At 34.7% G+C, this 108,710-nt stretch overlaps 10 protein-coding genes across 10 annotated transcripts; 5 read left to right on the top strand and 5 right to left on the bottom strand.

Moving 5' to 3' along the window:
• Positions 1-5,262: 5,262 nt before the first annotated feature.
• On the top strand, positions 5,263-9,134 carry LOC148172860 (uncharacterized). The gene is made up of 2 exons (XM_088040063.1): positions 5,263-5,344; positions 6,673-9,134. Exons 1-2 carry the CDS (start codon positions 5,327-5,329, stop codon positions 8,746-8,748), a joined length of 2,094 nt encoding a protein of 697 aa, XP_087896189.1. The 5' UTR covers positions 5,263-5,326; the 3' UTR covers positions 8,749-9,134.
• Positions 9,135-9,139: 5 nt separating this feature from the next.
• On the bottom strand, positions 9,140-11,612 carry LOC148172859 (sialin-like). The gene is made up of 10 exons (XM_088040065.1): positions 11,439-11,612; positions 11,164-11,393; positions 10,895-11,119; positions 10,761-10,845; positions 10,548-10,714; positions 10,342-10,494; positions 10,160-10,292; positions 9,958-10,113; positions 9,714-9,911; positions 9,140-9,305 (listed from the first exon to the last, which is right to left on the bottom strand). The coding sequence occupies exons 1-10, from the start codon at positions 11,506-11,508 to the stop codon at positions 9,241-9,243; spliced, it is 1,482 nt and encodes a 493-aa protein (XP_087896191.1). The 5' UTR covers positions 11,509-11,612; the 3' UTR covers positions 9,140-9,240.
• Positions 11,613-12,078: 466 nt separating this feature from the next.
• LOC148172858 (uncharacterized) lies at positions 12,079-13,520 on the bottom strand. Its single transcript, XM_088040068.1, has 2 exons — positions 13,373-13,520; positions 12,079-13,319 (listed from the first exon to the last, which is right to left on the bottom strand). The coding sequence occupies exon 2, from the start codon at positions 13,314-13,316 to the stop codon at positions 12,375-12,377; it is 942 nt and encodes a 313-aa protein (XP_087896194.1). The 5' UTR covers positions 13,317-13,319; positions 13,373-13,520; the 3' UTR covers positions 12,079-12,374.
• A 285-nt stretch (positions 13,521-13,805) lies between these two features.
• LOC148172857 (c-Myc-binding protein homolog) lies at positions 13,806-14,679 on the top strand. Its single transcript, XM_088040070.1, has 3 exons — positions 13,806-14,145; positions 14,195-14,316; positions 14,363-14,679. Exons 1-3 carry the CDS (start codon positions 14,125-14,127, stop codon positions 14,625-14,627), a joined length of 408 nt encoding a protein of 135 aa, XP_087896196.1. The 5' UTR covers positions 13,806-14,124; the 3' UTR covers positions 14,628-14,679.
• Positions 14,680-14,974: 295 nt separating this feature from the next.
• mgr (prefoldin subunit mgr) lies at positions 14,975-16,066 on the bottom strand. Its single transcript, XM_088040069.1, has 3 exons — positions 15,884-16,066; positions 15,396-15,793; positions 14,975-15,325 (listed from the first exon to the last, which is right to left on the bottom strand). The coding sequence occupies exons 1-3, from the start codon at positions 15,959-15,961 to the stop codon at positions 15,235-15,237; spliced, it is 567 nt and encodes a 188-aa protein (XP_087896195.1). The 5' UTR covers positions 15,962-16,066; the 3' UTR covers positions 14,975-15,234.
• A 74-nt stretch (positions 16,067-16,140) lies between these two features.
• S2P (membrane-bound transcription factor site-2 protease) lies at positions 16,141-17,762 on the top strand. Its single transcript, XM_088040066.1, has 2 exons — positions 16,141-16,237; positions 16,288-17,762. Exons 1-2 carry the CDS (start codon positions 16,163-16,165, stop codon positions 17,671-17,673), a joined length of 1,461 nt encoding a protein of 486 aa, XP_087896192.1. The 5' UTR covers positions 16,141-16,162; the 3' UTR covers positions 17,674-17,762.
• On the bottom strand, positions 17,753-18,180 carry LOC148172854 (LYR motif-containing protein 2). The gene is made up of 2 exons (XM_088040071.1): positions 18,038-18,180; positions 17,753-17,997 (listed from the first exon to the last, which is right to left on the bottom strand). Exons 1-2 carry the CDS (start codon positions 18,074-18,076, stop codon positions 17,779-17,781), a joined length of 258 nt encoding a protein of 85 aa, XP_087896197.1. The 5' UTR covers positions 18,077-18,180; the 3' UTR covers positions 17,753-17,778.
• Positions 18,181-18,215: 35 nt separating this feature from the next.
• Sobp (Sine oculis-binding protein) lies at positions 18,216-27,881 on the top strand. The gene is made up of 4 exons (XM_088040067.1): positions 18,216-18,435; positions 22,782-22,914; positions 26,709-26,884; positions 26,934-27,881. Exons 1-4 carry the CDS (start codon positions 18,367-18,369, stop codon positions 27,780-27,782), a joined length of 1,227 nt encoding a protein of 408 aa, XP_087896193.1. The 5' UTR covers positions 18,216-18,366; the 3' UTR covers positions 27,783-27,881.
• A 1,825-nt stretch (positions 27,882-29,706) lies between these two features.
• jeb (low-density lipoprotein receptor domain-containing jelly belly protein) lies at positions 29,707-66,154 on the bottom strand. The gene is made up of 3 exons (XM_088039314.1): positions 65,720-66,154; positions 36,161-36,321; positions 29,707-33,222 (listed from the first exon to the last, which is right to left on the bottom strand). The coding sequence occupies exons 1-3, from the start codon at positions 65,958-65,960 to the stop codon at positions 33,163-33,165; spliced, it is 462 nt and encodes a 153-aa protein (XP_087895440.1). The 5' UTR covers positions 65,961-66,154; the 3' UTR covers positions 29,707-33,162.
• Positions 66,155-94,666: 28,512 nt separating this feature from the next.
• Positions 94,667-107,371, top strand: LOC148172851 (D-beta-hydroxybutyrate dehydrogenase, mitochondrial). The gene is made up of 4 exons (XM_088039670.1): positions 94,667-95,020; positions 97,046-97,369; positions 103,059-103,457; positions 106,579-107,371. The coding sequence occupies exons 1-4, from the start codon at positions 94,715-94,717 to the stop codon at positions 106,732-106,734; spliced, it is 1,185 nt and encodes a 394-aa protein (XP_087895796.1). The 5' UTR covers positions 94,667-94,714; the 3' UTR covers positions 106,735-107,371.
• Positions 107,372-108,710: the final 1,339 nt, after the last annotated feature.

Here is a 108,710-nt window from a genome sequence, read left to right as displayed (position 1 = left end):
ATTGTTTAAAGAAAACGTTTTAAAGCTTGTTGGACAAAAATGGATAAAACTATAAAACACATATGCGAACTTTTACGGCGTTTAAGGTTAACAAGATAAAATTTTTATGTTGTGTTAAAAAAAACGCAACATTCTAATAGAACGTAAATTATTAAAAACAAAAAAATATATGAAATATGTTTAGACTAAAATGGAGGTGTTTAAAATATATTGCGATTTCTTATTGTATTTTAAAAAACGAAAACGTGTCAAGAAATTCAATTTTTACGATTTTGATTCAAAATTGTTGAAGCAAAAATTGGGCTCTTGAGTTTTTTAAAATCGCAGAATTAAGCGTTTATATTTATGTTTCTCGACTTCTATCTGCAAAAAGATGTAAAACAACTTGGTAGCTTAATATTTTATTTAAGATAATTTTAGCATTCATTGTAATTTTAATAATAAAACAAAATGTAGGTTGTACTACCTATATACAGGGTGTCCCAAAAGTGACGCACCACCTTAAAAGGGGGTAATTGGGTGGTCCTCCAGAGTACCAAAAAAATGTTAAAAAAAATTCCAGACTCTCTGTTTTCGCAGGAGGAGTAAAAGAAAATTAGGAAAATGGCAACATTGCAGAAGTGTACCCCCCTATGATTTAAATTTCCAGTAGTCAAAGCCATAGTAACGTTGCTGTTGTATTGTTGGCGTTAGTCAGGTCGGCTCATGAACGAGTATTGTAACTATGGTTTCACGTGAACGATGCCACACTGATCGAGATTGTTAATTCAAAAATTTTCTTAACAATTTTAAGGCATTTCTTACAAGATTTTTCCGATTTTTTTTGCACCATGCCTTTGCGCAAGATGTTCTTTGGGTAACAAATTTATTTGAACGTAAAATTATTGCACAGAAATCGTTATTTTTCGCATCAAACTTTGCCTATTCAACCCATCGTATCTCGAAAAATTGAAGACATGGATTTTTTTTAACATTTTTCCGGTGATCTATGGCATTGTCCGATGATACAGTTTTACGGTGGTGCGTCATTTTCGGGACACCCTGTATACATAAATTAACAGAATTTTACAAATGTTGGTTCAACACCTCATCTACTTTTTAATTCAAATAAAATTTATCTAAATATTGAAAATATTGAAAAAATCTTCGCTAATTCACAAAAACATGATTGGTCAAAACGTGAAATTTCGATGTAAAGTTCTTTAAAAATAAAAGAATTAATTTTATTGTTGCAAAAGTATGTAGACTAGAAACACACAGTTGTGCTGTACGAGTCCTCTACCTTAATTCAGTATTTTACATTTCTTGTTACTCAGGAGGTATGACAGTTTTCTTTATATACGAATTTTTACAAAACATTAAAATGTCGGATTATAATAAGAAAACGAAATTTCCGATAAGCCCATTGAGTTAAATTTTGCTAAAAAAAATAAAAAAACTTTAATTCCATATTCTTATGGTTTAAAATTAGAGCAGTCTCCCGGAACTCCAAACTATTACTACTTCAATAAATTTTTATCGCAAACTTTTGAAATTTTGAGAATTTTTTGGCAACAAAATCTTGCTAACATTATTGTAAAATTTTATTAAAAAAACATCAATTTTTAAAACTCAAAAATTAAACTTAAGCCACGACGACATTAGGGATATAAAATAAATGGTTTTATTAAGAAAGATTAGGTGTCATTTTAACAATAGAATTACTATAATTTTCAACAACTTGAAATACTGAAATTGTGCCGAGTTTTTTCTAAATGTGACTTTAGTATGGTCGTTTACTCTAAATATTACCAAATTTATTTTGTAGTTTGTATTGTTACAGATATAATTATAAATAATTTAGTAAACAGTGCCGCAACGTTTTGCTATTTAAAAATGTTTTTTCATCAAACAGAAAGTAACTTTACAATTCTTAAATAATAATTTTTAATATCGACAGGTGTCCCAGAACTCGCGCATCAGAGAGAAAGAGCTTATGGAGGCAATAATTCTAAACCAAAATTTTGAAACCATAATTGAAACTTAAAAAATAACCGAGATAAGACAAAAAAACTGTAGCCAATCCCAAAGCTGAACAGAATTTGAAAATTGGTAACTATGGACACATACTATCATCCATTGGTCGGTTAAACATTCGACTCTCGTTGCCTAGGAAATTGGAATGGCCATTTACCCACTTCTCGAATAAGCTTTCGAGATTGGTTGTTAACTTTTTATCAGTTCTCGAGAACTATTAAACTTAGTCAATTTTTGTTTTGAAATTTACCATGGTATTGCTGTCGGCACCCTCCCTTGCTCTCTGGGGCGCGAGTTTTGGAACACCTGTATAAAATTTCGCGAATCCGGAAAGATAAACAAAATTTTAAGCGTGAATTTTATCTTTTATAAAAACTTCTTCCATCTTTTGCAAAAGTTACTAACAACTTTTTTATTCTGTGATCCCTTTTCTAATTAATTCGTAAATCATTTTAAAAGCCTCTAATTTCATTTAACCCAAATTAAAAACGACTTTTTCTCCATTATTTGTGCACTTTCTCTCATTCTTCCTGCCAATTGTTATAGATATATTTGTTATTGTCATTCGTTTCTATGTTTTTGTTTTACTTTACTACCTTATCGTGGCAAGCGACATTTCAAAACAGCATTTAGTTAATAAAGTACAATAGATACATGTCGTTATACTAACAAGATACGTATGTATTATGTGCTTACAATAATTAATTTCGTAAATCTAAATAAACAAGTGGAATAATCTTGTTCTGGGACCTTCTCAAGCTACCTTATTCTAAAGTAGTTTTGAGACAATAAACAATGTTCTGCAATTCTAACCTTTCCCGCCTTATTACGTAAGTAAATTGTTCATTTATATCATTTTTATTATGGTATTGCGCTAAGACTGCAAAAACGGTGCATAATGTACAAATAGAGACTAAATAGAGACATTAGAAACAAAATATTAAATCAAATCAACTTTATAAATTACATTATTAATATTAAGATTTCTTTATTTCTTTTATTGTTAGTGTTAAAAAAAATTTACTGCAAAGACTTATTTAACGCATAATGGAATTTCCGCCTCACATCTCACATGTGAAAAATTTTCTCAATTTCACAATCATCGTATCAGATAAACATGAGGACGGCTTCATATGACTTTATTGTTCTGAAAAATAACATGTCTATGTACAGATTTCACACGTTTTCTTACGGAAGTAGCGAGAAAATTCTGTCTGCTCTATTTTACCTGCAATTTTGTCATTTAGCTGCGGTATAAATATTATGAGGATGCGAAGACGCTTACGTCATTAATTTATCATTATACAACAAGAAGAGCTGAATTACATAAAAAGTTTAATTTGTTTATTTCTCTATTTATTTTTATTCCAATTTAAAAATTTTGACATAAAAAGAGAGAAGACATTTCTATTGACAATTTTTTGACTGCAAAATAGTGTTTTTGAAATACGCTACCTAAAATTAAACAAAGTTATTGGCGGCTCTAAACAATCAAATTGATTATTTTTTATTTTTTTCTAACGTTAAAAAAACACCTTTCACCACTTAGTCGGAACACTGATGAAAATATTAACCCATAATAATAATAAACAAAACAAGATTATATTCTTTAATTCAGTGGCAAACTGGAAATTTTGACCAATTACTCGATTAATTTTATCTCGAAAACGAAAAGATTTTTTCATAAAACATTTTTTGTCAATAAATTCTACTTGTTTTCACCAATTACCGACTTTCATTTGGTCGTGTATTTCAAAAACACACAGTATTTACAAATTCCTTCCACTGATTATGGCGGAAGACGCGCATGAGCTCTACACCAACGATTTTGGAGAAATTTGTTCTTTTTCGAGAAAATAATATGATATTACATCGAATCTTGGCATGTTGAGAAGTTCGAACTGATGCTATTAACTGCCTTAATATATGCCTTTATTTCCATTTCTTGTTTCTTATTAACGTTGCCGTCTATTATCTTAAGTAACAGAGGCGGAAAACCAATCTGCAACAAATTCCTACTCATTCAAAATTTTTATATAAGTAGGTAAATCTAATTTAGTTGATGTCTTGCTTGTTTGCGGAGTAATTTTAAATGATTATTATTGGTGCTCATTGTACGAAGAATTTCCCGTTACTTTCCCGGATTACTTTACTGTTACTAGGTGAAAATCGCGGGATATTGGATAAAGCGTTGTATGGTATACATGGGTTATTAGAGATTACCTACTCGAGGTATGTAAATTTCGTAGGTTAACTATACCTAACACACTTATATTATCATAAATAACTATTATTTTGAATTTAAATATGAATAATATTAAATCAATATTTTTTATTGCGGAATATTGGATAAAGTCTTATATAGCAGTTAAGTTACATATTAGATAGTACATACACGAGGCAAGCCCCGTGGATTAACTATACCTCTAGTAGGTAATATCAAAAACAACCCACTTGTAGGTACCATAAATAACTGTTGTTTCACTGGAAATTGTATAGAAATAACGAAAAGTTACATCTATAAAATAGCTGGTAGCAGACATAATATTTTTAAATTGTTACGTATAAATCACATAACAAAGTAAACACAATCCAAATGTTGTTATTATTAGCACCTTTGGAAATTGTGCCAAGTCCTAAGAAGTACTTCCCTGTGAATATTCATAAACGTTCCTGATTTGTATATACTTATATAACATTTGGAATAGCTCCCACTTTTAATAGGAAATGCATATTTATGAACAGTATGTACAATTCGATAGCAATCATTTACCAGAACAGTAGAGTACAGCGCTGCCACCAAAATCGTATCCCACCGTGTGAAATAGGACACCTGATTGTTTTGAATGAATAAATATTTCGTAAATAAACAGACTTCCATTGAAAATTTTTAACGAGCGTGTACACCTTTAATGTTTTACTCAATAAACCGTCACTCTAAGGTCAGAAATCTCAGAAGGCTAGAATTTTTTCCAATCCAATGGTTTATGCAAAATCATAAATAATTGATCAGACGCTCCTCGAGAAAATACGCAATAATTCTAAGAAGAATCAGCGACACCACCTGTTTTTATTCATTTTATCTTTCACTAACTTCCTTTATTTAATTTCATTTAATGAAGTGTGCTCGCACACATAAATCACTTTCACTGAAGCGCACAGCTAAAGCTCCAACGCGTCCTCGGAGTGGGTACGCAAGGTCACTCCTTCCACTTCCGAAGACTTAAGATGTATCTTAAGTTATATAGGGAACCGGTGCTTTAAACTGAAGTAGTCGGTGTAAACACGTGGTGCATGCATAACTGCCGCAATGGCAGGATTTTCAAAGGTATGTGTCATCATTTTAATAATCTCTTGTTTGAAACAAAGAACTGGAAAGCGTAACCGAATTTCACATTAATTTAAAGGGACAGTTTTGGTAAATTTACTCTGTTTGGTAATTTTTGTAATCTAGACCATTGTTTTAGTTCGTGCAACTACACTAAAAATTAATTTACGAAGAAATGCGGATTTTCCGGTTTCAAAAGAGCGGCAATTGCGAGGGAAGATTTGCATTATTTATGTAATACCGCGTAATTCCATATATTTAAAAAACTATAAAGTTCGATGGCAATCTAATCACTTTGCTTTGTCTTGTAGATCATACGCGCATAGTTTCTAGGAAAAAAAAGAAACGAGTTATTATGTCTTAAAACAGAAAGAACTTTCTCCGGGGTTGCCTGGATATTTAATTTCATCTTGCAAGATGTGAGCGTTATAAATCCAATTAGTGCTGTTTCCGGTTCATTAACATTTTAGTTTAATACAACAAATTAAGAAAGGCATAAATCTTTGTCAATAACGAATCAGTTTTTGTTCAAAAATTGTGGTTGCACTCAACTAAAAACAAGTTAAACTAAGTGATTTTGCGGTTCAGTCTCTTTTAATCGACAATGACAATGATAGTAGAAAGTAATTCTTCAAATGTCAGACTATTTATACAAAATGACTTAATTACAATACTTAGATTTTACTTAATTCGAAGTGCACTGAGCGCTACATGCTACATTAAGCAAATGAGCTTAAGTGCACTGAAAGTTTTTGTTCATTATCTGTACATATTAATTTTCTATTGTCCACATCCCTCTTATGAAGAAGAAGTTATACACAGTTATACAAAATCTGCAGAATCAGCGTCTCTAAACGTTTACCAAACTTCTTATTTTGAAGTCACTCTGATTAGCACGACTTTTCCTAAATTAATAGTTCGTTACCAAACGAGCACAATTTATTTGAGTGAGATTTTTGCAACATAGTGACAGTCATACATTATCTTCTGGGTACCTAATTGTGAAACTCTCTGAGAACCGTCTTATTTAAACGATTGTTAAAATTCTTAGCCAAGTAGCCACTTACTTAGATTTCTGAATAAACCATTTTTGATGTCTTTATTCTGAAATTTTCTCATGCCTCGTTATCGGACGATCGATTGCACTTCTTGTCGTTACATAATGTGTCCACGACAAGGTTAATTATATAATTGCTCTCATCAAAATGACATTTTTTCTGCTTTCTGCCTCGCGGAAACTTCCTAATTTAGAGATAACTTGACAATTAAGGACACTTGTTTGTAGTAATTTCATGCAATCTGAGTCGAATTATCATGTTTATTTGTAGATTACTCCGCTCTTGCTGCTGCTTCTGCTTTGCAAGAACACAATCAGTGCAGAAAATGAGTCAAAAGAGGAACTAGAACAGTCTGAATCAAAAGATGGAACACTTGAAATTATCAAGCAAATTAAGAAAGTGAACGATGATGGCTCATATACCATCGGCTACGAAGCAGATGATGGTTCTTTTAAAATCGAAAGTCGCGATGTTTTAGGAAACGTCAAAGGAACATATGGTTACATAGACGAAGCTGGTCAAATTAAAAGAGTTTCGTATAGCACGAGCAATTCGAGCGAAGTGTTAACTAAACCGGATGCAGTGGTCCCGTCAGTTGTCCAAAGGATCCCGAAACTTAATCGAACCACCACGAGAAGACCTATTTACGCAACCACTCAATCGACTCCAACGAGTACCACAGCTCTCCAAAGATTAGCGAAATTAAGAAGCATGACAACGACTGAGAAACCCAATTATAGCGAAGTTGTTAATGTGGCATCTGAAGTTCCGAAAACAACAAGCAAGCCACATATTGTGTACCCGTCTCCCACTCCAAGAATTTTACTTCAAGGAAGACCTCTCTTGCGCTCAACTCCGGCATCACACATGCAAAAATCCGAAGGACAGATACTACGACCGGAAATCGTAACAATAAAACCAACAGAACTCCCGTTGTTTCGAAGACTTGCTCTGAAGCAACAACTCCTCAACGAAAACAAACAAGTTGTTGAAGAACCCGAAGTTCGTGGTAACATCTTACGAAGACAGCTGTCACAAGAGAAGACTTCTTTTGATCCCCAACAACATGTTTTTACTCTTCAACAAGCTCTAGGAAGTGATGTTTCGGATGTTTACAGTGGTTCTGTAACTACTGGTACTCCAAGACCTTTGTTTACTACAACAGCCAGACCTAGGGCGTTGTTAAGTACAACAACAACACCTACAGTGGTGTCAAGACCAACTATTCGCATTCCCGCAAACTACCAAAGAAATGATCTCACTAATCTGGAAGCGAGTACTCCGCAGTATATCCATGAGACGACAACAGCGGCAGCTACAGTTAATGAAGCAACTCCAACTTCAATTCCTGTTGTGCAAATCCCAGCAAACAGAGCAACTCAAGAGCCGTTGGTTGCGATCAAGCATCCGTTTCAAGCTGGTACGATTTTGGTACCTTTAAGTCAGTTGCAAGGAAGGGTGGTGCCAGCGGATGTAGAAAATCAGTACGCTGCACAGGAAACTACTCCAAGACCGGAAATGGAACAACGCCCTGTTTATGTAAGACGGTTACCACCTCCGCAGTTTCGACCGATTCCGGTGCATGTCGATGAAAATGGGTTTATACGAGAGATTCAAAGACCTGGAGGAAATTTTCCCCAAACACCATATCCCTTGCCAGTTCCTATAACTCCAGGACCTAGATACGTCGAGAATGAAGTACCCACTGATATTGATGATATTAGCCCTCCTGTGAGCACCAGAGACTTCCAAAAGCTCCTCCAACAATTAATAGTCCGACAAACCAGACTAGAACGGATTAGTGCTCTTACAGATCCACGTCGCCACCCTGAATACTATCAATCCCGCTACCGCCCTGTTTATCGTCCAACTCCAGTTCCTTACTACGTCCAAAGAATACCACCTGAACAACAAACAGGTCCAGTTCAGTTCTTACAAGACGATGGTCAATCTCGACCAAGACAGTTTGTTCATATTCCATCACAACAACGCCAACAACAGCGACCAGAACTTGATCCGTACTCCCAAGGAGGTCAGTCGTACGTGCCTACACGGAGAGTAGCAAGACTGTTGCAACCAAGCCAAGAGCAGAGAACTGAAAATCGAGAAGAGTACCTTCCTGCAGACGTGAGAGAAATGCTACTTTTGAGAATGCTACAACTTGCCATCAATCCTGCGCTTCCGATACAGGAAGACGAGATGATGCAAGACACTACTCCCGTGCCACAATACAAAAAGGTTCCAGTGCGAAACGTAGAAATTTTGGGTGAAGAATCAGGAGAAGAAAAACGGAGTACTAGAAGTAAGAGGTTCCGGGAACCAGAAATGGGTTATTATGGGCAATAGTCGATTTTAGTGCTCGCAGAGTGAATATTAGTAAACCGAAAAAATGGAGTAGGTATTAAAATCGTCTTTATTTCTTCGCCACCATACACCACAGCTATTTATTTTACATACCCATAAGTTTAATACCTACCTTGTAAGTGCATGCTTAAAGCCAAATTCTGTATTTTTATACTCTTATTCGGTGATATTTTGTACATATTTATTGTCATTTTATACTTATTTTAGAGTTTAGACTTGATTCTTATGTACGTGTAATTATTATTAATAGATTGCATGCTTCAATTATGTAAATATTGCGGAACAATTGCCAAAGATGTGAATACCGCCCGTGGGAACTCCAAACATGTCGTTTTCATTTAAAGCTGTTCTATTATTACAATAAAACAATTAATGAATATTCAAAGAGTTTCATTTTCTACTTTACATGTCGTAATAGGTATGTTAATGATGTAAAAAACAGTGCTCGTTGTCACACGATCTCATTTTTCTTTCTTACTCAAGAACCGACTCTAATCTTGATGGTTCCTCTATGGGTTCCAACTCGGGTTCTATGTCGCCTAAAACAAAAAGTGCACACTTGTAATTAAAAAAATGTAGGCCTAAAAACATTTTCTCTTAAGACAGTAAAGTTGTTAAAGAAGAAATTTAATATGAACGACACGTTATGAAAGTGAGAAGAGTAATAGAAATCTACTAAGTGTAAATGGGTACAATGGCGTAAAAAATCGATTTGTAATAAGAATGAATAAAAAATGATTACGAAGACATTAACTGTAAGCACCGACATTAATTATCATGTTTCCTTTAATTAAGTGTAATTGTAGAGTAATAACAACTAAAAACCGTTAAAATTTGTTCTCTAAATTAACAATGAACTACTGTCTTCATTGTATTTCGAAAGTATTTATCAACTCCTATTACAATATCGTGGAGCAAACCACTTGTTTTGAGAACACATTATTAACCTGGTGAGTTCCAATCCTGCACTGACCCACTTCCCATCGCCATAAAAAAGGCAGCCGTTGTTAATAACACAGCTGAAGAAACCCCAAAAACTAGTCTCCACCATCCCGCAAACGAACCATGCAAACCTTCAGAGACAACATAGTTTGCAGCTAATAATCCTGCAGCTCCAACAGTTTGGCACAGGCCAAAAACAGTACCTGTGACAACAAAAGAGTTTTTTGTTTGTAGAGACAAAAATAAAACCTGCAAAATTCGGTGCTATGTCTGCGGCACTGGCAAAAACTCCTGCAGGAGTTGCTGCAGTTAGCGACAAAGCAGCTGTGTACAGAGCTGCGGGTGCAGCAGGATCGCATCCGGTGTAGCCGAGGACGAACATTAAAGCTGCTGGCGGGAAATGAGCTACGAGAGGTGGATGAGTTAAGAATTTGTTACGAGTGTTATTTACATATGTAAACGAAGAGTTTTCTTGCTGTTGTAGTTGAGACAATGCCGGATTCTCGCACGTGGTCTACTACTATTCCGAAAGTTATAGCAGCGATGAAGTGACCTATATGAGGCAACGATTGAAGAATGTCTTGCTGGAATTTTTCGTGACAACGAAATAGTAGTTATAATTTTCATACTTACATATTCGATAGAGAATCCGTACACTAATTTTAGGTATTTGGTAACACCCAACATGAGCGTAGCGTCAGCCCACTGACTGCCAACAACAGCAATACCACAAGCCCATGCTGGTTTAGATGTTAATAATCTTCTCCATGGTAAGTTTCGGTGTTCCTTTAAAATCGTGTTGAGTACTCACCTTGTTAAATCGTTAAAAAAACACTCACATCTCTTTTTGGTCTATTAGGATGTAAAGACTCCTCCACAAATCGCCACCATAAGAAGTACCAAAGAAAAGACGACAAAGCAATCAAGTAACTTAACCAGTCACGACCAAAACTCCTCACTAAGAGAGTACCCAAAATACCAACAACAGCGTACCCTAAATTAACAGCTGCAACAAAATAATAAAAAGAAGAAGAAAAAACACCTATGCAAACCCGTGTATAAAGAAATAAAAGCACTAACATGCTTGGTTTTGATCCACGTTACTGCAAGCATGTGAGCGGCAGGAAAAGTAGCTCCCTAAAAGTGTTAATTCGAATATTTCCAATGATGATAAGAAGTACAGTACCACAAAAATTCCTTGTACTATTCTTATCGCTACATGACTAGGCGTGAGCCACGCAGCCGGTACCATGATAGCTACAACTCCGGTGCCAAGAACTCCAGCGCCGAAGAGCCGTTCAGCTCCAACACGAGCAGCAACTCTGCTTGCTGCAAGAGGTGAAACTAAACTTCCCCACATGAAAGCTTGACGAAGAACTGCTTCGGTCTCATCAGTGCGGGTCATGGGAATCTAAATTCAATGTTATCTTTTTCGAAAAAGGATCAAATTTCTACCTCAATGTGCGGGATCGATCTGACTACATGAACTGTAGATTTATTGGATGGTGGTTGACAGTATCTAGTTATGTAACTAGTATTTTCAACGTATTCTGCAAATTCAGCTTCAGAGTAACTAGAAGTACTATTTGCCCTGAGTGCTACTGATGCGCTTTGTTCAACAACTCCGCAAAGAACAAATCCGGTTATGACAAAAACTGCAAGCAGCTGTCGGGATCCGATTTGTTCTATAAATTAGTGTTAAATAAAAGGCGAGAGATCTGATCACTTACCGTTGACGAGTTTAGCGGCCTTTTGTAGTTGGATGCTACCCCTTTTCAGGGTGACAAATCCGGAAGCCATTTTATTGTCACTTTAGATAAATTTTACATATTATTTCGTTGCACTGTTACTAGTCGCGTCTTGTGAAGGCACAGCAACGACAATTTTAGATCTTGATAAAATAATTGGCGGTGTTTTAAATTGAGCTTCCTTTAACAACCTACATCACTCTTTTAACTTTGATGCGAAAGACAAACACGTATTAAAGAACGGTCCATTTTATGTAGAGAAATGTATCATTAATCGGACTGCCCCCGCGTCGAAAAAAAAACCGGAAGCTAAATTTTGTTTACACGTGAAATTCGACCCAAGGTCGAGCTAAATTCGGGATGAATTCATCACCTGAAAAAATTTATCGTCACCTTTGGATTTTTTTTACGATAAAAATAAGATCAAATCTAGTTAGTCAAAAGAATGCATTTAATCTATCGATGCACCATAAATACAATGATTTGCTTTCTAGAACAAAATTCAATGTCGAAAGCGCTAGAAAGTTTTGCATTGAAACCGTTTTTTTTTCGATTTGTTTTCCGAGGTCGAAAAATATTTTTCCAGAAGAAAATTTAACTGGGTCTACTGACATTAACAAAGTAAATAAATATTTTGTTTATTTCTCCAGTACAAAATAACACACAAAAACCTGTTTAACATGTATCACAAATTTGTAGTCATATTGCTTGTTGCCTGTTATCCAATAAAAAAAATACAAGTGCAAGTAAAACTATAAAGAATATTTCCTCATAAACTCTAACTAATGCTATAGAACTGTCTAAATGCAAGTCATAGCGATGTGAAAACAAGTTCATTATTTCACTACTTTACAAACACCAAATTATGACAAAACGATTTAAATTGTTCTAATTCCATAAGTAATAAATAATATAGTATTAATCTATGGGTGTTATTTTAACCGACGATCTGTACCTAGGACGCTGCCTAGGGAAGTCCCCGCTTTCATAAGGAAGAGCCCTCATGTTATAATATGGTACTTGGTACTGGGGGTATGGGGGATTTTGATAATAATTAGGAGGAACTTTCGGTGGGGATCTATCTCGCCACATTATTGCGATTAATGTATACAATCCATTAATTGTATTCATAATCAGTCTCATAAAATTGATAATAATAGGCGAGCAAACTTTAACAAAACCTGACGTTTCACGTATAAGTTTTAGAAAATAATCCATTAGATATTGGATTGTTTGGACTAGAAATGTAATAAGAGTTGAAGCTAGCAAAAATATGAAAATGGAAGCATGTTTGATATTTGGCCAAGTCAAGGTTTCTGTGAAAAATTGCCCCAAGACTTCCTTGCAAAAGTTACGAAATTTAACACTTAAACCTTTCACATCTCCTTGAGATAAATCCTCCAGGATTTCTTGAGAATTAATATTTTGCACTGGAGTTTTCTCCCTTACAGGTCTAACCACTTCCACCTTCACCCTAACTTCATTAGCATAAAACTCAACATTTTTAATTTTATACCAAAAGCTTCCAAAGACTTCCTCATTTAAAATGACCCACAGGTTATATCCAGCTGGGGCCCCAATTGTCGACGGCTCGGTTATACCAATCCAGACGTTTTTCAGGTAATATTTACAACAACGTTTTCTCACAGCCTTTAGATTGTCAATAAGGTCTGTTTCATCATCTGCGATTTTAATGACGTCTCTGTACGAGTTCAGAGCTTCCACAAATCGCTTTTCGATGAAGGTTCCAATAAAGAGAGAGCTCTTCAGCATGTGTTTTGAAAATTTCCGAACACGGGTCTCATCATTGTCGTCTGCACTTGTAGAGGAGTCTCGACTGTGTGGTGTTATTTTTGTCATATTCTACAAAACGGAAACGTACAAAAACAAACATTTCAACAGAATTAGGTACTTACGCAACTCCTGTCCGTGATAATGCAAAAAAAATAAAAAAATGGGAAACTACATTATATTTGTGTTTTGACAAGTGACAGGTGACAGCTGACGTTGGTGGCCGAATTACGAATTAATTAGAGATTACTTGATTAGTGATGTTAGGGGTCAACATTTGTTCGAGGTTTTTAGCGGTTTGATCAAAGTTTAAAACAAAAAAGGAGCAACCGTAAAGAAGACGTTAATTTGTAACGTCAAAATTCGAATGTACCGCCAAAACTCACAGCCAATCCAAGAATAACTTAAGGAATTACCTATTTTAATGACTCCTTTGGGCACGCTTTTAGTCTTAAACACAAATAATATAAAACTGGTAGCATTCGTTCCTACTAAATGTAAATAAAAGTTACTGTGTAGTTCTTTTTGTTCAAAAAACAAAGTTTTGGATTTTCCTTTTTTTGTTTGAATTTCCCGCGTAGTTTCGTCTGCGCATGCCCATTAATTTGACTACGCGCACATTCCGAACCGTTGAAACTACTTTGAATTTTCAGTTTGTTAGTGAAAACGGTTTTTTCGCGTTTATTTCATCATTCCAAATAATTTTGTAATCCGCGTGCGTCAAAAAGCAATAAAAATATTTTGTCATAACGCACTGTCATATTTTTATCGGAAATCTGATACCTTTGCACTAAAGCGTTATAAATTCGTCCAACTCTTGTGATTCCTACATATTTTAAATATCTACACGTGAAAACGCGACTTAATCTTCACTAAAATGTCGAATCCAGCTTTCAAAGTAAGATTTCCAGCACCCTCCGTAACTTAACCTAACATTTTTCCTGTAGCCGTCCGAAGGAAAACGCGAAGAGTTTCGCAAATACTTAGAGAAGAATGGAGTCATGGATGCGTTAACCAAAGTCCTCGTTAACCTCTACGAAGAACCCGAGAAGCCCGAGGATGCTTTGGAGTTTGTTCACATATTGTCATTTCATTGTCTGTACGTGAGTTTTCAGGTACATCCGTGACCGCCTCAGCATGCAAGCTGGGATAGAAACCTTCACGCAAATGAAATCAAAAATCGAAGACTACCAAACTAGAATTGAAAGCCTCACTTCAGAACTAGAGGAGTTGAAATCTAGTATGACTGCAGCCCCAGTTCCTGCTGATGAGGAAGGTGTAGTTGAACCTGCAGAAGGCGTTGATGAAGAAGCACCTGAGGATGCTCCTCCACCTGAGGAAACTCCGGCCGCTGAGCAGCCTCAAGGAAATGCTGAATAGTGGGATAGTTTGTCATAACATTTTGCCTTTAATATTACATATTTTTAGAATGTTTTGTTCCTTTTATGAAGTTATTTTTAGTTTATTGTTTTGTTGCATTTGTATTTTTTCTCTTGAGTGATAGTACTTACCTTTATGGTGATCTCTCCTCTCATTTTTTTAAGAACTTACCAGGCATTTTGACCAGGTATTGCCTTATATACTAGAATTACTATGTCACATGTTATCCTCAATTATGGAACTTCTAACATTGTTATCCAGTATTATTTTTGATTCCTAGCAGAAGTATGGTATGGGAGTCTTACTTCAGCTATTCTTATGTTTACTTAATATTAAAGTTATTTCAATATTAGTAAAGTCTTTTATTTTTATGAACTGATTAGAAGTGATACTAATTCACAATTGCTAGCAGTTATTAGATGTCAGTTTTATATTCCTTGCAAAAGACTTGCAAGCTTACATTTGCAGTTAGAATATCTCATAAAAATACAAAACATTTGAGAGTTTGCAAAAGTGGACGACAAACACCATAAGCAGCATTACAGGACATCCTTAATGTTATATGAGAAAGAAACATGGTGTGGGTACATTGAAGCATTTAGAGGTTTCATTTTGCGGCAGCTTTAGCGGCCTGGCGCCTTTTAACATCCCAGTTGAAGACTCGAGCCATGTTGACTTCAGTTGTCGTGAATTGATCCCTAAAAATGATGGTGCATAATTTTTAACAATTCAAAGGGGATAATTATCTAAACCAGCATTATTTTTTACCTCAGAAAATCTAAATCATGCTCCACATAGTTGAGGTTCCTCGTGGCGGCAGAAATATTTTGCGTAAGCAGATCTTGAGCATCCTTTAGACTATATTCTAGCATCACATTGGCCCCCAACCACAAGAACACTGTATCTGTAGGAGGAACTTTAGCCTTTGCAAAAACTTGCTCACTGAGTAAAAATTGTGTCTCAAACTCCTTCTTCTGCTCTTCCAGTTTCTCAATCATTGTAAGAGAACGCTTAAGTTCAGGGACTTGATTGTGGAGTCTTTTCTTTTTTGACATAAGATTGTACTCCATAAATTTGTATTTGGCATGTTGGTTATCTAATTTTTTCAAAACTTCGTCCACGTTCTTGTTGTTTTCAGCCCGGGCCATGTACGCTTCAACATCTTCCTGTAATTTTAAGAGTCATAAGGTGGAATTGAGGTTATGTTAAAAAAATTCGGCAAAATCACGTGAAATCAAAGCGGAAAAAAGACTTACGACAAATTCGGCTTCAGGGATTCCAGCGTAGGACTTTTTATCTCCTAGGTCGTTCTTTTCTAATTCTCCTTGCTCCATCGCTTTTTCTTCAAAACACCCACACCGCTAAAGTCTTAAACAATTGAAAATTTAGTGATTTTTTGTCTCGGCTCGTTGTGTTGGCTGTCACCTGTCATGCTTGTCACTTACGCGAAACGTCAAGATTTTAGGTTATAAACACCAACGAAACTGAAAGTTGAAAACTAGAAATGAGTGGGATAGGAACTTAAAAACCCAATCATGGATTTAACTCTGGGACTAATAATAATTGCGGGTATTTACTTATGGATATTTTTTATGGACCGGTTTTTCAAAGTAACTTTTGTTTATGCAAAGTGCGTCTTAATTGTTTATTTTTTTTGCAGTCTTGTTCCCATTATGCTTACATACAATTTCTTAAAGGAACGGGTTTGGAGATTAAAATTTTTCATTTTACATGGACAACCACAGCTTTCAACAAACTGCTAGGCAGATGGGGCAACAGCCATGGCACTTTTCTCAACATTTGGTTTAATTTAGGCCTTTGCGCCAGTTTGGTCCTTTTACCGGTATCGATCTACTTATTATTAGCAGCATTGTTCCAAAACTTCACATCTTCCACCAAAGATAATTTAGTCATAGAGCCTGCATTGCCAGGAATTAACTTACCAGCTTCAGAAATTGGTTATTATAGTTTATCTCTGCTGATTAGTTCAGTTTTGCATGAGCTAGGGCATGCTTTAGCGGCAGTACAAGAAGACGTACCACCTATCAATGTAGGTGCTACTGTATTGTTTATTCTCCCAGTTGCTTATGTAAACATCAGTTCTGATAAATTGTTCTCGTTAAACCCATGGAAAAGGCTTAAAATTTTATGTGCAGGGGTTTGGCACAATCTTCTAATAGCTATGATAGCATATTTGCTCTACATTTCCTCATCTTCAATTTTTTCGCCACTCTTTTATCACGGTGATGGAGTTATGGTGTCACATATCCAATCGAAATCGCCATTGACCGGCGACAGGGGGCTCCAATTAGGTGACAAGATATTTAAAATCAATGAATGTGATGTTGGAGATGAGTTATCATGGTTGAAATGTCTCGCTTCTTTAAAAACGAACAAACCAGCGTTTTGTATTGAAGCCGATGTTGTCCATAACTTGGACGAGAGTATCCACTTGAAACATCTAGAAAGTGGAATCGTGAGCTGTTGCCATTCTGACAATAAGGGTAAATTATGTTTTGAATATTTGGACACCAAAGACAGTATTTTAGAGTTGCCTCCATTCGCGTGTTTGCCTGGGAGGACTGTGATAGAAGTATCCACGAATTTTTGCACTTCGGATCCACACGTTTGTCCCAAAGACACGTTCTGTTTTAGACCTGTGTTAACAAATAACACGAATTTATTTAGAATCAAGAGATCAGGACAGAAAGATGTAATTTACATTGGTCCAGTTTTTGATTTTGTGAGGACGATGAGAGTGTCGTCGTACATCCCAAAGTACGCGTTTTTGAGTACTGATATTCCAGATGTTGTCACGAAGTTTTTGGGGTATCTTGTTATGTTTTCTATGGGTTTGGCTATTGTGAATATTTTGCCTTGTATATTTATGGATGGACAACACATTACAAATACTGTCTTTCATATTATGTTATCTAATCACTTAAGAACTACGCATATTAAAGTGATTTCTGCCATCGTGACTGCTTTTTTTACTTTCATTTTAATCATACACTTTACTATAGTAATTTGGGAGAAATTTAATTGAATCATCAACAGGTAGATTTAAAGTTGTGTTACGTGTTCATTATCCTTGTGATAAAGTTGTGTTAATCTAATAAATGAACTAGTTTTTGACTCATTTATTTAATTCCTACTTTGATAAACTAATTGTGGTTTCCAATTCTCTTAGAGCACGCTCTCCATACTGAATATACATCTTGATGGTTGTCTCGTCAGTATGATGAGCATTGCTTCTGAACTCCCGTCGTGCCCACTCCTTTAATTCCTTCTGGTACCCCTCATCAGGGACTTCTCTAATGGCCCGAAAAATCTTCCGGTACAGCCCTTTAACTTCTTGCCTTAAAATGAACTAAAACAATGTCATGCAATGAAAGTCTCCACAACTTTACATGTTTCAGCCCTAAAACGGGTTTAGTGGCCTTCGACATTCCTTAATTTGTTTATAATTTCATTATTTTAAAGATGGTAATTCTAGGTTAGGCAGGGGAGGGTTTTTGCGCACGCGCCATTGGCAGACCTGCGCGGTGTTATTTTAAAAGTGTGGCGGGAATACCCCACTTCGAGTACCAAAATAATCACAACATTATTGAAAAGCTCAGCTTGTAGTTCTCATCGAAATTTTCCTGGTGTGCGCAGAATTTTTTTCTTACATTAAATTAGAGTCTTGGTGCAGTTTGTTTTCTGTTATTATTTTCAGTTTTCGTGGTTGTCTTTTTTCATGGAAAAAAGTGCCGGCGAGAATTCGAAAGTTGCGATCAAGAAAGAGGCTCTCAACGATGATATAAAAGTGAGTTTGTCAGAGATTAATTAATAAGTGTAGTTTATTTTGAAACAGAACATTTTACAATGTCGTTTTAAAAATAGCTTTCGTCATTGTTGATGTGATGTGCGTACGTAGAAGAGGGGGCTGGGATATTCCTAATATACAAAAAATAAATGTTTTTAGTGTTTTACTTGATTTGAAGATTTTCTTCTAAGGTTTTGTGTTAAAATTCAAATGCGTTGTAGGCTCGAGCACGGGCCTAACATGGATGTGTAATATGAACTCGTTACTTGATATGGGGATATCAAATAGCAGATGGCGTGCAACTGATACCCATCAGCCAGACATCGTAAATACACGTTATTTTATATCCTTGCATCTCGTGTCGGTTGTTCAGTTGATGCTGTATAAAATCGGACTCCTTCAAACATGTCTATTGTTGTAAATTAAGCATTATTTTAAGTAAATGATGTGGGGATAAGATTCCTATTTCACTTGGAAACCGACGCACTACTTAATATTTATACAGTATTCTATAAACTCCCACGGTACGTTTTATCTGCTTCAGTGATTGGATCAATTGTTACCATCATTATCAGTGTGGAAGCTTGAAAGCTTTCAACGCCCACGCCAAAATTTACCAAAAAATTAATAATTACTGCATAGGTATCAGTAACCGAATAATATTTGGAGCCCAAATTAGTGGCCTGCATACTAAGAATTTTAATGATATTAATTTCTATTTACAGCTTAAATTACAGATCTCATTTCCCCCTTTCGGTATTTTAGCATCTAAAAACAGATTTGATGTTTGAACGTTAAAAATAATGGTACATATTTGTGTTTTACCTATTTATGAGGTGCACCTAACATTTTTTTTTCTAAACGCCCACTAATGAATTATTGTTCATCTTATATAATAAAAAGAATAAAGAAATGAAAAATTAAAATTCGTACAACCATTGGAATTTTCGTTGCTACAGATTGTTTGTAAAATACGCAAATTCTGATGTAATTTGCCAATTAACAGTCCGAAAGTGCGTGTTTGCAATGATAAATATTCAAAGAAGGCTTCTTCCCATATACGATGTTCTAACTGAAACTACAATTGCAGTCTCCAACTTATTGCCAGAAAAATCAAACTTGGTTTGCGAAAAAGAGTACCGAAGCAAATTTTTTTAAATTCTACGAAATTGGATAAAAATGTATGATACACGTGAATAATAGATATTTATTAAATAAGAGTGTAAGGACGCAAATTATTCACGACAAAAATCAGTTATTCTCGAGATCGTAGATCGAGAGAATAGGATTTTTGGCGTGAATAATTTGTCCTTACACTCGAATATAATACGAGATTTTATCCAAAGCCTTTGTTGGTTGCAATTAAGGCATTAAAAGAATTGACAGAAGTGACAGCAGTGACAAATTTTTAGCGTTTAGAAAGCCATGCTTGCATTGTTGTCATGGAAATGTGGCATAATTTTCTTTAAAGTGTTTAGAGACTAAAAAGAGTACTTTGTTTATCTAAAATGAGGGAATAAAGTACTACTTTATTAGTGCATTTTGGATAAACAAATTTTATCCACTCAAAAATATTATCACTTTTTGCATACATTTTTCTTTATTCACGTATACCATAAACAACTATTTAATGGTTAAAATGGGATCATGTTTTAGGCCAAATTAGATTTGAAATTTGCTTTAATTTGACAAAAATTTATAAAAAAAATACAATGTTAAGAAATATGCAGAATTTACAAACGGGAAAGTAAAATTGATTAATAAATTGTTTTTGACTACAAATGCGAATCTAAAATTTGATTGCACTAAAAGTTGAATTTTTGTAAAATAAATAAAAAACAAATAAATTTCATAAATTATTTAGAGGTGTATATGTACATATTAAAAAATCGGTAAAATTTTAAAAATGTTAAGAATTTCAACAAGTTTTAAATCGATCTTTAAGTACCCAAATAGTCTAAAAATGAAAATTTTAATGATAATTTAAATGAGCAAAAGGAGGGAAAAGAATTTCCCTTAATTATGCTTATTCGATTTTTCAAAAAACTTTTTTCCAGATTACTTAACTTTAGATATTTTTTTAGGTATTAGTTGTTTTTAATTTTTTTTTATTTATTATTTTTTATGCTCTTTCAGCCTTCTCCATCTTTCCGAGTTTTAAAATCTTTAAATTGTTCAAATTTTTCGCTTTCTTCAAATCGTCCACATTTTCGATACTTTCTGAATATTCTGATTTTTTAATTTTTTTTTAGAACCGCTTATTTTTTATTTGTGAGTAAAACTGTTTTTATTTTTGTTTTAATTCGTATTTCTTGTTTTTTTTCTTTTAAACTAGACTTCTCAGTTCACTGAGAAACCAATCTCAAATTTTATTATCCTCAAAATTTTTCTAATTTAATTTCTGGACAATTTTAGATGTTTCTACATAATTCTCTCTAAAATATTTCTATATTCTAATTAATTAAAATGTTTTAAAGTTTTCTCCAACTTTTTGTTATGTTCTTCAAATTGACATTTGAAACATTTGAATCCAATTTCTATATCCATTTGTTATTCAGATTTAAGTTGCTACAGTTCTTTCAGTTTGCAATTCTAAGATCTATTGTTTTTTTTTGGAGTTTTTCATTAGGATGCTTATTTCTGCTTATTTCAGTAATGTTAGAAGTGCCTAAAATCGTCTTGAGATCATTTATGTTTAATCAAATTATACGATGAATATGAGGAGGAAATGAATGGATGAGACGATAGAAGTATAAATTACAAGAAACGCGTTTGGAAATTGATATCCCTATCAGGTAGCCGTATTTTCCCAACTCACTTTACCTCCAGCAAAGTACAAAAATATTTTAATTAATGTAATGATGCAGAAACACCCATCGAAAATATCATGTAACACATTCAGGATTTTTGACTTTGTACTACATCCGTCAATGAGGAAACGCAATGCCACTCTTTTGATAAAATTGATTGATTTTTTGTTTCATTTATGAACAATGTTTGGATATCTACAAAAAAGTCGTCCGAGTACAAGGCAAAATGAGGCTTTTAGTGTATTGAAGTAACATAATTCCTGTATTTATTAGAAACTAAACCCCATCAAAATTTGTTTATGTAACATCGTATTTTGCAAATTAGTATGTTTGAAAATCAATCCGATCTTTCAATTAATAAATCTCTGCAAATATCACATTTCAGTTTCTAAAATCCCAATATGGATCATGAAAAATATGAACATCGAGGTGTACTGTAGAATTAAAAATTGTATTCTCTTTTAACTTTTGGCGGATTCGCCGGATAAACTCTTTGGCGGCAAAACTGTGCTGTCTGTATAATTAGAGACATTTTGAAAGTCGACACCCGGGTGTACATTTACGGCTCTGAACCAGCAACGCCCTTCGTCTCTTTAACTCCTCCGGAGAGGTGGATATCTTATTTCCAAGCTCCACCTATATATGTGCATAATGTATATGTACTTGCAAAAAAATACATTATCTCGATAAATCCGACCGCAGTGTTGCCTGAACGGTTAAAACATTTACGACCAATGAAATAGGACGCTATTTTTCTGTCCTTTCAATTATAATTCATTTATAAATTAATTTCTGGATCGAATTTCTCGAGCTCGCAACTAGCGCTCGTTTTTATTACGAATGTATTCCTTACGGGCTGTTTGCGACCTGCATCTAATTTCACGTTTTTATTGGGGCTCTAGTTACGTTGTTAGGGTTAAAGCTCTATTATATTATACGAGCATATTAAAACAAACAGTTCAATCGAGGTCTGTGTTCTAGTTAAACGCTGAAGACCACATTTTTGTGTTGCTAACGGCAATCTTCACAGTAAATTAATTGGTTGTACACTTGAATAATTGCAGTCCACAGTTTGTTGGCTGTCTTGTATTATTTATTGCGCCTTCACACGTTTTCTTTTAAAGACACGCTTCTTTCCTTCTTTTTTGCTCACTTGCACCTGATGATATTAATGCGATCCGAAACCGTGTTTGTACCTTCGAGAAGCTATCATTTTCACAAACTGCAACAACTCTTCATATTAAAACTGCATCAAGGAGTAAACTTGATCTGCAGGAATGAAACGGGGGTGTCCTATTTCGCCTTCTCTTAATCCAGCATCATGTAACTCCGATTATTAATAATTTCTTTGCTTAATTAAAGTGCGAAAACAGACACCTTCCTATTTCGCATTAGCTGACGGAAACATCCGGCTGACGCTTAAATGATATCATACACGCAATGACTAAATAAATTAACATTTTCACTGTTTGATAACACGGTTGTTAGTAAGATTAGTGTATTTTTACTGAAACAGTCATTGATAATGTGTTGCAGGAATTTGCTGAGACAGCAATGAATGAGCTTCTGGGTTGGTATGGATATGGCAACAGCAATCACAGGGATGCACGAGCGTGCAGATCGCATTCCGGAAGCAACAGCTCCGGGCCAGAGTCCCCGAAGTTTAATGGTAATTAATTTCTTTACGTTTCTTGTAAATATTTGGAGTTTAAATCAAATAAAAGATGAATTATTCACACGAACTTGAAAAGTCTGATGACTTTGATCCTAAGCAAATACCGCTTTTTTGCGAATCTCTTTCGTACTCTGACTACGTTTAATTCCAGTAAAGCTCGCTTAAGCAATCTGGTAACATACAATATTTTTCTTGTGTTTTTCGAGTACGAGTAGCATTTAGACAAGTCTACCGATTTTAGGTCTAAAAATATGTCGACAGGTTGACATTCCGCAATTTTTTTAGTTTGAATGAAATTTTTACAATCTTTCCTTCTTGAAACTCGATTTTCTATTCTACAATAGTTGGTAAGTCAAATTTAAAATGCAGCTCTGTAATTGGTTGTTCAGCAGAGCGAATTACAGAATGCTGATTTATTTAAACTCCCGCAATTCCTGCGGAGTGTTTAACAAAAACTATCACCAAATTGTAGGAGCATCAACCATAAACTTGTTTGCATTATTTTCAGTGCAGATTAGCCGGAATTTTATGATGTTTTTCATGATTATATTTTGCGATTGGCAACTGCTTGTGGAGCATTATTAATTAAAATTGACATGTACCCATTACTGGTATCTAATTTATGCTTTTCAATTCCTGCTGATTTCTAAACTTGCTTTTTAGTAAATCGGGAAATTCCCTGCAGGAAACGTAGTTTAATCATCAGGATAGGTACTATACCAGCGAGTTACAGTTTGAGCAGAAAAACTACGTTATTATAACTACTTACGTTATTTTATTTGCCTGCTTTGTGATTTTACAAAGCTTTTAATTAAGTCAAAAATACGAACATTTATAAATGACCAGAATTGTGCGTCTAATTTCTTAATAAAAATTATTAAGGTTCTAAACACGAAAATTTAAAAAATGTGTGTTCTGTTCTACATTGTCCCAAAATTTAGTTTGTCCTCATAAAGTAACAACTCTTCTAATTTGTGTTTTTTTTTTGGTCTTAATTTTGTAATTTGTCAGGGTTAATGAGCACGTTACAGATTAACCTCCTCAAATATGAAATTATGTTGTCAAACCTCTTACCTGTTTTTTTATTAAAACATTGCTTCGAAGGAACATTTCAGAAACACGATTTTATCTCTAGTTTAGAAATTTTAGTGAATAGTATAGTAAACATCAGTTCATAAATAAATAGGATTTGAAAACTAGAATTTTGGATTTTTGTTCTAGTTTTCAAATTAGCTCGATGAGAGGCTTTGTATACATTTATCAGATTATATTTTTGAATGTTTGATGTTATATTTATCGAACTAGAATAGTATCTAAAAATATAAATTCGTGGTTTATTTGTAACTCATCTTCAGATATTGTAGCGTATAAATTTATTTAGTAGTTCGCAAAATACAGATTTCGCGATTATTAAATTTAACAATCATTAAAAAAATAAATAAAAAAAGCTCTTGAATTTACAGTTCCAACGCAACAATTGTAAAGGTAGAAAGAATTTCCGCGCAGCTCATTATTATTCAATCAATGATCGTAATTACAAGAATGTTAATCAGTATTAAATTCCTCGTTAGAATTATGAAAAAGTATTCGAATTACACGCTTCCAACGTTTAATTATTACAATTTTTCATTTACGTTTTATGCAAGGGCTGAAAATAATGGAGGCACCTGGGATTATCACTACGGCTATTATAAATTGTCTTCTATTTTTAAATTTTGTTTAATGTAACTTTGCTGCGTCACAAAGGCGTTTAAAACAAATGACGGATTTATAGATAAGTGACTTATTATTTTTATTTCCTTTCCAATTCCATGCTGCTTCCAATTTTTAAACAATGCACGTGTAATTTTTGGCGTTGAAATCCAGCAGCAGGCGGCGTTTGTGCACAGGGTAAAATGTGCGTCGCTAAACACTTCCCGGTACGAATTTCTTTTGTGTACCAAGTTTTATCGATAATTTCTTTGAAACGTGCATCAGCATGTATGCTATTCGTGGAATTTCAGTGCCAATCAAAATATTTTATACCTTCTTCACGCTTAAACGTACACAATTAACACCTGATTGATGACTGGCTTCCATTGGACTTTGTTCATGCAAGGGGTGGAGTTCCCGGAAATATCAAGCTGCCCTATTTCGTTCAAAGTATTGTTCCGAACCCGTTACTGTAATTACTCAAAAATGTTTTTGACTTGTGAAAGATACACATTGGAAAATTCGCTCGTGAGATGTTTAGGGTTGGCGTTTTAGGCGAATCTGTAAGATAATCCGAAGGTTTATTTCGAGATGGTGTAATATTAGACCGCGCGTGTCCGTGAAGCTTTAACTTGTAGGTTTATGCCAAGTTTGAAATATAGGGACCATTCATTTGATCTTTGAACAAGTGTAGACAGAGATTCGGTTATACATACAAAGTTCGTGGTTGCAGAATGGCAAATATCAAACATGACGAGAAGGTTAGAATTAATTAGAGAAATTTTTTTTTCAGATGTGAATTTCTACTTATAGAAGTTTATTAAGGCTTAACGAATTAGATAATTATAAAATTATAGAAGTTGTAAAATTTTGGACTTGACTCAGAAGCGTAAAATACGCGTTGGATCTCGTACTTGAATTGCCCTTCGTCAGTGGCTTATTAATAGGAAAAACTGTAAGGGATAAATCAACAACTTATACGGGTCTAGTAGCTAAAATTGTAAACCGAAATTCTGGGTCTTATTTATTATTGAAGAATCTCATAAATAGAAATCTTTTGACGGAATAATAAAAAATATAGTTTAATGATAATGATAAATTTAAATATAATTTGAAACTGCAGCTTTATCCAAATGCTCTAATGCGTGCAGGTTCACTTGAACTGTTTAGAATTTACGGAATTTAGTGTCAACCGTTTATTAGATTTCAATGAAATGAAATTTGAAAAAGATTTTATAGGTATAATCAGAAAATCTTGAGTCTAATGTAAGAATTAATGACGAAAGTTTTACGAGCATTATTGTACCAAAATATTTGGCACTAAAAGAGTTCAAATAGCCGTACAAAATTGAAAAACAGTTTTTGAAAAAATGTATGGTTTTGTATTTCGTTCAAGATCTAGATTTCAGCGATCAACGTTTTTATGTACATCATAATCGATTTTTTGTTGCCTGCCGAAATGAAAAATCTGCGGAACAGCCGGTTAACATGACATAATACCTTTGGGAAAATGCCAAGTACTACTGGTTCATTTTTGAATTACCCGAATTTTGTCTCAGGTGGACTTATTGACGTCACTATTTGCGAACGTAGTAGAGGCTAGTGACCGAAAACTATTCAATACATGGAAAAATTAGAAAAATTGACTAATTAGACACTAGAAAAAATCAGGTAGTGTCGTCTTAGATTTTTTTAAGAACAAAACATCTTCTAGAACCCGTAAACATGTAATTGCTAAAACTATGTTAATGCAAAATCGTGAAAATGAGAAATTACCAATTCAATATACTTTTTTGAGCGAATACGTTCACTCAGATTGACAGTTTTTTTTTTTATAAATCAGTCCTTTTTCTCATTTTGGAACATCCTGTCAGTTTTATAGCATATTCGAATCATTGCGCTCTCTGGGGAGATTAAGACCCTATCAATTTTCTTTTACTTTTTATATCAAACACTTTTCTATAGAGTTCTAGAACATCTGCAGACAAGGAAAGTTCGGTATTGATAACCCGATTTTCTTTATAAAACTAAAAATGACAAGAAAATATGGTAGCAACAAAATTTATCATTATTATTAACAATGACTGATGTTTCAGAGGGCTGCGGCTGGTGCGGTAAAGCAGTGGACGAAAACACAAGTCTCTCGTCAGCAGCAGCAACATTCTGTTCCGAACTATGTTTCTCCCAATCTCGGCGAGCCAATTTCAAGAAAAACAAAACTTGCGATTGGTGTAGACACGTCAGACACACCGTTTCGTATGTCGATTCTCAAGTAAGTTTCTTTTGCAATTCCAAAAATTCTCTCATTGAATTTATTTCAGGATGGATCTTCTCAACTACAATTTTGTTCAGACAAATGTTTGAATCAGTATAAAATGCACATTTTTTGGAGAGAAACACGCGCACACCTGGAAATCCATCCCCATATCCACGGAGAAGAATCTTCAGGTACCCTTATAACTCCAGATTTGTGGATGAATAAATGTAAATCACCTGAAAATCAAACGTCTTCTCCTTCTTCGTCCCCAAAACTGGAAAATTCGCAGCAGACATCGCCTCTTCCGTTGATTACTGTCGCTCATCCGTCGAAGTTGATGTCACTTCCGTTGAATGAAGAGTTTAAAAGACAACGAGGAAAAGTCCAGAAAAGAAAGAAGAAGATTAATTTACCGAGTTGTACTAGTACCAGGACGTTCTTAAGCGAAATGCCCCAGGATTTACGAATACGACACACACCGACCGAACTTGATTCTAGATTGAAGGTGGATGAAAGTAAAAGAAGTGAGACGAGTGTAGCAGAAGCTGACTCAAGATTGGATCAACCTCAAGTTGGTAACATTGAAGTTAACAATCATAGAAAGTTACTGGAGGGATTAGTGCCACCTCCTACCATTCTGGTACCATATCCTATTATCCTACCATTGCCTATACCGATTCCTATACCCATTCCTGTACCTATACCAAACGGACTTCTTAGTAAGAACTGTAAAGACGAAGAAAAGAAATCTCAAGACGTATCGAGTCAAACCGATGTTGAAATCCTGCCTAGTCAAAGTATGAAAGTTGAAGAGAACCGTGAGAAGAATCCCAGGCCATTACGAAAAAGAAAACGAATCGTAGAAAAGAAATCAAAGTTTGTTATTAAGAATAAGAAAATACTCTCCACATGAATCTCGTTAACTAACTTAAGTAAATATTTTTCTTATTTTATCTTTTGGTAATCGATTTTGTTATGTACATACACTTTAGCAATAAAAGTGGTAGTCCCATTTGTTCTCAGTGGTTCGAGCATCGCACATAATGAATGTAGCTCTAGTTTAAAATCTAAAGGTGCTGTAACAAATAAAAGTTTCCAACTTTACATTCTAGTTGGGTGCATCGAAAACTTTTATACAACTTCAGCTATAAATTTTCTCCAACATATCTGTTCAAGTAAATTAAATTCACCATGTTTTTAATAATTTCCACAGATTGCTTTTGCGGTTTCTTTAAAATTCATACTTTAGAATTCTTTATGGTTTTCATTTTGCGCTTTTAGAGTGGTTGCGCATAGAGCATGTCCACGTTTACACGCTAAACTACTTGGAACAGGATAATCCACTTTGACTTCAATTTACTTCCATGAAGAATGCAAAACCTGAAGCATTTTTAACGAAATTTTACTTGTTTGTAAAGAAGTTGGAGCGAAGTGCATGTTTATGAACAAGGGATGAACGAGATTTTTAACGGTTTTGCCATCCTTAGTTTGTTTTGTTTCTATCTCAAATCAATGGAAAAACAACATCAAGTTAATGTAGTGGATGTCTTTTTGTAAGTAAAACTATTAATTAGTAATTTGAAAACAGAATATACAGGATGTATGTACGACTATTGAATCTCACTGACACTTTACCTTAGAGATGCTCAATACATATGTATACCGTCTAGTATTTCCTGCCGATTGGGGAAATGATTTTGGTAAATGCGAACAGCAAGTCAACTCACACACTTTTCGTACTTCACCAAAAATTACGTGCCAGGAAAATCACAATAATTCGTCACCAATATCAGACAATCATTACCGGATGAAAGACGACAAATAACTGAAATAATCTGTTGATAGTTATGTAAACTCTCAAAGCAAAGAGAATAAAACAAAAACTTTTTTTGCTAAAAATTAGTTCGAATTACCAAACCAGTCGCCTCAATTTTATCGATGGGCATCAATTGCATAAGAGCGGCCTGATGTAACTACTCACAAATGAAGCACTTTTTTGGAGAAAATTTGGAAAAACTGTGCTACTTGTAACATGTGGGCAGCCGATATTCAACAGTCACGGTAAACGGTCGATTGTGCCATTTATTAAAGTAATTGAGTGCCAACAAAGTCTTTGTTTCGAATTTCGTGTTGAGATTATAATATAACTTAAATTTGGCACTCAAAACTTCAACCATTCGGGAATGGTAAGAAAACAAATCGTATTTAATTTTGTAATAAACATGTAAAACTTATTAAGGGTCTTAAAAATAATCTGATTTGCGAGAAATTATTTTATCTTCTCCCATTTAATTAATTTTTTAAATTGAGCATGATTCAAGCCCTGTATACAAGAATGTCAATTTTGTTTTCTTCCTTGTTTTAGAGCTGATAAGAGGTAAGTCTATACTTGCATTACTTTATGTTTGATCAAGGATCCAAAATCTATAAATATTGAAATAGAAATAGTAAAAGCATTCATTTGGTATTTTGAAGTGAAATTATATATTTAACCCCTTTTGTGTTTCGTTTTCATATTTCAGATTGATGAAAAGTGTTTTTATTCAGTTTTTTGCGCGGTTTTTTTGAAGCACCTGGAGGCAAGTCATCTCATTCTGTAAATTAAAAAAATTAATAAATCTGAATATTGCCTTCAACTTTAAACGAGATTCCGGACGTTGACTTTTATTTTAAATTACATTTCACAGAAGGCAAACTTTGCTCGTCTGTGTGCAGGTTTCCTTTACATCTCGAAAATTAAATAAACCTTGAAGATCCTGCAAACATTTGTTTGAAGTAGAGTCTCCAAGGGACATTAAGTTTGTAAAAAGGTGAAGGTGAAGATAAAAAACTTGATAGACAATTTTAAGACCATTTTATTGGCTGAGGCATTTATTGTACATTTATAATTATTTACTGTTATAATAATAATAGGTATGTATCAGGATAGATGTTACCCCATACTCTTAGAGATGTCGCTTGGACACTCTTCTGAACCGGTTTTTTTTATAATAGCGCACCTCCGATATCTAGTATAGTACATCGTATCGTATTATATTGTACATCATACTGTTTTTAAATAGGCTAATAGTAAAATATACTCATTTACACATTAATAAGGTAGCGATTTCTCGAACGAGCCGCAACTGAGAGCCAGCAGTAGTGTGGAGACGACCCGGCGTCTTTGGAGAAACTATGACAGAATGATCAGTCAACAAATCTATTTTTTATTCTTCTTTTATAAAAATATCTTAGGCCGTCAGATTCAACTATTTTAATAATACACCGATGGGCTCAGAGGCGACTCGTCCGTTCGGTTTCGGGTCATCGGTGAAAGGATTCGAGGATGAGGAGCGGGAACTTTTGGTTGCGACAATTTTTACTAAACTAAGTGCGGAGGAGGCTGCAAAACGCAAAGGACATCTCGAAGAAGTTGTCCTGTGAGTTTTGCGCGCCGTTTGTGCGTTAGTGCATGGTGACATCTATTATAATAGAACACATGTACCAAAATTTAGAGAGATCAGTGCAGATTTTTTGTTGTTATTATAAACATTCATATGAACAGTTACTACTTTAGTCAAAACTAAACACGTAAAAAATAAATATCTTCATATTTTATAGAATATATTTTTATTACTTTTTTATTATATAATTTATGTGCAGGTGCCGTGTCGGGACTCCTTAAATGTTACTCTGACCTGGTCCAGGTCCGAAAGCATTTTTGAAACTTTCCGTAACTTAGCGTTTAGTTTGTACAAAAATAAAAGACCCTACGTCTCAACGTAAACTATAAACAGGAACTTTGAATAAAAATTTCAAAACGATGCTTTCTCGAGTTTAATATAATATTCAAAAATTACGTTTTAATTCGACTTATTGATCTGGGAAGTTGACGAAAGTGATTGTGTCTCTTTCACTAACAGATTTTAAAAAGTAACTTTTAAATTTTATACAACACCAATGATAATAACAGTTATTGCAAGTTACACTTGATATATGTTGTTTATTACTTTGGTTGTCATTTATCGACTAGAAATTGACTAGAATAATGAAGAGCTCCCTCTTGACGAACGCAAAACGAAGAGATAACATTTCATGGAAAATTTAAGGAGTCGGCCGATTTATAAATATGATAAAAAGTCACACACAGTAGTTAAACATTAGGAGAAAACACTGTAAAGTTTCAGTGGCAGGAATATATCACATTAAAAAACTCGGCTTTGCCGTTACTTCACATCACTTCAGCGCTGTATAATCGTGCACTTGAGAAATTAATCCGAAACGAAACGAGAAAAATCCAAACACATGCGACGAAGGAAAAATTGGTGCATTTAGTGCTCTCGTGCAGCAGTGCAGTTCTTAATTTCTACGTCAGGAACGATTCTTTTTGAGAGAGTCCCCGAAAAATTCTTCTCGGGTTGATAGGAAGGATCGCTTGGGTAAGGAATGTGGAACATTATGCCTTTTGACCCTGAGAAACAACTAAAACCTAAATCTTTTTGCGTATGTGTGTGTGGAAAAATAATTTCTTTTCGAGGGTCTGAATTTCCCTGTTTGGTTGTTGTTTGCATGGCTGCAAGTGGTTTGACAGTTTTACTGTGTCAGTCGTAACAAACAACTGCAATAATTCATTTTTCTACCTTTTTTTCCCGATGATTAATAGGGATGGATTCCGAATTATAGAGGTTATTGACTCATGAACCGTTTCCAGTTGTTTTGAGTTCCAGAATCGATTTCCACACCGGAGACTGTTGTAAACACTTGCAACTATGGAAGTCTACGTATTTTAGCTAGCTACAAGCTAGGTTCGTAGGCCGATGCTTCGTTCATATCGAGTCTTAAATAAAAAACTTGAGTACTTAACCAAACGTAAACAGATCTGATAGATTTTCGGACAAGAAAACGAAATTCAATTAGCCGACTCTATTGTCTCGACTCGTGCACGCCCAAGAAGGATATTTTTCACACCAGTTAACGAACGACCTTGCGTAGACCACAGCAATAAGTACAAAAATAAATCACTTTTATCGTCAGTACTTCATAAGCTATACGCGTTTTTAGTTTATTTTTTATTATATTTAGTAACAAAGTGCCTCACCAGTTAAGCTTACAACCTAATTATTCCGATTTTTCAGACTTGAGACGAAAAACATCCCTCTTTACATTTTTACATTCGAAACTTGTACATTCTGGAATAAAAACCTTAAAACCGTTGTTGAGAATTTGTCGACTACTTCCTTTAAAATGTTAGTTGATGGATTTCGGTGGCTCAGGATGATGCGAAAATCATCGCCCGATACCATTAACTGACATGTTCATTTTCTCTTCATCTTCCTTTCTCTTTTGACATCATTATCGTTTACGTAGTGACTGCTTTCGGAACAACGGCCCAGCCTCCGTGTTTTTATTGCAGAATGCTCTCCTACGCCCTTTATCAAACTTCTGAACATCAGCCAGTTCTCTAGTAAGTGCATAATTATAAATATCTTACATCAAAAGCATGATTTCTTTAATAAATAGTTGTACAATGCCACACTTATTATAATAAACTACGTCTAAATACTTTTTTTTAAATTTTTCTCTTTTCTACATGATTTATAGGTGCATATTAGTGGCTGGCGTTGAGTGTTTTAGGGCTTCCTGAGTGCTTTCAAAACTCTTTCCGAACAATTTAACGAGTCGAGACTGGTTAAAATATGTCTCTTTCATACTTTCTTTAGAATATTAACAATATTAACAGTGATAAATTTGTAACAAACAGGCTTTAACGTATTCATTTATCTTCTAAACAATTTGATTGAGATTGACACGTCGCCGTCGACTAAGTTTCGGGAAAATTCGTCGTTCGGCGTCATGTTTGACTTTTGGGAAAAGAACCAACGCTACAGAGCACCAACTACTGGTCTGCAAGAAAACGGGATGTAATAGAAGGAATAAAAGTAGCTAAGGCCTTCTTCAGACGTTCGAGGGAGGTTGAGTTGGAGAGGCTCCTGTCGTTCTAGTGGAATGCACTATTTGGGAATGATTACTACACAGCGAGCTGCAGCTTGACGGGACCCACACACACAGACCACTATATTGAATGACTTATTCTCTTAATGCTTCCGAATGAAATTTTTGTGTTTTTTGGTTTTTTCTATTGGTGAGCAAAGTCCCCTTAATACTCCATCCAGTGGTGTGTCGTCCGCGGCTGCTACTTGCGAAGTCTTTTAACTCTCTGAAGTATACGCTAGTCGGTGGGCGGAGGTGGGGCGATCTGAGGAACGCGCGGACCTGACTTCGGGCGTCCCCCGACCGCCCGGAGGCATGGGGGGTTAACGTCCGCGCGCCCACCGCAGAAGCGCGTCGGCTAATACGTCCAGGTGCGCCTTTGTCTGCAAAAAACGACACAAGTTAGACGCACATATACCAAACAAACAATCTGCTGAGTTTGCCGGATTTACAGCTTTACCTCAAATCCCGCAAAAAATACAACAGCAAAAATTACTCCAAAGGAAAACTTGGGATCAAAGTGGAGGAGCTCTCATACTAACTAAATTTTAACTATAACTAGAAGTCATTTTTTGAATATGAAATTAATTTAATTTAATTTCTCTAGTTATTATTGTTTTATTATTTAATGGGAATAAATAATATTCGTTTAATCAACGATTTATTGAATTTGATGAAAACTGGGAAGCGTTCATCTATACTAATTAATATTTGATTCCGCAAATTCAGTTCATCATAAATCTGAAAACAAAATGTAGGAACAAGTTCAATTAAAATCAGCTATAATTAATTTTGCCTGGAATTAGAGGAAACAAAAATGCCAGTTAACTAACAATATTATTTTAATCAAATTAAAAATAAATTTGTAATAATGGTGGATGCGCCGGGCCAGACATTAAAAAATCTCTAAACTCGATCAGGTATTAAACTATCGATCGATCCGTGTGATCTCCGGCAACAGTACAAGTCCCCAGGTCGATGCATAAGAACTCCGCAAGTTGCGCAAGGATGAGTAATGAGCGCGGGTCCTACAGAAGAGTGTGGTAATGAATGGGGGCACCCACGTCTTAGACAGGACGACGCCCAGACGCCGACGTCAGGGCCAATGTTGGGAAGACGTGGGCGATAGATGTGACTAGTGCTTCTGGAACCATGTCAACAGACACACGAATCGTCCTATCTCGCCCCCGTTTTCGCCAAAGTCATCACTACTTTAAGAATCACCCGGAAGCGGACACGCAAAAACCGATCTTCACAGAAATGGTAATAGGTGACCTTAATTTTGGCAAAGTTCTCCCGATGGACCGAGTTGGAGATGATCAATGCGATGTAGTAGAAGAGGACAATCAAAGTTATTGATGCTTTTGAAGAGAATAGCAGATAGTGTCAATAAAAATTGATAAATATTACAAGTCGTTTAAATGGTGGAGGCGCCGGGACAATAATTATATTAAGAAATTTTCTTGTTTTATTTTTTATAGTCTTTAGATTAGTGGTGGAGTGTGAAGAAAATCACAAATAAACGATACCGAAACAGATATAAATTGAATAGAAGTTCGATCATAAATCTTTCCCAATTTGATCAGATCTGGGCGATGCACGAATTCTGTTGCTGAATTTCGCTAGTAACAAACTCTAGAGTCTCATTTATTATTTTTGTCAATTGTTCTAATTGCTTCCTCCGTGGTGAGGAAAACAGTGGCAAATATATTCTAGTGTGAGAGCATTAAGCGTTTAACCCGTAAAGACAACGTTTATAGCGTTGTAAGTGGTGAAGAGGCGGCGTTTCTTTGTAGTTGATGCAATATAAATCACAAGTCCTGTTGCTTTCACAAGAGCTTTCGGTCTTAAACTTAATTTTCCGTCTTGAGGGAAATGTATACTTTGTACTGGAGTGCCGCAACCATGTAAAAACTGCGTCATAATTTACAATATTTTATGTTTTAGAAGAGTGTTTTTCCAATTCCGCAAATGTTAATGCTTTCATTCATTAAATGAGCAATAAATTCGGCGCTTTTTTGGCACGTTGTCGCCAAATTGCGATAAATCTCGTTCGCTTGGAAATCCATGTTATAAAAAGGATGCAACAAATTCGAATTTAATTTCAAATGAAAATAAAAACGAACGAATGAGTAGGAGAAACATTGTGTTTTCTTTCAACGTCATCGTTTCGAAAGAACGAGTTTGCCAATCTAGAGCACGGGCCGAACTTTAAAAAAGAATTGTTGAGTTGTTTTTTATCTCCGAAAAAACAACTAAATAAACAGAAAGCAAACTTGTAGATGTGTATGTGAAACCGTATAATAATGATGTAGGGTAATCGAAAAACGACAAGGGCGCGACGGCCGACTTTTTATTATATCCGTATTCTCTACATCCAAAATTATTAGCCGCAGTATATTTATAGTAAACAAGGTTTTACAACCGAGAACGGCCCCGACTAGTTTATTTATCGCTGCATGTATTTCATTGTCAGACATGATTTAATTAATTCCAAGCGATTCTAGCAAATTTATTGATGGTTGGAGAATCTATTGAAATCTACAACGTTAAAATGATATGTGTTGTCTACGCTAATGTCGGAATTAAAACTATTTGTGCTGATTCAGCTCATTCAGTCGATAGGACGGCACCATTCTGTCTTTTTCTCTAAATCGCTTCCAACTTTCAACTTTGATCACTGGAAAGAATTAAATCAACAGTGTAGAATAATCCTGTTTTGTGCTTATGGTTATAATGTTGTGTGCAAAACATATTTTCTCTTTCAAATTAACTGGTAGAATTTTATAGAAAATTAATTATAACTTTATCTGGTGCGGAAGCGTTGCGCATCATTTTTTTGTTATAAATATTTTTAATCTGCGCTTCCTAATTAAAATAATAATTAACTCATTCTCTTGTGAAGCATAATAATCCGGAAGCCTCAATTTTAGCCCTGGATATTGTTTATCACTTCACAAAAACTTTATGAATAAGGGCCCCGTAAAAATCGATAGACTCGTATAAAAATATCTCATCTCGAAGGATTGAAGTGTCCTGGCAATAAAACTCCTCCGACAGGACATAAATAGTATCGCACGGTCGTGACAAATATGACTTATGAGGTAGCCGGTCCGTAGAGAAAAGCTCTTTGAAGCTCCCCGATTAAATAATCGCTCGATCAAATAATGAAAAAGCCACAAGTTTCAAGTGGGAAACACGAAGACTGTGTTAAAAAATACGAAATTAGACGTAGATTCCTCCAGAGAACTCTTGGCCTATGTCTTGTTCCCAGAAAAAACACCCTTTTGAATAATTCTTGATGAGTTATAGTCTACGTACCGTTTTATAAAACATACACGCTTGTCGGTCTTCGTCTTCCCCTGAGGGACAGTTTATAAAACCGTCGCAAAGGACGTGGTCGTCGATGCAGTGGTAGCGGCCTTGCCGGTCGGGGGTGGGGCATGCAAACCGCTCCATGCCGTCGGCTGCGGGGGGACATTCTGTAAACACAAAATACATTTTATGTCTTTATGGTGATTTCTTTTTATTGGTGTAATTTGTCGACGGTGAGCGCGGTTTTGACACTACGAAGAGGCGATATGAAAATTCTAAATATAGCCAAGGCAGACGGTTTATGACCATTTTAATGGATACTCTCTAGGCGCCTAAAACAAAGTTCTTTTGTTAGCCTAACACACCTACGATCTCGCATCTGTTTATGCTTGCAAAAATTGTTTCTGCGATAATGGAAGAATGGATTGGAGTAAATTGGTGCTTGACTGCATGTGTCCCTTGTAAATTTCTAGGGAAAAAGTGTGTGTTTCACACGACTTTACATCGATTTTCGAAGGCACCTAATTTAGTTTTCAATTTCAGAACGTCACGTGCTGAAAAATAACTAAACATAACACAAAGTTTCGTTCAAAATGTAGCTCATGTTATCGAACGGTTTGAAATTTTTTTGTGCCAATTTAGTTAATACAGCAATTGCTGAACTGAACTTACTCAAAAGATAAGTAGGAAAGTACAGCTAAAGTATTTATAAACAAGTAGCGGAACAGTTAAAATCAGGCAGCTGTGCACCTTAATGTAGATGTTTTAAATAAAAAATTATAATTCGACAAAATCGAGCGATTACGTTAAAATGCACTCTTTACTAAATTGCGCTAATAAGGAAAACAATCGCTTCAAATTTCTTCTTTATCTATCATTTAGTAATAAACCTTAAGTGCAAGCTTTTTATCCTATTAAGAGAAATATGTTTGAATAAAATATGCCTTTTACGATGATCGCTGAGCTATTTTTGCCACTTTTTTTTCGTTGTCATCAATTATTCCAGTGCTCGACATATAAACTAATATTGGCACGAGCTATTTTTAAATTTTTCCTTTAACGTTTTTTTGAGTTCCTTTCCACGAACCCTTGAGTGACATTTTACAAAAAATAACTCTTTCTCTACATCGTGCTTGAAGGTTTCAACATCAAAGCAGTGCCAATTTCAAAGCTCGTGTGATCGTTAAAAGCTCCATCGAGATCAGTTTTATATGTAAAATTTGTGTGTTCGCTAATTAACCTCGTCCGATGACATTTTGTTCATAAAAAATCAGAATCTGAAAGTTAAACTGGACAAAATGCAAATAAAGTCGCGTAAATCTAGCTAGGTATGCAAATTTTAGCTTTCAGCGCTTTTCGGGCGGATATTTTATATCTCGTTAGAATGTCCGCGCTGAAGTTTTTATTTTGTTTATTTATTTTAGACAAGAAAAGTAAAATGCTTGGGGAGATATGGTTACATCGTTCTCAATTATAAATCTAGAGTTCATAATACGATTTTCTTCCTTATAGAAGAGAGAATTTGTGTGTAAATTTATCTTCTTTCCAAATCAAATAAACCGGTGACCTGTCGTAATTCTTTTTCACTTTGTGTGCGCAGTGAACCGTGATCGTTCCAGAGTCTACATTAATAAAGCTCTGCTTAGATAAAGAATTTATTTGGTGTGGTATTTCCACCGATTCGATGTGAAATTACTGCGCCACACCGAAGCTTTGACTATTTCAAACCAACAACATTTGTCACAAAAGTGTTGGTTTATGTATTTATAATCACTGACTGCATCAACCTGTGAATGAAGCTCTAAAAAGTTTAGATCTTTTTCGGTTGACTTTTACTGAATGCATTTATTACGTGGTACATATTTTATTTATATCAAGTTAAATACGATGGAAATGTTAAAGGTTGAGGACGGATTTATTATGCTAAATGGAAGGATGCGGTGACAAAATCTTAATTAGTCAGAGGAATTAAACAAGTTGGGAAAAATTTTTAGAGCATCAAAGGAAAAATTTGTAATAACATTTTTATTTAATTTTAAAGTTTAAGTTTTAAACATTTTTGACCCGGCGCATCCACCATTTTGCCTTTAAAATTAGTCTTCCCAATCTGAAATTGTAAAATCAGTTGAATGTCTTTGATAAACAGATCTGACCTAGGGACTATTATGAATTTATAATGTGCCATTTGTAAATATTTAATTCAATAAGCGCATTCATTGGTGCAGGCAATTGTCGCAACAATAGAAAATATCATTTATTATTTTATTTATCCCTCATATTTATTGTGAAATTTCCCTTAGGCTTTTAGTTAAAAATAAATTTAATACGGAGAGTATTCGCAACGATATTGTAGTAAATACTGTTGAAAATTTTGTGGGGAAGAAGAGTTTCCCGATATGACACGGTTCGTCTGGTATATTTGTTAGGAAGGGTGTAACATTTCATGTTCAGGTCCGACCGATTTTCTCCGAGAAAGCGCAAAGAAAGCACTATTTCACAGCTCAGTGGCAACAAACTTCGATCTTTAACAGTGTTTGTTCCACGTGTAAAGTTTTTCATTGGTCGGCAGTTATTGTTTTAGATTCACCGCTTGAACAGCCCCTGAAATCGCATGAAATATTTACCACCTTTTAGCGACAGACATGACGGAAATGGAAAAATTAACATCGAATGTTTATACCTTGATAAGATTTTTCACAGTTTGTCACCGACAATTCTTTACGTCTGCGCATATAAAAACTTGATGAGCGTCAGTGATTGTGAAATATCGAATAATTTATTTTTAGTTTATTGTGTTCTTTCACGTGAAAGAACCTTGCCGTATTCTTTTTATTGTTGCGTTTTCACATGTGGAACTCGCTGAGCCGTCGAGAAATTTTTATCGGAGACAATTAATTTTCTCGGGAAATTTCTTTTGTTGGAGCGAACGTCCTTTTCAGATACTTGAAGTTTTAAGGGTGACTTTAAGAGGGTTGGAACAAGTCGACCGAGTTTCCCTCTTGCGGTCGCTAATGACACGATTATCAATGTCGGGCTATTTTCGGCCGGATTCAACAGGCAGTCACAAGTCATCCCTTGGGAAGGCGAGGGGCGACACGACCCCCACTGATTTGACGATAATGGAGCGAAAACTAGACGCAAATTCCGCTGACGTAGAAAAATATGACGCGTAACAAGTTACGCAAAAAATATAAGGGAGGCTTAAATAACCCTCACGGAGCCAACTAGTCCACTCGCTGCAAAATTAGTGCAAGGTTCTATTTCCTGTTTTACACAACAGTTGGGATGAAACTAGAGCAGAAAGATCTACAGCTGCAAGTCATGATCTCTTAGTGGTCACAAAATTGTATTATAAACAGCAAGAAGAAGTATTAACTCAGAAACTATTTCCGCATAATGTCTAAACTAAACAACTAATGAACCTGAAAACTTTTCCTGTCGTTTTAGCCGGTGGTAGTTTTAAATTTAGCCCCAGGAAAATGCGCAACCGTTTATCCGTTTCGTGCGATTCCATTAAGGGAAAGAACGGCAGCACACAGGCACACTTTTCCAAACAATGACCAATTAATATAAAAGTTCGCCGAAGAGCCGTCCTCTGACGTCAAAACTTCGTGACTGTTTCATATTTTCGTTCAGGTTTTAAGTTCGCATTAAAACGGGACGCTGAAAAATTGACGAACATGATATAATAAAAACAACTCGTAAAATAAGCTACTACTGTTTCAGGAACGAAAAGCGAAAAAATTTTATCTGAACACTATCTGATTGCGTTTCAAGTTATGACGTAATTTAATTTTTCGGGAGGACATTAAAATTAGGAATTGCTTATGAATGCGATTATTTGCAGAGTTACGAAAAGAAAGAGATTTAGTGAATACTGAAATCTGAAATGAGGTTTTTTTATGACGAAATATGGACATGTATTATTGGTTTTAGTAATATTGTCGTTACTTTACAGAATATATTTAATCTAAAACAATTTCTGAAGTGTCTGGTTGGATATTTCGCGTATTTTTGCTGCCTTCATTTAATTTAGTTGGATGCATAAACTGTGTTTACTGAATCCATATGGAAGTTTGCAAATGCTTTTTGCTTTATTTTTAGTTAGATTGACGTGTACAAATATTTGATTCCAATACCGAGATGGTGGGTACAAAAATCATAAATTGATGTCTATAAACAAGACGATAGGACCTTTTGGGTACAATTTTCATGTGTGACAAACCTAGATTCCAATTTAGTCGAAAGCGCTCTCTTTATAAAGTAAAAAACGGCCGTTCTGAGCCGCACAGGCAATAAGTTCCGCCCGAAAGGTAGCCATATTAAGACAACCATCATTCCCGATCCGCATTGCTTGGAAGAGTCTCAAATCGAATAAAATAACTGTCAATGTGGGACTAAGAAAGTGTGAGCTACGTCAGGATTAATACATCCAGACTGTGAGTAGATTTACATTAGGTGCGAGTTTCGTCGAGAAAGCATTCGAAAGAGAACACAAGCAAAGAATGATCTTAACTACGACGATTCTCTCGGGCATGTAATTTAAATTCGAAAGGAACTCAAGTGCGTGGGAAGGAGATATAAACTGCGACTATCTAGTTAGAACATCTTCCTTTAGCGCCTCAGTCAACAATGTTTTCCTGCCTTCAGTTACAGAACTAAATTTAGCGGCGAAAAACGAAAAATAGTCATTGCCGCCATAACTTCACCACACTAAATTTATAGCGTTGAGGCTTTCAACATTTTTACACGAGTTACGTTTTAACGGAAAAAATTCTGACCTTTTTGGTAGAAATTTGATCAGTTTAATTAAACGGACGGATCTGTTGATAATAGCGACACCGATTTGTTTACAGCTTATTTCAATTAAAAGTTTATCCGAGTTAGGCTTTGGAATTGGGTTGGAATCATGTTCTGTTGTGATTGTGGCTCCATTGCCGCATTAATTGGATTCTGACGAGTTAGACTCATTTGCCCTTTTACATGTAATTAAAAATTTAACGTAAGTAGAATGTTTAACTATTGTTGTAGGAATTGGTTTGAAGATGCATGCACTTTCGGAACTTTAATTAGTTCGAAACACAATCAATAATACAAATGATTATACAGGACTAATATTATAATTCGCTGCGACAGAAGCTCAAATTGAAATGTACGAAAGCAATTAAATGTCTAATTTGGTGGAGGCGCCACATTCAAACAAAGCGAAGATGTGGCCACATTTTTACTATTTTGAATTTAAAATAAATGTTTTGGTGCTTTGTTAGAGTTAAAGCATTACACTTGATTTTTCAACGCCTCGCCTTAAAGAAACCCAAAAAGACCCTACTAAAGTAGCTACCGCACAAACTGACCTCTATAAACTGGGATAATAAAAAGATAACTGTCGCTATAAAACGCTACAATATTGTAAATTATTAAGACGAACTTGACGTATCTCAAATCAAAATGTAACTAATTCAAAAATTTCAAACTAATTTATGTGCCTACAAAACACGTGTTCCGTTCCTCCAGGTCAAAATGACCAGTTTCGTTTTTTTTCGGTCTCATTAATTATCTCCACAAAGCGATTTTGTTCCTGTAACGATTTTTCCCAGGGCGTTGCACTTGCCCTGTTATCCGTCGAGATCAAATCAAATTTGGATTAATCCAATCTAAGCACTTGAAAGTTTTGAACCAACAATTCCCTTTATGAATAATGTTTTCAGTGAGTTGTTAACCTTGGCAATTTTTTGTGTAGTTTGGTAAATCTTCCGTGAGATTTCCATCTAGTTATGGTTTCTAATCTCGTCTAATTGGGTCCAGTTGAAGAAACTAAATGAATGCTTCGTAACAAAGCGCGTACGCAAAGATATAAATAGCTCGGCACTGTTGCTTGTAATCGCACGCCAACCTTATAATGCCAGGGTTGGATTAAGCGAATTTATGGAAGGAGTACGGCTGATTTAATTCCAAACGAAATTCCGTCACGAAAAAGTATTTAATCCGTTTTAATGAGGGATTGCGGTACGGCATGACGTCATTAAAATACCGATGTTTGCGTAATGCTACGGAAAAATTAGATGGCACAAAACCCATGCTATCAATAAAGAAGGTTAATAATAAAAGTGGAAGGCGAGCAATTACATGCACGAGACCATCCATAAATCAATAAGAGAACTTCAAATAGACTCAAGTTCTTAAAATAGCCCTTGCCGGTTCTAATTGGGGTTTAATCGACCCGTTATTTATGTAATAAACTCGTGAAACACCCGAGTTATTTTTGGGGGAATTATATATAAAAAAAATAGGGAAGTGTTACAACGCCATTAACCCCGAAACGAATTCTATTTTTCGCTATCAACAATCAATTTACTGCGAAAATTATCATCACAATTGATTGTCGCAGGAGTCGGAGTGTGATTTATGAGGGTGCGTTTCCGTGTCGGCCGAGCCCATTCAGGGAAAAGCTCGCCTTCATTAATAAAAAAATGCATACTTGGGGAATTTTATGTTTGCCATTCAACAAGTTGATGACGCGAACTGGCTTTTTCTAGCACACATTAAATTGCATTAATTAATGAAACGAGGAAAACAGATGATGCGAAAGTTTCGTTCCGAAAAATGCCGCGTTGGTTAAACAAAAATATCTCCTATTGTAACGACCAACCCTAATGAAATATTTATAAATTTCTATCGTGCTCGAAGACAAAACAAACATTTACCCAAACAATTTCGTTATGAGACTGATTTGAAGGTGCTTCACCATCCCAACTCAAACAGACAAACTGCATCGATCGTTATTATTTATACCAACTTCGTCCAACTCAAAAAGATGTCTCTCAATTTACGAGCTTCTCCAATATTTACAATATCGTAAAAGACGCTCATTCAAAATATAGGAAAATCGTCTGACCATCTCCAACTTGATTGATAACGATAATGATAAAAAGTTCGTCGAACGTAAATTGGTGGATGCGCCGGGTTAAATTTTTGATTCATTGCTTTGTCGAGGTAATAAAAATAAAATTTTGTGTGTTTTTCCAGTAAACAGCAACAAAGTGGATATTTCACAAAATGACTCTGCTACATCCGGATATGGAACAATTTTATTTTCTCCTTCGTTCACTTTATTAAATCTCTTGGCTATGTCTTCAGATCATTAGTTTCGAGTTTCCGGAATTACTTGGCAAGTATCAACTCTTTTAAAAATAATTTTCGCTACATTGCTCTGTCTTTTCAAAAGGACACTTTCTACGCAACCTGTTGGATAATAAAGGAGACAGCAATTAGTTTTACGTGGCGACATTTTAACAATTGTCTCTCAGCGGGGGCGACAAACTGATAATCTAAACGACACAAAATTTAAAGTAGTTTGTGTAATTTTTCGATGACAAATAATTTTCTGGACAATTCAATTTCGTTCAATCTCTGAATCATCTGCACAGCGCAAAATGCAGAGGCTGCGTGACTCACATTTCGTTTATCTGATTTCCCTAGAGCATCGCCCTACAAAACACGCCACTGACTTAAATTTCGATTTAATTAATTCGTGGATTAACGAAAGCTTTTAAAATAGTCTGTTAAAAATGAGTTCCCGTTGTAAGATTTCAGGCGCAATAATTATCGGTTTTTTACAACCGACTATTTATAAATTCAGATGCCGTGAGCACCGGTAGAATAATTCTAAAATTAAATTATAAATCTGATTATCGCGACGATTGCGGTTCAACACAAACACATCGCAAATTTTTGGTTGCGTGACTACATTCTTAATTGAGATAAAGAAGTAAACATCTAAAAATACATTTTATGATATTTGGTGAAAGTAGTTAACATCTTTATTTTGTCGTAAAGAATTTCTTCGATCGATTTTTTCCGGATTAGCTTAGTTTGCTTGTCTCATGTAAAACATTTATTACTCATCTTGGCTATAAATTCTAATTTCGGACTGTATCGAAAAAAAATTACGGAAAACTACTTTTTTTGTAAGAAAGTTTTGAGGATACAAGAGAGACCGAATTAACTCGTGGGCAAAGTTTCTGAAGAAAAATCATCCCTCTTAGTCCTACACATCAATCAGAATCAGAGCGCGTTGGTAAGATACGTAAAATTCGCGAAGAATCTAATTTATGCTTACAGGAGTTGAACAGCCAGAAAGTTTTCCGAGGTTACCAAACTCTTCTCAATTTTTTCACGAATTATTACAACCTGGTTTAAATAAATAAGCGGCTTAAAATGAAGTTTTCAAGTAATAAAACTTCTTTCATATTCAGATTGCTTGATTCAGTTTTTCCGTATCGAAAAAAATATGTTGATTTTGATGTAGATACTGTGAGAAGAAAAAGAATACCAAAGTCTGAATAAACAATTTTTACGATCAGATCAAATATGTCAATGGAAAAATAACACGCGTGGGCTAATGAACTTTACAATTTTTTTAAAATGTCATAGACAGAAATGCATAAAACTTGTAGATTTATGTTCATTTTGAGATTCAATAAACACAGCCTACATAAAAAGCATGACAAACAAGGGCGATTTACATAGTCCATCAACAAATTAAATTTCCCCAAGCAACAGTTCCGTCTTTTGGAGATCCCAAATAATAACATGTGAACAGCTAATATTTCCCGGAAACATCTCATTCCAAGCCCTTTTAAAATCTCTAGGGTCTCCACAAAAACTTCCATATCCATCATCCCTCTCTGGAAAAGGATATACCTCCAACAACTGCCGGTCAAACATTTACAGCAGCACTCACACTCTTCACAAGTTTGTATTTTTAGAAGTCAGCTCTGATTTCTCGCACAATAAACTAGAACACTTGAGTAAAATTTTAATTCATTTCGACGAATTCCAGTATAATATCACTTGAATGAGAATCTTGGCTTATCAATTTTTAATGAAATTGATTGACAACAGCAAGGTAGAATTGTCAAGCTTTTATAAATGTTTAATGAATTGGCGTTGTAAGAATAATAGGTACACGTTCAATCATTGGAAAAAAGTAGAATAAACAGTGTTGCTTCTCAGCAAAAAATTCGAGTTATTTCCACGTTTGCGATGAGATCAACAAAAAAACAATGTTTTTACAATAATGGCAAAATTGATTCTCTAAAACAAATATTGGCACACAATTAATTCTAAAAATAAAATTAATAAATAAACATCAACTTAATTTAGATTTTATTAAAAGTCAGTTCTACATCATGTTCCACGAATTCTCCAATCGATACTCATTTTAATTTAGTAAAAGTGACGTCAATTAATTATGTAAAAAACTTGTAATTTGCTGGAAGTGCACCGTTTAAAATTTTTTAATTTAATTTTTTCGTCCAACCGCAACTAATTTTCGTTTAAATCTTTTTTAATGGTTTCAGATCGTTTAATTAAAACGTCTGTGCTCTGCGCTTGAACATTTATCTGATGCATTTAACGTTGCATTTTATTTGGGCAAATTTTCGCCCAGTCATTACCAGTTAAAGTAAATTGCGCGATACGCAGCATGAATTTAGACGAGCTATATCAATTCGGTGAAATTTCGTATTCATCTCTTATATTTATTTATTTTCCCTTGATGATAAATTTATAGTCTTGTCGTCTCTATCAAGTTTGGGAGATGAATTATTTAAGGATATTTAGAAAAGAAATGAAAATGATTTAACCAGCTGTCAAAAATCAAAATAAAAAATTAATTAAAACACTTTGAAGAACTCAACACACCGAAATATACTTCTAGAATGCCGAACGAACTCATAATATTTTTTTAAATTTATTTGCGGCAAGTTTAAGGCCTTCATCGTGAAAACATTAACTTCTTGTATCGGAATTTCTTCGGTTGAATCACAGTGTTTATATTTTGGCATTTAGGTCGTTATCAAAAATTCACGAGCCGATTCATCATCATCGTGCGAATCGAAGCGCCCAGGCAACGTCGCGTCGTCATTCCGCGTCTGTTTCCGTGCATGCAGACGTCCCCAAAAGTCTGCGGTGGCGGTGGTGGCGGCGGCAATAGTTGGCGGTTCTCACTTGTGAATGGGATGTAAACGTTTGGAGTGTGGCCGTTGTAAGATGCGCATTGATGATGTAGTATTGATCGTGCGTGGGCGCCGCGGCCCAAAAGCTCAACGCTCACCTCTCGGGCGCCTCTGACGTAACAGCAGTCCTTCAGCAGGCCAAACATCGCTTCACATCATTCTTCACTGCGCTGATCGCCGCACCATATCGCATGGCAACGACAACAATCACATTTTAACGAAATTACATCTTTTAATTAATTAGATCACGGGAGAGAGGCATGTGCGATGCTTCTGGGGGACGGCGAGGGGATCGTTGCGAAATGTCAGTTTTACGGTGATGGAATGGCGGGATTTACTGTTTACATCAAACGGGCAATGACCGGTTTGAGCCAAATTTTAAATGGATGGGGGGAGCGGTTCTTCACTTTTAGAGAGGTTGCACTCATGCAAAATAATCTTTCATCTTTTTATGTCTTTATCTTGAACAGAACAGCACATTGTTGGAATTTTTCAGGTCAGGATGTCGCAAATTCTTCTCATTCTAGATCGTTTTTGTATTTCCCCTTAATTGCTTTGAGAAATTGTTTCTATTATTTTAGCTTAACTCTGTTTATTCAGTGCCTATTTATTTGTATCCTTAAGTACTTATGCTTCTACTGTTGCCTGTTGCATTGGTACCAAATCATGAATAATAATTCAGTTTGAACTCCCAACATAAAAAAGAGACGAAAATGTGTAAGGACTAGCAACAATCGGCTTATTTATTTTAATTAAAATTTCATTGAAAGTAGAGAATACTCGAATCGTCAAAATGCTTCATCGAGCGTTCTCACGCTTTTTCCTTTGTGCTTGAGACATGAGGTAAAATTTCCTTCGAATTTTATATCGAACTACGAGACGCCGTCTGATAAGTAGTCCCTTGTGATGGAAAACGAGTCTCGAAAACCCTCTTTTGCAACGTGCGAAATGAAATTGAGCTATTTTTGGTACAAGCCATTACAAATTCAGAGTTTTTGAAATTCGGCAAACAAACGTCTTGTTTATCGTTTCCGTATTTATTACCAATATTAAGAAAATCGGTTGATTTTATGTACGTAAGAATGTCAAAATCGCCGTCGCCCCAAATTAATTAAAGAGATTTAATTTAAGCCGTGAAACCTCTGACGAAAGCTGCGATAATTACCCGACGGCTTACAAAGCCAAAACCGCTTTTCATATTGTTTTAATTGAAATTTAACGGTTTGTATCGGGTGGTATATAGGAATGGTCCATCAATAATATCCGGATAAAAAGAAAGCGAAAATAAATGAGAATCAACAGTAAAAGCTTATATTTATCTTAATTTGAAACCCTGAGCAATTCATCAATAACATGCAGTAGTTTTTCCTTTCGATATTATCATTATGTGGGCGCGTCTGTGTCCATAACAATAAGAATAGACGATAATTTTTTTGACTCTTCGGAAAGACCGGACGAAATGAATTCTCAATTCTTCAAGGGGAACGATCGAGTTAAGGCTTTATTTATGGCGTTTAGCGTGCTAATATTTATTATTTAATCCGGAATTATCGTTGGGGGAGTGCACGATTGTTGGCGCGATAATTTTAATTGCACAATGTTTCCTTAAAATAGCCCCAACTTCATTCTGTCGGAAGTAATCTGGTAAGCTTTCCCCATAATTACAACAGTAATTAACGCTCAAACTCCGGCAATTATGCTAAATTAAAAACGACCGAGCCAGACTTCGACACAACCTGGCAGATAAATAATTATTAATGGTCCTAAAAATACCGACACACCACTATGCACGCGAAAAAAACGCCATATTTGCTTAAATTTAGCCATGGAAATTTCCCTTGAGACTTTCATTAAGAAAATTGCCCTTTTCTACGAAAATCTCGTGCGATTAAATGCATATGTTTCCTCAAAATCCACTACAACGACAGTGAAAGCGACTCCACGGTTTATAGATCATAAAACGAAACAGTTTTGGGGCATTTGGCTAATTTTACAATCGCGTCCGTCAAAGAAAACACTGTTTATGTAATTGCGTACGTTGTTGTTATTGCTACGGACTCATCTTCTTCGAAATGCCTTTTAAGGGCTGAAGGTTATGGTTAAACGTAACAATCAAAGACATAATATTTTTATGGTTACGACTTGGCGGTAATAAAGCTAAATGTTTACTTCTTCAGGTTTAAAAACAACAGTTCTTATCATTAATGAAACTAAATTCTCTTCGCGGTCAACGACTGAAGTCTGCTTCTTTAATAGGAGATTCCTGGGAAATTTTTCATACAGTTACTTACAGTGCAGCAGGATAAGGGAAAAAACACAAAGCGTCTAAGGTCTTATTTTTTTCTCTTAAAATATAAAAAAATTATATCTGAGTTGTAAATCACACGTGATGTAAATTTTATTTCCTTTCTATTTACATTCGAATAATAAAGCTTCTGGAATAAATTTTATTATCTACATATTTCTTCCTGAAATTATTTTTTAACAGTTTGTATGGGAGATCAGTAAAAATACACAAGAAAAATGCATTTTTCATATTGACAAAGTCTCAATTTATCAAACGCCTCCATGGAAAACTGAAATGGAGGGCTCAATGGGTTTGCGTCTACCTCCACAATTTGCGACGCTGAAATGAAATTATTTTACCGATGTCGGTATGCGCAGCTCGAACTAAAAAATCTATTTTGACTAATCAAATTCTACTATGTACCAATTTCGGCTTCACTCGCAACAATGACGTCAAACGATATGGATTGCAGCAATTAAATATTCCCAGTCATGTCATTTTGGTTACACGAAAGCGTTTTTCCGTGCGTTTAAAGCCAAAAACCTCGGCACTTTTATCGAATTTCCTCCCTCAATTTAAAAGCCCAGATCAAAGCCTTGCCTAAACCACAAGACATATTTTACAATTTTGTCGACTTCTCGTGGGCATAAAGTGTATTATGAAGACTGATTGTGACCCAAATGTCAACAAACATAAAGTTTGTAAACAAGAAATATTGTTTTCCGCTAGACAGATAAGAGAACAAGATGTGCGCTTTTGGATTCGAAACACCTTGACATAAACAAACAAGAATTTAATTACATTTGCTGCATATAATTCTTGATATGCGAAGGGTGAAAACAAGGTGATGAACAGCTCATTTTCATTCCGAACAATGCAACCGGAGTTCGGTTGAGTGGAGCTTTACTTTTGACGCAATGTTGTGAAAGCTATTAAGCTTACTGTGTACGTGTTTAAAGGATCAAGACTGCAGGGACATGTTTTCAATTAGCTGGGGCATTCCCTGGACAAATGGGAGGCAAAGGGTCGGTTAACAGCCGATAAACTTAACCGAGTCCAAAATGAAAACTTACCCTGAGAAGTTCGCAATAATACAAATTTCTTTTTCAGATATTATAATTTTTTGTCACCAAGCTTCGGTGTTTCTACAATTACGAGACAAGACAATTTAATTTTCTTTTCGTCTTTGCGACATCTTTGTCGCCCCGCCGAGACATTAAAACTTATTTTTTTCTCACTTTACACAGTCCGTGCAAAAGGAAAAATTAATCAATGTATCGAAGTTGGTTCGCGAAATTTTTTATGAGCACGTAGCGAGTCAGCTCTACTGTTTCTAACTTTATTAGACTCTTAACTTTCATGTCACCGGGAAACTTTCTAGTTACTGCGTTTCTAACAAGAATTTATTTACACGTCGAGACAGTTCCTCCGGCAAATTGTCTCTAACATAAAGTCTACTATTTATCATAATTATTTATTAAATTCCCTGTAAAGTGATTGTAAATATTTAATTTAATCACGTTACGGAACGAGACACTTTGCTTTTGTCTTGCAAAAACTCTGTGAATATTTTATAAGTGTTAAGGATTTCATAAATCGTCTTGGTATTAAGTGTGACTTATTTTATGCAGCTCAGAAGCCATTAGAGCACAGGTATATACACACCTGAACCCGAGCCAAAACGATTTATTGTAAGTGAAAGTGAAGTTAAAAAAACAATAATTATTGTTTGGTTAAATTTGGTTAAACAAATTTGTATATTCAGTCAGACAATACTTGCATGCAGTTAAAACGAATATAATTAAAGTTACGGCGTTAAACGTTCACAACAACGTAAACAACATAAAACAACAGTTCACGTATAGAAGCTGAATACTAAAATTTCATCCATTCTCGGGTTAAAAATAGAGAGAATATAACTCAAACTGATATATTAAATGTAATGCCAATAATGCCAAAATCATCAGTCAATTCAAACATTTCTAAAACCTCTGGTTTTACCCGGACGCAGTCTCCTGGAAACAGTGGAAAAGATTACACATTGCCATCTTTCTCGTTCTGATATTTCCCAGAGATAGTACATTTTTTGTAAAAAAAGTTCCGACAGTTACGTCGGCAGATTGTCAATCCTGGGAAAATCCTGAATGAAGCAAAATTGCTGGAGAATTTGATTATCATTTACTGGGATCTCCCTTTCGCAGCGGATTATGCAGCTTTTGTGACATCATGTTCTCAAAGAGATGACGTCAGAGGGCGATGGCAGGATTCCCTGGAGTTGTTTCAGAGTCCGGGGCTCCCTTTAGCATTCTGGTTGAGTCGCGGTCTCATGTCTAATTCATGGAAAGGGCTCGAGAACGACGGTGGAATTACACAGACGCACAATATTCAAGCTCATGGGCTAAATATACACATAAAAGTCGTTATTACATCATCGAAAAGAGACACGATAGATGACTAGGATCAATTGTGTATTTATAGACACAAGAAAAGCCTGATCATTTTACTGGAGGATTTTATCTTAAAGGATTTGCGAGAAAGTGAAAGGACGCGGGGTAAATTTAAGAATTGGTCAAAATTTAAATGTTAAATTTAGAATCTCAATTTCGGTGCCACTCCATTAGAGTTTAATTATGAACAAACATGTATGCACAGTTTGCGCCCATTTAGAAGTGCCAATTTAAGCTAAAATTTTCATGTAAGTTGACAGTTCCAATAATTTAAATTATACAAATTCTGCATTGAGCTGAAACGTATTTAATACAAGCACGAACATGTCAAATATTTTAGTTAAAATTGACAAAGTTAGAATTTAAACATTTCATTTGCACATTTCAAGAAACTGAAAATTTAACAAAGCTTGGTAAAGTAGCTATTTTGGCGAAATGATAATATTTTACCCACTAGACATGTGCAATACGTTGTGTGCGTAACATCCTTTCGCGCGAGTAGTAAACAAGATTTTTTCTACAATCCCAACAAAGTGCAAAATTTAACAATAAATATTTCAAGTGACAGTTCTGATTCTGCCAATTATTTTAAAATGGACTCTTTTAGCGTGCGAATTCAATGATAGAAATCCTGTTACGCAGATTCAGCTCTCACTTTTTAAGAAATCGACGCGAATATACGTGAAATCTAACAAAAGTCAATAAATGATAGTATAAATAAAAATACAAAACGATTGCTTACTTACAATTTTAATTCCTCTCAAAGTAAGTGCACTTGTTTGATCACCTTTACGCACTCTTATGTCACTTGGGTCTAAAATAACAATTAAAATGTCAACTTTATATAGGTAGCGATTATAGAAATAGCTATTTTTGTTACGTACCTAAAATACAATTTTGCGGACTAATCGTTGCTGTTTACGGACAAGGTGTAGCCGAGTTTTTTTTGCATAAAATGCAGAATCTTGAAGAATCAGCGAAAACGCGAAGAAAATTGTGTAAAATTTACTTATAAAACCAATAACTTATTCATATTGATGTATCAATTAGATTAAAGTAAATATCGTCGTATTGAACCACTATGCTTTATTAGTTGTCATGGCATTTTTTTGGAATTAAGTCCGAAAGTGACTGAATAAATAAGTACGTAAAATGGCCATTTTTGGAATCATACATATACAAATAAATCTTTACTAGTAGTTTTAATCAATAAATTTTGTATAAACAAATATAAATTTTTACTGGTCGAACTGAAATATAAAAAGAATATTAGTTCGACTATATAAGTCATCAGAATTTTTGACGAGGAACATTACTAATCTGACAACTTACTCAAATAAGAAATTTATAATATTGGATTAATCCCAGAATTAAAAATTTGTTAATTTGGAGAAGTTAATCAAATTTAGTTACGCGTCTGAATTTAATTAAAATTGAGCATTGAGAATTTTTTGGGAACGGGATTTAGAGTTAAAAGCTAGAGATCGTCTGTTAATCAGTAATATCAAAACTTCCATTTCCTAACCAATCAACAAGTAAAGTAAAATTTCATAAAAATAGAGTAAACTAAAAATTTAATGTGAAACTGGGGCATCCACCATTTTCATTAGATATTTTCCGATTTCTCTTACAAGTGCTTTTAACTTTGTTTTGCAGCACTTAATTTTTGCCGTGTCATCAATTTTTATTAATTTAGCCCCAGCACTTCGTTTACTCTGAAACAAATTTCGAAAATTTTCGGATCGAAATAAATATATTTATATCCTTTGAACGCTTTAATATTCACAGCGTAGAAATTAATTGGAATATATTACCAAAACAAGGTTAGCACAAATTGATTTTGAAGCAGGTTTAGCAATATTGGAGCTCAACAAACAAAATTAAACATGAGAAAGCTTAAATGGCATTTAATAGGAATGACTATTCGCCATATTATCTACTGTTTTTCATCAAAAACACGGCAGAACACAATATTTTGAAAATGCCGCACTAAATCACTTTTACTTCCCCTTTAAAGACCCCGACATAATCTCAGATGAACTTGATATTGATAATAAAGTGTCTCCACATTTTTTGTTTTTATTGCTACTGATTCTCCTACCGTTTCCTTTTAATAGTCTCAATCTCCGGGATTATTTTCTTTCATAGTAAGGCCAGTTACCTGAGCCAAAAATAAACTCCGCAGAATACGCAGGAAACAAAATAAAGGACGCTATAACCCGCCCAATAACAATGTTCCGCGACTATAAATATGTAAACATAAGCGATTTTCTTTTATTGAAAAATATCCTGGAGAAATTTTATTTAATCCGTTCGAACTAAGTCCTAATCTGAAGCTGCATTTTCTCTAAGAAAAATGTCCTCGCAAAGAGATTAGCTCACTGCGAGATTGATTCGATCGTCTCAGATGACACTTTCTGTGAAAGACCTGGCAGGTTACGTATACGTTCGTGAATAGAGCCGGGCAAAAGAAAGCTTTTCTCGAAGAGAACGTGTTATTTATAGGCGTCGAAGAACGTAAAATAGAAAGAAATTTGGTACCTCGGTATTTATCTTCATCAGGAACCGCGGTATATAAGACAGCTTTTATTGCAATATAGACAAAAACAAACAAAGCGTTGTTGGTTTAATTTCTTTATCTTAATCTAGTTAGCTCAATATAAATTAGAGAACTTAGCGATTGCTTTAGATCTTTAAAGAACACGTCCAGAAATTAAAAAGTTGCTGGAGAAAAATATAACTCCAACTTTCCCTATTAAGGAAATTTGTCTCGAGCTATTTTTAAACCAGTGAGAAAAATTCCGGTGTTAAATTAGAGTTAATTAATTAATTAACGGGAAAAACTCAACTCAATCAGAATTAACAAATGGAGAAACTTTTCTTGTTAATTAATAATAAAATGTGGTTTAAATTCCTGTGTCGTGAAATCCACCTTTAGATTAAAATAGAGTAAAAGTTACATTTCAGCGAGGAAATTGCATAGTTTCATGATTATGTGGATACCTTTGAATACAGGATTTAATAATTAATTAAAGCCTTTGTTGGAGTTTCTGTGGCATTTGAAAATCTGCATCAAGCTAAAATGGGTCATGTTCCGCGCAATATGAGATAAAAAGGATTTACAAATTAATAGTTACAGTTTCATAACCATTTCAATTTAAAATTAAACTAAAACTGCCCGGCGCATCCACTATTTTTGCACAGGTAGTTCAATCTGACCATGTTAATTTAAGTCAGATCAGCAACTTTTTTATTTTGACCGTTATCAATGGAGTAAGCTCCCAAACGAGTCTCATTCCAATACTTTTGCGACTTTCAGGAACCTCTTCTATGGAGTACAAGCCCAATTTAGTGACTTGACTTCAACAAAAGCAACGCTGTGTGAAATCGCGCCATAATAAAAACATTTTAACCCGATTCTAAAAATGTATATGCAATGGGATGTAAGTGAACTATTATAACGTTTCTTGGTATTGAAAATTTAATTACTCTTGTTTGTTGTTGAGTTGGGATCAGTGGTCGTCTACGAAAATTAATAGGAAATGGGAGCGACGATAATTAACCGTAGTTTTATTCATGAATATTTAAGTCTTTGAGTTTATCTTTACACGTTCCTTATGATATTAATTATTTGGGAGCATCCTGTTGTTACAATACCTTCGCTGAAACAACACATGAATGATAAATTATCTTCATTATTTGCGCTGACAAGGGGTCGGATTTTTATTAAAAGGTTTTTATGAGGATATTCGCATTTAGTTGTACTTGAAAAGGTTTTTTACTTAATTAAATGTATATTTCTTCAACATAAATTTTCAAATAAACATACGGAGCTAATTTATTCGGCATAAATTACTAAAAGGGACTCTGTTTGTTTAACGTTATTTATAAACATGCCCACATTAATTATAGCAAAAATAAACAGTAACCCCAATGGCAACATTTATTCTCCATTTCCATTTACTCCCACATTTACTGTCGTCTGCAAGGCTTCTGACCTCAGGTGTCTCTAATAACAACAAACCGAAAACCCGAGAATACCTCAAGAAAATCTTTTTGGCTTTTTATGCACCGTGGCCCACGTAACCTCGAAAAACTTCTCGGAACAATTTTTCACGTTTGTTTCGTTCGTTTCGTGGCCGTAAGCTCGTGGCAAAGTCGGATTTTTGCTGTTTACATTTCGTTTGGGTTGTGGGCGCTCCTTCGATGGTAAACAGTGCAAGCAGGTGCATCGTTTTGGCCTGGAGGTGGTTGCGGATCAATACGTCGAGGAGAGGAAATCTGGTCCGACTGGCGACACAGACAGGAGACACACCGGCCCCATTTCTGCCTCGGCGGTGCCGCCCCCGGATCCACATCCCTCAAAACACGTGACACCAAAACCATGACCACACAACCCCGAAAAGTTTGAATTGTAGGCGAAAAGATGAAATTACGTCGGCACGAAACTTGCGGCTTTAAATAAGCAATCAATGCTGCTATTTATACGGAATAAGTTTATAAATGGAAACCCAACCTGTTACAATATCGATTGGTTCACTAGCAATGTATTAAAAATTAAACCTCCAAGGGCCAGATCTGAATTATTCCTTCTATAATTTTTAGTGTTATGCTATGCTGCGAAAATCAACAATGGGAGCATTTTACCCCACTTTTTTGCCTCGTCATCTTTCACGGAATTAATTAATTAGTTATAATACAATAGGAAGATGTGACGCGAAAAAGATATGCGTGCCATAAACCGCAATGAATTTTCTGAAGGATTTCCATTATTCCGTATTGTTTTATCATTGCGAGAAAAATATTCGCAGCGCATAAAACAGTATTGGAAGGTCATCCAGGAAAAATCATTATTTCCATATAGATAAACAATGTTCGTTGCAGTTTTCACAAAAATTCATAGCATAACATCATTACAAAAAGTATCAATTTAAATAAAATCGTATCCAATCCAAAATAAACTATGTTTTCTTTGTTCTTCCTCGTCTCTACACTACTTTGCTAATTAATTACCGTGCGCCGCACCAAACAATTCCATGAAAACCGAAATGGAAAGACAACAAAAATTCTGAAATTTAATGTATTAAATCTGCTCGGGTGAACAATGTCCTTCGATTTTAATTACCTCGCGCCCAATACTTCCACCTTAACAATAATTACAAATTTCTTTCAGAACTGTAATTTATTACTGCCAGCAAACAAAAGCTACTTGGAACTTTTCAAGCGTCGCTTTAATTCTATCTGAAGTTAGCAAACATTTCCTTTCAATTTTTGTTTTCCTTGAGTACCAATGCATCCATTTGAATCTTATTACAATGAGCTGGTGATGGAAAACTCTCCGAGACTAAATTAAATTTATTAATTACGCGTGTGTGGGTTACCCCTTTCTCGTTTTTAATTACATTCGTTCTTCGTATAAAAAGTTATTTTCCTCCACCTGATACGAAGAAATTGCTGCCGATATATGGACTTATAAAGCAATTTATTTTCGATTTGCTACCCCTCGCCCTTGCTATATTTTAAAGCCTACGCTCAACCATAGAAAATCAGTTTTGTTGGGAGGAAATCTATTAACTTTTTGAGAAGATAAATGTGTTTCCGTAGCCACAATTGTGTCAACTTCGCAGAGAAAAATTCAACAATTAATGAAAACATATCTTAAAGTTTTAGATCGACTGTCCTAGTTAATTCTAATAGAATATGAGAAGGGGCGGACATGTTATATGAAATTCCGCCATAAAATGCCATTGCTGCCAATAAACAAGGCTAATGTTGTATTACCAACGCTATAGAACGAACGTTGAACTGCAGTCATGACGATTTCGCCGATTTTATACAAGGGTGGTTACCAAGCATGTGGAATTGAGGCACTTGTGGACTCAAATCAAATTGGCACGAGATTTATAGCACACGGGGAAAGACAATGTTCAAAATTGTACCTCATTAAAAGAATTTATTTTTGAGGGTCCAAAGAAGAAAACTGTTCGTATTGCGGCCCATTTCGCTTCAAATTTCAGTGTTGTAAATGGGCCTTCATATCAGACACGCGTTAGGTTGCGTTTAAAGCATCGTTACAAAAATTTTGATAGCGAAGGAAAGTTTCGCTATAAAATGATTTAGTAGTGCATAAAAAAAGTTTATGTGTATCCAGGCGTTAGTGGCGAATATAGCCACGACCGCTGGGAACTAATAAAAAAGATGGCTCTTGTATTCGTGGGAAATTTCTATAAATTAGTAATCACCTTCTCCTTCTGAGTCAATATCGGTTCCTTTTTCCTCTCTCTTTATTATTAATAGTGTCGCGCGTTTCAGAGGCCTTTTTTGACGTCATCTGTCAGATTTTCTATTTTGGAGCCGATACTGATTAATTATACCATTTTATGTGTGCTTCTTCATGTGGAGCTTTCGATAATTTCAATCAACAAGTTCATTAAATGTAACTCGGTAATTGCCGGTTATGCCATGATATTCCGATCAACATCATGAATAACACACGCCCACGCCTGATACCTTCTTACAACGAGTAAAACACGAGTTTTATGCAAATTTTATGCAAACAACTGAATCTCTGGCTTAATGTTTACACAGCTCTCATTGGCACGGTCAGGGAATCTCAATTATCGAACATACGAATTTTGATCTTCACCCTGCCAATTTACAAAACTGTGAATAAATTAGACATCAAAATTAGAATATGGGCTGAAAATAACATTTATTCACGTCTCGACCTCATTTTACGTCAAAATCAACTCCCTCTGACATAAAATTTAACTAATTCTGAAGCGAGAATGACTCGGCGAATTCGTGGCAGCGTATTTTTATGATATGCGGTGTTGCTAGAATCTTACAAACTTGCGTCTAGACGCCTGTAATTTTGCATTACGAGTTAATTAAAGTGTTAATTAACTGATTCATAAAAGATGAAAATCTCATCGGGTTTACATCACTGCAGAAGATTGCCTTTATCAAAGGATATTCAAGGTGTATTGTAATAATTCAAGGATTTACCTAATTTTGAGTTTGTTTGTTTAATAATTCTGTTCGAATTCTGTTAACTTTGCGAAAAAAGACGCACGGAATATAAATGAATAGACGTTTGCATGATTAAACATGTTTCAGATTTGTTCCGGCTTAGAATGGAGTTGTAAGCAGACAGAGTTAGTTAATTTCATTCTGAAAAGTAAAGAGTCTTTAAGGAGTAATTTTGAATTTTAGTTAATAATAAAAAGTAGTTTTCTGAAATAACACTTAAAGTGTCTGGAGGATCATTAATTCCGTTCTGAAGTTAACTCTTCCAGCTTTATTCGTCAACAGGACCTCTTTTAACTTTTACTTTCATGTTGATTCGACACAATGTAAATAAACCTACCGCCAATTTAGCGGCACTTGAGAATTTCTCCGGTTTCCGTTCATAATTAAAAAATTTCTAGTTGCAAGTTTATCGCGTTTTTCAAGTAGAAACTCTTCTTCCTCGTCTTTATTAAAGAAGTTTATAAAAGTTGTTAAACTCCAACTGAGAGTTGGACGTAAAATTTTGAGCAATTATCTCAATATTTAAAAAGTAAAGCGAGCAAACAATTTAGTTAAAATAACGAGCTGAAAATGTGCCTTGTTGATAATGAAAGGGAAACTCTATTCTCCTGTATGCATATATTTTCGTGCTTTCGATATAACCATTAAAAGCTTTGCCCGGTATTTATAAATAGATTCGGAATGGAGCTTTCTATATCACTCATGGGAATAAAGGCGCCAAACCGTTGGAGGGTTGGGAGATATTTCTTCCGTAACACTTTCGTACGCAAAGAAATGATGAGTTGCCAATATTCATAGATCACTGATTTAAGTTTGGGCTAATTATAGATCCATATTATTGATAAAAGCTCTTGGAAATAAGTGGTTCGAGAAAAAAGCTCATTGTGTCTGTAACACTTCGCTCTAATGTAAATAAGTGCTCACAATAATAGAGTTGACGTTAACATGGCGATCTGTATCATTAGGTTACCGTAATAACACAGTCCCACATTATATCAATTTATCTTTGATATAGATACGCTTGATGATAGCGATAGAGTAACAAACGGATAAATTAAATCGTTGAAATGAGCATTAAACAGTTTACGTTTTAAAACGAGGTAAGCTCGGAGCTTTAATTAGTGAAATTGCATACATATGGATAAAAGTCACTGGCGCACAAAAATCCAAAACCCAAACATGAAACGCTGCAGGTCATTTCCATTAAAACTTCGACATAATTCGATAAAAACCCTTCATAATTCAGAATAGCGTTATAAAATTAACCGAATTTTAAAGGTTTGTTTATTCTGCTGGTATGAACGTGTGAGAGTAATGGTTTGTGCAACGCTTATGCTAATTATGACTTCAAACAAACTTGGAAAAGGTGCATGAACGAGTACAGATACTTCCATTGGTAAATTCATTCGGGCTTACATTAAAATTTAATATGGTTCTTGCCGCTTAGTGCATAATTGAATTTGTACATCAGAGAGTGTTTAAAATTCAATTGGCTCGGTTTTAAATAAACTTATTACTTTTAACATGGTATTTATACATACAAGATTGCGGCTTCAACTGAAATTAACCATTGATAACTCCATGAAAAGTTGCAATTTAAACTAAATAAATAAATATTAATTTTTTGTTTTATTACAAGCTGCAGTAGAATTAGACATTTTATTCAATGAAGTGTTGCTGTTAATTAATTCCTTGCTTTAAAACTTCGGCATTCAAAGAAAGGTTTTTACGCTCTATTGAAAAATTTGTAGGGAAGTCTGTGATTAAATTAATAAATTTGTCTCGTTATTTTTGCGATGTAAAATATTTTTTTATTTTTGCAGTTCATTGACTCAGTCTCAAGTTTTGAGCTTTTCAGATATTCTGTTCTGGTCCGATTGAGTAAAGACTGTCTGTCTAATTTGCTCAACGAACCGAACTAACCTCAAGACAGACGCATAAAAACGTGGAGGTACATCATCGTCGGGGGAATATTTCCATTTGCATATGATTTCTCAATGGGAAACTTCCCTGGGTTGTTTACCTTCAGACGTGAATTTTGTTTTATGCGCCGTTAAATGACCAAGGAAGCACATTGCACAGAGGAAACTCTACATTTTTAATGGTGCTACAAAACATTGTTGGAGAACAAGCGGTTCTTAATCTGAATTGTGTTCAGAAGCCCTGGCTTCAATTATCCTCCATCTTGAAAAGAGTTCGCGGTTGAAAAGACTTGTACGTTGCTCTGTAATGCGATTAAATATGATTTGAACGTGGAAATATAAATTAGAAAGCTCAAAATGAGGTGTCATAAGACACGAGGAAATTACGTCTTGTCACCAAATCCGCCTCCACTAATTCGCATTGTTGTAGTAAGTTCGCCGAATTTTCCAACAGCAATTGTGGGGCTCTTACATGATGTGATGCTTGGATTATGCATTATTGAATCTATGCAAATCGAGCTGTCAAGTGCGGTATTATTGCGTTTAACATGGCACAGCTGGCAAACACAATAATTACGCTATAAATCTCTGCAAAGATAATAAGATGTCAATGAATTACCATCGCATTTTTTTAACCAGGCTAATCCCCGGAAAATCCGTAGATTGGATCAAAATTTCCACAACGCAATTCTTGATCGATGTTGCGTGGGTGTTTTTTTGTCAAAAATTTAACTGCATAAAGAGGAAATTGGAGTCGATTTTTGTCTAAACGTCTTTTATAAACTCAATATAGCTTGTCGATAAACACACGAAATGGTTTGGGAACAAAGGGAGCTTTCGCGGGAAATTCATCGAAGATGAATAAAAACGAAAGAGTCATCGCAAAAGTGCCTCCACTTCCGACGTAAATTTATCGCGTGAGGGGCTCAAAATTTAGTAAAAGAACCACTGCTTCATTAGCTAACAAAGAAAATTTCGTTGTGCCTTTCCAAAGGGACAGACATAGTTGTACAAATTACCCTCTTGGCAATTATGCCAGTTTATAATAATGAGTCTCCGAAGAGCCAGTCTTAAAACATTTTTACAACTTCCTTTCACCGTAACTTCCATTTACTCCACAGGTTTAAAATCGTAACTTTTTAAAATACCAAACGTGCGCTCTATTTAATTTCGGTCACATTTTTCTACACGACACATTACAATTTCGTGCAAAACCGGAAATACTTGAATAATTCATGATCTAGTTTTAAACACGTAGAGTTTCTCAAATGCCGATATTGTCGGATTAGTTGTTTAATGTGTGGTATTAAATGTATTATGGGTATGACCACTGCAGTGGCCGATGGCGTGTGTGGTAATGAATTCGCAGGCAATGAAGCCATTTCCGGGAATTAGTCGCTATTCTCCGCGGGAAAAGCGTGCCCTGTCCGCCCAACTATCTAGAGATATAAAGGAAAAACAGGTAAAATTGTCTAACTGATTAGACCGGAAACCGTTCAATACATGAAACGCTAAAAAGCCCTATTTAACAATTTATATCCCTTTTAGCAGTACGACTAATTCGCAGGGATGTTTTCACGGAATTCCCTAATTGACCACAATTGGGAAATGACAATTTCAAATTCTACAAAAACGAAGGTTCCTCGACCGGAAAAACAGCGACTGACCATTCAAGCTTCTAAATTACAAGCTCTTGTTAAAACTAGAACAATATGTTCAACATGAAACGTAATTATTGATTGTTCCAACTTGCAACTTACAACTTTTACATTTCCATTCTTCCGTTTTATAAAGAGAATATCCACTCAACAAGTTGCCATAATGTTTCCCCACACGTTCATCCACAAGGGTAATCGATTCAAAGAATCAATTCCTTTAAATAAATATGTAATCATTACTTAACTTTTATTAAATGAAGTTATTATTTTGTTTCAAATTCTATTTCTTTTCTGTAATTTTTTAGGGGTGTTTTTGCCTCATTCGCATCTAAATCACCACTCAAAAATTCTTTCGTTTCTTTTCGCTTCCATCAATCACACGAGACTTAACACGTGTAAATTTAATCTACCTCTCTTCCGGTGTTTATTGTTACGATTTTTATCCCCAAAAATCGTTAGGATTTCCATGAATTACACTTTTTCAGAAATCGTGTAATTATGTACGCTACTTTTTTTCTCGTGGGAGATTACAACACTAACTAGTTAAAACCATCATATAACAGTTTGTGTTTATTAACTTCCAGAGTCTGCGCTTGTTAATTAGCATGGAGGTGAATAAAGTTTGATGCAACGAACGCAACAATTTTCCTACTAATGAAATTCGACAATTCAAATTTTACTTATTAAGAACATGAATTCATTGTAGACGGAAATTAAGAATTGATTATAAGACTGCGAAAATATAAATTTCCTGCAAGAGAGCTACAATTACGGTATAAGTTCTGGAAAGAGAGAGCATTGTAGAATAAAAGCACGAAAAAGTAAAGTCATTTTGGTTTATTGAGGTGCGTGCTGACCTAAACACATTTGGGGTGTTTTCACGTATGACATACATCGTGAAAATGTTAATGCAATGTTCTTCGTGTTTATAGTACCCGACACGTCAAATGGATTTTGAAAATGTTTCATCAAACATTGAAAGAATTTACAGTGTTGTAAAATGAAAGTTGGTTCAGCCGCAGGTCCAGTCAGTTTCCCGCCAGTTTAGTGTTCCAGAGGAAGGTCCTTCTAAATATAGCTGATAAATGTGTGTAAAGGGAAAACTCAGTCCAAACTGTAGAAATATTTCGTCTCGGCGGCGGATGTCGGTGGGGGCGGCAGCGGCGGTCCAGAACGCGCTTTGATACCTTGTTTTTGACACAAACATGTAGATAGCATCGATCTAGTCCTTAATGGCCAATGAACTTTATCAGCTAAGAAATTTATTCGCGAATCGCAAGCTTAAACGAAACAAATGACGACGACACGATCGATTTTCGGTTAAGTACATCCGGTCCACGATCGGATATCCGTCCACGTAAATTACCGGTCGCGATTTAGACCAATATTGGAGATAAAACTACGATTTGTTTGCCGGTAATGTATTGTTTTCTGCTTTTTCGGTGTGTTTATAGAACTGGCGCCCTCTTCGCGGTCTTAATTGTCGATACCGCGTTTACGAGCGTCGCAACGCTTCGCGTCACCACTTTCGACAAACATCCGCGACAAACATGTCAATATTGGCGCGCTAATCGAGCTTTATTACGGCTCTTTTAATTTTTTTATACGAAGAACACCTCCGGCGCAGCACTCCCACTCAGCACTTATGAAAGAATTAAGTCTAACACGTCACTTTCAAAGAATTCTAATAAAATATCAACACAAAATCCATTTTCAACCCGGCGCATCCACCAATTTTCTACAATTTTTTGCTGTTTTAATATAAATAAATAGGTTAAACTTGCAATCTCTGAGCTTGACAAAAAAGAATTTACTTAATTTGCTCAAACTGAAGCGCTATTTATTTAAACAATAGTGAAAAAATAAACCAATGCTCCACCTAAATGTTGGGACCTAAACTTGGCGAAATAAATTGTTAATATGAATGTTCTAGATCTAAGGAAACTATATTAGAGAGATGATTAAACTATTATCTTTGAAAAAATAAATCTGTTTCTTTAAAAAGTTTAAACTCCCTGGCGATGTTTATGTAAATCGCCGGGAACCTGAGTCATCATCCTTTCATTTCGGATTTTGCCATTGCGCATTTAAATTTTCAATATAAAACGTACTTCCCTTTCAGCAGTTTCACATCCCGCAAATGGAAACTTTCACCCTGAATCGTAGAAAAACTCTAAAGAATTGGAATTTTTATCACGAACTGTAATGCGTTTGCTGATTCATAGAAAAGCCGTTGACAATTTTTTGTCAACTTTCTCTTATCAAATATTTATAAGCACAATTTGCGGTGCATTCTCATAAATTCCATTCAAACGTAAACTTGAGAAATTTTGAAAACACGTCATTTATACCGACATGTCATATTTCAACGTCCGCGATACAATCTATTGTATTCCGATGGTTATTTCGAGAAAGAAAACAAACATACGTCCTATTTTACTTTATAATACGAAAAGAATACAGAGAATAAATGTGGAGGAATAAAATTGAATATCCTTTCGGATTAAATGATCTCTGCACGCAAGTCGTCGACTGCAGTTCGAGCAAGCAGCAATTTCCGTGATGTTATGAATCACATTTTTCACGAGCTATGAGACACAATGAAAAACTTTATGTTCGAGAAACTAATAATTAGGAATCCCCGCCGTGATGTTGAGTACTCCATCTAATTTAAAACATTTCTCCTAATATTGAAAAGACGTCACTCTAAGTAGAGTGGATTCTCTTGGAAATTTTCTTCCACTCACCAAAGAAACAGAATGAGTTATTTCGCTATATTTTATTATGCACATACATACCTTTCATTTACCAAAAAAGAGACAGTTGATTTGATATCACTCCAGAAAATTTAATTTCCTGCTTCCGTTTTCATTCTCTGAGATGCACGATGCAGCAGCAAAGATAAATATTTCTCTTTTTATTCAAAATTTATGAAGACGTCATTTTAAAACGAACGATGCAAGACCGACACATACAAATTATTGAACTCCGACTCTCCCACGTCGTGTTACATTTTTCACTACTTCATTTTAGTTTGATTAAAGATACGCTTCGTGACAAGACTTTAATTATAAGAGAATAATCGTTTCCATTTTTTCTAATCAAACCCAACAATGTCAACCTAGTCTAATTACTTTACGTTAAACAAATTTACTTTAGTTAGTTTTGGTCATGCAAATTGAAATATTTGTAAGCAAAATACCTCATTTCTTGTTTCAATGAAGGTCTACCTTGCAAGGAAAAACGTGATATTTTTTTACTGGTTTCTTCCTGTTTTGTAATATTACGTGCGTAAGTTTTAAAGACATTGCATGTAAAGCAGGTCACTTTTCCGTTTAATGTCGCTGTTCTTCATAGTAAAGGAATTTTAAAACAGACTTAATACAAGGAAATCGATACGTAATTCCACTATAGAGGATATACTGTTGTGTTATTATATTAATTATACTATCCGTTTCTTCACTTCGCAGTCATAAATAATTCAAAAGTTCATACGACAAGAATCTGTAGCGTTGTTAATTTTTAACTTGAAGACTTTATGTCGGTTGTATCATCGTAAAAATATGAATGAATTTCAGAAAAGATAATTGAAATTTTGTCGGATGACACCGAATTAAAGGTTCATAATTCCCCCACATTGTTTAAGTAGGTATTAATTTTGATTGCAAATATTTTTGTTCTGTCGCCAGAAAAACGAACCAAAAGTTTTAAACTTTAATAACACTTCTTATTTATAACTTTATTCTGACAATAACAATTAACCTTCAGCCTCCCAAAATCTGGATTAGACTTTAATCCCTGTTTGTGTTTTTTTAATCTTAAATGTTTGTCATTGTTTGTAAACAAAATACTTAGAAGTACTTTTTTTAAATGTACCTACAGGTAATCCAAATAGTTTTGTTTAGGCACCAATATTTCAATGTTTAGATGTTTGCAAAAACCCCAAAATGCAAAATTTAAAGAAAATGCAAAAGACAACCCGTCAGCGCTTTTTTCTGGTAATCGTAATGTTATTTCCTCTTGTGTAGAAGTTTATTAGTTGTAATAATATGGTTTGAGATTCCAAATCTTTAATTTTCTGTTTTGTTTTGGTTGAAACTGTTGGAATCTTGTGTGTAAATTTGCAAGATGAAGTGGATGTCGAGTCAGGAAGATAGTAATTTTGATATGTGTTGAATGATGATGTCATGCTTCGCTTACCGATCTGGGGCACGTCGTACTGGCGTGAGCCTCTGGGTGAGCGCAGCATGAGTTGCGAGTTGACCGCGACAAGCTGTGGCAAATGTTGCGTGATTTCCACAGTGGCAGGATTCTGTCCGATGGATTGCTGGTCCCTTTTCTGCCAGACGTTGGGCCTTCTGAAGGAGTCCCGCTCCAGGTGCAGCGGCTGCGGAGTGGCCACCACGCACACCCAGAACGCGGCCGCTACCACGGCCCACATAGCCGCATACACTCTCACGCCTTCAGGTTATCATCGCGTCCAACCATCGGAGTTGACCAGAGCTGCGAGCCACTTGTTACGCGAAAGACTCCTCGACCGAATGGACGTCCTCTTCAGAGAGATCTGGCTCTGTGTTGAGGGTTGTGATGGCGGCTCGCGACTGCCGGGACGGCGGCCGCCGCCGTCGTCTCGACCGAGTCCGCCTACGCGCCGGCCCCCACCACCGCCTCACAACGCCGCTCCCATTCAACTCGCACAATTCTCGAAAAGATTACAATATGCATTATTCGGACGCACCACGAGGACGCTGCTGACGGGGCCTGGGGCTACATGGCCTCCACGGCCACTGCCGACGGCGCCGCCGCCCGATACGACAGAGGGAAAAAAGACCACCTGTTATGCCGAAGTCTCCCATTCATGGTTTGTGACACGACGCACGTCACCAGCATTTTTGGGGGACGCGATATCGATTTCGCCCTAATGACCTCTGTTAGGTTATAAACACCGGATCATTCCACAAATTCCAACGCTCTCATATTAACATTAATATACCTGCTACTTTCATTTTTATGCCGGGATTCCCACCAGGCTTATTCTCAAAATAAACCGAACAATATCAATTTTTATGGGGTATTTTTGACAGTAAAACAGTCTTGTTCAAGATCTAAAGTGTCTTCAACGACATCTACATCGAATACAACTGCATCCATTTCACACAAACAATAACAATATGTATCTCAAAGGGTATCTTTATTATTTTATAATTACAATTGCACGTTACTTGAATTCAAAACTGCATTTAAATTTCCACATCCTGTATAAAAAACGTTTGATAGTAAACTTCCACACGCGATATAAAAATTCTTCATTTTCAGTCAAAAATGTAATTAATCATAACAAAATTTCAGAAAATTGATTAACTGTTCCATATTCGGTATTTTTATTTCTATAGAATTAACTGAAATGTGCCAAATGCAGTTGCAATAGAAAAATGTGGTTTTGAACAAGCATTGATAAAATGTAATGTATTCTACAAAAAAAATTATAATGTTGAAAGCTTCATAGGGTTTCTATTTTGGAAATAATTATTTGCTATTTACAGTGGAATAGGTCTCCCACGTCTCTTGAAATTAGGTTGTTGAACGTGAAGTTATGATCTATCTGTAGACAAGCTTAACCACAAAGATTACGAGAAAAAGAACACCTGATGGGTCAAAATTTCCTCATTCATAAGCTTCGAACCCACCACAAATAATAACTTGGTTATTTTAGTCGTCAATTTTCCCCTAATAGTCTCTTGTAAACTATTTATGTACAACAAACATGAAACTCCTTCTAAAGCACGTCACATTCTAATAGCCAATACTGAGTTAATATTCTAATAAATGTATTCAAATGTCAAACTATGCTCATATGCGAGTCTTCATAGCCGTCATTGTTATTACGTCGAAGACCTTCATAATAGGTAATCAATCATAAAGTATAGAATCAACTTTGATCACCGGCTAATGACTGTGAGATCCTTACCACAAATATCATTTGGAAATATTTGGACAGATTGCCACATTCAAACCATTCAATGACGTTAAAAAAATCTAATTTTGAATTATCTTTTCCGTGAGTAATTCCATAATAACAAAATGAACCAATTTTTTTTATTTGAAACCGAAATAGAATACATCTGTTGCCATCAAATCGATGCATCGATTTGTTTGAATTCATTGATAGCTTTCCAAATCGATAATTGCTCGATCTAAATAAACACTAATCAATAAAAAGTTCGTGTACGAGTTCTCTAAATGATGGTAATGAATACTCGAATTACTTATTGACCGAGATTTGTTTTACAAACAAATGAGAAATGTGAATATTGAATTTCAATAACGACTATAAAAATGTATTTTTAACTTACTATTAAAGTTTCCGAATTTACCTAATCATTACGGTAATATCTCAAACTGTCAATAATAACAAAGCACACATTTGTGGTGATTCTTTGAAAATTTCGAGCCCTTTGCGACCAAAATCCGGGCCCTAAAATTCAAACCTTTCTTTTAAATTTTGCAACTATGTGGTAAACACAACGGTACACGTCATCTTGTGAGTTTTTTATGTCATAATCGCGCTCTTGACCTGCAAAGTTGCACTTGCAGTGACGTGGTGCTGATTCTATTTTCTATCAATTGTGAAAAATTTAGCACAATCTAAACTACACGTGTTTTAAAATAATAAACTAAGTAGAAGTTATTTAATCCGAGCCAAGCTCACTTTTGATCTAAAGTATTCCAGTTTTACTTCCTCTCTGTATCAGGCTGCAGCAATCCGATCCTTTTTACCGTGAAACTATTTCTGAACTTATTATTTTAAAACCGGCACGTTCTGTCGTGTTTCAGGGCGCCTTTCCCTTACTGAAAAAATTGTACAAAAAATATTATTGATTGTAAAAATAAATGTGCACGTAGTGACACCGGAAAAGTTGGCAGAGGGTGCTTTTCGTTTCCTTTTTCGTACCAATTTGTTTTTTTTTCGTTTATTTACCATGTCTAGATCATCGACACTCTGTCATGTCATAAAAGTAAACAAAGGAACTTCAATATTAATTCCTGCGTTGTCCTAGGATCCGTAGGATGACCTTCAACCTGCAAGTAAACCCAAACGATGACGACCGAACCGAAAAAAAGACCACCTGTTTGCCGTCTTGTCCATTCACGGATTCTAGCCGTGCTCACGTCACTTCTGTTTTCGGCGGTGGTGCCGTGGTATTGGTCGTGAAGGTAGGGAGGAATATTGATTTCTCACCCTCCAACGTCCACTGCAATTATTACAGACATACCCAAGTCAGTTGAACTATTTGTAACCTTCCACGTGCGGTTAGAAAATTCATGAATAGCATCCAAAATAACCTAATCATTAACTCTGTTAACTAATTACACCTTTAAGAAATAATAGATACACAATGCAAAGAAAAAATAAATTATAGTCATTTGAAAGAAACAAGCTCGCGTTCATCGATTCTTCAAAAAAAGATATCATTAAAAACGTATCAAGTGTGACGTAGTTTTTCGGTGTGTACCGATAGAAATATTATTGGCGACCGCCCAACGTCACCGGGATATAAATTATCCTTAACTGTGAACACTTTTTGCGGAAAATAAAATTGCTCTTGGCGGCTCTCAGGGGTTTTCGGAGGTGTATACTTTTACCTAACAAAGTGTAATTGAACCAGTTGTGGATAATATTTCAATGTGTTAACGTTACTCGTCCATGCAACTTCTGGGGTTAAATTTTACTCTCACTCTAAACAACTAAAATTAATCGGAGGCTTGGGGCCACAAAACTAGTTGTTATCAACTTATCACCTTCAGTAACTCCATGAGTTTGTGACCACGCTGTACATCAGGAAACAGATTATAAATTATCCCCATTAAATAACTCGGGTTTATTGCGGTGATTAAAACATAAACAAGTATTTAACTTCAAATAAATCTGATTTTATTAATGCAATTAACTGTTTAATATTGGACGAAACGGTTTATTGATAATAAAATCATTTTCATTATTTGATAACGTTGTTTACTGGGTAGCAAATACTTTCAATGAAAGCTGTGGTATGTTTTATTACATTTAATTTCCTGTTCATCAAAGTACAACGCAATGATTAGACTCGTTTTTTTTTTAATTTCAAGCAGAGCTTTGCGACAAAAATCTCTTGTACGAATAAATAGTAGTGTCCATAACAACATTAATAAGTTATTCTGTTTACGCACGCACTCGGTTTAATTAGCTTTGTATCGAATTCTTTTATCAATTTTTGATGATAGCACATTGTACTTCGAAATTAGATCATTTAAAATAGTGTATTAACCTTTAGAAACAAATAAAATAATCGATGATATTATCAAAGTATTTGTTGTTTCGTTTGAAAAGTTCCATGACGTAGATAAATTTAAACCTCAACCCGACATAAACGCCGTTGAAACTTAATAGGCATTTAACTCATCAGCTGCTAAAAATAGTTGACCGGTTAAATTGATTTGTGGTGATTTTATTGCGCACCTCTTTTCCTTTATTAACTTTCACTTCTGTTATTATTTTTTCTAAGAACTCGACAATATCGTCATCTGTGTTTTTTCTAAACCTCAGGAGTATCGACCGCTCTCTGAATTGATCCTTAATTTTCTTTGATAATTGCGTTTCCGTTACATTTCTGTTGTGTAAAAGCTTCATTTGGAGAATTTTCCACTAGATAATTACGTTAAAACAAATTAGCATTTATTAGCACAACGAAGATGAGTTGAAATTGAAATAAAGACGGATAGATTTTATTTCTTTGATGGTGATGATAAATTGTATCTCGCCCACGATTTATTCTTCAAACATGTTTAATTTTAGCTAATGAAAATTATTGGATTGGACATGAAAGCCTCTGATTTGAACCCTCTTACCTGGTAATTTACGTTATGAACGACTTGCTCGACGATGGAAAATAATTGTACAAACAAATTATTTTGTTACAAGTGATTGTGCGCGTTCAAAAAGGCTATGATTAAAAAGACGTTCCTCAAAATTGTATGACATGTGATAGAATTAAAGTGCTTGTGTCAATAACGGAACGGACGCAGTTGCATTGTCGTAATTAGTAACGCTTTTATTATAATGCTCATATAATATGTGAGTCAGCTCTTTCACACTTTCGGCGAATTCAACAGAAATTGGTGGTGGTGCCGTGACTAAGACTTTTACGGAACTTCGTCCTAATGTTTCGCTGTGACAATGATGATCAAACTTTCAATGATTCGTTGAATTTTAATGGTCATTACGCTAATAATCTTTGAGTACTTTGAAACAGATAAATGTACCGGCGCCTCCACCATTTTGGCTAATAAGAAATGTGCAAAACTTAATTTGCAATTGAATTGAATATGTATGAAACGTTTATTTTTAGGGAGATGTTTATCTTAGACAGACATGTTCGTCTTTTCGTTTCTTTGCTCAAAAACAATTACATACATAAATATTTGAAAAAAATGGGCTAAAAACAACATCACGAAACATTATTCTGTAGAATTTGGGTTTTATTTACATATACGCCCAAATAAAATGGACAAAAAAAAGCTCTCTTAAATGCCGACTTTAAAATTGTGTAAAAATGGCGGCCTTAACAAGAGTCTGCGTGATTTTTTTCCATAATGTCAAAGGTCGCCAAGTTAATGGGATGTAGGCACTGACATTTCGACTTTAGAAATATTTCGTTAGAAAGTTTAATTCAGTGCTACTTTTAACTCCTTCAGAACGGCAAGGCATTGAAATTTACTTTTATTCAAGAGCAAGGTAATTCTGTCCGATCCAATCTGCGCTGCATCTCGTAAAGGTCAAAGTTCAAACGCATTGCATTGATGCATGAGTTGTGTTTAAATGCCCATAGGACGGAGTTTCAATGAACCGATGACGACTTTTGTAAAATTTTATGTTCAGTTGCATCCCAGTTTTATGTAGTAAAACTTTTAACGGTTTTGTATGAACGGAATAAGATTTAACTATCAGTCATAAACACATCAATTTCCTAAATGTCAGCGAGTCATCGAGACCCAAGCGGGTTAATCTAAGCTTCGAAATAAGGGGAGAACTTCTTGCACAGCAACGATTTGTCAATGTAGTGAAGTTAGAAGCACCCCATTCTGTCATTATCGAAGCTTTCAAGACGCTGTTCGCATATGTAATATGTGATATAACGAGCATTTCCGGTCATGCTTGCTTCAACACAGTGGCGGGAGTTATGTTTTTGCGTGGGTTATATGCAGATTTTATCTTTGACATAAAGTAATGTATATGTTTATAACGCTACAGATGCAAAAAGTGATGATTATTATCAAATCGTTGATCTCTAATTTCCATGTTAAAGACACAAATAGCGGCAGATACGTGAGTTGTTCCTGGTATAACCGTTGGTTAACACGTGCGTAAGTGCAGAATGAGGTCAGAGGTCATACAAGCTAAACAATACAAGACATAATTTGGGATATTTATAGTACGAAACTAAACGATAAGTAAGAGAATAACCCGGCGATAAAACGCCAGAACGATTATATCTTGACCCGGCGCATCCACCATTTTACCAAATCAAATCACATGAAACTCAAACTGAAAGAAAAATATGCTAATCAATTTTTCAATAAATGATAACTACCTAAAAACATTACTAAATTATAAACTAAAATTGAGTTATCGATTGTGTTGGTATATCACAATCCAAAAAGATACTTTTCCAAAAATGATTAGTTTGCCTCCACCACAGACGTATTAAAATAACAAAGTCTTTGAGACGCCCAATTCTTGTTTCTGTTTAACAAAATCAGTTTAATTTTGCCACATCACAATTTTTGCATAAAATATCGCCTTGATCCGAATCTATCAGCCTCTAATCTTGACCGAAATTTCAGCATGACTCAGCCAAGTTTCTTAATGTTTTCTTTTTACTTATTGCACAACAAGAGAAGATAAATTATTGGCAAATCCGAACATTCAAAATGGGAAATTTCCACGATCCGCCACTGCTTAAAGCAGACACGTTCACAGCGTGGGTGCAAGAATTGGGCAAGTTTGCTGAATATCAGGTGACAGTGACAGAGACTCGTTACTTCCGCGATTTCGTTGGCTTTACAACCGGAAATCTTAACTAGAAATCCGGATTCCAGTAGTAATATCAATTAGGAACCGGACTTATCACCACAATGCCGGTGGATGTAATAATTTTTGTGGCGTCGTTAATCGAGAAGCGAGCTCGTTCTGATTGGCAAAGCAATATTTAGCAAACATTATTAGATCCATGAGAAGCTCGACTGATGAGCTTATAAATAAATTATGAGCCAATGAAAAAACCCTCGTTTTTCATTATGAACCGATAATGAATACAAATAAATTTAACAAGCTCTCGTTAAAAAGGTTTTTCTGGGGTCACGGTAACGAAGATAGAAACGATCTTGATGAAAAAAGCAATCAAATTTTATCTAATTAACTATGTATAATAGAATAACGCAAGTTTACTCCAAAAAATAAGGGAGATATCGATATCAGAAATTTGGCATAGTTTTAGGTAAGTCATGAATTTTCTTGAAAAACTGCAACTTTCGACTTTTGTAAAATCTAAGAACTATTTTTTATTCAAAAAATCGCAAGAAAAACGATGGCGCAAACTGTTTCTCAATATTTCTAATGGTGTCTGAGATATTGAGCTCAAATTATTTCGAACCTTCAAAAATTTAGCCCACTGGCTTGTCGCCAAAAATTCAAATGGCCATAACTCAGTTATTATGTTGCCGAAAATTAAACATTCTCATGTTTTTGAATTCAGCGTGACATTCTGCTCAGCCCAAATAAGTTGAGTTTGCTTTATAAATAAACAAAGCATTGCCCAAAAATTGTTTCAGAAAATGTCTTTTTGGGGTGATTTTTAATCACTGTTTTCAAAGTGAAAATGACGTTTAATACCTTAGGTTTACATCAATCGAAAGAGGAGCTCAAAATATATCAACTGGCCAAATTTGAGGTCAATCGAACACATAGTTTACGAGTTTTGGTCAAAAAACAAAAAATTGAAAAATTTTCATCGTTTGAGTCGGAATTTTTTTTCGCAAAAAAATTGAATATCAAATTTTGGGCTTTTGAGAACTGTTTCTAACGCAAAATGAGCCAAGAAAAACGATGGCGCAAACCGGGTCGCAATATCTGTAATAGTTTCCGAGATATTTAGCTTTAAAAATTAGGAAAAATGAAAATCAACTGTTTAAAAGTTTGATCGGCCATAACTCAGTTATTTGTTGTCGGATCTGAATTTCAATCCCAGGTTTGAAATCTGCGGAAAATTCTGTGTAAAATGGAATATAATTATAATACTTTACAAGTAATTTTCTCTTGTAAAACCTTTTAGCTGCAAATGTCATTAATAATTTCCAGCTAAAATTATTTTCGATTTTTTTTTCTGTGCTTTCCTTTAAATTATTTTTAGACAATAATTATTTTGGAGTTGATTTTACTCATATTATAATAATTGTGAGCTTTAAACAGCAATAATGGAATCCAGCTTCAAAGAAATGACCGGGCAGCTGGAGATACAACTAAAAAATTGCAACAACACAATTTTAGCCTTCCAGCAGATTTTTTAATTTGAATCTTATTTTCCGTCTCAACTTTTTGTGATGTATATTTTATTTTTTACTTTACTGCTTTGGAATTGAATTTCAAAGCAACGTATGAAAAGTATAAAATGTAATTTAAATCGCAGTTTTTCTTTCCTCGTCCCATTAGCACGTCCGCACATATATTCAGTAATTTTTCGAAAATTGCACTTCACCATCCCACGAATAAAATTTAATTTAGCTTTACGGTTATTATTATGGAACGTCGCGCTGAAGCCTGATATAAGGTTCCGCATGTACTAAAAGCCCTCTCTTGACCAAAGAGAAGTGTTTCACACTTGCTTTGTTAGATCCGTGCACGTAAGGACTCGAAATACTTTAAAAACGTTCAGCGTGAAAGAGAACAGAGCTTTGATCCAAAAAATAATTTAGCTACTTTATTTCCGAGACTACATGAAAGCGAATCGTCCTTGTTTATTTTCTCTTTATTTACTTGTTGCAGATGTGTTACGAATTTTATTTGCTTTTGAGAAAATGAATATTGTGCCAGTGGGTGGGATTAAAAGCTAGTCATTGTGCGGATTGTAAGTGAAAAACGTACCTATATTAGGTCCAACAATAATAGTGGCTGACGCTGTAAGCGTTAAAATCGTAAAAAGTAAGCTGGATCTTCTTATCAATAGCATTTTAACTGCACACTAAATTTTATGCGCTAAAACTACACTATTTATATTAGTAGATATAACTAATTGAACTTCATTAATATAGATAACAATTTTAGTTCTGAAATTCTTTAAAAATAACTTCTACTTCTTTTCTGTATATTCAACCAGCGGAAAAAAAATAACAAATAGAATAAAAATAATGTCCATTAACACCGACGGCGGTGCAAAAACAATTTTTAATTAAGCATTCACAAAAGCCCCATCTATCTTACGCCCACCTTCCAGTAATTAATTAATTGAAACAAATAAATAAGACACCAAGAAACATGCATAAAACTAAAATAACCCTTAATGGAATTAAAAACGAAACAGAATTAAGTTGTATAAAAAGATAATTTTATGTGGGTATCACTGGGGCGTTTAATTACGTATTGTCCTGAACACTGTTAATTTATTTATAAATATTTACGCAACACGCAATAACTGAATCAAATATCACATCAAATACATTTATACTTAAATTTGTCAATGAAAGGTCGAATCTCTGAACCGAAATGTAATTAAATATTGAAGCCTAAACTGTTGTTGTTAGACTCAGCCTTAAGCACTTTAGAAAATATCAACAGGAACTGTTGCTCAGATCCGCCTTCGAGAACTAATTATTATTTAATCAAGAGTCGGTCTGCTTAATTTCCGAGTTCCTGTACGTTTGATAGAAGAACAAAGAGGACATAAAAAATCTGCAGCTATTATCTAGCAAATGTTCAACCTATCAAAGAAAGTTGAATCGATTTAGCAAAGTAAAAAATATAGCATCAATAAACTAATCTTTCAGCTTTTGACACAATTTATAAAAATAGGAAAATGCGGTGTTACGTTAATTCAGGCCACGTGCTTTCAGAGCAACTTTAACCGGATGGGTTATTTAATTTGGTGCACTGATATTTTAATTAAAAGTTTATCTTGGCTAGATATTACTCCTATTAAATTTAAAAAAAAATTTATGCTGGTACTATAAACAGATATTTATTTCTAGAATAATATTGATAAATTATTATCGACTATTTAAAAAAGACACTTCAGAGACAGACGAGAGCTATTTTCTTCTAACCGGTCGCGGCTCGGTTAGATATATAAAAGACTATTATTTGAAATTAAGTCGTTACGAAACACAAATGAATACCTCAAATATCTGGTTAGAAAATTGCACACTTGATGTTGTAACATAAGACTGATAAAATTGGGTAACAAATTAAATGAAACTCTATTTTAGATTTATTTTTATAAAAGCACCAGATTTTTTCTTTTGTCAAAACAAATAATTGAATCTAGTAAATTAATGTGAGCTGGAGTAACGTAATTTATACTAGTTGAGAATTCTGTCTCTATGGAATATGGATCAACTAAATTAAGCAATAAGTTTAATATGTACTTAAGTTACAGATTGATGTAACCCATTATATGAGTCCAATCTGAAGGGGATGAATCAAAGGACATTACGTTTTCGAACTAGCCCGTTAGGCGGGGCAGGATCAAATGAACCTAACACCACAGTGTTCTTTCTTACATGAAGGGGCTAGATTGAATTCCAAATTTATCTCTGAGAACTTACGGTTATAAAACGAATTGAAGGTTATTATTGAAAGATCGGTGCAAATTCGAACATAACTACAACTTAGAGCAAGTTCGAATTGTAATATTACTACATACTACAACTCATCTTAACATAAAATCAATCATATAGGTGAAAAATCTAACACAAAAATATTTTAACAACGCGGTTTAATTAATGCCGACATAAAAAATTCCATAATCCAATTAAACGACGTTCCGCTTTCATTTTGTCAAAGTCGTAAAGTAGATTTAATCCAGGTTTGTCATAAATACCCATTACATAATTCCGAACAATATAACTGCAAAGCTTATTATATTGTCAATTACTCAAACCTGTTCAATTATGGATAGTATACGTTTCGCATATGTTAGACTAATAGAATAAAGGCTAAGCTGTCCAGTTGGAACGCCGTATTTTGCCAGATTAGTCTAATCTAAATGCAAATCCTCACTCACGTACACCTCCATCTGCTCGGTTTATTCTTGGACACTAGGATGCGATAAGAAGTCCCTTTGATTTACTCACTGTTCCATTACATCTCGATGCACACAAGCATGTGAAATTCCACGCCTTGTTTAAGATAACATTATCTCTTTTGCTTTTAACAAGGTTTTATATTTTTATTAGTTACAGCTATTTTGAGAGTAGACTAACCGTAATTGTATACCAAAAGAGATAAGACACTTTTTTGACCCGAGATCCGAAGGTGCCCTAGAACGCTCGCAATTCCTTTTAATGGGAAATTTTCCATCAAAATCTGAATTGATTTTTGTAATGACATAATGACACGTTCTCAAGCTAGTAGTGATAAAAAGATTTTCTGTTATAAAGGTAGAAGGGTATCATTGCCCAACCAGCAATATCAAGCATGTTGTACCTTTGATAATTTGTTGTAAAATTAAACTAGTAAAACAATAATGAGCTGTCATTGCCATGACATTGCTGTAGCTCTTTGACAATCTCAATTTTAGAATTGTCAAATATAGTTAAGATTGTGACGCTGACAACTGTATAATTTTAAGTGTACAAACAATTTGTCATAGTTATTCTAGACCCTGTTTTATCGATAATTATATGAAATTTGTTGCAAGTTATTTATCTACAAACAAATACCGTTGATCTGATAATAACAGACTTTTTTATTTTCAAACGCATAATGTGCAACCTACATGTGGTTATTTCCATTCATTACTTAAGCATGCAAACAAATAGTAAAGAGATCAAACAATTTATATTTTATAAAACTTTTTCTTTATCTTCTAGTTAGTGAACTACAGTTCGTTTACAGATAATAATCAAAAATAAATTTCAAACGAGATTTAAAATAAAAGCAGCAACTAATAAATATAGTACGTAGTTTATAAACTCATAATCCTAACTTTATATAGGCAGGAACTTGAGAAACAACATATTCAAAACCAAGAGAATAATATTACTTCTACATGATTATTCTCTATTTAACTGAAAACACAAATTTGTTTTCAGAAACACTGCAAAACATTCTAAAGCCACATTTTATTTATTCCTCGGGGAACAAACCAAATCCAAATTTTAACAACAATAAATTTTGCAAAACAATTATCTAATCAGCAGGTATATAGAAGTAATACAGTAAAATTCGTGCGGGTTATGCGCGCAGAGCTGTTCATGCAATTAACCATGGCTCGATTATGGTTGATAATTCGTGTATAAATGAGATCCCACTGTACTTTTAAATAAAAAGAACTAATAACGATTTTAACAAAGTAATTTAGGTTTAAGTATATCAAAAAATCAATTTAGTAACAAATTAATATTATTAATACATACTAAAACGTGCTAGCTCTGTTTCAAACAGAAGAATCGAGAAAAACGGACAAAATTTTTGCAACAAATCTCATTCCAATATTGATCATATCTCTCAGATTAAATTACAAATAAAAAAAAACAATTACTTTGTAAAGCAAAATTAAAACTCTCTTATGAGAATTAATTTAAAATCACAAAAGAGCTTTTAACTTCAGCAACTCTTTGATCTCTAAATTCTAAAAATAACACTTTCTCCTTTTCATTTCAATTAGATTTCCTCATTTTTTCCAAATTTTTCTTTTCCACTTTAAAGTTCAAGTAATGACGTCATTCCCACAGTTGTTTACCGCTATATTCTTTTTAAACGTCATTATTCCACCCGAGATGTCATAAATCATTGTATAAAAACAACCACAATGATTCAAATAGCGAGCGAACCGCTTGCAATATCAATAAAGATGCCCACGCTTAGCCATCGTCTACATTGTTGAATCTGATGCTAGAACTTCTGCATACTACTTAGATTTTATACCGTCCCACGCCTCGCAACGATATTAATAATTTGATAAAAGCAAATCAACAATTTAATTATGTATTTACAAACACGATCGGGAGTAAATCCCTCTGAAAAGAACTCCGTTGTAAAGACGGCGCTGGCATTAGAATCCGCAGGGTGTCATGTTTTCTTGAGTCATGTAACGGGGCGAAACACGTTAATAATTATTAGTTAGGAAGTTATAACAAGACTTGTTGCTTCGGACTCGAGGCTTTTCGGATCGCTTTCAAACGCTATTCAGAGTAAGGTCGTGCAAAAAATGAATACCTGTAATAACCCAATTTCGAAGTTGAGGAAAGTTTATTCGAATAATGTTTCATACAAAAATGTAATAAATATTTTAATATCTAGTCGTTTTCATCCATTTATGATAATTGTGCACACTTTCAAGAGCACGAAAGACAAATGTGCCTTCTCGTGCCAATAAGACGACTCTGCAAGTGTCTATTAACTGCAGTTCGTGACGATATTGCTCATAATATTAATTTTTAACGATTATCGAAACCAATTTTGCAGTAGCAGTAGAAATTGATGATATTTTCGTCCTAGTTGGAACGTTTGTTGCATGAAATGCAGTTCATTTTCAGTATAGAAAAACACTTTTCACAGTCTTGGAAAATTTGCTTTGAACTTTCAACTAATCACACCTCTGTTGACTTCGTTTAATTTTCAAGAGCTGTGTTCTTCGTAGAGTTAATCAGTGAAGGTACATAGAACAGGAGTGGTGAAAAATAAAAAGTGGGAGACTTTAATTTGTCGGCGATAGTTTATTAAAATCTGCAAAAACGGATCTTGTTATCTAGACTTGCACATCAGACAAGCACCGCATTTATTTTCTCCTCTACCAGCACATCCGTTTCAAATAACAGTCTTTTGGGATCGAGTTTATAGCGTTCTAATATATTTTCTCATTGAAATCCTCTCATGGAAACTAGAGATCAATGACAGTGAAGCTTAATAATATGTTGTACGTACATAATTAATTAAAGTCTCGATTTTAGTTAATTGCCACCGATTCCATTTAAAACCGTTTATTAAACCGGAGATTACTTGTCGTTGAATAATAAATACGTTAATTGAAAAAGTGAATGAAAGAACACAACAGGGGATCAACACAAATTGTACTGATAAATATTTATGACTTTCTAATTACAAAATTTTAGCATCGCGATTGACAATTTACCAGTAGATCGATGATATTCAAAACCTCCGCAGTTTTAACTCAATAAAGCGCATTTGTCGTGTGTTTTTACCAAAGCTGATAATTTTGTACTATTACAAAAGCCTTTTACACAATTTCCACGTTCTTTTTAACAATGACTGGCTAAATATAATTATGTTTCGGGTGATGGAACCGATGTAAAAAGAACGTTCGGTATTTTATAATAATTTAAAAGCTCTCCACGAACTCCCTTTCAAGACTTCCGTAATTAGAAGGACCTGTCGGCATTAAATCTCTATTTTAGTGAGGCGGATTACGCTTGAAACCTCTTACCTTATACGAAATGTATTATAATTAAGTTAGGTACACCAGTAAAAGAGCTAAAGTAATTTTCATTCTTCCAACGTAAAAACGTGAAAATTTTCTATGCCCATAAGTGCCTTTGCGTCCTGATCAAATCCCAAATCAAATTACAATTGCAGATTAAGATAAAGCAAAATCCTCCCTTCCTGGTATAACCTTTGACCTTTTTCACAGCTTTATGAAGGATTGGAAAACAGATCACGCTAATCGTTGATTTTTTGACAGGCCAATGCATTTTCGTTGATCTTTCACTGTGTGTTTACGTCAATGGATAAAATTCCTCCAACGCACTACTTAGAAACAGCAAAAATGTTCTCTGGCATCGCTTAATGATCAATAAATTGTGTGCATTATTAGTTGTCAGTTCAAAGTTTGTGGGTGGAAAGGTCCGGTTATCTATTCTGTCACATATTACACAACTCTACGGGGAAATCAAACTCTTTATGTTCGCATTATTTTTAGCGTGTTGACAGTAAAATCAGCGCGCTTAATGGAGAAGCTGAAAGTTTAATTTCAAAAATTTTGTGGAGAACTAAAGGTAAAAAATGCAATTTCTAGCTAAAGTTTGATTGACCACCCCGGCGCATCCACCATTGTTAGTATAAAACAAAATGTTTAATTTCATTGCATGAGACAAATTGTGTCGTACTTCAGTGTCTTCAAGTTAATATTACAAAGCTGCATTTTGTTCGTGTTTTTTGTCTATTACGCCGCAATTGCTTCATACTTTGTTACGTCTCTTGAAGTGCTAGTAATCAGTCTTGGTTGACTTATCAGGATTCAGTGCAAGTAAAGAGCAAATTATCCTTCGAGACCTTAAAAATACGAGCTATGATCTCTTGAACGCTACAACATCAAAGAACTGAAATAATTAGATCGTAACACCGTGTACCAAACTCTATATTGTTTGCTGTCTCCGTGATATTAGTTCTCGAATCTGTTTTATTTCGTCTTATTCTCCATCAAAGCCTTAATTTAAATTCTACCATAAAAACGCGCGAATTTCTTTTCCAATTTGACAACTTTTTTACAAAGTCTGTGATTAAAAAGTCCAATGAACTACAAAGTCTGGTAACATCACGTAATAAAAAATCCATTAGTCAGAGCATTAACCAAGAATAAAAGAGTTAATAATTAATAAAGGTATCGAGTTTTAATTCTCCATAAAGAGCGAAAGAGCTAGATTTGAAAGCGCGTTGTAGCGGACATGCATAAAAATTGTAATGGTTTAAGCATTACTTGGATACTTAGCGCAGACAATCTTTATTTTGCTGATCCGGGTTGGCAACATTTATGAGCTGTAAACTTCTGGTTAGTTATAAATAACGCAACACTAACCTGAGGATCATAGACGCTGACAGCAGAATGAGGCGTCTTGTTTCCTACAGTGACGTCAAAGTTTCTCACTTTGTGTAATTTGTTTGTACTAAAGTTTCACCAGAATATACACAATCGTTGGGGTTGAACTCACAAAACAATCGACACCTTGCGTGAAATATAAAGTAGAATTCGCCTCCAGCATGCTCCTAGAAGAGCCCACACTGTTGGGTAAATGTGAACTATTTAACATTACTTTAGTTTATTATGTTGATGCAGGTTCTTAAATTCAGTGGGCAACAGGTTGTTTTAACAATTAACTAGGCTTGCTATTAATTATAATAATTAATTAAGTTTGACAGCTGCAGTTTTCGGAAGTGATAGGATTAAATCCAAATTCCAAATCCCAAATCTGCAATATACTAAAGTAAATTTATTCCGAGATTGATTTTTGTATTAGCAAATTTTTTATCAACTGATACTAATTGGTGTGTTTACATCTGAGATTTGTTTAGTGCCACTAATTGCATACTATGTATTTAGTTTAACCAAACGTAAATCAAATATTTAAGAGATCAAGCAGAATTATTTGGACGGATTTATGCAAGAATTACCTAATAGACGATTCTAAATTTTGAGTAAATTTTAATTTATAATTGCCATGTTTTGATGTTTTTACGGATATAATTTCAATATTAAAAAATATATGCTTCTACAATACAGAAAAAAATAAAGGAACAGGAATTTGAACGTCCAATCAAGGCATTTCTGCATGACTCTGTTCATTTAATATTCGATTACACACAGTTTCAGTTTTCCAAATTTTCCGTTCATTATCTCTGACCTACATATTTATTAAAGCTGCTAAAATTTTTCAAAAGACGGGATAAAATCGGATATCAAATTGAGAATAAAAATTGGATCACGGAAACAAGAAATTCTGAAAACCAAACTTCCAATCCTTCAAAAAATTAAACGAAATTCAAGATTATTTCACGAAGAAATTCTAAATTTTGATCCACCGATAAACCAACATATTTTATAAACTGTACGCACAATTGGTTAAACTGCTGGAAAATTCTGTTTCCACAAAAAATAAAAAATATTGTATTTGCTCTGTACACAGCAGATTTGTACAAAATGTTAGTTTAGTGCGCTTGGAGTTGTATTTTGTTATTTAATAAAATAATACTGTAATCGTAGTGTTATGCATTTTAAAATAATTCAATTACCAATCAAATGATTTTGAATATCCATAAAAACGTTGACATCTAAATCTAAATATGAAGCTACTCTCCGTTCCTATAATTTTAAAATTATTTCCACCGAAAACTCTTTTCGCTGACAAACCATTTTTGTGTCTGCAGTAGTGAGGTCGTTTTCGTCCGGGCCAGAATGAAGTTGCAAGGACTCAGCCTGGTTAGGATGCGGAAGCGCAAAAGCCCGATTCTATTTTTAGCTCGCCATAAAGCTTTCTCTCACCCTTGGGTCCGCGAAGTGTGCCGACTTGAAACGAAGCTGTGATTACGTCATGCTATAATATTTCTCCTGGACGCTGTAAATCCTGCTACCTATGCCATAAATCCTGAAGGTCCTGCGAGCATCTTGCTGTCCTGTTTCTTCACAGTCGACCAAAGTAGAACAAGTGAATACGTGACCCACAACCATGGATTAAATGAGAAAGAGTTTACTAGGTTTATAGTGATGTTCATTTTCATAGACGTTTACTATTGTTTATGGCGGATGGACCGAGAAGAATAACAATATTTGAGGCAGGAGAAACGATTAATAAAGCTGTCAATGCCTAATTGAATTTAGTGTGAAAAAAAGGAGCTTTACAAGATTTCAGGGAATATTGAATCGTGTTTGCAGGTTGCGAAAAACAAAGTGGAGGCCTATGAGAAGCGATTAATACAAGATTAATTACTTCTACACGTGTTTTCATATCTGTAATCAACAGAAATGATAAGAATTCTCGTCTGCCCACTCCATTAAAATGTCAAAAAACGAATTCATCTGCCTTGTCAGCTCTTAGTTCAATTTGCAATTTCATTTTATCTTCAGTCCCTCTGTGTCGCTCTAAGTTTATCTAACAAGAAAGCGTTAGAGACTCAAGTGGCTTTTATTAAAGCAAGTTTCTTGAATGTCACTGTAAAGCGTTTAAATGAAGAAAAAAAAACCATAATATTAGATAAAACTCGTTGAATATTATCTTTTTATACTAACTGCGCCGACTTATAATTAACTAAATCTAATTTAACAATTAGCGTAACTTACTCTTTGTATATTTAATTAGCTTCTTAGATATACAGGGTCAGTTTCCCTTTTTCTGGCTAATGAGACCATAGAATAAAAGTTATCCGCCTGCAAACACATTGATATACGGTTGCTGAAACACAAGTTACCATTTATTAAACTTGAGCTCTTGAATTAATGGTAACTGAACACGATTAACATTAATTTTAATTAAATTGCCGAGTTCCTAATTTATCAACTTTCTAAATGATTTTTCGAGGGTGAGTTTATTCACACTTTGCGCAAGAATAATAAAAACAAAAGAAAAATCATTTAATTAAATGCTTAAACGCTAAAGTTTAACGAGTTTTATATAATTAAGCTCAGTTTTTAAATACACAAAAAGCACCCTAATTTCAAACTCTTTTGAGCCAAAAGAAATTTAGCTAAATTTGGAGCGTGTCAATGAAAAAAATAAAACACACGTGAAGGTTGGGTAAATGTTAAAATACAAAAATATTAACAACACAAATATTTGTTTAAAATAACATGTAATTGAAATGAAAAACACTTTCAAGCAAACAATAACTTATTTTGGGTTGTCAATTGCATACATTTTAATTAAATTTAATGACTGAATTATTTAGACAAAACAAACCACGCGCACAATTTGTAGATTCTGTTCAAAATGCAATAAAATGTACAAATGAACGAGTTCTATTTTTTTAAATAAATAAATAAATAAGACAACAACTCTCAAACACAACTGCCAATCCAACTCCAATAATAAGAAACACAAACAATTTATTCTCAAGCCGACCAACTTCTGGACTAATCTTTCTGAATAATTAACCACAAAGATATAAAAGAATAAACGAGAAAACTTTTTCCTTTTAATCTATTAAATGTGATGAAGTAAAACCACGTTATGAGTCCGTACAACAGTTACATCAAAAACATGCTCGAGAGAATTCCAATAAAAAAACAATTTTCACGTTCGTTCTTGAAAAGATTTTTTATATTGTTTCACAAATGTATGAAAACTTTAGCTAAGTTAACTGTCCTTTTTCTAAATTTTTAAAACCTCCAATTTCCTTTGCTTGAAGTTTCTTGTCTAGCTCCACATAAAACAAACTTTTTTGCTTATGTCTACCTAAAAAAATTACAGTCTTCAGCGTTTCGATTTAAGCAAAAAATTGTAAGCTGAGTGTTAAAGAAAATCAACAAACAGGTAGTACTCATAATACGCTTGTAACCAGATATTTTGTTGCTTTTGACTTCTTCAATTTCTGACTCAAAGCAACACGTTTGAGCGCCCCAGCCAACTTACTCATCGCATTAAACTGCACTACAAACACTACCAGAAACAATCGACTACCTTTCTATTTGCTTCTGTTACATCTTTAACTAAAATGTTCTCCGCAGCCCTAAATTCTCAAATTTCATAAAACAAACAGGTTGTACTGTTGATTTTCGATCTGCCCTCACATCAATAAAGCTCCAGGCCCGAAAATTTAAAAGCGACCTCTTAAATCCAGGTTGGCATACAGGGTGTGTTCCAGTGCGCGGAAACAAGCCTGATGAGAGCATCAAGACCGGAACTGGGTCATCCTGGGGGAGGTCGCGGGTTGTAGGTTAAGGCCACCGCAGCTTCAATACCAATGGCGCACACGTGGGTAAAAAGAAAAAAAAACTACTCGGAAAATAATTTTGCTAAGACGGGGATATGGTATCTTCTGGTTTTAATTGTGAATAACGATACACTAGCGGGTGAAAGCTCGAGCTTTGGGAATGTATTTGTGTTCCAGAAGCATCCAAATTGGGTTGTTTTAATTAAAATTTCATTTACATTGTTAGGTGTGGGTGGTTCATATCTTTAAGAAAATTATATGATTGTTTAAGGACAATCTCCGGGGCAAAAACTTAGTTTTATTGATCCGCATTGTTCAGTGCAAATTTATCTCGGGTTTTATTTTTCCCACATTAATTTTTTATTCTCCGGCTAAGACGGAAACACTTTGTTAAATTAGAAACTGCTGAGCTACGAGACCGGTAACTGACCCTCATGTTAAAAGACAAATATCATTTATAATAAATTCGCTTTCGGTTAATCGAATACTTTCAGGTATCATTCTTATTGACACTTTATATAAGTGAAATTAACAATCCTTTTAATAATTTACTTGCGCCTGCGGCAAAATTACAAAAAATCATAATTTTATTAACTGTGTGTGTCATTTAAATTCGCTTTGACCTTTTAGTAAAGTTTCGGCTTCCGTCGAGACGCAACAAAAAAAACCACAAAAGAGAACGCCAATTGACACTGCTTATTTTAACAGAAAATGCGGTCATAGTTATTTTCTCAATTTTCAAGCTTTCTGTGATTCTACAAAAACTAAATGCTTAATATTTTAATAAACGTTGCTTCTTTTAATTTTGGTTCATCGCTAATTTCATGGCAACAGGAAAAAATGAGAACAGGTAAAAACTGAAATTACTGTAATATTACACTAAAATTTCATTCAATCAAGCAAACATTTTCTTTTGAAGCGACAACTAATGAAGAAAATGAATGATTAAACATTATTACTTTTAGAATTATCATAAAATTCCCATTTCATTATCCACGACGAAAAATGTCCTCCCATTTCTTTTCCTACCCAATCGCTAAAATCTTGTATGTGTTCCTCCCTAAAATCCTTATTTATTCTCCTGCAATCCCGTTTTATTACCGCGCAAATTATTTTTTCGCCGAATTTTTGTTTAAACATCCTCCACAAAAACAAATCACCGTTCATAAAAATAAAAATTGAATGAGCCGGCCCTCGTTAGGATAAAACTTAAAATCATGGCCACATTGTCCGTCCCTGTAAAAACACTGACCTTTTTCCCTTATTTTCTTTGGCAGTGTAAATGAAACGAAGCATCATCGCGGAACATCCGCTGACGTAAAGAGCGAGTGTCTTTATGCGAGGGTGGAACTTGAGGGGTGATTTAGTAATAGAGTTGTTTCAAAGTCGCCAAAATTCTCCGCGTGGGCGCGATAAGAGATGCACAGCGCACGATCATTTTTGCATTTAGGGTTGTGATTACAAGCCTGAATGTTGTAAATATCAATTTTCCTCGGAGCAATTATTGTTCCAGATCTGGTGAGAAATTCTAGCGGGTTTGTGTAGGCAAAAGCTCATTTTCCTGGATGTTCTCCACCGAAATTATGACTGAGATAATTGCTTCTCCTGGGCAAATAAATAACACCTCGCCACAGCTGAATCGGAGGATAGTTGGAGCGTTTACGAGAAAAAGGAAAGGCAACGGATCTGGAAAACTCAAATTTATTAACAGGAACAAAAAATACCGCAATAAAACGGCTGCTTCTCACAAGTTTTCCACCATTTTTTTGAAAGCACACTTCACATTGTTGCTGCTGCAGGTGCACTTTAATTTAGATCACGCTCAGTAATTGACATATCCAATTAACTTGTTTCTTCGCCTTGACAACAAATAAAGAAAGTCGTGTTTGTCTAAATTCCCAAAATGAAATGTTGCTGTTCACAAAAATTACGTTATCTTTTGATCCCCACAAAGCTTCACAATCTTAAAATGAGTAACATGTCACGTTTTATTTCTACGTGGTGAATCTTTTCCCGGCGCCTCCACCATTTTAACATATATTTAAACTGACACGAATCTAATTTCTGAATTAACACTGTAACAACAAAACTTAACTATCAATCTAACAGCTTAGCAATGTATTCATTTAATTTTTATAACCCCGCAACTAAGATACACCGAACGCTTTAATATTAAATAATCAAGAATTGTGGAGGTACCTCCTTCAAGTATGATCCTGGAAAATAGGATGCTTAATAATGCCACTTGTGTGCGAGGTTTCATGAATATGGGCTACATGTATAAACCCCAGGGTGTATTTGCGAGAGACAAAAGACCCAACCATGAATTAACGATGCTTTATTGATTTTGTTCGATATACTTTAAATATTTGTTCGCTTACAACATTATACCATTTAATCCAAGTTAAATAAAAATTCAACACACAACTCCAGAGTTAAAGTTTAACTCGAAGTTTGCAAACACGACAAGATTATTAACACCACAACATCGATTTGTAGAAAATTCCGCACTTTTCTCTTTGGTTTGCCGCTGGGAAAAGGTTTAGTAAGATTTAATAATTTTTATTTAGTTTTCAAACAATAAACAACCTTTACATTTTATTCGAGCATTTAATTAAACGTCTGGTATTTCAGTTATACCGCAAGAAACAACATTAAACCAATTTTATTATAAGGTCTGCACTATTTTATAAGAAATGTTTTGCGAATTTTACACAATGGGCAAGAGAAATTTCAGAAATTTACGGACTTTTGTGATGAGTTATCAAACAGAGAATATTACTCTGAATTCATCAGTTTTTATAAAGGCAAAGAAAAAAAATGAGGAGGACTAAAGCAGATTAATGTATTTCTATGTAACAAGTCAATAATAACTTTCAGTGATGTAGAAACTTGCACTTTGTACTCTAACTAATAAACGGGGAACTTCCAACTGCATCCAAATTTCAAGTGATGTTTCTGATTTCTTTGTCCAACTTTTAATTAGTGCGCCACTTTATATAAACGGAAGTGCATCTTTTACTCTAAGAAATATTAGTTTAAATTTTCTGTCTGCATTCTTATTAGACTTTTAGAGGAACAACTCCATCAGAAAAGTAATCACGTGCTTATAAAGTTCTTCATCAGAGTAAAGAACTAATTCCACCTTTTGAATACTGATGCTTCAATTTCGGAAATGTGTAACCTTATTAGGGTAAAATCCTACTTTGATTATGCGGGACATTGCCTGATAATGTATGGCAATTTGTCTTTCTTTTCCTAAAATAACGCTCACACAAGGAAGACGGATGGTAAAATTAGAAGCAGACAGACAATAATAAATATTTAATTCCGAGTTTTAGGAACTGAAAAAATGTTTGTTATTGGAAAACATTACAGTTGAATAAATATCAGAACATGATACTCTAACATTGTGATATACCAAAGGTTAAGCTTATCGAAATTTTAATCGATAGAAGAGAATTACCGTAGTTCCATCTGCATTAATTACAAATTAATGATCAAGCATTTGATATAAGTGAAAGTGTTTGAACAGAAAAATTAAAAAATCGACCACAAAATGCACGAGTAAAATTCGCAAAAATTCGGTCAATTTTGTACCACCACGCATTTACAAAATAATAAACATTACCACTCCCACTACACATCTGCAGGGTTCTCAAATGAATGAAAGGGTGTCATATGACAGACCTTCTCCTAATCCGCTCTCACATTACTTTTGAAGAGCTTCCAAACATTCCACAGAGTCAGAGTTGAAACTTCCAGTTCGAAAAGTGATTCGACTGTTATTTTTGGGCGACGATGACGTCGTTTTTCCATGTGCCAAAAGATGAGTCAGCTCTTGTGGCGGCGGCGTCGGTGGTGCCGTCGTCGCCGCTCCACCGGAATGTTATGTGTTGTTCAGTGTCGAGGAGCTTCGTTCGGCCGCATTGTGTGGGCGGCTAGCGCTGTAGCGTCATCGATCGACCGCTCCCACTTCCCCGACCTACCTGTGGATATCCAGATATCCGCCACCACTCCACACTGTTGCGCGTCACTGGCGATGGCGTTCTGGTACCTTTGCACCTGCACCACAGATGCTCATTCTACGCTTGCTAATTGCCGAGAATGAGAAAAAGGGGGCTAGCTTGGGAAAAAACTGGAAAATAATGAGCTCGGCGATTTACGAACGGAGAGTGGAAAGAGCACTTTTTCACACTAGGCGGTGTAATTATATAGTTTGAAAGACGTTGAGGAGATTATTATTCTAGGTCCATTTCAATTCGAAGTAATTTGTGGTGTTTTAGCGCTGGATTAACCCCGACACACACAATCATCAATTTTAATTATTGTGAGAGCTTTGTCATTTGCACAAAGCTTGTTTGAAGTGAAAGTTATCAGAGAAAATGTTTGCAACTGTCGATCCTTATTTTCATATCAATTTTTCGCGACACCTTTTCCTTATAGTCAATCAATAATATGAAACGTGCGTTTAATTACACGCTTAGACATGAAACTTTACAGTCACAGTAAATTAAGGGAGCTGCTTTAATAAACTTTGAAAACACACAGCAACAACAGACAATGAGATTAGAATTCATGGCTTGTCTTAATGATGCTGCTACGACAATACCAAGTAATCCTGTAAAGTTTAGCAAGCACCGAGATATCAATAGATCGAAGACTAGGGCTGAACAATTAGTCTACAATTTCGCATACCCAATCAGATAAAACATCAAATTTTGCCCAATTCAGTTTATCTTCAAAAGCAGCATCTTGACGATGCGATGCTTCAAATTAACTGAAATAAAATTATATTATTTTTCCCCGGCGCATCCACCATTTTACAAAATGTGTTTTGTCGTTATATGTTTTCAGGTAAGTTTAGACTCGCTGAAAAACGTAATTTCATCGGTTCGAATCCGCAGTAACCGTAATGAAAAGTAACATCCTACATTTAAATGTCAAATAAAACTCACCTGATTAGAGCGTCCGCCTCGCTACATGATTTCATCTCTCAAATAGAGGCGAAATGTTCATCTCGAGCTTGTATATCCCAGAAATGTGGGTGAAATCCATTCCTTGCCATCCTAGTGGAAAGTATCGTCTTGATTGGATGCCGCTCGGCTGCTACATAGGTACAATGTTTCGTCAAATGGAATCTTTGTTGACGTCGGAATGTAAACAAGAAGGACCGAGATCGGTGTCGGTCATCTAACCCACATTTTCTTCTGACGCATAACAAACATAATAACGCTAAGGTTATTGCAGCAACGGATCTGTCGCACGCCTTGGCAATCGCTCGATACCCACAGGACAAATACAAACTCGTTATTTTTATCACAAACCCACAATTGATTATTCCACAACTTGTCAAACGGCTCTTTACACGTCGAATTATGTCCTGTCAGAGCCGAACGTGCCGTCGATACAAAAGCGAATGATTGGACATTGTTGGTAAAATGAACTTGTACAGATTGAAGAGAAGAATTTAAGCATAAATGTTTGTTTTGATCGAACTTTGACCTTAGCCTCACAAGCGATTTCGCTCTTATAATAAGCATCCGTTGAGCAAACTCTGTATTCTCTGAATTTGTTTGTTTTAACAGCGAACACATAGTTTCATTACAAACAAGTTTTGAGAAAGTTTGGTAGAATTTATTCGCAATAGTACGTAAATTTAGAATTACCCTTTAAACGAGACCGGTTACTTCTTTGAATTCACGAACCAAAAAGTACATTGAATTCCAGTCAGATTCTTCTTGCACCGTTATTTAACGAGATCAAAGGCCCATATTGTTTTAAATTTCAAAGCTTAGTTTTTAAAACGAGAGCAAAACAGTCACAAAAGATACATTAGCTATTTGTGAATCTAGCTGACAAAAAATACTTTGAACCGTGGAGCATACAATGCTTTTACGCGACTGCCATTAAACCTAAATTGCGGTTATAAACCGAACGCGGTTAAACAAAAATCCGCGAAATGAACAAATACCTGCAGCTGTAAAACATAAAAGCACTAATTTTCATATTTTTCCCGACTTTTCTATGCTTCATGTCACCGAAACAACGACAGATAAAAAATGTGGTTTTCTCGTGCTTTTGTTGAAGAATTTAATCTTACATAATCCAAATTCAAAAATTCAATTTTTTTAATTTACTTACAATAGGTCTGTTCTTCGGGTGAACATTTTTTCCGGAATTTTTGGAGCTCCATACCTCCGGAACTAAGACAGATGAAAAGATGCGGTTTGCGCCATCATTTTTGTGGAACTTTTGTTGATAAGAATCCGGTTTTACTTATCCCGAATTTGAATAATGTAAGTAAACTCAAACGGCTCAAACGATGGAAAAAAATTAATTTTTGGTTTGTCTATCGCCCACTGAATACTATTTGACCTATCAATCTGATATTTGGTCAGTTGATAGATCTTAAGCTGCTTTTTTGACTGATGTAAACTCAAAGAAATTAAAAAGCATTTAAAAATGCCCCCGAAAATATCCTCTAAAAAAACTATTTCGGTCAATACCTACTTGCTTGTCCATTTGTGAAGCTTAAACTTAAGTTGTTGGTGCTCATTTAACATAGAATCTAGACCCGTGCTATTTTTCACGTACGTCACCAACTAAATAAATTAGGAGTGATTAAGATTTTGGGCTGTTGCCACAAGACAAAAATTTTGATGTTTTGAAATATTCAATGCTCCATTTCTTCAGAACTACGATAGATAGAAAGATGCGGTCATCGTTTTTCTCGTGCTTTTGTTGATAATAATCCTGTTTTACTTAACCCGAATTGGAATTAATGTTCTAATTAATGATGTAAATCTGTTTCGGTCGATACCTCGCTTATTTGCGGAGCAAACTTAAGCTATTGGTACTCATTTTACGCATAATTTCACGCAGATTTCAAAAATTACTTTTAACGTACCTCAACATACATATAACTGATTTAGAAGCGATTAAAATATCGAATAGTAAATTTTAAGTGTACAAATTTGCAATGCTCCATATCTCCGGAACTACGGCAGATAGAATGAATGATACAGTATGCGCAGTATGATGGTGTTCCTCAAATTCCCCACATATAAATTGTTTTCAATTTACAATGTCTTCTGGTGAACATTTTTTGTGAAATTTTTGGAGCTTCATATCCCCGCAATTACGACAGATAGAAAGATAATGTCTAATCTCGAATTTATTTTTATTAAAAAAAAACTTTGAATAAAAATTATGCAACATATTTTATTGATAATTTTATTGTAAGATATGCACTTCTATCCTGTTAATTACGACAGAAGAAGACAACTGTGAAAGTTGACAAATTGTAGAAAAAACGCACTTCTAAAAATAGCCTCCCTATTGGACCTACCAGGATTTCGTTAATTTTTCTATTGTTAGTTTTATCAAGTGAGGAACTTGCTTTTCCGCTCCGTAATTCGAGGAAACAAGTGTGTTAACTTGTCGAAACTTATAGCACATGGTCACGAACGAGAGAAAGACGGCCAAAATATTCGGTCTTTGTATGGTCAGTGAGCAAGTTTTTGTAGGTAGTCTTTCTGTGGCAAAGTGATTGAATTGTTGGTTTGGAGCAAATATTTGCACTAAAAGCAAAGAATGAGATTAAATAAAATCGAAATGAGAATTATTGGTTGTATGTATTGGTAATTACAGGTTTGTGTTGACAAAAATATGAAAAGCTCCGTCTTACAACTTGATTATTTTAGTATTCCCAAAGTTGTAATTATAAAATTAATAACATTTCTGTTGATACTAGTGTAAATGGGTTTACTATTTTTCGTTTAATCGAATTTGTTCAATATTCATTTCCCGGTTGTACTTACTTCCCTCGCGTTATTATAATTACGAAACTAAATACAGAAAGTGTCGCATGTGCAGAGAATATTTAAACCACAATAAAGCTTGTTTAAATTTTCATCCACATTAATTGCATCACAAAAGCGTGTTTATCACCTCTACATCTGACAAACAACCACCATATGCTCAACAACTTTGCAGGCTTTGGACTTTTACACTATCTCAAAGCTCTGTGCATCGATGGTAACTTTCACAGAATTTACACTTCCAGTAGCAGTACACAATGATTTTCAAACAAGAGTATCGCAATCATTAATAACACGAATTTGACAAAGCCTTGTTATGACTATCCGAAATCCAAAATTAGAAATCAATAATTGTATTAATGATGTTTTTCTGTCACCGCTAATTTATATCGTGGCTGAAAAATGTTCACCTGTTGTTTTCTCAACGGTCTATTTTCTGGCTTCAAGCATTTTTTATACTTGTTGCATTCGTACGCTCATAATAATCATCTGTTTATAAATCTTAAAGACAGCTACTGAATAAATTTAGAAGGCATGCAAAATAGCAACAGCAAAATAACTTATTTTTACCACTGAAACAACCTTTAATAAGATACGAACTTATATAAATTTAATATGCGTCAGAGTTTTGGCTCTTGAAATAAATCGAGTCGAACGCTATATTCAATTACATTACGGTGCAGCAAATCGATTCAAGACGCACTTACAAACATAGAGCGTTAATGGTTCTTTTCTTTTAACGAAATTACACGCAAACGGAATAACTCTTTCATCATTGTATTACATCAGAAACATTTTGTTTAATTGTAAACCAACAGTTTCCGAATATCGGAAACGTTTCTTTTTAGTCTATAAAAAGATAGAACGTGGCGAAGTATTATTAAAAACTTGAATGAAGTTTTATTATAAATATTTTCATAACTTGAAGTTTTTACAGCATATCATCGTAAACTTCACTTCAGTTTATTTAATTGTCCCATCAAGTAAAATCGTATAAAAATTAAAATAATGTCAATATTATGTGTGCACCCACGCATACATGACGCAATTTATTTTTCAGTTTAATGTTCAAAAATAGATTATCTCTACTATTTTTACGACGGATGCCACAATTTGTGGGAATCTGAAGTAACCCCATCTCTTCTAACAAAACGTTGAAAGTCTTTCAATAGAAAAATGTTGACAAAGATAAGACTCTCAGATTACAAATGATCTAATCAACCTTTTCGCAACGCACTCCCAACCTAGACCAACTAAAATAAACTTGCCCTAACAATAAACCTGTCGGCTTATGATTGCACTTTCAATTTCTGAATCAAACGGCGAAAAACATTAGCCACAGATATTTTACTAAAACTTGCTGCACTGAAGCGAGTATTTTAAAATAGATGCGACCGGTCACGAAACTGAATTTTGGCACACATTCCCGGGACTCCATCAGTCGGTGTTCAGCTTTCCCGAAACATGAGTGGTCCCTTCAAAAGGCGGCCATCCCTTAAGGCCCTTCCTAATGTTGCCTTGATCAAGACGTCCAACATACAAAGAAAACAGTCCGTTATTAATTTGAAACCGACTAATGTGGGGCAACAAGAAGTACCATGGGACGTTTTGGACAGGTGTTTGCTGCCGGTCATTTTCTGTCATGCTGCTGCCATCATTTTGAGCACGATACTCAACGCGTTGCACATATCACAAGTTTCGACCCTCACGTTGTTTATTTTCTTTGCTATTACTACGATAGCTGCGGTCCTGTTCTACCACAATCTTAAGGTAAAGGGAATTTATTTTTGCTTACTCTCCAGATTGGTTTTGACTGGAGTTAAATTTTTAACATCATCCTAACACATCGTTTCAAAAACGGTTTGGATATCGATTACTTAAAAAACCCTCAAGCCCGTTGGAATTTTTACATCAAGGGTTTGAAGGCCTGAATTTTAATTGCACCAAAGCTTTTCCGCTAATGTTTATTTCATACTAAAAAAAATCCTTTTTCCATCTAAATTGCTCTGTTTTGACTTTGTAATAAGAATTTTATTTTTGATTTGTCCTCACATCATAATGTAAAAATACTGAAAGCAAATCGTAGCATAATCATAGGCGCTATTATTAGTTTTTTATTTTACACTCTAAATTGATATTAATGGCGCTTTGAGTGCCACATTTCGTGTGAGACTTTATTTGTAGCGAAAACTTTTTCGTCTTTGTTCAAAAGATGAAACCACGTTAAAGGCAATGCGCACAGCCACATAACTTCCTTGTTGCTTTTAAAATCAAAGCATTCGTGAAGTTCAAAGCCATATCGGCAAGCAATACAAATATTGACGTTGGCACCTCAATTATTGATTTTTGTAGATATGTTTCTTTCACGTGTTCACGAACTTTGGTGATTTTGTTATATTTATAGATCTTTCTTAACCGTGAACTACGAAATTAGCCAATTTTCGCTCCCTAATGTTCACTCGCAAAATTGTAAAACCGTCATTATAATCTTCATGTTCATTAATTTTAATAAAGCGACCCACACCCTGACCTTTACCTGTAACAAGATCCTTGTTAAAGAACAAATTGTTATAAAATGCTTCCCGTTAGTGGGCTAACTCTGTTTCGAGTTCGAAATTTAGGTCTATCGGCTGTCCCAATTTTTATATTTCTGTACCACTCGGGGTTTGGAAATTAGAAGAGAACGTCCGCCGACTGGTGGTGTTTTATTTATGGCCTCGTGTCAATTCAAAGATGTATATCCTTTTTCATTCCAACTAACCATTCGTTTATTTTAAATTATCGGCGGCGGCAAAAAAGCATTTTTCAAACGATTTTTTCTAATAAACAAACAATTGAGTCTATTTTCATTCATCAAAAGACCTCAGATGCCAGCTTGATGGAAAACAAACTCACTTGCGGTCACTGAGTTTGAAACTTTGCAACGATAAGCTTTGTCTTTTGTATTAATTTCTTTGTGTTTAGAACTTTACGTTGTCAGCTCAAGAAACTGAAAGTGCACTTTTGTTTGATACCAGACAACAATAAAGAAAAATCTGCTGTTTGCAAACATAGAGAGAATACAAATGCACGACTCTTGTTTTCCATTTCAGTGTCTAATTTTATGGAACTTCATTGTATGCTAAAAAATCTCCCAAGAATTTTTATGATGTATTTAAACTGAAATTTTATGAGCGCAAAGTGGGCAGATTGCAGCTCCGAGTATGACGAAATGGCCGGCGTTAATAAACTCGAACAAATATTAGAGAAAATTGCTACTGAATTATATAACGGGGTGATATTTTACCACCATAAAACAGATTCATTAGGCCGAAACTATATGAGGGTGTTTTGACAGTTCAGGGCTTCTATAAAATAATGTACCACAAAATTTATAGGAAACCTGGAACACGAACTAACCATTTTGACATCGTTTGCAATATTTACTTAAACGTGTCCTAAAAATGGAAAACACACGCGCAATCGAATCTAATAATCGTAAAACAATAAAAAGTTTAAAATTGAAATCCTTATTGTATTCTAATATTCACGTGCTTAAATGCCAGAATTTCCAAACAAACGTGGGAGTGTATATAAACGGAAAAATATGTACACATTATTTGACCTTATTTTAATTTTGAAAGATGCCCACGCGAAACAGTTGGATGCAACACAAATTCCAATTATAAAAGATAAACTCAAACTATTTTACTTTCTGTATATACATATATCCAAACTAACGCTTTAATTAACTTGAAAAATCTGTAATTCTGTGTAATTCAACGTTCGTATTACTCAAAATTTGCGCTTTCTCAGGTAACCGCAGCAGGAAAAGCTGTTTTGATAACCGGCTGCGATTCCCGCATCGGTAACGCCCTCGCACGCCATTTGGACGAACAAGGATTTACAGTCTTCGCAGGATTCCAGAACGCTAACGATAATCCCATTGCTGAAGAACTGAAAGAGGAGAGTTCAGGACGGCTGCATGTCCTGCAACTAGATGTCTCTTCGGAAACACAGATCTTGGCTGCCTCTTTGTATGCTGTCGAACATCTTCCGGATGGAGCGCCAGGATTATGGGCTGTTATTCATGCTACGTCGTGGGTAGCCTTAGGAGAAATTGAGTGGATACCTCCCCAGGTAATGACGAAACAGACAACACGAAAATTGTTACGGGTGGTGGGAAATTATTTGTCCGGGGGCGGAACCAGATGAAAGTAAAATATAAGCGGCGTAACTATTTACATTGTCACTTCGATTTTGGAAGCTAATCAAAGTCGTAAAAAGCCAACACCGGACGTTACTTCAAAGTGTCCCGGAATTATAACTTACGTTTTGAGAGTAAATTTGTGAAAAAATCTAAATCTAAAAATCTAAAAATCTAAAAATCTAAAATAAAACGTTTCCGATTGGTTAACTTTAAATTGCTTTGCATTTTTTTCACTCTCAGAATGCAAAACAGAATCAGTGGTTGACTTTCGCGCGCGAGTTCTGGGACAAGCTTTATGTACATCAGCTGATTCAAGCGTATTAAATCAGCAAATAAAAATTGTGAATTTTTTAGGGGATGAAATAAAATTCAAATTTCAAATCAAGCGGCAATTCTGGCCCTATATTAAAATGTCAAACATTTACTCATAGAATACAAAATTTTACAAATCTACAATCTACATATTCACCAAACAAAAATAATTATAAAAACTGCCGAAAACATGTACGAAGATAAGTCGTTTAGATTTATAACTTTTTTAACCTTTCAATTAACCTCGCATTGATCCACAAAACAGTCATGTCAAGCAGGACATTTATCAACGTCTCTCACACTCAAACCATAAACTTTAGAAACTAGAAATACAAATTTTAACTCTACAACATTTATCTCAAAACTGAAAATTCATAACTCAAGTCACAAACTGCACGCAGAATATACTTTGAAACGTGCCACAAATTTATTCATAAACGCATCAAAAACCGCTTCCTTCAAATTAGGTCCTCTTAAAATTGAAAAATCGATCCAACAAGAAGCTCTTATGGAAAATTTCTAAGCCGCCAATATTACTTCTGGATTACTGTTTAATAACGTCCATGCAATCAATACACGGTTCACATACACCCCTTATAACCGAAAGATCGGTTTTTAATTCTAAAATTGCTACGTAGGAGATATACCATCATAAATTTCTCAAGCCGTTTTTCTTTTTATCTTTTATAAACTGGCATTCATGTGGAATTTGCGTTATTTCCAAATACGCTTTAATTTAAAAAAGCAAGCACAATAATTGTGAAATGGTGTACTACTTTGTGCAGATAGCTAAATTGATTTTTCCATCGAATCGAAGGTGGAAGCGTTTCAAATGGTAGAGATATGAACTGTGTACAAATAAAAATATCCATTTTTAAATAAATCGGTGGAAATGACTATCTATGCAGTAACTCAAATTGTGCTCATTTTAAAAGCTACCGAGCGCAATGCAATATCTTTACTTCGAAAAGCATGATATCAATTTTTATGTCAAAGGAGACACATCTGAAACTTACATTTCACATTTAAGTCAGCCAACAGCGTCTATGAAAAAAGTGCACTATGTGCTGGGCATGTTTTTATAGAAAAGTTTAAATGTATTTTCCAATTTATAAAAACAATACAATACAAAAATAAACCGTGAAATATGATTTACCAAAAATGGTTTTTGGATTATGTCTACATTCTCGTTCATCATTAAAAATGTAATAAAGCGCCCCAACGTAACACTAAAACCTTCTGGTGTCAGTTATTTTTAGCTTCAACATTGTTGTTAAACAACCCTATTTTCATTCAATCGATAATATAATAAAAAATATAAGTAAGTCTATTTATATTCATGAAGCACCTTAGAATGCAGATTATAAATTTCTTGAAGGAGGTGAAATGAAGCCGTGTCAGTAAATTAAATCAAATTAAGATAAAATGTAAGGACCTAAATGTAATAAATTATACAGTAATTTAACAACGAAAAATGGAAACTCTAATTTACTTTCTAACTTAGAGTAGATTACAACGTTATGAATAAATGATCCGTAATAAATAAAATATGAAATTTAAATGTGACATGGATTCAAATCTTAATCTTAAAGATATTGGTGTAGAATTAACTTCCCTTGAAATTTGCTTTAGCTGCATGACGATTTTTTCATAGCGTCTAATAAAATAAACAATTTTATTTCTGGAAATGAAAGCTCAACACTATTTATTACAATCTTAAAAAAACAGTTAATTTCTAAAAACAAAGACTTGCGACACATTAGGAGGACTCAAATAATTACATACTTACTTAAAGCATTCTGTACGAGCATTTGCATAAATAAACCAAGTGCATGTTTGTGCTTAATTCTAGAGCAATGCCACAAATGTGTATATAAATTTTAACAAGTTTTGCCAACAAAAAGTCTTGAAGAGGTTCTTTTATGTTTTACTAACAATAAGTTTTGTAAGTTAAGGTTTTGTTTATAACTCCGAAATATTCTTGATCTTTCTCTTTCGTCTACACTTCTTTCAATTTGTTCAATCCTTTTCATTCATTATTATGATTCATTTTAGCTTTACTAAAGTTCGTTTTGTCTAAATATACGTTTATTTCTTGGTTTTAAAGCTTACTTTAAAGCAGACTTCTATTGATCTTTCCTTCCAACTAGCAGCAGTTTCTCGTGTTTATTGTTTAAAATAACGTTTGATGCAGATTCTCTAAAATAAATTCAGATATTGTTAAATGGGATTCTGTCTCCATTTGAATTTTGTTTTTTCTTCTATTTTACTAATCCGCTTTCTTTCGTTCTTTTCCTAGACTGTGTGGGTAAAAGACTTTCATCAATATTGCTTTGTCAACGTCTCTTCAGATCCTGAAAATTTTCTGTCCTTTCGTTCTTTGGTTGCATTTTTATGCGGTACATACGACCCATTATTTGAGCTCTTTTTTATGTTGTTATAATTGCCCCACAAGTTGTTATTATTTTTTGTTGCTGCACAACATAAAACTTATTTAGTGACTATTAAACCAACTCCATAATTTCCGGTTTCTTAAACCACAGTAATTCTAGGGTAAGACGTTTTATACTTATGACTTTGCCCTTAAAAAGTTATATTCTTTAACAGCTTTAAAGAAAACGTTTAAGCACTCCCTAGACAGAAACATCAGTTTTGCTGCTATGTTAATATTCACAGTCGTTACTGTCTTATTTTAAAATGTAAGCAGACGTTATGTAGGTTGCGGACAATCGATTCTAGTATCCACCATTTCTAGTCTGCAGAATTAGCTGCTGAATAGACGCTAATTTATTGTTGTTGTCAACTGCATTAATCATGGCAAGAGCTGTAGATATTTAATTCATTGTGCTCGTTTATTTGATATCAAAACAAAGTACAAAAAGAGAAGCACCTTTGTTACACGAAACAGTGAAGCGCTGATGTAATAGTCTGATTTTATTTAAATGTTTGACGGTGTTATTGCCAACGTAAAATTCGATAACGTTTTTCCAATCTAGCCAGAAACAAAAACAAAATTCGTCTAAAGCATGAAACCCTTTTGACATCTTAAAATCCTTAAAACTCATTAAAACTTCGATAAACACAAAATGCATTTTTCAGAGAAGCTCTCTGATGATGAATTTCCAACGTTTTTATTACGAAATAAACTTGATTTTTTTTAAGTAAACAGCTACAGAGTCTTCAAAATTAAACGATTCAATGATTGAAGCTCACTTGTACGCGAACAAGCTTTTGAAACAGAAGGTTCTTGGCAACGTGAAAAAGGAGGCCAGATTAAAAATTAATTTAAAAATATCCCACGAAAATGCGTGTTTGTGATTACTGTGGTAAGCTGTAGAACACGTTTTCCATTATCGCTCCAAAAATAAAGCTGATTATCATGTGACTACAAAAGACATTTATTTTCGTTATCAACATTTCTGATATAAGTTTCTTCGCGCTTGACTGGAAAGTTCAGGAATTTAACGATCAAAAATGTGGCGAACTTTACAATTTTTTCTTTCCAAAGTTTTTGAATTCGATTAAGTGTGCCACAAGTGTAATAAATTTCCTGTTGCGTACAAAGTTTAGCAACGACGTGAGCGACAAAAGAAACCATTATCTTAAACAGAAGTAGAAGTGGTTACATTGTTATTACTCCGGAAGATCGAGGAGAATCTGTCTGGTTTTGATATGTTGTAATTACGCTAATGAAAACTTGAGTAATTTACATTACTAGAATATTAAGCGAGTTTCTTGAGTGTCACTTAAAGGGCTTCAAAAGTAATTTTAATACACTCTTGGTAAAGAATTCATCTTTTCGCGACCAGTCAGGCGTAAAAATTCCGCCAAATAGAAGGGCAAACTAAACCAGAATAATTACTCATCCATTTCTACTAAAAAATCACAACATGGCGAAATCACAGAAAATTAGAATTTAGATCGTTTGAACTTCCGGAGCTTCCGATTTCCATTTCCGACCTAGTAGCAAATAACTTGAATGCTCTTGTTGGAACCTAATCAACTTCAGTATTTTATTCCAGCAATATTATCCGAGTCTCTTGAGAACACCGTTTCAAGTAGTGTCTTTATTTTATTATTATTTTCCGGAGTAGCAAAACCACAAAAACACCCCAATAAAAGAATACGGTGTTACTTCACGTTAGCTTCTTTCAAAGGGAAAAGAAATGGTTGTTGTCGTAAAAAATTACTTTCTGGTTATAAAGCAGTGTAATAAAATACCGTGCCCGTTTTGCACTACAGAGACGCAAATTGAATTGGTTGGAAAAGTTGCGAAATAAAACTTAAAATATGTGGAGGGATTTAATAAAAACTCTGAAAAGAAAGAATGAAATAAACAGAATACATTTGATATTCTAACAGTGAATTTGTTGAGTTAGCGAAAGATGAAATTTCTAGAGTAAATATATAAGTTGATGGGGCTATAATTAAACAAAATGCAGAAAACACAAAGTAACTTTGCGGGGATCCTCAACTTGCATCAATTCAGTTTCTTTTTATTTCTTTCTACTTCAATGAAAAATAACACATCAACTTCAAAAAAGTATTAAAAGTATCAGAAGTATATCACTTGTTATAATTTGCACGAGTAATTAATTATCCTTCCAGAGCTGACATTTCAAGAATTTAAAATTGCATGGTTATTTATAGAAGATTCTCAAATGTCAGTGCAGAGGCGGAAATATCTGAGAACGAGGCATTGCCAGGTTTCATCCAACTAAAATAGATCATACACTATAAAATAGACACAATATTGCATAACTTCTGCACTTCGAAATCAATCTTTTATTACAAAATTTTACGCCTCGCCGCAAACTTTCTGACACCTTTTAAACTCATCAGATCTCACCATCTTAATAATTTTTCATTTTCAACGTTCATCATTCAACTTTTAAAATTAATTTCAAGCAAAATTTACGACAAAGCATAAATGGAAATAAAGCTCAACTGGAAATTTATATTTTTCGTAGGTGTGCGCTAACGGAGCTTTATTTCCCGTCAAATGGCAAAAGCAGAAATAATTGTTTGTGACTCCGTTAATTGGATATTCAGAATTTTAGAGGAAAACTTGCTGTGGGAGGAAATCCTCCACACAGTGTATCTCGGCGTTGTAAAATTTTTATTGTCATAGACTTTCAACACTTTCCGTGGTGTTACGAATTGTTGGCTTTATGCGTCTTAAAGTAAAACATTGCGGCGAGGAAAGATGTTCCACTAGGATTTTATTTTAATACCCCCCATCGTTTTCAGTTTTATATTTTTATGAATATAAAGTGCACTGAAAAAACTTTTTTTTTCCTTTGTTAGGTCATCAAAAAAGCCACCGAAATAAACCTCCTAGGCCCCACGCGCGTGAACCAGGTGATGCTCCCCCTGATTCGTCGAGCCCGAGGTCGCGTCATCTTAATGTCTTCTGGTCTGTGCAAAGTGGCCTCACCTGTCCGTGGGATCCACTGCGGTCTCCTGGCAGCCATCGAAGCCCAAGCGGAATGTTTGCGGAAGGAATTGAGAAGCCGTGGTGTGGATGTGGTCGTCGTGGCACCTGGAGAATTTACCGCAGGGAACTCATGGTTATCCGATGAAGTTATTTTAGAACAAGCGAGGGATATGTGGGCGCAGCTGTGCCAAGAGCAGAGAATCGAATATGGAAAGGATTACTTCGAGTCTGCGGTCAGAAGTTTGGAAACCAAATATACAAGATGTCAGGTTAGTACGACCTGAATATTCAAATTAGCTAGATATGAAAGAGAACAAGAGTTGTCAATTTTTCTCTTTTGGGAAACTGAGAAGGGATTAAAAACTTTTTAAATTCGCTTCCCTGTTATGAACTGTTGCAGGAAAAGCGGTTGAATAGCTGTTTCCTCCGTATAAGTGCCAATTAAAGTTGCCCTATTAAAAATAACGAACTGGTTGCCTCTCTAATTCACAACAAAACCTCACTCTAATTATTGAAAACCTATTAGTCATAATTAATTTGGCAGGTGATTGCCATCACTACCATTGCTCTTCATCATCACTGTTACTTTTACTGTCAAAAGTAATTGAATGTTGCCTTGTGTTTCAATGAAACGAACAACAAATTAACAAAAGTGCATATTTTATGATCCATTTGCGAAGAAAACATTTTAACAGCCAGTTATTATCGTGCATAAAACGATACATTGTTTATATTTTTAGTTTTAAGACGGATATAAATCAAAGCTGTATATGCTATTTTAAAATAAAGTGTCAGCTGTAACATAAAATTCTAGATCAATAGAAAATTGCAAAAATCAATCATTTATAAATATAACAATATCTACCTTTAACAATAGATAAATTAGGTCTCTCGTAAACCCGATCGACAACTCCTAAGATAGACGATTTACGAATTACAGCGCCGTAAACATAAAATGGAGTGTTGTGAACACTAGGAAATTTAAGACGCGTGAAACATCAATTGATCTTGATTTATTTGAGTATGCTTTTGATTTGATTTGCTATTGATCGTAATATAGTACGTGTGTTGAACTTATATTCTTAGATTTATAGTTGTTTTCTGTTCTAGAAAACAATGAAGTAATCTTGAAATGCTGTAAAACACGTAATAACAGAAAACCCGCTCTTGATTACATATCTGTAATAAAACCTTGGAAGACAACATTGAAAAACAAACCAGACGTTGTAACAATTTTTTTGTTAATTTAATCTCTATAAAACATCAAATTTTTACGTTTTTCTGAGATCACAAAAATGGTGGATGCGCCGGTCAAATATTTATAGTTTACTTTGAAAAATTCAGGTTTGGGACCTTTTAGCTGTATTGTGCTTTTTATAAATTTAATTCAAATTAAATCATCTGTAACTAAATATCCGGTGAAATTACGAACCGTTTTCCAGCAAATTACACCGCTTTTAATTAAAAAATGACCACGATGTCTAACGATCCAATCAATCAAACTGGTTTATTTTTAATTCCAATCACTTATCTAAACTTGTGAGGTAAAAACGGACACAGTTTTTAATCGACGCACGTGTTTGTTTTAATTGCGCACATATAAAACCGATATTTTAATGAAAGGATCAATGTTTGATTTTACGAATTACCTCAGCTGCAACGAAATTTTGTGTCAGGCTAAATTGATTAAAAGCACGACGTCATGTACAGTTATAATAACAGTGTTAATGCAGAAAGTGCTTTACACGTGGCTGATAAATCGCATTATATAATCTCGTGTAAAGAGTGAAAATAAATCTACAAGCCGGTTGGCTTAGATTTCAAGAAGAACGGGTTCTATTAAGCGTGTGTGATGATTTTAGAGAATAATGTGAAAGTAGAAATACAATAGAGCTAAATTTTTTTCTTCAACAAAACGTTTTCCGTTACCTGAATTCGTAATTACGTCTGGGAATAAAATGCAGTTCACCGATCAAAAAAGCTCATTTTCTCGCTAATCTTTTCATCATATTTTCCGCGCCTCTAACGAGCTTTGAATGAGTTTGCCACCAACCTTCAAATATTTAGAAAAAGTACACAACATCACAGCCATCAAAGTCTAGAACTGCATAAACTGGAATTTACAGTGTCGTAATAAAACTTACGACCGATGCACTCTGTGGTCTATTAAAGTTGAAATCGAAATTCTCACATAAAAAATGTATCAAAGACAAAGAATCCCATATGAAAACATTACATCCGGACCTGTCAGGACTCCTGCTGAATAATAAGTATCTCCGCACCTGTTTGCATACACAGCAAGACCGACAATTTACAAACATGGCAAAGCCGCAAAGTTTACAGTAATAGATTTATGTAAAATTTTAAGCAGCGGTGATGTCTCGGGGGAGATCACTTGGAAAAGTATGAAGAGAAAAAGTCGTCGTCTTGGCTGCGTGTCAAATATGCTAGTCAGTTTTTCTTTTGTAAAGTTTATAGTTGTAAGAAATAAATTAAAAGTCCTTTTTAATTAAATGTAATTAAGTATTATTACCAACAGGGCTTTATTTATAGATTCAAATTTATGCTATACGAATTTAGAACGTGTAAAATTTAAATTTAGATGAACTACGGATCCAAAAATTAAAGTCTTAGGCTAAAAATATCTCAGAGACTCCAAATCAAAATATTTTGGATCTTAAACTTTAAACTGATCTTTTAAACTTTTTAAATTCCAAATACTCCGATATGCTAAGATTTGGCATTTAATAATCTCAGTTGCAGAATTTAGGTCCTGAAAAATGTGATTTAGAATGTAAATTGAAAGTTATTTTTATTGAAATTTCTGGATCTAAAAATTTCTTGACCTGATAAAATCTCATAATCACAAATTTAGATCCTCAAATTCTGTTATTGGAACTTAAAAATCTATCTCTTGAGTCTGAAGATTAAAATTAGGAGAAAACAAGTTAAAGTCCACAAAAAATTCCATACTATAAATTGAGCTGAACTAATCAGCAGTAAGCACTTTTGATGACATCAGAAGATAATATATAAGTTGTTAGCTAAGTTCTGAGGACGTAGGTGTTTCTGTCTGCCTGAATTGGCGCATAATACATAGAAATGTTTATTCCAAGACAAATTGGCATCGATTCACATTATTATCATGTATTTTTTCAAGTTGCCAATGTTATTATTATTTCAACTTTTTGTGAATCAAAAAATATCTGTCCGTAATTTCGTAAATGAAACTCGCTTTCGAAAAATAAGTTAATTAAAACACCCATCCACTTCTTTCTTGACCTATTATTCTCCACAATACACGTGTGTGACATGAATGAAGAGCCTCTTATGATTGATGGAGTGTTTATTCAGTTGGAGACATCAGTTGTACTGTTTTTTAATTTGCAGGATACCGATTTATCTCCAGTGTTGCGTGCCCTGTATGACGCCGTTATTCGCACTTTCCCACTTCCGAGATACACGCCTGTGACCCACCGAGAAAAAATCCAAGCTTTTGTCGCCGACCACTTCCCAAGCGCTTTTTACGATATAATTTACTCCTGAAGGACCACCGACTGGATTTTCTTTTAGAATCTTCGTATTAACTTGATACGTATTTTTTTGGTAGTATGTTAGTAACAAAACGCTGGTAACGAATTTCGCTGTAATTATTTAGTGCAAATCCATCCGTCTCATGGGATTTGTCAGTATGAACGTTTTGAGATTAATGGCAAGAACAGTGTACATTAAATTGAGCTATTTACGTCATAAATACGACAATGTGATTTTCCTATAATCAATAAATATTTATACCAACGTGGTCTTATGTGCCCTGAACCAACCGCAAATTACAAAGTTTAATAGTGCTGTGTTAGGGCAATTGAATTTTAATTATTCATGACATTGTTAATATGGATGGTACTTGACATATGCTCGTGTAGGCAATTTTAGACGTGCTGTAATGCGGATTCAGCTATGATATGAAGCACGAGGAAATTACCTACCGTAGAGGACCCTTCTCTTGTTAAAAGTTTGTCTCTACTTTTCAACTTTATTATTATCATCTCTAATTATCTCACTCTCTGGATGTTCTTTAAACCACACTCACTGTTAATGACAAATTATATTATATTCACCTTCTCCTCGTAAATGTGAAACTTCCTTTGTGTTCTAAATAAAAAAAAACTCCAGCTCCAAGTTATTTGGCAATCTGTTTTCCGAAAACCAGGACCGTACTTATCCCTAGGGTACTTGAATTCCCATCTACTTCATTTTCATTACTAATTCATAAACAAAAATTGAGTTTCTCTGAAAACAATCGATAAAGTCATAAAGAGCTCTCAGAGCTCAGATTTTGCTCTACCTTTAAAAACAAAGACTGTTGCTCGCGCCTTATTATTATTTACTGAACAATTAATAATTAATATTCAAGGCATGAATAATTTAACTCCATGCTGTATCCTTCGAGAACTCCTCTGTTGATTCTTATGTTAAATATTTAAATTCGTACTTAGCAAACAATTAATAAACTTTATTAAGCAAACATTTCCTTCTAAGCATTCTCAAAAGCTCCACATACCAGGAATTTCATCATCTTGTCCATCATTCTCACATTCCACAAAATACGCCACAGACAGCTTAAACAGAATTACAAGGTAAAAGAAAAATGGAAGTGTCGCCTATAAAGTGACGGTAAGTAAAAAAAAAATTCTTGTTTGTCTAGGAAAACTCGTAAAAAACTTTATCCCTCGGCGAAAGATAGAGAAAAGTTGCCCAATAAATCTGGGAGAGTCGTAAATAAGTCAGACAATGTGGAGAGCATTAAATTCGCAGTAAAATTAATTTTTAATTAATTAGTTCGTTTACAATGACAAATTGGTCTGGGGCATTTCCTACGAAATATCCAAACAAAGTAGATACATTGGGCTTCTCAAATTAGCATTTTAATCACGTTTCGGGAAGATAAAGCAATTATTATTATCTTTGGCAAATAAGCTCAACATTCGTCTGCGCAAACTGACATATCTTCCTACTCGTTCAGACCCAAACTGATAAAATAACATTTATTCGCATTATCTCAACCAGACTTTAATTCAATCATTCAATTTCGCTTTTACTGAATATGTAAGTTTGCGATAACAGACACAATAGGAAAATTATTTCGTTGATGCTGAAAGTGAGAGCTAGGAATGAAAATGACGAGAAAATATCAGTTAATGTTCAACCTCAAACTGTCACTGCTACCAACACAATTCAAACTCTAAAACCTGCTGTGAGACTGTTTGTACCCGATCATCCGGTGGTCCACATTATTCTTCGTGTTTGTTGCTTTTTGTAACTGACATCCGCAACGCAATGAATGTTGAAAAGCCACGAAAATTGTAGCGACATTTGGAGCTCCGAGAAGACTCCTAAGAGAGCAATTTGTCGATGATGGCCCAAGTTTTAAGTAAATTTTAACACCACGGACCAACATGTAATCAATTACCACTCCTAGAATGACAGTGAAATTTAAGACGATGGATTGTAAATGCGAGTAC

Source organism: Gnatocerus cornutus, chromosome 6 (genome assembly GCF_029298725.1).
Source record: "Gnatocerus cornutus isolate USDA-ARS CGAHR chromosome 6, icGnaCorn1.1, whole genome shotgun sequence".
Taxonomy (NCBI): domain Eukaryota; kingdom Metazoa; phylum Arthropoda; class Insecta; order Coleoptera; family Tenebrionidae; genus Gnatocerus; species Gnatocerus cornutus.
Note: the sequence above shows the minus strand (reverse complement) of the source record. Positions and strands in the feature narration are given on the sequence as shown.

Excerpts from the sequence above, each read along its gene's own strand:
- LOC148172859 (XM_088040065.1), bottom strand. The coding sequence starts at position 11,508 with ATGGCTTCCGGATTTGTCACCCTGAAAAGGGGTAGCATCCAACTACAA. Across the intron at positions 10,293-10,341 it reads ACGGATTCTCTATCGAATAT|CAAGACATTCTTCAATCGTT; the intron begins GTAAGTATGAAA and ends GAAAAATTCCAG. Across the intron at positions 10,114-10,159 it reads AAAACTCTTCGTTTACATAT|CTCATTTCCCGCCAGCAGCT; the intron begins GTAAATAACACT and ends CACCTCTCGTAG.
- LOC148172858 (XM_088040068.1), bottom strand. The coding sequence starts at position 13,316 with ATGACAAAAATAACACCACACAGTCGAGACTCCTCTACAAGTGCAGAC.
- LOC148172857 (XM_088040070.1), top strand. The coding sequence starts at position 14,125 with ATGTCGAATCCAGCTTTCAAA. Across the intron at positions 14,146-14,194 it reads TGTCGAATCCAGCTTTCAAA|CCGTCCGAAGGAAAACGCGA; the intron begins GTAAGATTTCCA and ends TTTTTCCTGTAG. Across the intron at positions 14,317-14,362 it reads AAGCCCGAGGATGCTTTGGA|GTACATCCGTGACCGCCTCA; the intron begins GTTTGTTCACAT and ends GTGAGTTTTCAG.
- mgr (XM_088040069.1), bottom strand. The coding sequence starts at position 15,961 with ATGGAGCAAGGAGAATTAGAAAAGAACGACCTAGGAGATAAAAAGTCC. Across the intron at positions 15,794-15,883 it reads TCCCTGAAGCCGAATTTGTC|GAAGATGTTGAAGCGTACAT; the intron begins GTAAGTCTTTTT and ends TTAAAATTACAG. Across the intron at positions 15,326-15,395 it reads CATGATTTAGATTTTCTGAG|GGATCAATTCACGACAACTG; the intron begins GTAAAAAATAAT and ends CATCATTTTTAG.
- S2P (XM_088040066.1), top strand. The coding sequence starts at position 16,163 with ATGGATTTAACTCTGGGACTAATAATAATTGCGGGTATTTACTTATGG. Across the intron at positions 16,238-16,287 it reads TTATGGACCGGTTTTTCAAA|TCTTGTTCCCATTATGCTTA; the intron begins GTAACTTTTGTT and ends TTTTTTTTGCAG.
- LOC148172854 (XM_088040071.1), bottom strand. The coding sequence starts at position 18,076 with ATGTCGAAGGCCACTAAACCCGTTTTAGGGCTGAAACAT. Across the intron at positions 17,998-18,037 it reads CCGTTTTAGGGCTGAAACAT|TTCATTTTAAGGCAAGAAGT; the intron begins GTAAAGTTGTGG and ends ACATTGTTTTAG.
- Sobp (XM_088040067.1), top strand. The coding sequence starts at position 18,367 with ATGGAAAAAAGTGCCGGCGAGAATTCGAAAGTTGCGATCAAGAAAGAG. Across the intron at positions 22,915-26,708 it reads AGAGTCCCCGAAGTTTAATG|AGGGCTGCGGCTGGTGCGGT; the intron begins GTAATTAATTTC and ends CTGATGTTTCAG. Across the intron at positions 26,885-26,933 it reads TTTCGTATGTCGATTCTCAA|GATGGATCTTCTCAACTACA; the intron begins GTAAGTTTCTTT and ends AATTTATTTCAG.
- jeb (XM_088039314.1), bottom strand. The coding sequence starts at position 65,960 with ATGTGGGCCGTGGTAGCGGCCGCGTTCTGGGTGTGCGTGGTGGCCACT. Across the intron at positions 36,322-65,719 it reads GTACGACGTGCCCCAGATCG|AATGTCCCCCCGCAGCCGAC; the intron begins GTAAGCGAAGCA and ends TTGTGTTTACAG. Across the intron at positions 33,223-36,160 it reads CGTGTATGTTTTATAAAACG|ACAAAGGCGCACCTGGACGT; the intron begins GTACGTAGACTA and ends CGTTTTTTGCAG.
- LOC148172851 (XM_088039670.1), top strand. The coding sequence starts at position 94,715 with ATGAGTGGTCCCTTCAAAAGGCGGCCATCCCTTAAGGCCCTTCCTAAT. Across the intron at positions 97,370-103,058 it reads TTGAGTGGATACCTCCCCAG|GTCATCAAAAAAGCCACCGA; the intron begins GTAATGACGAAA and ends TTCCTTTGTTAG. Across the intron at positions 103,458-106,578 it reads CCAAATATACAAGATGTCAG|GATACCGATTTATCTCCAGT; the intron begins GTTAGTACGACC and ends TTTAATTTGCAG.